Source organism: Triticum aestivum, chromosome 2B (genome assembly GCF_018294505.1).
Source record: "Triticum aestivum cultivar Chinese Spring chromosome 2B, IWGSC CS RefSeq v2.1, whole genome shotgun sequence".
Taxonomy (NCBI): domain Eukaryota; kingdom Viridiplantae; phylum Streptophyta; class Magnoliopsida; order Poales; family Poaceae; genus Triticum; species Triticum aestivum.
The window spans coordinates 162,853,441-162,997,619 of NC_057798.1; the positions used below are offsets into that span (position 1 = coordinate 162,853,441).

Genomic DNA, 144,179 nt, shown 5'->3' on the forward strand with positions numbered 1-144,179 from the left:
TTTAAATGGGGCCGGATATAAGAACAACAAATCCGGTAAATCCCCATATGCATTTAGCAATTTAATGCAACAACAAGTTTAAACATTTTAAATGTTGTTATCATGATGCGGATGACATATGCAAGTTTTATGCATTTTTTATGAAAATGTTGACAAGAGCATGATAAGAAGCATTAGTCGCCATGGCGGAAGGAAAAAAGGTGCCACGGCGGCGAAACAAAAATGGTGCCACGGCAACATATCCGAAAATGATGCCACGGCAACATATCGGTTCTGGTAGCTCACGGAGATACCGATACAAAAGGAAGTGAGCGGGAGCGAGTCATGCAAGATGGTGGGGTGCTCCCGGATACCGGGTTCCCACGGGATTGTGGCATGGAAACGAGGAGGAACTTGCAATGACAATTCGGACACGGTGCAAACATAAGCATCTCATACAACAAAGCATTCGTTCCACGGCGGTCGTTCTCGGCGGTTATACCTTCGAAGCGTGCATTCGGGGCGGAACGCGTTTCATAGAGGAAGTAGTCATTCACGGGCCGTAGTGGAGGTAGTTGTACTCGGCCGTAGCGGAAGTAGACGTTCTCGCGACGGTAGTGGAAGTAGTGGTACACGGCGATGGTAGTTGTACACGGTTCGTAGATGTTCGGGTCGACAGTAGTGGTTCATGTTTCGGAGAGGAACTTGACGCCCATGGGTCGACGGTAGAGGTACTTGACGCATCATGTAGTCGAACTTGGCATATCCGAAGGGGTACTTGACGAAATCCACAGAAAAATTAGCAGCGGAGGCAACGGGTCTCAGGTCCTAGATCGTGAACTTGAGGAGGTCAGCGGGAGCTGGCGAAGCTGGGCCTTGGCGAGGCCGGCATCGGACCGCGTGGTCCCTGGGTAAGCAGCCAGGGCGAGAACGCAGCCCAGGCGCGGTCGAGGCGGGCGTCCTCGTGACGCTCCTGATCCTGCTCGATGGAGAGGGCTGCGGCGGCGGCGCCTAGAGGTGTAGGGAAGCGACGGCGAGGACGAGGAAGCAGGGCAGCGCTGGATCGAGAAGACGGACGGCGGCGGGGCACGAGACACTTGAGGGTGCGGGGCGCGACGGAGCTTGACGGGGTTGAGGACGACGGGTTCGGGCGGTGAAGGAGGTGCAGCCATGGAGGCTTGGCGCTTCGCGCGGGACTTGGGCGCCGGAGGACGACGTCTGCGGGTGCAGGGCCTTGCTGGTGGCCCCCTGGGCGCGACGGCAGCGAGGTGGTCGACGGGGCTCCGGCCTGCAGTGGTGGCGCGCGTCGGGCCCCAAGGCGATGAGGAGGAGGTAGTGGGATGAGGGAGCGAGCGAGAGGAAGGTGGGGATCGAGGAGAGGTGGATCGAGGGATGCGGGCTCCTGGGGGTGTGCGTGGTGGCGAACAAGAAGAAGGAGGCGGCGCTGGCAGGGAATCGAGAGGAGAGATGGGGTGCGGGCGCTGCGGCTAGGGTTAGAGGGGCACCGGCTGGGCCTTGGGCCGGCTTAGGTTGGCCGGGCCTAAGAGGCCGGCTGGGCTGCAAGGCTCTCTCTTCTCTCTCTTATATTTTCTTTAACAGAAAAGCAAAAAGAGAGAGGAAAAGAAAAGGAGGGTTAGGGAAAGAAAATGCGCAAGGGGATAATTTTCCCGGACTCGCAAAAATGAGTTTGTTCCGAGAAAAATAGAAATGGGCATGATCGAAAGATTTAAATTCAAACTCATTTGAAATCCAAATGGGTTTGAACTAGGACTTGATGAAAGGAAGGTCCAAAAATGTTCGGATTTTTGGTGGAGCTCCGGAAAATGATGAAATAATTATTGGCAAGGTTGGAGACCAAACTTGAAGCAGAAAAGAAACGAAATTATTTTGCAAGTGTGTTTTGGTGATTCCAAAATAGTGGAATATTTAATATAGCTCCCTAATATTGGAGGATATGTTATAAAGAGAAGTCACCATGTGAGTTCCCTCGGTTTAAATAGATCAAAAGATCTATGCAATTTATTTAGTTGAGGTTTTAAAAATTAATGATATGATGGCATGATGACATGATGCAATGCACATGATGCAAGGATGAAAGCAACAAATAAAACAAATCACACGACGAAACTCGGAATAGCTGGAAGTCTTCTGGAGCGTCGGTCTCGGGGCGTTACAACACTCCACCACTACAAGAGGATCTCGTCCCGAGATCTAGGATGGCACCGGAGAGAAATGGAAGAGGAAGAGAAAAGGTAAAACTAAGTTGCTTCTTCGACCAATGAGTGAAACCAAAGAACCTTGAGAGGTTGAGCAATTTAAAAGAAAGAGCACAACTGAGAAGAACGAGATTGCAAACAATCCGTTAGAAAAAAAAGGAACAAGGAACATTACGAGAACTTGAAGGTTGCAAAGACACGAACCAAGAGTTTAATGGACAAGATAGAATTCGAAACCACTCCGGTTAAAACAAGATGAGAGGGGAAGAATTCGGGCAGTACTCCGGTTGAACATGGAAGGAATAGAACATGAACTTGAGAAGATGGGATGTTACTTGATGAAATCAACAACACACTGCCTCCGGAACTATTGAAAGAATGGCACAAAGGGTAAGAAGGATTTCAGACAGCGGTCCGGTTGAAAGAGAGGCAAAACTTGATAAGATAAAAGAACTTGAATGAGAACACACCGGTTAAATGGATAAGCAAGAAAATAACATGATCTTGACAAAACGATGTGATGGGTGAAGAGAGCAACATCACAATGCATCTGTAACGAAAGAATATAAGCTAGACCGTTGGGATAAAAGGACGGAGAAGAAAACAACATGTACTACCTCAAATGAATTTGAGAGAGCATCTTTAAAAAGAAGGATTGAACGGAGTTGTTGGAAAACCAACAACGAAACGAAAAGAGTAAGCTTGTAGTGGGCTTATGGAAACATCTAAAAATTATGAGGTGACAAATGGCCACTAAAGGAAGCCATTGATTTGAGTGAGAGCACCAAGGCGATGAGAAACTTCTTTCACCAAGAGGATAGGAGAAAAACTTGGATCATTGATAAGCACCATAATAGCAACATTCCTTAGGGAAGGCTTTAGGTGAAATCTATACCAAGATAACTCCAATGAAGAGATTGACGGTTGAAAAGATCTCTTGAACAAAGAGAAAAAGATGGATTTAAATATGTCACTTTGGAAAACTTGTGAATCATGAAACACGAAGGAAAATTATCAAGAATGATATAACACCGCCTCAAAAGATAAGGTAGAAAGAATTGCACTTTGGAATGCAAGATGAAGAATGCTTGAACTCCTCAAAACAAGACATGTGTTGAACACCATGTTTAATTTTGAGTATAGCTTGGCTGATCTTAACTTCAAGAGAAATCTTGAAGAACAATTGAAGAATGAAAGAATCCTTGACGAACCATCATGTAGAGCCTCCATGAAGAACTCCGGTAAACAAAAGGGAATGAAAAGAAAGAGAAGTTGAAAACACAAGGTGAATCCTTGCAATGATTTAGATGGATCTCCGTGATAATTAGAGCTTGGAACTCCGGGAAAAAGAGAAGATGAAACAAATGAAACCGAGAATTTTAAGGCCTCCGGAAACTGAAGAAGGATTAATCACTTGGATGAACAAGAATAAGAATTATGTTATGCGTATCCTTCACCAATTTAAATTGATGACAAGCAACGGATTTGGCATACTACTTATTCTCGTAGAAAGGATTAAAAGAGATATAGCAAAACTTGAGAAGGTCTTCAACGAACCACCGGTAGGATTGGAACAACAAATGAATTGATATGATGAATAAGGAAGAGATATCTTGAAAGAACCACCGTAAGAATTGAAAATGATCGAAGTAGGGGTGCATCACCGGTAAGAATTAGCAAATGAACGAAGGTGCTTGAGACAAACTAGATACATGAGAACAAAGAGATCAAGAACTGATTAGAGGATATTCGATAGATGCACCGGCAAGATAGGAGAATGATAACTGACGGCTGAGAATGAATAAACCTGAATTGATGGACTCCGGATGACAAACTGAGAAGACTCTTGAATATCTCCTGATGGGTGAAAAAGATTCTCACAATCGAAAACAATTATGAGAGGATGGCAACAAGCTAGCACCATGAATCTTGAAGAGAATAGAGCAAGATTAAAGGGAAACTCTTCTTCGGTCTTCAAATGATGAGAATGACAACGAGAAACACCACCAAGAATTATTGAGGCACACCGGAAGAATCAAAAGCGAAGAGGTTGAGCCAACTATGAAAAGAATTTGAAAGATCTTGGAGAAAAGCATTTGACTAATGATAACTCATTCTTACGTCAAACTTAGAGAAGAATTTAGGATAGCTCTGGGAAAATAGAAGAGTCAGGTAAGATCCTGGGAAAAGACCTGTGGGTTAGGGCCCACTCAAAAGAAAACACTGTTGAACGATTTAAAAGAGAGATTGCACCGGTTGAGTTAAATGGCTTGAATGAGGGAACATCCTCGAAAGAACTTGAACGAAAGCATAGTGGAAACACGAATCTTCGAGATATCTTGAGCACTCCGGAACAATAGAATAGCGAGAAATGAATAAATATGAGGAGCACCGTCAAGAGAAGGTATTTGAGACGAGAAAAAGGGGATATCATCGACAAATCTTGACTTGAATCCACCGTAGAAGAGAAAGGAATGAGGAATGACGAACTTGAAGCTCCGTTAGAATCTTCATGAGAATCACCGGATAAGAACATTGACGGAAAAGAATGGAGAAACTTCCCATCAATAAAATGGATACTTGAAGAAGAAATCTTAGTCCTTGAAGAAAAACAAAAGGGAGGGAGGGTGGGAAAAACAAAGGCAACTTGGAGACGGATGAAACAAACACCATTGAGAAGAAGTGATAAATGATCTTGCAAATGTTGACGTGAACGGATCCACTTGAGGAGAGACACACCGGTTAAAAAAAAGGATTGACAAGACAGACTCGATGATCAAGAAGGATTAGTATTCACATAGGAATATGAGAACACCATTTGGAAAAGGTATGGAATCAACATTTGACTTCGAAGCAACTCGAATACCACAACTCAAAACAAAACAAAGGATTGGCTTGCAAAATAAGCCAGAACAAACATATGATAGAGATTTCGTCCGAAGTTTTCGTGGTGGGGCCTACACGGGCTCGATCGTACAGCACCATCATGTACAAGGCAGTGCACATGACATACGAAGCGTCCCCGAGTCGGCATAGCCAAGGACTCTTTAAGACACAACGAGACCACTGTAAAATCGACCGTGAATAGGCGGACCACTAGACGTCGAACCCCAATTTCATATCATACATCCGTCGGAAAGATATCCTAAGAGCTACTTGATTTCCCACCTATGAAACTCCCGACCTTTTCCGGTTATGCAATCAGGTGTTGGGGATACAGGGGAAGCATAATATCTCACCCAAAACTAACAAATCCTACATCCAGTTGTATCCATCCTTCAACACATAACCAAGAAACCTTCGGAAATCATCTACCTCAACCTTCGAAAAGCATCCGTTATACAAGTTATGGCGATACTCCCGTACTCACCTCAGTACTGGGTTATCGGGGTTATAACCAACAACTGCATAAAAGAGATTTTCGATGTCGGCGTACTAAACTCAGGTATTTCAGAACTGCAACGATAAAATTATGATGACAACACCTCAGAGCTCAACTCCCCGGGACACTTCCACAAAACCCCTGACAGGAGGCACCAAGACAATGTTCTCATCATAAAACCATCGGAACGATTCCAAGATACCCGCGTGATCCTAAAAATTTTTAGTGAAATTTGAGAAGAGAAGAGTCAAAACTCTACGTCAGGATGCCTTACCAGAGTGATGAAGAGACTGGGGAGTAAAAAGAATTCCTAACTCTCCGATATATATAATCCTAAATGACTCAAAATATTTTTCTAGACACAACTCGGCCGCTAAAAACGATCAAGCAGTGGGGCTCCTAAGGTCGGGGAAGGCTCTGATACCAACTTGTAACGCCCTCGATGCGGCTATATCTCCCACGTGTCGAAGCACGACTTAGAGGCATAACCGCATTGAAAGCAATGTCGCAAGTGAGGTAATCTTCACACAACCCATGTAATACATAAGGGAAAGAGATACATAGTTGGCTTACAATCGCCACTTCACACAATTACATGAATAAAGCATTACATCATCCAGATACAATCAAGGTCCGACTACGGAACCAAAATAAAAGAAGAACCCCAAATGCGACAAAGGTCCCCGATCGACCCCAACTGGGCTCCACTACTGATCAACTAGAACGAAACAACACAAAGGGCAAGATCTTCATCGAGCTCCTCCTTGAGCTTGGTTGCGTCATCTGCATGGTAACATAGGCACCTGCAAACTGGTTTTTGGAAGTATCTGTGAGCCACGGGGACTCAGCAATCTCGCACCCGCGAGATCAAGACTATTTAAGCTTATAGGAAGGATGGAGTAATGAGGTGGAGCTGCAGCAAGCGACTAGCATATATGGTGGCTAACATACGCAAATGAGAGCGAGAAGAGAAGGCAAAGCACGGTCGATAAAAGTATGATCAAGAAGTGATCCTATAGCAACCTACGTCAAGCATAACTCCAACACCGTGTTCACTTCCCGGACTCCGCCGAGAAGAGACCATCACGGTTACACACGCGGTTGATGTATTTTAATTAAGGTCAACTTCGGGTTTTCTACAACCGGACGTTAACAAATTCCCATCTGCCCATAACCGCGGGCACGGCTTTCGAAAGTTCAAATCCCTGCAGGGGTGTCCCAACTTAGCCCATGACAAGCTCTCACGGTCAACGAAGGAATAGACCTCCACCCGAGACACTCCGATCAGACTCGGTATCCCGGTACAACAAGACATTTCGACAGGGTAAAACTAAACCAGCAACACCGCCCGAATGTGCCGACAAATCCCGATAGGAGCTGCACATATCTCTTTCTCAGGGCACACTCAGATAGGTCAAGCTACGAGTAAAACCAACCCTCAAGTTTCCCCGAGGTGGCCCCGCAGGCTGCCCAGTTCGGACCAACACTCAGAGGAGCACTGGCCCGGGGGGGGGGTAAATAAGATGACCCTTGAGTCTGCAGAACCCAAGGGAAAGAAAAGGCTAGGTGGCAAATGGTAAAACCAAGGTTGGGCATTGCTGGAAGAGCTTTACTTAAGGCGAACTGTCAAGGGGTTCCCATTATAGCCCAACCGCGTAAGGGACGCAAAATCCGGGAACATAACACCGATATGACGGAAACTAGGGCGGCAAGAGTGGAACAAAACACCAGGCATAAGGCCGAGCCTTCCACCCTTTACCAAGTATATAGATGCATTAATTAAATAAGATATATTGTGATATCCCAACAAGTAAACATGTTCCAACAAGGAACAACATCTCCATGTTCCAACAAGGAACAAACTTCAATCTTCACCTGCAACTAACAATGCTATAAGAGGGGCTGAGCAAAGCGGTAACATAGCCAATCAACGGTTTGCTAGGACATGGTGGGTTAGAGGTTTGACATGGCAATTTGGGAGGCTGACAAGCAAATGGTAGGCATCGCAGCATTGGCATGGCAAGAGCGAGCAAACTAGCATAGCAAAGATAGTAGTGATTTCGAGGGTATGATCATCTTGCCTGAAATCCCGCAAGGAAGAAGAACGAGTCCAAGAAGAAGACAATCGGTCGTAGACGAACGAATCCTCACAACTCCGGAACGAAACCGAAGCTAACGAGAGAAGCAACCCGGAAAGAAACAAACAACATAGTAAACAAACATCACATAAACATGGCATGATGCGCAAACAAGTATGATGCATGTCCGGTTTAATGAGGCATGGCATGGCAAAGTGCAACAAACAATACTACAAGTTAAGTGGAGCTCAATATGCAACGAGGTGCATGTTGACGGAACACCACATCAATTATTTAGTTATCTCTCGTTTAAGCTACCCAACAATATTAACTGTTGTTAAACATGGCAAGAGGTGAAGCATAACATAAACTATACCGTCTAAACAATTTAAATGGGGCCGGATATAAGAACAACAAATCCGGTAAATCCCCATATGCATTTAGCAATTTAATGCAACAACAAGTTTAAACATTTTAAATGTTGTTATCATGATGCGGATGACATATGCAAGTTTTATGCAATTTTTATGAAAATGTTGACAAGAGCATGATAAGAAGCATTAGTCGCCATGGCGGAAGGAAAAAAGGTGCCACGGCGGCGAAACAAAAATGGTGCCACGGCAACATATCCGAAAATGATGCCACGGCAACATATCGGTTCCGGTAGCTCACGGAGATACCGATACAAAAGGAAGTGAGCGGGAGCGAGTCATGCAAGATGGTGGGGTGCTCCCGGATACCGGGTTCCCACGGGATTGTGGCATGGAAACGAGGAGGAACTTGCAATGACAATTCGGACACGGTGCAAACATAAGCATCTCATACAACAAAGCATTCGTTCTACGGCGGTCGTTCTCGGCGGTTATACCTTCGAAGCGTGCATTCGGGGCGGAACGCGTTTCGTAGAGGAAGTAGTCGTTCACGGGCCGTAGTGGAGGTAGTTGTACTCGGCCGTAGCAGAAGTAGACGTTCTCGCGACGGTAGTGGAAGTAGTGGTACACGGCGACGGTAGTTGTACACGGTTCGTAGATGTTCGGGTCGACAGTAGTGGTTCATGTTTCGGAGAGGAACTTGACGCCCATGGGTCGACGGTAGAGGTACTTGACGCATCATGTAGTCGAACTTGGCATATCCGAAGGGGTACTTGACGAAATCCGCAGAAAAATTAGCAGCGGAGGCAACGGGTCTCAGGTCCTAGATCGTGAACTTGAGGAGGTCAGCGGGAGCTGGCGAAGCTGGGCCTTGGCGAGGCCGGCATCGGACCGTGTGGTCCCTGGGTAAGCAGCCAGGGCGAGAACGCAGCCCAGGCGCGGTCGAGGCGGGCGTCCTCGTGACGCTCCTGATCCTGCTCGATGGAGAGGGCTGCGGCGGCGGCGCCTAGAGGTGTAGGGAAGCGACGGCGAGGACGAGGAAGCAGGGCAGCGCTGGATCGAGAAGACGGACGGCGGCGGGGCACGAGACACTTGAGGGCGCGGGGCGCGACGGAGCTTGACGGGGTTGAGGACGACGGGTTCGGGCGGTGAAGGAGGTGCAGCCATGGAGGCTTGGCGCTTCGCGCGGGACTTAGGCGCCGGAGGACGACGTCTGCGGGCGCAGGGCCTTGCTGGTGGCCCCCTGGGCACGACGGCAGCGAGGTGGTCGACGGGGCTCCGGCCTGCAGTGGTGGCGCGCGTCGGGCCCCAAGGCGATGAGGAGGAGGTAGTGGGATGAGGGAGCGAGCGAGAGGAAGGTGGGGATCGAGGAGAGGTGGATCGAGGGATGCGGGCTCCTGGGGGTGTGCGTGGTGGCGAACAAGAAGAAGGAGGCGGCGCTGGCAGGGAATCGAGAGGAGAGATGGGGTGCGGGCGCTGCGGCTAGGGTTAGAGGGGCACCGGCTGGGCCTTGGGCCGGCTTAGGTTGGCCGGGCCTAAGAGGCCGGCTGGGCTGCAAGGCTCTCTCTTCTCTCTCTTATATTTTCTTTAACAGAAAAGCAAAAAGAGAGAGGAAAAGAAAAGGAGGGTTAGGGAAAGAAAATGCGCAAGGGGATAATTTTCCCGGACTCGCAAAAATGAGTTTGTTCCGAGAAAAATAGAAATGGGCATGATCGAAAGATTTAAATTCAAACTCATTTGAAATTCAAATGGGTTTGAACTAGGACTTGATGAAAGGAAGGTCCAAAAATGTTCGGATTTTTGGTGGAGCTCCGGAAAATGATGAAATAATTATTGGCAAGGTTGGAGACCAAACTTGAAGCAGAAAAGAAACGAAATTATTTTGCAAGTGTGTTTTGGTGATTCCAAAATAGTGGAATATTTAATATAGCTCCCTAATATTGGAGGATATGTTATAAAGAGAAGTCACCATGTGAGTTCCCTCGGTTTAAATAGATCAAAAGATCTATGCAATTTATTTAGTTGAGGTTTTAAAAATTAATGATATGATGGCATGATGACATGATGCAATGCACATGATGCAAGGATGAAAGCAACAAATAAAACGAATCACACGACGAAACTCGGAATAGCTGGAAGTCTTCTGGAGCGTCGGTCTCGGGGCGTTACATGCCGTGCGTTTGGTACTTGATCGGTCGGATCGTGAAGACGTACGACTACATCAACCGCGTTGTGCTAACGCTTCCGCTTTCGGTCTACGAGGGTACGTGGACACACTCTCCCCTCTTGTTGCTATGCATCACCATGATCCTGTGTGTGCGTAGGAAATTGTTTGAAATTACTACGTTCCCCAACAGTGGCATCCGAGCCTGGTTTTTTGCGTAGATGTTATATGCACGAGTAGAAGACAAGTGAGTTGTGGGCGATACAAGTCATACTACTTACCAGCATGTCATACTTTGGTTCGGTGGTATTGTTGGATGAAGCGGCCCAGACCGACATTACGCGTACGCTTACGCGAGACTGGTTCTACCGACGTGCTTTGCACACAGGTGGCTAGCGGGTGTTAGTTTCTCCAACTTTAGTTTAACCGAGTGTGGCTACGCCCGGTCCTTGAGAAGGTTAAAACATCACCAAGTTGACGAACTATCGTTGTGGTTTTGATGCATAGGTAAGAACGGTTCTTGCTCAGCCCGTAGCAGCCACGTAAAACTTGCAACAACAAAGTAGAGGACGTCTAACTTGTTTTTGCTGGGCATGCTGTGATGTGATATGGTCAAGACGTGAGATATAAGTTGTTGTATGAGATGATCATGTTTTGTTGAAGTTATCGGCAACTGGCAGAAGCCTTATGGTTGTCTCTTTATTGCATAAGATGCAAGCGCCAAATAATTGCTTTACTTTATCGCTATGCGATATAGATCAAGATGATGGAGATCATGGTGTCGTGCCGGTGATGATAGAGATCATGACAGTACTTTGGAGATGGAGATCAAAGGCACAAGATGATCATGGCCATATCATGTCACATATTTTGATTGCATATGATGTTTATCTTTTATACATCTTATTTTGCTTAGTTCGACGGTAGCTTTATAAGATGATCTCTCACTAAATTTCAAGGTATAAGTGTTCTCCCTGAGTATGCACCATTGCGAAAGTTCTTCGTGTTGAGACATCACGTGATGATCGGGTGTGATAGGCTCTACGTTCAAATACAACGGGTGCAAAACAGTTGCACACATGGAATACTCAGGTTAAACTTGACGAGCCTAGCATATACAAATATGGCCTCGGAACACTGGAGACCGAAAGGTCGAGCGTTAATCATATAGTAGATATGATCAACATAGTGATGTTCACCATTGAAAACTTCTCCATCTCACGTGATGATCGGACATGGTTTAGTTGATTTGGATCACGTGATCACTTAGATGACTAGAGAGATGTCTATCTAAGTGGGAGTTCTTAAGTAATATGATTAATTGAACTTTAATTTATCATGAACTTAGTCCTGGTAGTATTTTGCAAATTATGTTGTAGATCAATAGCTCGCGTTGTTGCTTCCCTATGTTTATTTTGATATGTTCCTAGAGAAAAACTATGTTGAAAGATGATAATAGCAATGATGTGGACTGGGTCCGTGATCTGAGGTTTATCCTCATTGCTGCACAGAAGAATTATCTCCTTGATGCACCGCTAGGTGACAGACCTATTGCAGGAGCAGATGTAGGCGTTATGAACGTTTGGCTAGCTCAATATGATGACTACTTGATAGTTTAGTGCATCATGCTTAACGGCTTAGAATCGGGACTTCAAAGACGTTTTGAACGTCATGGACCATATGAGATGTTCCAGGAGTTGAAGTTAATATTACAAGCAAATACCCGAGTTGAGAGATATGAAGTCTCCAACAAGTTCTATAGCTAAAAGATGGAGGAGAATTGCTCAACTAGTGAGCATGTGCTCAGATTGTCTAGGTAATCGCTTGAATCAAGTGGGAGTTAATCTTCCAGATAAGATAGTGATTGATAGAGTTCTCTAGTCACCATCACCAAGTTACTAGAACTTCGTGATGAACTATAGTATGCAAAGGGATGACGAAAACGATTCTCGAGCTCTTCGTCATGTTGAAATCGACGAAGGTAGAAATCAAGATAAGAGCATCAAGTGTTGATGATTGACAAGACCACTAGTTTCAAGAAAAGGGCAAAGGGAAAGAAAGGGAACCTCAAATAGAATGACAAGCAAGTTGTCACTCCCGCGAAGAAGCCCAAAGCTGGACCAAAGCCTGAAACTGAGTGCTTACACTGCAAAGGAAATGGTCACTGGAAGCGGAAATGCCCTGAATATTTGGTGGATAAGAAGGATGGCAAAGTAAACACGGGTATATTTGAAATACAAGTTATTGATGTGTGCCTTACTAGTATTTATATTAGCCCCTGAGTATTTTATACTTGTTCAATTGCTAAGATTAGTAACTCGAAACAGGAGTTACAGAATAAACAAGACTAGTTGAGGGTGAAGTGATGATGTGTGTTGGAAGTGGTTCCAAGATTGATATGATCATCATCGCACACTCCCTATACTTTCGGGATTAGTGTTAAACCTAAATAAATATTATTTGGCGTTTTGCGTTGAGCATGAATATGATTTGATCATGTTTATTGCAATACGGTTATTTATTTAAAGTCAAAAAATAATTGTTGTTCTGTTTACATGAATAAAACCTTCAATGGTCATACACCCAATGAAAATAGTTTGTTGGATCTCGATCGTAGTGATACACATTTTCTTAATATTGATGCCAAAAGATGCAAAGTTAATAATGATAGTGCAACTTATTTGTGGCACTGCCGTTTGGGTCATATCGGTGTAAAGCGCATGAAGAAACTCCATAAAGATGGATTTTCGGAATCACTTGGTTACGAATCATTTGATGCTTACGAACCGTGCCTTTTGGGCAAGATGACTAAAACTCCGTTCTCCGGAACAATGGAACGAGCTACTGACTTGTTGGAAATAATACATACTGATGTATGCAGACCAATGAGTATTAAGGCTCGTGGCGGGTATCGTTATTTTCTGACCTTCACAGATGATTTGAGCAGATATGGTTATATCTACTTGATGAAACATAAGTCTGAAACAATTTGAAGGTTCAAAGAATTTCAGAGTGAAGTGGAAAATCATCGTAATAAGAAAATAAAGTTTCTACAATATGATCGTGGAGATGAATATTTGATTTACGAGTTTGGCCTTCAGTTAGAATAATGTGGAATAGTTTCACAAACTCATGCCACCTGGAACACCACAGCATAACGGTGTGTCCAAACATCATAACCGCACTTTATTTGATATGGTGGAATCAATGATGTTTCTTACCGATTTACCAATATAGTTTTGGGGTTATGCATTAGAGATAGTTGCATTCATGTTAAAATAGGGCACCATCTAAATCCGTTGAGACGACACCATATGAACTATGGTTTAGCAATAAACCTAAGCCGTCGTTTCTTAAAATTTGGAGTTGCGATGCTTATGTGAAAAAGTTTCAACCTGATAAGGTCGAGCCCAAATCGGAGAAGTGCGTCTTCATAGAATACCCAAAGGAAACTATTGGGTACACCTTCTATCACACATCTGAAGGCAAAACATTCGTTGCTAAGAATGGATCCTTTCTAGAGAAGGAGTTTCTCTCGAAAGAAGTGAGTGAGAGGAAAGTAGAACTTGATGAGGTAATTGTACCTGCTACCTTATTGGAAAGTAGTTCATCACAGAAACCGGTTCCTGTGATAACTACACCAACTAGTGAGGAAGCTAATGATATTGATCATGAAACTTCAGATCAAGTTACTACCGAACCTCGTAGGTCAACCAGAGTAAGATCCGCACCAGAGTGGTACGGTAATCCTATTCTGGAAGTCATGTTACTTGATCATGGCGGACCTACGAACTGTGAGGAAGCGATTATGAGCCCAGATTCCGCAAAATGGCTTGAGGCCATGAAATCTGAGATAGGATCCATGTATGAGAACAAAGTATGGACTTTGGCGGACTTGCCCGATGATCGGCAAGCCATAGAGAATAAATGGATCTTCAAGAGGAAGACGGACACTGATAGTAGTGTTACTATATACAAAGCTCGACTTGTTGCGAAAAGTTGTTGACAAGTTCAAGGGGTTGACTACGATGAGACATTCTCACCCGTAGCGATGCTTAAGTCTGTCCAAATCATGTTAGCAATTGCCGCATTTTATGATTATGAAATTTGGCAAATGGATGTCAAAACTGCATTCCTAAATGGATTTCTGGAAGAATAGTTGTATATGATGCAACCAGAAGGTTTTTCCTAAAGGTGCTAACAAAATGTGCAAACTCCAACGATCCATCTATGGACTGGTGCAAGCATCTCGGAGTTGGAATATACGCTTTGATGAGTTGATCAAAGCATATCTTTTTATACAGACTTTTGGAGAAGCCTGTATTTACAAGAAAGTGAGTGAGAGCTCTGTAGCATTTTTAATACTATATGTAGATGACATATTGTTGATTGGAAATGATATAGAATTTCTGGATAGCATAAAAGGATACTTGAATAAGAGTTTTTAATGAAAGACCTCGGTGAAGCTGCTTACACATTGAGCATCAAGATCTATAGAGATAGATCAAGACGCTTGATAAGATTTTTCAATGAGTACATACCTTGATAAAGTTTTGAAGTAGTTCAAAATGGAACAGTCAAAGAAGGAGTTCTTGCCTGTGTTGCAAGGTGTGAAGTTGAGTAAGACTCAAAACCCGACCATGGCAGAAAATAGAAAGAGAATGAAAATTCATTCCCTATGGCTCAGTCATAGGTTCTATAAAGTATGCTATGTTGTGTACCAAACCTACTGTATACTTTGTTCTGTGTATTGGCAAGGGAGTACAATTTTGATCTAAGAGTAGATCACTGGTCAGCGGTCAAGAATATCCTTAGTAAGGACTAAGGAAATATTTCTCGATTATGGAGGTGATAAAAGAGCCCGTCGTAAAGAGTTACATCGGTGCAAACTTTTACACCGATCCAGATGACTCTAAGTCTCAATCTAGATACATATTGAAAGTGGGAGCAATTATCTAGAGTAGCTCTGTGCAGAGCATTGTAGACATAGAATATTTGCAAAATACACACGGCTCTGAATGTGACAGACTCGTTGACTAAATTTCTCTCACGAGCAAAACATGATCATACCTTAGTACTCTTTGGGTGTTAATCACATAGCGATGTGAACAAGATTATTGACTCTAGTAAACCCTTTGGGTGTTGATCACATGAAGATGTGGACTATGGGTATTAATCACATATAGATGTGAATATTGGTGTTAAATCACATGGTGATGTGAACTAGATTATTGACTCTAGTGCAAGTGGGAGACTGAAGGAAATATGCCCTAGAGGCAATAATAAAGTTATTATTTATTTCCTTATTTCATGTTAAATGTTTATTATTCATGCTAGAATTGTATTAACCGGAAACTTAGTACATGTGTGAATACATAGACAAACATAATGTCACTAGTATGCCTCTACTTGACTAGCTCGTTGAATCAAAGATGGTTAAGTTTCCTAGCCATAGACATAAGTTGTCATTTGATTAACGTGATCACATCATTAGAGAATGATGTGATTGACATGACCCATTCCGTTAGCTTAGCACTTGACCGTTTATTATGTTGCTATTGCTTTCTTCGTGACTTATACATGTTCCTATGACTATGAGATTATGCAACTCCCGTTTACCGGAGGAACACTTTGTGTGCTATCAAACATCACAACGTAGCTAGGTGATTATAAAGGAGCTCTACAGGTGTCTCCGAAGGTACATGTTGAGTTGGCGTATTTTGAGATTAGGATTTGTCACTCCGATTGACGGAGAGGTATCTCTGGGCCCTCTAGGTAATGCACATGTAACGCCCCAGATGTAACTTTCCATATTCGTAACTCCAACTCTTGCCTTTTCTGGAGATGCGATATGATATTTCCTTCGTGGTTGGATTTTTGTATTTTGTTTTGCATTTTGTTCATGTCATGCATCTCATCTCATAGCATCATGTGCACCGCACCCATATGTTTTCATAAAACCCATATCCGCTCGTAGTTGCCGCGTCACCCCTTGCTTTCGTTGACCGTTCCGAGTCCAACCGTGTTTGCGTTTCCCTCTTGTCAAACCACCTAACCTCTCTGCACAATGCACAAACCCCTCACGCGCACCCGAAAGTTGTCCCGAACCCGACCCGGGGAGTTGTGACCGATGGGTCCGGATCATCCCCTAACATCTATAAAACATCCCCGCTTTCTTATTTGGGCTACCTAACCTATTTATTCTCGACCACCCGATTTCGATCGGACGGACCGGATTAAGCCTGCCCTAATCCCCTTACTATATAAATAGACGCCTAACCCTAGATCCTAGGGGCTTGTCCCATCCATTCCCCTCCTTGCGCCGCCACCCACTCCCTCGGGATCCTTCCCCGACCAGCCCCCATATTCCTCGGGATCCATTCCGATCCATCTCCACTGAACCAGATCGCTGCAGCCTGCACCTGCCCAAATCCCCTCGCAGCCAGCCTCCTCCCCTCGATCCACCCAACCAGCGAGCTCCTCCAAAGCCTCCCTCGAACTCCAATCTAGCCACATCTCCATCAGGCGCCGTCGCAACCTCTCTGTCCCCGTGCCTCCTCTTGGTCGCCTCAACCCCGTCGTCCTTCGGCCCTGCAATCGCGAGCACCTGAGACCCTGTCCCCCCAAGCACCGGCCCGATCCACCGCTACCGCACGCTCGTCGACCACCGCTGCGACCAGGCCGGAGCTCCATCGCCCTTCTCTTCCTCCTTCCCCGTTTTCTCTCTCTCTCTCTCTCTCTCGCTCTCACATCGCTCCCTCTGTCTTGGTTCGTCAACAGGAGGAGCCCCGCCGCCAGCGACCTCCTCTGCGCCCCGTCGACCGCACCAGCGCAGCAGCGCCTCGTCCACTCGCCGTCATCACCGCATGTGGTCCTCCCCTGCGACGCCTCGTCACCGTTTTACCCAGCCGTCGTCTCTCGCCTCCTCCCGCTTGTCAACTCGCCGGAGCTCCTTCCTCGACGCCGAGCTCGCCAAGCCCCGGCACCGCTCCACCTCTGCTCCCGAGGCCCGAGCGTCCTCTCGTCCAGGAGCACGAGCCCCTCGTCGTCGCGTTGCCGGGTCCGGCCGCCAGGACCCTTCAGCGCCGCCCTTGTTGTCGCGTTGCTCCTCTTCTTCCAGCGTCGCCCGCGCGCCAAGTTCTGTCGCTGCCTCATCAAATCCGCATGCTCGCCGGATCTCGCCGTCATGTCTGGCCCCAGTTCACCTCCACGCCGTCTTCGCCGCCTCTGCCTCACTGGAGTTCCTCCACCTTGCCTGTTGCCGACTGATGTCTACTACACAACCTTCTTCTTGTAGACGTTGTTGGGCCTGCAAGTGCACAGGTTTGTAGGACACTAGCAAATTTCCCTCAAGTGGATGACCTAAGGTTTATCAATCCGTAGGAGGCGTAGGATGAAGATGGTCTCTCTCAAGCAACCCTGCAACCAAATAACAAAGAGTCTCTTGTGTCCCCAACACACCCAATACAATGGCAAATTGTATAGGTGCACTAGTTCGGCGAAGAGATGGTGATACAAGTGCAAAATAGATAGTAGATAAAGGTTTTTGTAATCTGAAATAATAAAAACAGCAAGGTAACTAATGATAAAAGTGAGCGTAAATGGTATTGCAATGATAGGAAACAAGGCCTAGGGTTCATACTTTCACTAGTGTAAGTTCTCTCAACAATAATAACATAGATAGAACATATGACAAGCCCTCAACATGCAACAAAGAGTCACTCTAAAGCCACTAATAGCGGAGAACAAACGTAGAGATTATGGTCGGGTACGAAACCACCACAAAGCTATTCTTTCGGATCGATATATAAAAGAGTTCGTACTAGAATAACACCTTAAGATACAAATCAACCAAAACCCTAATGTCACCTAGATACTCCATTGTCACCTCAAGTATCCGTGGGCATGATTATACGATATGCATCACACAATCTCAGATTCATCCAACCAACATAAAGGTACTTCAAAGACTGCCCCAAAGTTTCTACCGGAGAGTCAAGAACGCGTGCCAACCCCTATTCATAGGTTCCCAAGTGTCACGAAACCCGCAAGTTGATCACCAAAACATACATCAAGTGGATCAATAGAATAACCCATTGTCACCACGGTTGTCCCACGCAAGACATACATCAAGTGTTCATAAAAGACTCAATCCAATAAGATAACTTCAAAGGGGAAACTTAATTCATCACAAGAGAGTAGAGGGGGAGAAACATCATAAGATCCAACTACAATAGCAAAGCTCGGGATACATCAAGATCGTACCATAGAGGAACACGAGAGAGAACACGAGAGAGAGAGAGAGATCAAACACATAGCTACTAGTACATACCCTCGGCCCCGAGGGTAAACTACTCCCTCCTCGTCATGGATAGCACCGGGATGATGAAGATGGCCACCGGTGATGGGACCCCCCTCCGACAGGGTGCCGGAATAGGGTCCCGATTGGTTTTTGGTGGCTACAGAGGCTTGCAGTGGCGGAACTCCTGATCTATCTTCTGTTCTAGAAGTTTTAGGGTACGTAGGTATATATGGGTGCAGGGGGTACGTAGGTGGACCTCCGGGCTGCTCACGAGGTAGGGGGGCGTGCCCAGGGGGGAGGGCGCGCCCTCCACCCTCGTGGGCAGCCCGGGACTCCCCTGGCGTGCACTCCAAGCCCATCAGGTTGGTTTCCTTCCAAAATTAACTTCTGCAGTTGATTTCGTTCCGTTTTGACTCCGTCTGATATTCCTTTTCCTCGAAACACTGAAATAGGCATAAAACAGCAAATCTGGGTTGGGCCTCCGGTTAATAGGTTAGTCCCAAAAATAATATAAAAGTGGATAATAAAGCCCAATATTGCCTACAACAGTAGATAAAGTAGCATGGAGCAATCAAAAATTATAGATACGTTGGAGATGTATCAAGCATCCCCAAGCTTAATTCCTGCTCGTCCTCGAGTAGGTAAATGATAAAAAAGAATTTTTGATGCAGAGTGATACTTTGGCATAATTTCAATGTAAATCTTCTTAATTGTGATATGAATATTCAGATCCGAAAGATTCAAGACAAAAGTTCATATTGACACAAAAATAATAATACTTCAAGCATACTAATCAAAGCAATCATGTCTTCTCAAAACAACATGGCCAAAGAAAGTTCATCCCTACAAAATCATATAGTTAGGATATGCTTCATTTTCGTCACATAAGGATGTTCCCAACTTCTATACCCCCGATGACAAGCCAAACAATTGTTTCATACTTAAATAATCTCAAACTTTTTCAACCTTCACGCAATACATGAGCATGAGCCATGGATATAACATTATGGGTGGAATAGAATATGATGATGGGGATTGCGTGGAGAAGACAAAAAAGGAGAAAGTCTCACGTTGACGAGGCTAATCAACGGGCTATGGAGATGCCCATCAATTGATGTCAACATGAGGAGTAGGGATTGCCATGCAACGGATGCACTAGAGCTATGAATGCTCAACAAAAGAAAACTAGTGGGTGTGCATCCAACTTGCTTGCTCACGAAGACCTAGGGCATTTGAGGAAGCCCATCGTAGGAATATACAAGCCAAGTTCTATAATGAAAAATTCCCACTAGTATAAAAAGACAACTTATGAGACTCACTACATGAAGAACAAGGTGCTACTTTGAAGCACAATATATGAGACTCACTACATGAGGAACAAGGTGCTACTTTGAAGCACAAGTGTGGAAAAAGAGATAGTAGCATTGCCCTTTTCTTTTTTTGGGGCCTTTCTTTTTTTTGGCCTTTTTTGGGCAATGCTCTAATAATGATGATCATCACACTTCTATTGATTACAACATAAGGATTACAACTTGAAACTTAGAACAAGATATGACTCTATATGAATGCCTCCAGCGGTGTACCGGGATGGTGCAATGAATCAAGAGTGACATGTATGAAAAATAATGCATGGTGGCTTTGCCACAAATACGATGTCAACTAGATGATCATGCAATGGCAATATGACAAAAGTAATGTATGTCATAATAATGATGATGGAAGTTGCATGGCAATATATCTCGGAATGGCTATGGAAATGCCATGATAGGTAGGTATGATGGCTGTTTTGAGGAATATATAAGGAGGTTTATGTGTGATAGAGCATATCGTATCACGGGGTTTGGATGCACCGGCGAAGTTTGCACCAACTCTCAAGGTGAGAAAGGGCAATGCATGGTACCGAAGAGGCTAGCAAAGGCGGAAAGGTGAGAGTGCGTATAATCCATGGACTCAACATTAGTCAAAATAACTCATATACTTATTGGAAAAATTTAGAAGTCATCAAAAACCAAGTACTACGCGCATGCTCCTAGGGGGATAGATTGGTAGGAAAATACCATCGCTCATCCCCGACCGCCACTCATAAGGATGCACAAGCCAAGTACACTTCATGTTTCAAATTTGTTACACAACTTTAACCATACGTGCATGCTACGGGACTTGCAAACTTCAACACAAGCATTTCTCAAATTCACAATTACTCAACTAGCACGACTTTGATATTATCACCTCCATATCTCAAAACAATTATCAAGCATCAAACTTATCTTAGTATTCAACGCACTCAAAAGAAAGTTTCACATATCTTGAACACCAAGTATATTAACATTAAGCAAATTACCATGCTATTAGTGACTCTCAAAATAATATAAGTGAAGCATGAGAGTTCATCTATTTCTTCAAAATAAAACTACCACCATGCTCTGAAAGATATAAGTGAAGCATTAGAGCAAAAACTATCAAGCTCAAAAGATATAAGTGAAGCACAAAGAGTATTCTAACAAATTCCAATTCATGTAAGGCTCTCTATCATTAAAGAATTTCAGATCTTGATACTTTATTCAAACAGCAAGCAAAGCTAAAGAAAACATTGCAAGGATAGCACAACTCATGTGAAGAAGCAAAAACTTAGGCTCAACCGATACTAACCGATAGTTGTTGAAGAAGAAAGGTGGGATGCCTACCGGGGCATCCCCAAGCTTAGATGCTTGAGACTTCTTGAAATATTATCTTGGGGTGCCTTGGGCATCCCCAAGATTGAATTTTTGTGTCTCCTTAATTCATCTCATATCATGGTTTCTCTTTTTATCAAAAGCTTCATTCACAACAAACTCAACAAGAACTCGTGAGATAGGTTAGTATAAACCAATGCAAAACCTTATCATTTTCTACTGTAACAAATCACTAAAATTATTATTCAACATTTAATACTAAATGCCTCTGTATATTTAACACTCCTATCCTCAAATAGAATCACTAAACAAGCAAACATATGCAAACAATGCAACCATAACAGCAATCTGCCAAAACAGTACAGTCTGTAAAGAATGCAAGAGTATCAATACTTCCCTGACTCCAAAAATTATGAACTAAAATTCCCACTGTAATAAATTTATCAGACCTCAATATGCAAAAAGATTCAACGTTATACCATGCTCTGACTTTTCTAGGGAATTTTTGCAACAGCGGTAAACTTTCTGTTTTCAAACAGCAACATGCAAACTAGCAAAATAAGCATGGCAAAGCCTATCCTTGACTTTTTATTGAAACTAAAGATGCAAAACATTATTCTAACTAACATAAAGAAAAAACTAACAAAATAAAATGACGCTCCAAGCAAAACACATATCATGTGGTGAATAAAAATATAGCTCCAAGTAAAGTTACCGATGAACGAAGACGAAAGAGGGGATGCCTTCCGGGGCATCCCCAAGCTTAGGCTCTTGGTTGTCCTTGAATATTACCTTGGGGTGCCTTGGGAATCCCCAAGATTAGGCTCTTTCCACTCCTTATTCCATATTCCATTGAATTCTTTACCCAAAACTTGAAAACTTCAACCACACAAAACTCAAAACAAAACTCGTAAGCTCAGTTAGTATAAGAAAATAAAATCACCACTTAGGTACTGCAATGAACTCATTCTAAATTCATATTGGTGTAATATCTACTGTATTCTAACTTCTATATGGTTCATACCACTTAATACTAGCCATAGATGCATCAAAATAAGCAAACAACACATAGAAAACAGAATCTGTCAAAAACAGAACAGTCTGTAGTAATACGTATAAAACGTATACTTCTGGAACCCCAAAAATTATGAAATAAATTTCTGGACCTGAGAAATTTGTCTATTAATCATCTGCAAAAAGAATCAACCTAAAATAGCTCTCCATTAAAAAATGGCAGCTAATCTCGTGAGCACTAAAGTTTCTGTTTTTCACAGCAAGATCACATAAACTTCACCCAAGTCTTCCCAAAGGTTCTACTTGGCACTTTATTGAAACAAAAGCTATAAAACATGATTACTACAGTAGCATAATAATGTGGACACACAAAAACAGTAAGGATAAATATTGGCTTGTCTCCCAATAAGCGCTTTTCTTTAATGCCTTTTAGCTAGGCATGATGATGACAATGATGCTCACATAAAAGATAAGAATTGAAACATAACGGGAGCATCATGAAGCATATGACTAGCACGTTTAAGCCTAACCCACTTCTTATGCATAGGGATTTTGTGAGCAAACAACTTATGGGAACAATAATCAACTAGCATAGGATGGCACAACAAGCATAGCTTCAAGAATTTAAGCATATAGAGAAGAAACTTGACATTATTGCAATTCCTACAAGCATATGTTCCTCCCTCATAATAATTTTCAGTAGCATCATGAATGAATTCAACAATATAACCAGCACCTAAAGCATTCTTTTCATGATCTACAAGCATAGCAAATTTTCTACTCTCCACATAAGCAAACTTTTTCTTTATAGCATACGTATCATCACAATAATCATCATAGATAGGAGGCATGCTTTCATCATAGTAAATTTGCTCATCAAAGCTTGGGGGACAAAAAATATCATCTTCATCAAACATAGCTTCCCCAAGCTTGTGGCTTTGCATATCATTAGCATCATGGATATTCAAGGAATTCATACTAACAACATTGCAATCATGCTCATCATTCACATATTTAGTTCCAAACATTCTATAGATTTCTTCTTCTAGCACTTGAGCACAATTATCCTTTCCATCATACTCACGAAAGATATTAAAAAGGTGAAGCGTATGAGACAAACTCAACTCCATTTTTTTTGTAGTTTTCTTTTATAAACTAGACTAGTGCTAAAACAAGAAACAAAAAGATTCAATTGCAAGATCTAAAGATATACCTTCACTTACCTAGCCTCCCCGGCAACGACGCCAGAAAAGAGCTTAGTGACGGAGTGTGAGTACCCTTTACCTAGCCTCCCCGGCAACGGTGCCAGAAAAGAGCTTGATGTCTACTACACAACCTTCTTCTTGTAGACGTTGTTGGGCCTGCAAGTGCACAGGTTTGTAGGACAGTAGCAAATTTACCTCAAGTGGATGACCTAAGGTTTATCAATCCGTAGGAGGCGTAGGATGAAGATGGTCTCTCTCAAGCAACCCTGCAACCAAATAACAAAGAGTATCTTGTGTCCCCAACACACCCAATACAATGGTAAATTGTATAGGTGCACTAGTTCGGCTAAGAGATGGTGATACAAGTGCAAAATAGATAGTAGATAAAGGTTTTTGTAATCTGAAATAATAAAAACAGTAAGGTAACTAATGATAAAAGTGAGCGTAAACGGTATTGCAATGATAGGAAACAAGGCCTAGGGTTCATACTTTCACTAGTGTAAGTTCTCTCAACAATAATAACATAGATAGAACATATGACAAGCCCTCAACATGCAACAAAGAGTCACTCTAAAGCCACTAATAGCGGAGAACAAACATAGAGATTATGGTCGGGTACGAAACCACCACAAAGCTATTCTTTCGGATCGATCTATAAAAGAGTTCGTACTAGAATAACACCTTAAGATACAAATCAACCAAAACCCTAATGTCACCTAGATACTCCATTGTCACCTCAAGTATCCGTGGGCATGATTATACGATATGCATCACACAATCTCAGATTCATCCAACCAACATAAAAGTACTTCAAAGAGTGCCCCAAAGTTTCTACCGGAGAGTCAAGAACGTGTGCCAACCCCTATGCATAGGTTCCCAAGTGTCACGAAACCCGCAAGTTGATCACCAAAACATACATCAAGTGGATCAGTAGAATAACCCATTGTCACCACGGTTATCCTACGCAAGACATACATCAAGTGTTCATAAAAGACTCAATCCAATAAGATAACTTCAAAGGGGAAACTCAATTCATCACAAGAGAGTAGAGGGGGAGAAACATCATAAGATCCAACTACAATAGCAAAGCTCGGGATACATCAAGATCGTGCCATAGAGGAACACGAGAGAGAACACGAGAGAGAGAGAGAGAGAGAGAGATCAAACACATAGCTACTGGTACATACCCTCAGCCCCGAGGGTGAACTACTCCCTCCTCGTCATGGATAGCGCCGGGATGATGAAGATGGCCACCGGTGATGGGATCCCCCTCCGGCAGGGTGCCGGGACAGGGTCCCGATTGGTTTTTGGTGGCTACAGAGGCTTGCGGCAGCGGAACTCCCGATCTATCTTCTGTTCTGGAAGTTTTAGGGTACATAGGTATATATGGGTGCAGGGGGTACGTCGGTGGACCTCCGGGCTGCTCACGAGGTAGGGGGCACGCCCAGGGGGGAGGGCGCGCCCTCCACCCTCGTGGGCAGCCTGGGACTCCCCTGGCGTGCACTCCAAGCCCATCAGGTTGGTTTCCTTCCAAAATTAACTTCTCCGGTTGATTTCGTTCCGTTTTGACTCCGTTTGATATTCCTTTTCCTCGAAACACTGAAATAGGCATAAAGCAGCAAATCTGGGTTGGGCCTCCGGTTAATAGGTTAGTCCCAAAAATAATATAAAAGTGGATAATAAAGCCCAATATTGCCTAAAACAGTAGATAAAGTAGCATGGAGCAATCAAAAATTATAGATACGTTGGAGACGTATCACCGACCTCTGCTTCCTCTGCATCGACCTGCAGCTCGCCAGAACCGCTCGCCCGCGTCGTTGACCCGTCGCCCTGCTGCCTAGGCCTCTCCAGCCGCAGCGCTCCAAGGCCCAGCCGCGGCCTGCCAGCTCCTCCACCAACCGGCCCATGCGGCCTGGTGAGCACCCAGATCCAGTGCCCTCTCCTGTACACATTCGGGCCAGCCAGATTTGGCCTGTGTACATTTTTTTTAGATCTGCGAATTTGCCTATTTATCCAGAGATTGCTATTTTTATAGAAAAACCCTCCACATCATGCATATAATATCTCACAAACTATGCATCATAGGTAAAAACTTCATATATGTAAAATGTTTAGAATTTTGTGTAGATTAATAATTTGCCACTTTCATCCATGTTAAATATGTTTAAACATGTTGTTTGTTTAAATTTGCTCAAATGCCATGCTAAAATGCTTTATTTCATAACTAATTAACCGTAGCTCCAATTTTAATAAATTTTATATGTAAATGGGGTGGAAAAATGCATAGATTAACTTGTTGCACTTTATTTTCCTACTTAACAACAATAAAATATGGTTTTAGGCAGAACAGTACCAAATCTAAAATATGCATATGGGGATTTTTCAGAATTGTTGTTTGTTGTTCCGGCCTCATTTAAACTTGCCTAGATAGGTAGCTTAATTATGCTTCACCTTTTGCTATGTTTAACAACATTTAATATTGTTTGGTAGCTTAAATGAGATTAAACTAAATATGTCAATGTGGTGTTTTGTCAATATGCAACTCGTTGCATATTGAGCTCCACTTAACTTGTAGTATTGTTTGTTGCACTTTGTCATGCCATGCCTTACCAAACCGGACATGCATCATACTTGTTTGTGCATCATGCCATGTTTATGTTTGTGCATTTACCATGTTGGTTGTTTCTTTCCGGTGTTGCTTCTTAGTTCCGGTAATATTGCGGTTGTGAGGATTCATTTGACTACTCCCGTTCATCTTCTTCATGGACTCGCTCTTCTTCCTAGTGGGATTTCAGGCAAGATGATCGTCACCTTGGATTTTACTACTATCATTGCTATGCTAGTTGCTTCGTTCTATCGCTTTGCCGCGCTACCTATCTCTTGTTGCTCAAGCCTCCCAATTTGCCATGTCAACCTCTAACCTTTTCACCCTTCCTAGCAAACCGTTGCTTGGCTATGTTACCGCTTTGCTCAGCCCTCTTATAGCGTTGTTAGTTGCAGGTGAAGTTGAAGATTGCTCCATGGTGGATAGGATGATGTTGGGATATCACAATATCTCTTATTTAATTAATGCATCTATATACTTGGTAAAGGGTGGAAGACTCGGCCATATGCCTGGTGTTTTGTTCCACTCTTGCCGCCCTAGTTTCTGTCATACTGGTGTTATGTTCCCGGATTTTGCGTTCCTTACGCGGTTGGGTGATTTATGGGACCCCCTTGACAGTTTGCTTTGAATAAAACTCCTACATCAGCCCAACCTTGATTTTACCATTTGCCTCACCACCACCTATACCCTTCCCTTGGGTCGCCAACCCGAGGGTCATCTTTATTTTAGCCCCCCCCCCGGGGCCAGTGCTTCTCTAAGTGCTGGTCCGAACCGAGCTGCCTGCGGGGCTACCTCGGGGAAACTTGAGGGCTAGTTTTACTCGTAGCTAGTCTCATCCGGTGTTGCCCTGAGAACGAGATATGTGCAGCTCCTATCGGGATTGTCGGCGCATTGGGCGGCTTTGCCGGACTTGTTTTACCATTGTTGAAATGTCTTGTAAACCGGGATTCCGAGACTGATCGGGTCTTCCTGGGAGAAGGAATATCCTTCGTTGACCATGAGAGCTTGTGATGGGCTAAGTTGGGACACCCCTGCAGGGTATAAACTTTCGAGAGCCGTGCCCGCGGTTATGTGGCAGATGGGAATTTGTTAATGTCCGGTTGTAGATAACTTGACACCAGATTCGAATTAAAACGCATCAACCGTGTGTGTAGCCGTGATGGTCTCTTTTCGGCGGAGTCCGGGAAGTGAACACGGATTTTGGGTTATGTTCGACATAAGTAGTTTCAGGATCACTTCTTGATCACTTCTAGCTTCTCGACCGTTCCATTGCTTCTCTTCTCGCTCTTATTTGCGTATGTCAGCCACCATATATGCTTAGTCGCTGCTGCAACCTCACCACTTTACCCCTTCCTTACCCATTAAGCTTTGCTAGTCTTGATACCCATGGTAATGGGATTGCTGAGTCCTCGTGGCTCATAGATTACTACAACAACAGTTGCAGGTACAGGTTTTGAGATGACCATGACGCGAGAGCGATGTTTGTTTGTTTTGGAGTTCTTCTTCTACTTCTTCTTCGATCAGGGAATAGGTTCCAGGTCGGCAGCCTGGGCTAGCAGGGTGGATGTCGTTTGAAGTTCCGTTTGTGTTTCATCCGTAGTCGGATGGTGCTCTTATGTATGATGATGTTGTATCCGTGTGGCATTGTATGCCTTTTGTATGTATCCCCATCCATTATGTAATGTTGATGTAATGATATCCACCTTGCAAAAGTGTCTTCAAGATGCGCTTCTATCCTTGGTGGGACCTTCGAGTTCCTTTAGGATAGGGTCGCATCTTGGGCGTGACAGCACATCACTTAAGCCTTGCAAGCATTGCAACTAATGAGTTAGTTGAGGGATGATGTATTACGGAACGAGTAAAGAGACTTGCCGGTAACGAGATTGAACTAGGTATTGAGATACCGACGATCGAATCTCGGGCAAGTAACATACTGATGACAAAGGAAACAACATATGTTGTTATGCGGTTTGACCGATAAAGATCTTCGTAGAATATGTGGAAGCCAATATGAGCATCCAGGTTCTGCTATTGGTTATTGATCGAAGACGTGTCTCGGTCATATCTACATAGTTCTCGAACCCGTAGGGTCCGCATGCTTAAAGTTCGATGACGATTGTATTATGAGTTTATGTGATTTGATGTACCGAAGGTAGTTGGAGTCCCGGATGAGATCGGGGACATGACGAGGAGTCTTGAAATGGTCGAGACGTAAAAATTGATATATTGGACGACTATATTCGGACATCATAAAGGTTCCGAGTGATTCGGGTATTTTCGGGGGTACCGGGGAGTTACGGGAATACGAGGAAGATGCAATGGGCCTCATGGGCCAAGTGGTGGAAGAGAGGAGGCAGGGCGCGCGGCCCCCCTAGCCCAAACCGAATTGGACTAGGGGGCGGCCCCCCTTTCCTCCTTTTCCTCCCTCTCCTTCTGTCTCCTTCTCCTTCCCTTCCTTTCCCTCTCCTACTTGGACTAGGAAAGAGGGGGGAATCCTACTTGGAGTAGGATTGCCCCCCTTGGGCGCGCCTCCTCCCCTTGACCGGCCCTCTCCTCCTCCCCCCTTTATATACGGAGGAGGGGGCACCCCATATACACAACAATTGATCCCTTGGATCTCTTAGCCGTGTGCGGTGCCCCCCTCCACCATAATCCACCTCGATAATATCGTAGCGGTGCTTAGGCGAAGCCCTGCATCGGTAGAACATCATCATCGTCACCATGCCGTCGTGCTGACGGAACTCTCCCTCAAAGCTCGGCTGGATCGGAGTTCGAGGGATGTCATCGAGCTGAACGTGTGCTGAACTCGGAGGTGTCGTGCGTTCGGTACTTGATTGGTCGGATCATGAAGACATACGACTACATCAACCGCGTTGTGCTAACGCTTCCGCTTTCGGTCTACGAGGGTACGTGGACACACTCTCCCCTCTCGTTGCTATGCATCACCATGATCCTGTGTGTGCGTAGGAAAATTTCTGAAATTACTACGTTCCCCAACAGATATGAGGCCCTTTTCACATGTGAGAAGGCGGGTCTTCAACCGATGATCATTTTCCTTTCATTTACTCATAATTTGGCCAATGATAATAAGAAAAATTAACAATTAGAAATGATCCCTCAAACAAACTGAATTAGTGATCTGTAATGACTAAATCAAGTGGTGAGGTAAATTTTAGCTGGTAAAAGTCGTAGAGTTCTTGTAGCAACCAATGATTAATACATCATCTCCTAGCAAGGCAATGATCGGTATGGCAGTATGTGCATACAATTAGAGAATTCCTTCTTGGTCCCCAACTTAGGTAGTGAGATTATCAGGTTTTCCCAGCCAAAAAGAGCGAAAACGCTTATCGTCATCAGGTGGTTGATCGAAGGATTCCGTTCATCGTCTGTGCAGCTGTTTCATTGCGCCTTGATTTGTGCTCCACCCTTGCGTCTGATCCCTACAAAACCACCGCCCATCTCTTAAAACATCTCCCCCACATGGACACCGAGGAGTCATCCTTATCCATTCTACCTCACCTTTCTGTTTCTCTCTCGATGAGGTCACCAACATCCAACATCGACTGATGCAAGCACGTTGTTATCGGTGACGTTGTTGCAACCACGCCTCTTGCAGACATGGGATCATAGGCAATGTACCCGGCTCACCATGGGTGCTTAGACGAAGAGGCCTCGAGGAAGGAGACCCGCATGAAGCGATGTTGCTGAGCACGGTCGTGTGTGCGGCTGGAAGAGGGAGATGGGGGGAGGAAGGGAGAGGGGAGAGAGAGAGGGAGAGAGAGAGAGAGAGGGAGAGAGATGATATGATGATATGAGGCCCTTTTCACATGTGAGAAGGCGAGTCTTCAACCGGTCGGTTGGATTGGATCATTTTCATTTCATTTACTCATAATTTGGCCAATAATAATAAGAAAATAAACAATTAGCAATGATCCCTCAAACAAACTGAATTAGTGATCTGTAATGACTAAATCAAGTGGTGAGGTAAATTTTAGCTGGTAAAAGTCGTAGAGTTCTTGTAGCAACCAATGATTAATACATCATCTCCTAGAAAGGCAATGATCGGTATGGCAGTATGTGCATACAATTAGAGAATTCCTTCTTGGTCCCCAACTTAGTGTTGGAAATATGCCCTAGAGGCAATAATAAAAGTATTATTATATTTCTATGTTCATGATAATTGTCTTTTATTCATGCTATAACTGTATTATCCGGAAATCGTAATACACGTGTGAATACAAAGACCACAATATGTCCCTAGTAAGCCTCTAGTTGACTAGCTCGTTGTGATCAACAGATAGTCATGGTTTCTTGGCTATGGACATTGGATGTCGTTGATGACGGGATCACATCATTAGAAGAATGATGTGATGGACAAGACCCAATCCTAAGCATAGCACAAAGATCGTGTAGTTCGTTTGCTAAAGGTGCACTACAGGTATCTCCGAAAGTATCTATTGTTTTATGCGGATCGAGACTGGGATTTGTCACTCCGTATGACGGAGAGGTATCTCTGGGCCCACTCGGTAATGCATCATCATAATGAGCTCAAGGTGACCAATGTGTTGGCCACGGGATCATGCATTATGGTACGAGTAAAGTGACTTGCCAGTAACGAGACTGAACAAGGTATTGGGATACCGACGATCGAGTCTCGAGCAAGTAACGTACCGATTGACAAAGGGAATTGTATACAGGGTTTGATCGAATCCTCGACATCGTGGTTCAACCGATGAAATCATCGAGGAGCGTGTGGGAGCCATCATGGGTATCCAGACCCCGCTGTTGGTTATTGCCCGAGAGTGGTCTCGGTCATGTCTGCATGTCTCCCGAGCCCGTAGGGTCTACACACTTAAGGTTCGGTGACGCTAGGGTTGTTAGGAAGACTAGTATGTGACTACCGAATGTTGTTCGGAGTCCCGGATGAGATCCCGGACGTCACGAGGAGTTCCGGAATGGTCCGGAGATAAAGTTTTATATATGGGAAGTTGTTAAACGGGCACCGGAAAGTTTCGGGGTTATACCGGTATTGTACCGGGACCACCGGAAGGGTTCCGGGGGTCCACCGGGAGGGGCCACCCCTCCCGGGGGGCCACTTGGGCTGCGTGGGGATAGCAGCCAGCCCCTAGTGGGCTTGGCGCGCCCCCCTCCTTGGGCCCATGCGCCTAAGGGTGGGGGGGAAACCCTAAAGGGGGCGCACCCCCTTTGCTTGGGGGGCAAGCCCCCCAGCCCTTGGCCGCCCCCCCCCCCCTAGGGTTTTCCCTAGAGGGCCAGCCCCCCTTGCCCTTTCCCCTATATATAAAGGGGTGAGGGGAGGGCTGCAACACACCAATACTCAAGGCGCAGCCCCTCCCCTCCCCAACACATCTCCTCCTCCGTACGTGCTTGGCGAAGCCCTGTCGGAATACTGCCGCGTCAACTGCACCACGCCGTCGTGCTGCCGTTGGAGCTGCCTTCCTCAACCTCTCCTTCCTCCTTGCTGGATCAAGACGGAGGAGACGTCTCCCGTCCCGTACGTGTGTTGAACGCGGAGGTGCTGTCCGTTCAGCACTAGGACATCGGTGATCCGAATCACGTTCGAGTACGACTCCATCATCACCATCTCCTTGGCAAGCTACCGCTCGTGATCTACAAGTGGTATGTAGATGCAAACTCTCTCCCTTGACTCGTTGCTTAGATGAACTCATAGATGGATCTTGGTGAAACCGTAGGAAAAATTTTAATTTTCTGCAACGTTCCCCAACAGTGGCATCATGAGCTAGGTCTATGCGTAGTTCTCTTTGCACGAGTAGAACACAATTTTGTTGTGGGCGTGGATCTTGTCATCTTACTTGCCTCTACTAGTCTTTTCTTGCTTCGGCGGTATTGTGGGATGAAGCGGCCCGGACCAACCTTACACGTACGCTTACGTGAGACCGGTTCCACCGACTAACATGCACTAGTTGCATAAGGTGGCTGGCGGGTGTCTGTCTCTCCCACTTTAGTTGGAGCGGATTCGATGAAAAGGGCCCTTATGAAGGGTAAATAGAAGTTGACAAAATCACGTTGTGGTTATTCGTAGGTAAGAAAACGTTCTTGCTAGAACCCAATTGCAGCCACGTAAAAGATGCAACAACAATTAGAGGACGTCTAACTTGTTTTTGCAGCGATTGATCAAGTGATGTGATATGGCCAGAAGTTGTGATGAATGATGAATTGTGATGTATGAGATCATGTTCTTTGTAATAGGATTCACGACTTGCATGTCGATGAGTATGACAACCGGCAGGAGCCATAGGAGTTGTCTTTATTTTTGTATGACCTGCGTGTCATTGAAGAACGCCATGTAACTTACTTTACTTCATTGCTAAACGCGTTAGTCATAGAAGTAGAAGTAGTCGTTGGCGTGACAACTTCATGAAGACACGATGATGGAGATCATGATGATGGAGATCATGGTGTCAAGCCGGTGACAAGATGATCATGGAGCCCCGAAGATGGAGATCAATGGAGCTATATGATATTGGCCATATCATGTCACAACTATATAATTGCATGTGATGTTTATTATGTTTATGCATCTTGTTTACTTAGGACGACGGTAGTAAATAAGGTGATCCCTTACAAAATTTCAAGAAGTGTTCTCCCCTAACTGTGCACCGTTGCTACAGTTCGTCGCTTCTAAGCACCACGTGATGATCGGGTGTGATGGATTCTTACGTTCACATACAACGGGTGTAAGACAGTTTTACACAGCGAAAACACTTAGGGTTAACTTGACGAGCCTAGCATGTGCAGACATGGCCTCGGAACACGGAGACCGAAAGGTCGAACACGAGTCGTATGAAAGATACGATCAACATGAGAATGTTCACCGATGATGACTAGTCCGTCTCACGTGATGATCGGACACGGGCTAGTCGACTCGGATCGTGTAACACTTAGATGACTAGAGGGATGTCTAATCTAAGTGGGAGTTCATAATTTGATTAGAACTTAATTATCATGAACTTAGTCTAAAACCTTTGCAAATATGTCTTGTAGATCAAATGGCCAACGCTCATGTCAACATGAACTTCAACGCGTTCCTAGAGAAAACCAAGCTGAAAGATGATGGCAGCAACTATACGGACTGGGTCCGGAACCTGAGGATCATCCTCATAGCTGCCAGGAAACAATATGTCCTAGAAGGACCGCTAGGTGACGCTCCCGTCCCAGAGAACCAAGACATTATGAATGCTTGGCAGTCTCGTGCTGATGATTACTCCCTCGTTCAGTGCGGCATGCTTTACAGCTTAGAACCGGGGCTCCAAAAGCGTTTTGAGCATCACGGAGCATATGAGATGTTCGAAGAGCTGAAACTAGTTTTCCAAGCTCACGCCCGGGTCGAGAGATATGATGTCTCCGACAAGTTCTACAGTTGTAAGATGGAGGAAAACAGTTCTGTCAGTGAACACATCCTGAAGATGTCTGGGTTACACAACCGTATGACCCAGCTAAATATTAACCTCCCAGATGAGGCGGTCATTGACAGAATCCTCCAGTCGCTCCCACCAAGCTACAGGAGCTTTGTGATGAACTACAATATGCAGGGGATGGTAAAGACCATTCCTGAAGTATTTTCTATGCTGAAGTCAGCAGAGGTTGAAATCAAGAAAGAACATCAAGTGTTGATGGTCAATAAGACCACTAAGTTCAAGAAGGGCAAGGGTAAGAAGAACTTCAAGAAGGACGGCAAGGAGGTTGCCGCGCCCGGTAAGCCAGTTGCCGGGAAGAAGTCAAAGAATGGACCCAAGCCTGAGACTGAGTGCTTTTATTGCAAGGGGAAGGGTCACTGGAAGCGGAACTGCCCCAAATACTTAGCGGATAAGAAGGCCGGCAACACCAAAGGTATATTTGATATACATGTAATTGATGTGTACCTTACCAGTACTCGTAGTAACTCCTGGGTATTTGATACCGGTGTCGTTGCTCATATTTGTAACTCACAGCAGGAGCTGCGGAATAAACGGAGACTGGCGAAGGACGAGGTGACGATGCGCGTCGGGAATGGTTCCAGAGTCGATGTGATCGCCGTCGGCACGCTGCCTCTACATTTACCTACGGGATTAGTTTTGAACCTTAATAATTGTTATTTAGTGCCAAGTTTGAGCATGAACATTGTATCTGGATCTCGTTTAATTCGAGATGGCTACTCATTTAAGTCTGAGAATAATGGTTATTCGATTTATATGAGAGATATGTTTTATGGTCATGCTCCGATGGTCAATGGTTTATTCTTAATGAATCTCGAGCGTAATATTACACATGTTCATAGTGTAGATGCCAAAAGATGTAAAGTTGATAACGATAGTCCCACATACTTGTGGCACTGCCGCCTTGGTCACATTGGTGTCAAACGCATGAAGAAGCTCCATGCTGATGGACTTTTGGAGTCTCTTGATTATGAATCATTTGACACATGCGAACCATGCCTCATGGGCAAAATGACCAAGACTCCGTTCTCCGGTACAATGGAGCGAGCAACCAACTTGTTGGAAATCATACATACCGATGTGTGCGGTCCAATGAGCGTTGAGGCTCGCGGAGGATATCGTTATGTTCTCACTCTCACTGACGACTTAAGTAGATATGGGTATATCTACTTAATGAAACACAAGTCTGAGACCTTTGAAAAGTTCAAGGAATTTCAGAATGAGGTGGAGAATCAACGTGACCGAAAGATAAAGTTCCTACGATCAGATCGTGGAGGAGAATATTTAAGTCACGAATTTGGCACGCACTTAAGGAAATGTGGAATCGTTTCACAACTCACGCCGCCTGGAACACCTCAGCGAAACGGTGTGTCCGAACGTCGTAATCGCACTCTATTGGATATGGTGCGGTCTATGATGTCTCTTACCGATTTACCGCTATCATTTTGGGGATACGCTCTAGAGACAGCTACATTCACTTTAAATAGGGCACCGTCTAAATCCGTTGAGACGACACCGTATGAATTATGGTTTGGGAAGAAACCTAAGCTGTCGTTTCTAAAAGTTTGGGGATGCGATGCTTATGTCAAGAAACTTCAACCTGAAAAGCTCGAACCCAAGTCGGAAAAATGCGTCTTCATAGGATACCCTAAGGAAACTGTAGGGTATACCTTCTACTTAAGATCCGAAGGCAAGATCTTTGTTGCCAAAAACGGATGCTTTCTGGAAAAAGAGTTTCTCTCGAAAGAAGTAAGTGGGAGGAAAGTAGAACTCGATGAAGTACTACCTCTCGAACGGGAAAGTGGTGCAGCTCAGGAAAATGTTCCTGTGATGCCCACACCAACTGAAGAGGAAACCAATGATGATGATCAAGGTACTTCGGATCAAGTTGCTACTGAACTTCGTAGGTCCACAAGGACACGTTCCGCACCAGAGTGGTACGGCAACCCTGTCCTGGAAATCATGTTGTTAGACAACGGTGAACCTTCGAACTATGAAGAAGCGATGGCGGGCCCAGATTCCAACAAATGGCTAGAAGCCATGAAATCCGAGATAGAATCCATGTATGAAAACAAAGTATGGACTTTGACTGACTTGCCCGATGATCGGCGAGCGATAGAAAACAAATGGATCTTTAAGAAGAAGACGGACGCGGATGGAAATGTTACCATCTATAAAGCTCGACTTGTCGCTAAGGGTTATCGACAAGTTCAAGGGATTGACTACGACGAGACATTCTCTCCCGTAGCGAAGCTTAAGTCCGTCCGAATCATGTTAGCAATTGCCGCATACTATGATTATGAGATATGGCAGATGGACGTCAAAACGGCATTCCTTAACGGGCATCTTAAGGAAGAGCTGTATATGATGCAGCCAGAAGGTTTTGTCGATCCTAAGAACGCTAACAAAGTATGCAAGCTCCAGCGATCCATTTATGGGCTGGTGCAAGCATCTCGGAGTTGGAATATTCGCTTTGATGAGATGATCAAAGCGTTTGGGTTTATGCAGACTTATGGAGAAGCCTGCGTTTACAAGAAAGTGAGTGGGAGCTCTGTAGCATTTCTCATATTATATGTGGATGACATACTCTTGATGGGAAATAATATAGAATTTCTGGACAGCATTAAGGCCTACTTGAACAAATGTTTTTCAATGAAGGACCTTGGAGAAGCTGCTTATATATTAGGCATCAAAATCTATAGAGATAGATCGAGACGCCTCATAGGTCTTTCACAAAGCACATACCTTGATAAGATTTTGAAAAAGTTCAAAATGGATGAGTCCAAGAAAGGGTTCTTGCCTATGTTACAAGGTGTGAGATTGAGCTCAGCTCAGTCACCGACCACGGCAAAAGATAAAGAAGAGATGAGTGTCATCCCCTATGCTTCAGCCATAGGATCTATTATGTATGCCATGCTGTGTACCAGACCTGATGTAAACCTTGCCGTGAGTTTGGTAGCAAGATACCAGAGTAATCCCGGCAAGGAACACTGGACAGCGGTCAAGAATATCCTGAAGTACCTGAAAAGGACAAAGGACATGTTTCTCGTTTATGGAGGTGACGAAGAGCTCGTCGTAAAGGGTTACGTCGACGCTAGCTTCGACACAGATCTGGATGACTCTAAGTCACAAACCGGATACGTGTATATGTTGAATGGTGGAGCAGTAAGCTGGTGCAGCTGCAAGCAGAGCGTCGTGGCGGGATCTACATGTGAAGCGGAGTACATGGCAGCCTCGGAGGCAGCGCATGAAGCTATTTGGGTGAAGGAGTTCATCACCGACCTAGGAGTCATACCCAATGCGTCGGGGCCAATCAAACTCTTCTGTGACAACACTGGAGCTATTGCCCTTGCTAAGGAGCCCAGGTTTCACAAGAAGACCAGGCACATCAAGCGTCGTTTCAACTCCATCCGTGAAAATGTTCAAGATGGAGACATAGAAATTTGCAAAGTACATACGGATCTGAATGTCGCTGATCCGTTGACTAAACCTCTCTCGCGAGCTAAACATGATCAACACCAAAACTCTATGGGTGTTCGATTCATCACAATGTAACTAGATTGGTGACTCTAGTGCAAGTGGGAGACTGTTGGAAATATGCCCTAGAGGCAATAATAAAAGTATTATTATATTTCTATGTTCATGATAATTGTCTTTTATTCATGCTATAACTGTATTATCCGGAAATCGTAATACACGTGTGAATACAAAGACCACAATATGTCCCTAGTAAGCCTCTAGTTGACTAGCTCGTTGTGATCAACAGATAGTCATGGTTTCCTGGCTATGGACATTGGATGTCGTTGATGACGGGATCACATCATTAGAAGAATGATGTGATGGACAAGACCCAATCCTAAGCATAGCACAAAGATCGTGTAGTTCGTTTGCTAGAGCTTTGCCAATGTCAAGTATCTCTTCCTTCGACCATGAGAGCGTGTAACTCCTGGATACCGTAGGGGTGCTTTGGGTGTATCAAACGTCACAACGTAACTGGGTGACTATAAAGGTGCACTACAGGTATCTCCGAAAGTATCTATTGTTTTATGCGGATCGAGACTGGGATTTGTCACTCCGTATGACGGAGAGGTATCTCTGGGCCCACTCGGTAATGCATCATCATAATGAGCTCAAGGTGACCAATGTGTTGGCCACGGGATCATGCATTATGGTACGAGTAAAGTGACTTGCCGGTAACGAGACTGAACAAGGTATTGGGATACCGACGATCGAGTCTCGGGCAAGTAACGTACCGATTGACAAAGGGAATTGTATACAGGGTTTGATCGAATCCTCGACATCGTGGTTCAACCGATGAAATCATCGAGGAGCGTGTGGGAGCCATCATGGGTATCCAGACCCCGCTGTTGGTTATTGCCCGAGAGTGGTCTCGGTCATGTCTGCATGTCTCCCGAGCCCGTAGGGTCTACACACTTAAGGTTCGGTGACGCTAGGGTTGTTAGGAAGACTAGTATGTGACTACCGAATGTTGTTCGGAGTCCCGGATGAGATCCCGGACGTCACGAGGAGTTCCGGAATGGTCCGGAGATAAAGTTTTATATATGGGAAGTTGTTAAACGGGCACCGGAAAGTTTCGGGGTTATACCGGTATTGTACCGGGACCACCGGAAGGGTTCCGGGGGTCCACCGGGAGGGGCCACCCCTCCCGGGGGGCCACTTGGGCTGCGTGGGGATAGCAGCCAGCCCCTAGTGGGCTTGGCGCGCCCCCCTCCTTGGGCCCATGCGCCTAAGGGTGGGGGGGAAACCCTAAAGGGGGCGCACCCCCTTTGCTTGGGGGGCAAGCCCCCCACCCCTTGGCCAACGCCCCCCCTAGGGTTTTCCCTAGAGGGCCGGCCCCCCTTGCCCTTTCCCCTATATATAGAGGGGTGAGGGGAGGGCTGCAACACACCAATACTCAAGGCGCAGCCCCTCCCCTCCCCAACACATCTCCTCCTCCGTACGTGCTTGGCGAAGCCCTGTCGGAATACTGCCACGTCAACTGCACCACGCCGTCGTGCTGCCGTTGGAGCTGCCTTCCTCAACCTCTCCTTCCTCCTTGCTGGATCAAGACGGAGCAGACGTCTCCCGTCCCGTACGTGTGTTGAACGCGGAGGTGCTGTCCGTTCAGCACTAGGACATCGGTGATCCGAATCACGTTCGAGTACGACTCCATCATCACCATCTCCTTGGCAAGCTTCCGCTCGTGATCTACAAGTGGTATGTAGATGCAAACTCTCTCCCTTGACTCGTTGCTTAGATGAACTCATAGATGGATCTTGGTGAAACCGTAGGAAAAATTTTAATTTTCTGCAACGTTCCCCAACACTTAGGTAGTGAGATTATCAGGTTTTCCCAGCCAAAAAGAGCGAAAACGCTTATCGTCATCAGGTGGTTGATCGAAGGATTCCGTTCATCGTCTGTGCAGCTGTTTCATTGCGCCTTGATTTGTGCTCCACCCTTGCGTCTGATCCCTACAAAACCACCGCCCATCTCTTAAAACATCTCCCCCACATGGACACCGAGGAGTCATCCTTATCCATTCTACCTCACCTTTCTGTTTCTCTCTCGATGAGGTCACCAACATCCAACATCGACTGATGCAAGAACGTCGTTATCGGTGACGTTGTTGCAACCACGCCTCTTGCAGACACGGGATCATAGGCAATGTACCCGGCTCACCATGGGTGCTTAGACGAAGAGGCCTCGAGGAAGGAGACCCGCATGAAGCGATGTTGCTGAGCACGGTCGTGTGTGCGGCTGGAAGAGGGAGATGGGGGGAGGAAGGGAGAGGGGAGAGAGAGAGAGGGAGAGAGAGAGAGGGAGGGAGAGAGATGATATGATGATATGAGGCCCTTTTCACATGTGAGAAGGCGAGTCTTCAACCGGTCGGTTGGATTGGATCATTTTCATTTCATTTACTCATAATTTGGCCAATAATAATAATAAAATAAACAATTAGCAATGATCCCTCAAACAAACCTAAGAAGCGACCTGTCATTACTAAATCAATTGGTGAGGTAAATTTTAGCTGGTAAAAGTCGTAGAGTTCTTTGTAGCAACCAATGATCAGTACATCTCCTGAAAAAGCAATGATCAGTATGGCAATATCTGCACATGATTAGAGAATTCCTTCTTGGTCCCCAACTTAGATAGTGAGGTTGTCAGGTTTTCCAATGAAAAAGAGCAAAAACGCTTATCGTCATGAGGTGACTGATCAAAGCATTTTGTTCATTGTTTGTACAACTGTTCTAGTGTGCCTTGGTTTGTGCTCCACCCTTACGTCTGATCCCCACAAAACCACCGCCCATCTCTTACAATATCTCCCCCACACTGAGGTGTCATCCTTATCCACTCTACCTCACCCTTCTGTTTTACTCTCGACGAAGTCGCCAACACCCAACATCAACTGATGCAAGCACACCGTTATCGGTGACATTGCTGCAACCACACCCGTTGCACACAGGGGATCATCGGCGATGCACCCGGCTCACCATGGTGCTTAGACAAAGAGGCCTCGAGGAAGGAGACCCGCATGAAGCGATGTTGCTGAGCACGGTCGTGTGTGCGGCTGGAAGAGGGAGATGGGGGGAGGAAGGGAGAGGGGAGAGAGAGAGAGAGAGAGAGAGAGAGAGAGAGAGATGATATGAGGCCCTTTTCACATGTGAGAAGGCGAGTCTTCAACCGGTCGGTTGGATTGGATCATTTTCATTTCATTTACTCATAATTTGGCCAATAATAATAAGAAAATAAATAATTAGCAATGATCCCTCAAACAAACCTAAGAAGCGATATGTCATTACTAAATCAATTGGTGAGGTAAATTTTAGCTGGTAAAAGTCGTAGAGTTCTTTGTAGCAACCAATGATCAGTACATCTCCTGAAAAAGCAATGATCAGTATGGCAATATCTGCACATGATTAGAGAATTCCTTCTTGGTCCCCAACTTAGATAGTGAGGTTGTCAGGTTTTCCAATGAAAAAGAGCAAAAACGCTTATCGTCATGAGGTGGCTGATCAAAGCATTTTGTTCATTGTTTGTACAACTGTTCTAGTGTGCCTTGGTTTGTGCTCCACCCTTACGTCTGATCCCCACAAAACCACCGCCCATCTCTTACAATATCTCCCCCACACTGAGGTGTCATCCTTATCCACTCTACCTCACCCTTCTGTTTTACTCTCGACGAAGTCGCCAACACCCAGCATCAACTGATGCAAGCACACCGTTATCGGTGACATTGCTGCAACCACACCTGTTGCACACACGGGATCATCGGCGATGCACCCGGCTCACCATGGGTGCTTAGACAAAGAGGCCTCAAGGAAGGAGACCCGCATGAAGCGACGTTACTTAGGAGGGGGAAACTCAGAAGTGGGAGGGACGCTTGAAAGCACGGGCGTACGTGCGGCTGAGAGAGAGAGAGAGAGAGAGAGAGAGAGAGAGAGAGAGAGAGATGATATGAGGCCCTTTTCACATGTGAGAAGGCGAGTCTTCACACAAGTCTCTCTTTCTCTCTCTACCATATACCAACACCCAACATCGACTGTTGCAAGCACGCTGTTATCGGTGACGCTGTTGCACTCCCCCCCCCCCCCCCCATGCGATGTTGCAAGCACGTCACTACTGCAAGTCGACAAGGACGACACGCCGCTGGAAGCCGGCACTCAGGGGTGAGGTGCTACTTCAAGGGCATCAATGTTGCAACACGGGCGTGGCTCTTCGCACGATGCTACAAGTCCCACCATCCGATGCTGCAAAGCGGCATTGCCGTTGCAAGCCGGTGCCGCTAACGACACGCCGCTGCAACTTTCAGGGACGGCGTGCTGCTGCAAATGGCGGCAATGTTGCAAATGACTGACGCCTAGCGATGGAAAAAAAAAAGTGGCGTGTATGCTCAGACGGCAATATATGGCCAAATGGGTCAATTGTCTCGCAGCTCTTTTCGTTTTCCACGCGAGGGCGAGGCGAAGACATCGCTGACACGGAACGTTCCCCCGTCCCGGTGGGCGGCCGCTCCAGGCTGGCGCACAAGTGGGCCGCGTCGGTCAAGCGATTGCAGAATTACTGGTTAACGCGGGCGCCATTTCCATATCAGATCGGATCCTCCCACTCCATCGCTGGACGCGATCACGCGCGCCGAGGGACACAGAATCCGCCCCCCTCCTCAATACTCGGACTCCACGGCCAGCGTCCGTCCGTCCGTCCGTCGCAGGGAGAGAGAGACAGAGAGGGCGAGGGAGGGAGGCCAGATTCGGCGGGCGGGAGATGAGCGGGTCGGAGGAGGAGGCGGCGCATGCGGCCGGCCGGGGCGGGGGCAGCGGGGGCGGGGGCGGGGGCGGCGCGGGCGGGTCGTCGGGGAGCGGCGGCGAGGGCCACCCGCGCCGGCGGTTCGACGACAAGACCCTGGTGGCGCGCACGTCGCTCATCCTCTGGCACACGCACCAGAACGACGCGGCCGCCGTGCGCAAGCTGCTCGACGAGGACGGCACGCTCGTCAGCGCCCGCGACTACGACAGCCGCACGCCGCTCCACGTCGCCGCGCTCCACGGATGGCAGGAAGTCGCCGAGTGCCTCCTCGCCAAGGGCGCAGACGTCAACGCGCTCGACCGCTGGCAGAACACGGTGATCCTTCCTCCTTCCCCCCTTCCGCCTCGTCTGGTCGTCTCGCCTCTCGGTTGGTAATGGGGGCGTTGGGGCGTCGGCGTTGGGCTGGATTCGGGTCATGATGCGGCCCGGGCTTCTTCGCGTGCTGACATCATTCGGGTTTGCCGTTTGTGTTGAGCTCATTTTGGCCCGTATTCCGATTGGATTTGCTTTCTTCCGTCATGAATTGAATTCGTTCTGATGATTATTCTCGAGGGAAAAACGATGAGCATTAGCCTCTTGTTTGCACTTGAGCTTTTCATTCGTCTCATGTCACTCGTGCCACCATCTGCCTTGGGTACTTGGTTGGGAGCTCCGGCTGCGCTCCACGAAATTAGGATTACCACTGGGAATTGACGGGGCTTGTCCTATATGACGTAGTTGCTCAAATGCGTCTGCAACGAGTTCGGTGTTGAATGCATATTTGTTGGGTGCTTGGTTATATTTATGCTGCATGGTTGTGACTGTATGCTTGATATTTGAGATAATAATTGCTCACGATGCTAACTTTTGGTTTATTTACAGCCACTTGCTGATGCAGAGGGTGCAAAGAGGCATGCTATGATCGAACTGCTCAAGAAGCATGGCGGGTTGACATTCGTAAGTTGCCATTCACTTGGGTTCGGTTTAATAGATTGTCTTGGCTATTCATTGCGAAGTTGTAGTAGGGGTGTTTAGCTTCAAACATTAGCTCAATATTTCTAAATTTGTAACATGACACCAGGTGTTCCGATTTCACCAGTAACTGTATGGTATGGAATTTTGTGGGTGAGTGCCCCATATATTGCTCTGCAGCTGTCTTTGTCATGTTTCTGAATTTGTATCCAGGGCACCTGGTCCCAAATATTGTTACCAGAAGTGGAAGTGGAGTCTTTGGATGTGTCTGTGTTGTTTGTGGAAAATGTTAGATGAGGTACAATGGATGATTCCGGTATCTTGTTGCTTTACACATGAGCATCAGTCAGAGATTGCTGTATGTAGAACAGACGTGTCATTGTTGATTAGGAGATCATAGTGGATAATACTAAGGATGTGTTTCAGAGGTTTGCTTGTCTATTTTCGTTTAATGGGTAGTTCTGGTGCACCTTTCAAGCGTGACCAAATTAATTATGCTTTACATAGTTGGAATAAATGTTATGTTTGGGTAAGAGCTGTTTAATAATCATCGAGACATCATTTGATGCTTATAGTTGTCACCTGCCTTTAATCATGCTCTGAAATCTGATGCGCTGGATTCCTCTGATTCATTTTTGCTGCAGGGGAAAACTGGAAGCCACTTTGAAGCAAAGTCAATTCCACCTCCCCTAACAAACAAGGCTGACTGGGAGATTAACCCACTTGAATTAGATTTCACAAAAGCAGTAATGATCGGAAAGGTCAGTATTCTTGAATTATCTCTTGGTTATGTGCAACTATTAATCTGTTATATACTCCAATGTTTATGTGATGCAAAGCAGTCTTAGTTAAGCATTGCAATTGTTATCAAGGCAAACTGAGACTGTTGTGATTTCAAGCTTGATTTAATGCTAGTTGTTAGTTAACTAATGGACCTCGCATTTCTCATGATTACAAAATGTCCATGGCTCGCATTTTGAAGTTTATCCAGTTGGGTAGCATTTGGCTTGTTATTACCGTAGTGAGCAAGGGGGAACTATGACCCATAATTTTTCCATCGGTTAAGTCATTAGTTGTATATTTGGTATGTCAAATTAGCTAGAGGCAATAAACTTACTGTTTAGTTCCAGTCGTTTTACATGCTGACAGAATAATGGATGTTAAACATATTTCGACGGTAAAAAAATCATTTTAGATATTTGATTGAAAGTAAGCTCGGTTTAATACTAGGAAGATAATGTGCATATATTGTCTACATTTGCATAATAAATGTGTGCTTTGCTCCTCATTTAGTTCATTAAACCTGCTAACCACTGCAGGGTTCTTTTGGTGAAATCCTGAAAGCAAATTGGCGAGGAACACCAATTGCTGTCAAACGCATTCTTCCATCATTATCCGACGATAGACTGGTTATGTAAGTAAAGTTTATTCACACAATCACCACGACTCCCACATTTTGGACACAGCTGCCAGCTTTCTAGTACTCCAGCTGATTGGCTAGGACTAACCTATTGCATTTCTATATGGTTAACTAATGTTCTGTTCAAGGTGTGACTGGACACCTTATAATCTTCTGCAGCATGTTTTATCTCATGGAATATTTCCTTACCAGCTACTTACCTGGTTTGCAGCCAAGATTTTAAGCATGAAGTCAATTTGCTAATAAAGCTGAGGCATCCAAATATTGTACAGTTCCTTGGAGCAGTCACAGAAACCAAGCCTTTGATGCTAGTTACCGAGTTCCTCCGAGGAGTACGCAATCTGTTTTGGAAGTCAACTACCCTGTGATGTGGACTCTATGGCACTCATTAATGTTGTACTAAATGCATTTCCAGGGTGATCTTCATCAATATCTCAAGGAGAAAGGCTCCCTCTCCCCACTTACTGCCGTTAACTTCGCATTGGACATCGCAAGGTATTCTCATCTTTATGTGCTTAGCTCTTACTTACTACTCCCTCCGTTAGAGATTTCAATAAGGACTACATACGGATGTATATAAACATACTCCCTCCGTCCCAAAATTCTTGTCTTAGATTAGTCTAGATACGGATGTATCTAATACTAAAACGTGACTTGATACATCCGTATTTAGTCAAATCCAAGACAAGAATTTTGGGACGGAGGGAGTATTTTAGAGTGTAGATTCACTCATTTTGCTCCATATGTAGTCCGCATTGGAATCTCTAAAAAGACTGATATTTAGGAACGAAGGAAATATATACTGCATAATCTGGATAAATATGATTGATACTTCTGCAAGATTAACTGAATCCTTCTCTTGGAAAATTAACTACCTATGCCCTTGAATATATAGTTTCGACAATCTTATTATGGTTCATATGTTAGATCATTTTAATCTATATAATGCATTTATAGTGAACCCTGATTCTCTTATGCGCCTCTCGTTCATCTGTAAGATACTCGCTAATCAGAGTTGACTCTTAATTTTGCTGTCAACAAATCATCCAAGTGATCAGTAATAGTAAACTGTTGGTACTAGTTATAGTGGCATGGTCTCTTTATATCTATTTGAACTGCAATGTGGGTTTATACAAACACCACGTCCTTGAACCATCACACAGTATCCTTTCTTATTCTTTGGATTATTCTTTGGAAATAAGTACTTTGCATGATAGGTTCTAGCATATGAATAATCACTTGATCTGGTGATCTGTTTTTAATCAGAAATAAAATGATTCATGTGTTTCTCTTGATTATCTTCTGCAGAGGCATGGCCTATCTTCATAACGAGCCTAATGTTATAATTCATCGGGACTTAAAGCCAAGGTATGATGCCTTTTACCTGTTTTTGCTAATGCGAGCAACTTCATAGCTGGTCTAACCTATTATGTCTATCCCCAGAAATATTCTTTTAGTTAATACTGCTGCCAACCACTTGAAAGTTGGAGATTTCGGTCTTAGCAAAATTATCAAATCTCAGCATGCCAATGATGTATACAAGATGACCGGAGAGACCGGAAGCTGTAAGTCCCCATAAGTTATTTGATTTTTCTTTCCTCTCTTATACTTATCCCCACTAGTTGGCTTGATAATTGTTCAAAAATATAGATCGGTACATGGCTCCTGAAGTTTTCAAGCACCGGAAATATGACAAGAAAGTTGATATTTTCTCCTTTGCCATGATACTTTATGAGGTAATTTTCCATCTAAACTTAGAATCCATCAGCGTGTCATATTGTATGATCATGCCTGTCCAAAATGACAGTAAATGTTCCTTTCAATTGTAGATGCTGGAAGGGGATTCACCTTTTTCCAGTTATGAACCTTATGAGGCTGCTAAGTATGTATCAGATGGGCATCGCCCAACTTTCCGTTCAAAAGGACATACCGCTGAGCTGAAAGAGTAAGTGCAAGCTGAACAGTACCCTCTTAATATTCGAAAGTGCTATTGTGAGCTCGAGCTCACAGGCACCCTTTGCTACAGTACACGCGAAAAAATATTTAAAATTTTCAAAAAAAATCTGAACTTTTTTGGCAACAAACATTGATGTTTTTTCGACATGCGTGCAAAATTTCATGACAAAATGACATTCATGCAGGTCTCGGCAAAAAAACAAAATCGATGCTCGAAACTGCTTCCAAAAACAGTTTTTTTGGAGCATTTTTGTTTTTTTGCCGAGACCTCCACAAATGTCATTTCATCATGAAAATTGGCACGCATGTAGAAAAACCATCAAAGTTTCTTGAAAAAAAATCAGATTTTTTTTGAATTTGTTTTACTATTTTTTCGGATTTACTGTTCATCCGGGATCACTGGTGCTCGGGATCACATGCTCCATTCCCATATTCGAAACTTAATATTCTGCTATTGCCATGTTCATGTAAGTCTTCAGTGTTGTAACATGGTTTTCCTAATTGTAGATTGACTGAGGTATGTTGGGCTGCGGATATCAATTTGAGACCATCTTTCCTAGAGATACTCAAGAGGCTGGAGAAGATCAAGGAAAGCTTGGCATCCCACGATCACCACTGGCATTTATTCTCACAATAACAATGCATATATTTCGTTACGAGCAATTTAAACTACAGGTGTTGTTGTGAATCTGAATTGATTTACTTGGGAAATTGGTGCCGATTGTGTACAGATTAGATGGGTCAAAAAATGTCCTCTGAAATGACAAAAACTCTGCTGCTTTTCTTTCAGCTAAAGCTGATATATTCTTGTTTTCCCCATATCATTATTGCTTTTAGCTAATTCTGAAAGCTTGGAGAGTTATTAAGCCCATAGTTTTACGTTGTTCCTTGAAATTGCTTCAGTAGAGTGTAGAGCTCTTATTTGCAACTGTGACTCTGTAGGGAAATACCAACTTTTAAATCTGGAGAACTGAAAGGAACTTTTGACATTTGCATAGACCAACTGTGTTCCCATCGTTTGGCAGAGTCAGCTGCCAAAGTAGCCAAATTTTGGCTTAAACACGTGGGCGAGCGAGATTGACACCATCATGAAAATAATGCAGTTTTATTTTTGTAGTTTCCTCTGCAACTGATGGGGTGGTGGTGATCGATCGAATCATGAATAAACCGCTGCCGATAGGTGTTAACATCTGTTGTATGTATGTTTTGTTATCGAGCATGATGTTCTTTGTGTGCAATGTTCAACAGAAAATAATAAACTGGTGTTGTTTTCTGCATGTTAGCTCAAAGTTCTCATTTGTAAATACTTGTTCTTTTAGGTCCCACTTGCTACCCCAGTTTTTCAACAGAAAAAAAAAACAATTCTGAAAAAATAAAATTTCTATGCATAACTTTTTCTATCATCACAAAAGAAATCTACATGAAGTACCATGGCAAGATTGTTGTGACATTGAAATTAAACACGAAAATTGAGCTGGTGATCTAGTAAATAAATCATGTGTGAATTGACCATGCCTTGCTTATGCATTGTTTGTTGGCAACGGATAGCCAAATTTTGATTTAAGCGGTGCAGTATCAACAAAAACACATTCAAATTCCTGAAATAGCACACAAAATCCTCACATGAGTACAAATGCAACATCTATAACAAAACAGAACTCAAAACATATATTTTCGGAAGAGTGGCAGAATTTGCAAGTTGTAAAGCAACACAAGCTGGCTTGAAAATCAAAATAAGGAATTATTGCTGCTTTCTCAAAGAGAAAATTGGCCCACTAGTGTACATTTTATTTCCTATGTTTTAGTTGGAGACATTCATTAAAAATGTAACCGCACTGCCACATTATTATTAATAAAATTTAAATTAGGGATTGGTGGGGCCTTCTCACAGGGAGAAGACACCCTTAAAAAAATTAGGGTATGCTGCTTAGTGTGGCGTGCACACGGTATTCTTTAGTAAAAGGCGAAAGAATAGTTCGCTTTGTGCTCACCACGCAGCTGCGTGCCTTTCACCACTCGCACCACCCGCTCTTATATAGCCCAGCTCCCTCCCCTTTCTCCCCCAGATAGGCGAGGTGGGACTAAACGAGAACAGCGCTCCGCCTCTTCCACTTTGACTCCCACGGAACAGCGCTCCCACAGAACTACAGAAGGACAATATGGGCCAGCAAGGTGATCAGCCCACTCGAGAGGCAACAATAGCCCAGCCCAACAGACCCATCGCCTCACTTCTTTTTTAACGCGTCGCTTCACACACTTCTGCAACTCCTTTTGTGTGCAGCAAAACAAAACAGAATTTGATCCGTTTCTCAGGAAAAAAAAACTGAACCTCGCAACAACTCCATTTGAGTGCGGCAAACAAAACAGAATTTGATCCGTTTCTCAGAAAAATAACTGCACCTCTCTACATATTCCTTCCTAGGTCGTGTGAGCACTGTGTAAAATCGTGTGTTCTTTTTTCTGAACTCGGGAAACAGAAGGAACAGTATTGATAACAGTAGCAGCGTTGCCATCGGAGAAACCGAACGGGCGATGAGGTGAGAGAGAGAGAGTGGGTGTGAACTGGCGTGAGGGTGACGGGAGGGGACATGGGGAGTTATGAGCCGTCGTGTCGTCTCCCGCGCGTCCCCAGGCGTGCAGGCGCTCACCACGCATGGCTCGAGCGAGCCTGGCTCACAAAAAACGGTCGATTCGGCCGTTGCCCAGGCCTGCTTTGAGGTTCGCGCGGGCCACGAATTGCATGCGACCCAGGCAACCAAACGGGCCAGATTCTTCCCGCGCGGGCCTAGCTCTATGTCAGTGCCCAAATATCTCAAGTTTTGGAACTCGTCGCTTGCTAGATAGTATACGGAGTGCAGTTGTCCACACTCGAGATGTAGAAGCATCGGAGTGATGCAAACTTCCGAGGATCTACAAATCCTATTGTTCAACCATCTGAGCTTGAACAACAGCCACCACCTAAGCTTGAACAACAGGTAAGATAGGTGGGGAACACACGAGGATACCATCCACGGCAGTCGTCTTGGTAGAACTATGCCAGACAGTGTCAGCTCACGAGTCTCGTAAGGTCTGGCATCTATTGGCTTTGGTACCGGGCAGCATGCCTTTGCTGCAGAAACTCAACTATTGGCTACTCCCTCCATTCCTAAATATAAGTCTTTTTAGAAATTTCAACAAAGGACTACATATGAAGTAAAATGAGTGAATCTACACTCTAAAATATGTCTATGTACATCCATATGTTGTAGTTCATTTGAAATCATTAAAAGGACTTATATTTAAGAACGGAAGGAGTAAATGGCAAGAATTGCGACGATGATGAGATGGAGGAAACACAAGCAAAATTGAGGCACGCCACCAGGATCCACCCCAACAGTCCTGCCCTTGCAATACGAAGCCACAACTACAAGGATGCTTCGCCACTCTCCGGCCGGCCTCCACTAGACCACCCCTCCCCTCGCCGTCGCCGGAGGAGGCCGCCGGGCGAAGCCCCGCGGCGGACGGCGGCGGCGAGGTTGCGTGCAGCCTCCTCTCCAGCCTGCTGCGTTCTCTCCTTCTCCCTCAGATCCAAAATCCCCCCACGCCTCCTGCTTCCATGCTTGCTTGGCTACGGCTGCCGGCCATCTAAATGCATCGGCTGCCCCTGCTCTGGCCCCATGGCTGCCGGATGTGGCTGCTGGTCCTTGTGGACGGGGCGCTGACGGTAAAATTTCGAGCTGACGGCTTGTGTGGACGACTGCTCGGCGCGGCGCTGTGGGGGCGCGGCTGGGTGGCCGGCGGTGGCCGTCGCGGTGGGCCTGCGGGTTCGATGGCGGGGGGTTGCGGGCACGGGCGTGCTGGCGCGGGGCGTCCTCGTCCTGGGTGCGCGTGGCCCTGGGCGTGTGGCGCGGTCGTGGTGGCGCCTGGTGCTGGTGCGGGCGGCCACGGACGCGCGTCGAGTCAGGGGAGCTGCGGGCGAGGTGGATCCAGAGCGGCCGGCGCGCCGGCTCCAGATCTGGCAGTGGTCGGAGCTTGCCGAGATCCCCGTCCCCGATCTGGCGATCTTCGAGGCGGTCGGTCATGGGATGGTGCTCGGCGGCTTGGTTGGCGCTGCCGGCAGTGTTGGTGAATGCGTGGCTTGCTTCTGGCTCGGGGCATGCCGGTCGTGATGGCGGGTGGCCTGGCGATGATCTCGGGCTGGATCTGAACTGCAGTGGTCGAATCGGGTCCTATACGGTGGTGCTCTGGGAGAAATCCCTGCTCACCCATTGTGTGAGCCGACCACTATGGCGCCTCCCCGGCGTCGTATACCTTCCTAGAGGCGTGGTCTTCGAGCTGTTCCGTGTGGATCTGCTTCGGCGTCGTTCAGGCCGTCTTGCTGTAGGGATATGCTCAAACTCCGGGTGAGAACCTTTCATCGACTATGTCGATGTCGGCGGCAGCGGCGTCTATGGACGTCGTCTTCCTCGCAGGAGGTGCCGCTGTGGAGCTCCAGCACCTATGGTATTTTGATTTGTGGTCTCCGGGTGAAAACCCAAGATCGGGCTTGCCGGATCGGATGATGGTGTTGTGTCTTCGACAGCACTACCTCCTTGGAGGCGTCATCTTGGAGGCCCAAACCATGGCCCCTGTTGCTGTTGTGTGGTTCAGGCTGGTGCGTTTGGTGGTGGTGATGCGGCCAGCTTGGGGCCGACGGTGGTGTATTTCTTTTTCAGGTGTTTCTCTTGGCTGTCCTTCGTGTGGTCTCCGTCTTGTTGCTGTGCATGCTCAAGACCCTCCCATGGTTGCCGTTGTGCTGCGGTGAGCTCTGGGCTCTTGGTGTTGTCTTGGTTCACCTTTGCTCAATGACGACGCAATGATGCCTCCCCAACCTGCTAATCGTTCTGACCGCCCGTGGCGGATCTTCCAGTCAAGGTTCGTGTTATGGTTTGGCACTCGTTGATTGTGGTTGATCCTCTGTTGTGCCGTGGGGCTCGGTACGCACGCCGGTGCGGTGCGTTAGGTTGTTTGCAGAGTCTTGGTATTGTGATCCCTCGACAGAACCCCACATCTACTTGTGTCTCTCGTGGTGTTGGTCTTTCTGCCTGCTAGCTAGGTCATGCCCTCTCCTGGGTGGCACTTTTTTCTCATCTTCTGTAACCTTGTTACCTGTATGGTTTTCGGCCCGGTTTTCCTCATAAATGGGGTCAACTTGTTTAGATTTTTGATCCGGTTTTCCTTATAAACTGGATCAGCCAAAGCTTAAGGGGTCACTCTTGGCTTTGGCAACTTTTTGAGCAATATATTCAGGTGGGGATCCTCTCCCCCCCGGTGACCGTTCAAAAAAAAACTACAAGGATGCTTCTTGAGGCACAAGACCAAGAACAGATGCTACCGAGGTTAATTACTCAATCACTCAAGCGTGTGCTACGTGATGGTGGAAAGGTTTCGGCCACTCACGAAGAGGTATGTATAATACAGTATATCGTTAACTATTTCAGCCAGACGATGGTGGTGCGCGCAAGATAACTCGTATCACCAGAGAGGAGGGGGGCAGCGAGCATTGCTTAAATCATGGTGTGCCACTAGGAGGTACCTACCTCATTCTCTTCCATTCAGTTTTGATATAGTACATCCACCGATCCACGTGTATGCATGCGTGTTAGTGTGTCTTCGTGTCTTTGTCTTCTAGTCCCTCTCTCAACGCTCTTATATTAGTTTACAGAGGGAGTGAGTACTTCTTCCTACCACATATGCACCCCTTCTCTGGATAAACTAGTAAACATGAATTTAGAGTTTTAACCGACTTGTTGCTTTGTAATGTACTTGTCTTAACTGAATATTTGTATCATTGTTTTTGGTCTTCTTGGGATCTCGACCCTTGTGGTTTTTTCTTCTCTGAAGACCTTTTGGATTATATGGTTGTTCTCCAATTTTGCGTGAATTGCTTCTCTATACCTTGATTTAGTATACAAAACTTCAATATCTACTACGGTGTCGTACGTACTTCCCTCTGCTCTTTTTATTTTATTTTATATAAGACAGTCATACCTGTCCTTTCCTGTGTGTGCATTGTTGTCAAATTTATGCATTTACTTCAACTATTTGAATCTTTTATCCTTACAAATTAAGAAGACCATCAGGTAAAATCGAAGCCATTTTGTGGTTTGTGTGTACCGGAATGATGGGCAGATACCCTTTTAATTTTGTCCCAGGCATACCAAGCTCCTGGAAGACAAGGACGATGGGTCTCCACCTCGACCTTCCAATACCCCTTCCTTTACTTTGTGGAGGGTCCTCGTGGAGTGGTTGGCCTCAGGGATAATGCCGAGAACATCTTATTGGACGAGACAAAAGATGTGTGCAGTGGGTATGAGAGTGGAGAAGTTGTACCAGAGGGACCCGGCCAACAATGATCGTCTCATAGTGGTGTATCCAGTTAAGATGCATAAAATTCAAGAATGTGAGAAAAGAACAGAGCAAATTTCTAAGCCCAATAGATTTTTGTGTAGAAAGATGCTTTTGCATCCACATATTATTGCAACTCTTCGTTTCAGCCCGGGCAACGATGAACTAGGTCGTAGTCGTGTAGCCCGGACACAAGCAAAGCAACATCTGTTCAAGCTTATCTTTTCAGAACCGCAATATATTCTTCCAGACTTTCCTCCGTCCTTTTCTCTGGCTTTAATCTTAGCGTATTCACGTCCAGGAAACCAATGAAGATTGCTGCAAGATTTGTCAATGAAGAGGTCAAAGGATGCAAGCAGAGTAGGATCAATACATAAGATATCTCTTTCGCAAAATAGAAATATCTCTTTCACAAAAAAGAAAACATAGATATCTGGCCCAGTGAGCATGCATTTTGTCTGGACAAATACAACAAATACTTCATAGACAGCATGCTGCAGATACCAAGAAACATATAAAAATACTGCTTTATGAAATCTCACCTTTTAAATTCAAATAGATGAGAATAAACTACTTTGTTGAGACATGCTCTCTATGGTTCCACTAACATGTAGTTTTGCCCAGATCTAGAGGAATTACATGTGCTAATGTCGACATAGCACCTCGGTAGCAGCTCTTACCTAACAATCCCACTGGCAATCTATGCTGCACTATAGTGAGACCGCATCGGCCATGTCAAACTTTGCCTCTACAGACAACTTGAATGCACTACAGTGAGACCGCATCGGCCGTGTCAAACTTTGCCTCTCCATGAGTCTAATCGACATCATAGAAGGGAATATGAAATTGCTAACTCAAAACCAACTAGGACCTCACTATCACCAACCAAGCCACCCCTTGTATTAGTCCATATATAGATACATGTAACTTCAAGCTACGCAAGCAAGGCATGTAAAGAGCTCTTGAGAACATAGATATAAGGAAACAGAAGAAGCAAACACGGGAGAGAGAGAGAGAGAGCTAGGGTGAGAGTCCAGCCCACCGAGCATGGCCATCGAGTTTGCCACGGGGGCGATGCGCTCCCTCATTCCCAAACTGGGGGAACTGCTCCTGGATGAGTACAACCTGAAGGGAACTGTGAAGAAGGGGATTAGGGACCTCAAGGCCGAGCTCGAGACCATGCAAGCTGCTCTTGAGAAGGTCTCCAACGTGCCATTGGACCAGCTTAATTCACAAGTCAAGATCTGGGCCAATGAAGTCAGGGAGCTGTCCTATGCCATAGAGGACAGTCTTGACTCATCCATGGTGCGCATAGATGGTCTTCAGCCTACAAAACCACGCACGTTCAAGGGCTTCATCAAGAAGACCCGCAACAAGGTCAGCAGGTTCAAGATCCGCCATAGAATAGCTGATGACATCAAACACATTAAGATTCAAGTTAGGGAGGTCAAGGAACGGTTTGAAAGGTACAAGATCAACGATGTTATGTCTAATCTCGCCACAACGACAGTTGACCCTCGTCTCTTGGCTATGTACAACAAGGTATCTGACCTTGTTGGCATTGACAAGGCGATGGATGAGCTAATGAGGATGTTGCCTGAGAAAAGTGAATTGTTGAAGAATCAACCACTCAAGACTGTCTCCGTTGTTGGATTCGGAGGATTAGGCAAGACAACTCTGGCTAGAGCAGTTTATGACAAGCTTAGCAGTTCATCCACTTGTAGGTGTTTTGTACCAGTGGGTCAAAACCCTGACACGAAGAAAGTTCTTAGGGACATACTCCATGAACTTGACAAGGAAAAGTACATAAACATCACTGCATCAAAAATGGATGCAAGGCAGCTCATCGACGAGGTGCGTGGATTTCTTGGGAACAAGAGGTACGCACTTAATACACTACCATATGCTACTCAAGTCCTTCTATGCAACCTATCCTCATCTAGTTAGAATAGATTACTAAGTTGGCTAAGTATTCCCTGACAACATGTTGCATCAATTGGGTATGGTATAATATCTTCACCATACTATGGAACCGACAGGTGGTAGGCCAGTAAGACCTGTTAGTGGCATCGGTGGTTGGATATTGGAGGGAAAGCACCAGAGCATCCATAGCAGATCTTCCTTACGCAAATGTCATCTTCTCTCTTCCTCCCATCTCTTCTACTAGTGGACTCACTTACCATTCTTTCTTCATGTGTCTAGCTACCGACCCATTCTCGTGGTAGGATCTCGTGATAATTTGATAAAGTGTGGTAATTTAAGTTGAAATTTGTTATCGAGGCTAAATGTCTGAAGATCTGAGATCAGAGTTTGATATGAATTAAGTTGCTACATAAAGTATCTAAGCCTACTGACCGTATGAAAATACCACCAAATTTCCACTTTGAATTACTATTTTTGAAGACGGATGTTACAAATGAAAGATTCAAATGTACACCTTGTCAAATATGCAACCTATAAACATATGAATGAGGTGACCCTGTTTCTAGAAGCAAATTGGAGAAAATTGCTAAATTATGGATTTTCGTGATCCTAGCTAGGGAGCTTTTCTCCCTCTTTTTGTATTACGTGTTTCATTAAGCATTGGTATTTATGATTTTTAACGGCTTTCTTTTTTGAGAGTCGGTCTGTTTTATGCAGAGTTGGCATGCTTCTTGTTTTACTTGCACTACTATGTATTCTAGACAAATTGTTTTGGTAATTCAAGTCTTCTGCCTTCTCATGAAAATAGGTACTTTGTCGTTATGGATGACATATGGGATATACCAACGTGGGAAGTGATAAAGTGTGCTTTACTGGACACTAAATCTGATAGTAGAGTAATCACAACTACTCGTAATATTGAAGTTGGCAAGAGAATTGGTGAAATTTATAACATGAAACCGCTTTCCAATGTTGACTCCAAATCCTTATTCTATACAAGAACATGTGGTGGTGAAGGAGTAAGTTCAGATAACCAACCTGCTGAAGTAACAAGCAAGATTTTAAAGAAATGTGGTGGTGTGCCATTAGCTATCATTACAATGGCTAGCTTGCTTGTTGGTAAACGAAGTGAGGATTGGTCTAAGGTTTACGATGCCATTGGCTTTGGGCATGAAGACAACGAAGTTGTTCATAACACAAGAAAGATATTGTCTTTTAGCTATTATGATCTCCCTTCCGATCTAAAGACATGTTTATTGTATCTAAGTATGTTTCGTGAGGATAGCTTTATTGAGAAAATACCACTCATATGGAGGTGGGTCTCTGAAGGTTTTGTACCTGATAGAGAAGGAATGGGGTCATTTGAGGTAGGAGAGATCTATTTCAATGAGCTAGTAAACAAAAGCATGATCCGATGGATAGAATTTGATGACGTCGGAAAGTTCTAAGTGGTTGTCATGTCCATGACATGGTGCTTGATCTCATTCGCACAATATCAAATGATGTGAACTTTGTTACAGTAGATGCCATGGAGAAGAATAGCATATGTTCGCAAGGCAAACAAACCAATAAGGTTCGCAGATTAGCACTTCACGGAGGAAGTGTGGAACACAACTCTAGCATTCAAATGGAATGGGTGAGGTCATTTACTGCTATCTCGTGCAGTGATAGTGGAATGCCTCAACTGTCAATCTTTAAAGTATTACGTGTACTAGTTATAGAGGATTGTGTTTTTCCTGAAGGCCATAGTCTCAAGGATCTTGGCAAGTTGGTCCAGCTGAGGTACCTAGGACTAGTGGGGACGTCGGTCAAGCTCCCGGAAGGAATAGGGCATGATCTAAAATTTCTTGAGATATTGGACGTCAGGGGAGGTACCATAAGTGAGTTGCCATCATCTATTGGTGAGCTAAAGAATTTGAGGTGCTTGTGGGCTGATAAGGGTACAGAGATGAAGGGTGAGATAGAGAAACTGACATGCCTTGAAGAGTTGCAGCTTTATTCGGTGGACAAATGTCCAAACTTTTGCTCTATGGTGGGGAAGCTAACAGAGTTGAGGGAGCTCAACATCCATTTCAACCAAATGGCAGAGACGGCGGGCAAGACTCTGGTGGAGTCTCTGTGCAACCTGCGCAAGATCCGCAGCCTGGCTACCTGGCCTCATGGTGTATCCTCGCATGTTCTGGGTGGTAGCTTGGAATACTTCGCACCCAGTTCAAATCTCCGTTTGTTCCATATGTTGAGGATACTTATACCCAAGATGCCATCGTGGATCAATTGTTTGCGTGTTCCACTCCTTTTTCGCCTGTGTTTGCATGTGGAGGTGGTAGAAGCTCAGGATATTCAAACCCTTGGAAGGTTACCGTCGCTCCTCCAACTCATGCTCAGAGTGGAGAAAAGGTGCACATCATGTACTTTTGGCAGCGATGAGTTTCACAAACTGAGTTTGCTGAAGACCAATATGGAGATCTGTATTGGACAAGGAGCATTGCCGATGCTTAAAACGCTGGCATACAGTGCCAGCGCTCGAGAAACGGATGTGGCCAGCTTGGTAACCTTGTTGACATGGAGTGGGAATTGCCCTTTGCTGGAGAACGTCAGCTGTTCTATTAACTGCGCTAACAGTGGGAATGTGGAGATACTGGAGGCAGCGCTGATGATCGCCGCCAAACATCATCCCAATTATCCCAAGCTCAAGGTAGAAAGAGAGAACTACGTCCGACCAGAAGGCAGGTCGAGAGGTAGTGCACCGCACTACTGCAAACAAAGAAGAGGTAAGTACACACTACATCATGTTGCACTACAGTATATAGAGAAAATAATATACATATATATATATATCATGTCACTGACGTCCGGCCGGCCGGTTTTCTCTCATTAATCTGCAGGCAGGCATTGATGTTGCCACTATTTTCTCTTCCTTCAGTCAAGAGGGGATGACTCAACCTTAAATTGCACTCGCACTATTCCCCTTCCCTCAGTCATGCAATCAAGCTGGTATACTATAGTACTATGCCTCCTGTGTCTTCACCTCCTTGTTTCTTCAACTTGTATATATTCGTCAACATGCACTCAAATATATATATGCCAACTTATTTATTTTGCATTTTTCCCAATTGATTAATCTGGACGGATTTTGCTAAAAAACTTCCCGATTTACTATTCCAAATTTGTATTTTTATTGGTGATTTTGAACTCCCAATTTGAAGGCTTCCACGGTTTTGTTGCCAACATTTGGAAGACCTCTTAACTCAGCATTCGTTGAGCTTAATTTGTCCATCAGTGCCGAAAATGTCATATAACAAAATAGTTGTCGCCTTTAGCATGCATTAGACTAGTAAGAAAAAAATTAGCAAAACATGTTTATTTGGTTGTAGAGTGATTTTGGGGGGAAAATACAGCTTCATAACAAGAAAGATAATTAGTTGCTTATTGCTTTTGCTTTAGAGTTGGCGTTTTGTTTAACACTAAATAAAGGTTTGTCTGTTTTGCGCCGTCAGAATAGTTTTTCGGTTAAAATAACTTGGCTCATATGTACCAAGAAAAATACTAAAATGAAAAGGGGGTTTTATTATCTTTGTACCATATGTCTCTTAATTATTTGATAAATCCAAAAAAAGGAAAAAAGGGGAAAATGGCCTTCATTGTCTTTTTAGGTTTGTTTTTTGCGTTCATCCTTTTTCTTTTCACTTTTTTGGGAGGGTGTGTGGGGAACTCCGCCTATGCCATTTTAAAGTAACATTTATAATTGCATGGCCGGTCTCAAGCCCGGGGAAAGGAGGAGAGACCACCAATGTGCTTGTAGAGTGTGCTTGTAGAGGGTAATACAGTAATATACTTTAGAGCATCCATGAGGTAGTTGGTATGGCTAGCTTTGAGTCTTACCGTCATTCGTCAACCCCCAATCGGTGACGCGGAATAAGTTAATAATGCAACTTGCATTCAGCTTTCATTTTCGGGAAAGGAGGGAATAATGCTCCGGACGTCCGCAACCAGCCAGGATAGCATACCAGGCAGAACCTGCTCCAGCTTGTTAACTTGTCCTAATCCACTATGAATCATAACATATGGTTATAATTTTTCGCGATAGGAAATGCAGTGGACATCATGATAGAGAAGGTTAGGCATCTTGCAACTCTTATGCATGGTTCTATGCCCAGTTTGTAGTTCAGAAGACAGTGACGATGTGCACGAGAATAACTCCTGTTGTCTGAACTTACATTTTCTACTGCCGCCCTTCTTAATTAATCCTGTCTACAATCTATTGTCATATTATTGATCATGCATGCGCGGCTGTTGGTCGGGCCCTGTCATGCGCATATGTAGTAGTACAATAAACAAGTGGCAGTTAACAAATGCAACATTATCATCGCTAGGTGTGCTCCCATGTCTTGATTACCGATCTAGTAACTGTACTCTATATGATTAGGAGTCATTTCTTCCAGACCCTTGGTAAGTTAGCATGTGTATATTGCTAACTAACTGCCAATCATAACGACATTAGACTCATCACAGAATAACTTAACCAGTCAAGACTAAACTCGTCACACCAATCTTTTTTGAAAGGTGGGCAGTGTTCACACCAAACAAATGTTCCTCCCGCCCAGGTAACTAAACAAATATCAGTTAATAAATGCAATCTTATTGTGTTTGATAATCATGCAGTTTTGAATACCTTTACCAGTAGGTGGACCTTCTGTGGTTGTATGTCTTGTGGCGGTTTGCTTTATTTATAAAGCGGGGCGAAAGCCTTTTTCGGTAATACCTTTACCAGTAGGTGGTAACAGACCAGCTGAAACAATATATGTAAGGACGCAGTAGTATTAGGTAGCTGGACATGACAACTAGAATTACTAGATGGATACCCAGCGCGTTGCTTCAAAAAATATTATTGCAAGCAGGCACAAACAAAAACCAAATTAAGCTATTAATTCTAGCTTGTGAGTTTTGAGTACAAAAATACTACTCCCTCCGTCCCATAATATAAGAGTGTTTTTGACACTAGTGTAGTGTTCATATTTCCTTTACGATGGATCGGATAAAAATTTGAATCCAATCAACACCTTAGGGAAGATAAATAAAAAATATTCTCAAGACCCTTAGTTAAATCGAGATTTGCTGCAACTAGTAATGTTTGCAACCAAGATCTTGGTTTCTTGGTTGAGAAGATGTATCACACTTTTTTTTGTGGATGAATGCAGCCTTGGCTGCTGCATTCAATTAAAGTCTGGGCTGTGGGATCCTGCGTTGTGTTTCTTATAGTAAATTTACAAGTGTGCACATCTGATTTGAGTGTGCATGACATTGTTTACAGAGTATCAAATAGACTAACAAGCAAGAAGCTGGTGCAAAATACTGAATTTGGTCCAGCAATATAGTTTCTTTCTCTCTTTTTTTGTCCAAATAGTAAAGCTTTAGGGGAACTTAAGCTACATCACCACAGGTTAAGATGCATTCATGTTCATATTATTTTCCATATTGTTGAATGAGATGGAGAGATTGGACGGCCTTGCCGTTGCCGTTAGGAATCTCCTCGGAAGCATGCATTGGATCCGCAGCCCCATGAGCTGAGCTCCGGCTGAACAAGTGGATGTAGGCAGGGCTTAATTAGGGAGAAAAACTGCAGCTAGGGTTTAATCCCGCAATAAAGAAGAGGGGAGAAATTAAATTGGGAGAGGAGGGGAAGGAGAATATCTCAAACCTGTGAAACCGTGGGACGAATCAAATTCAATCGGTCGGTGGCCGCCGCCGGGGACGGGCGCCTCAGGTCGCCGGCGCCGCTCCTTTCTCTGTCGTAGCGGTGGAGGAACCGGACAGGGTGAATTGTTTTTTTTTGACACCGATAACGAGTCCTCCTAATCGGCGCCCTCAGCGCTCGCTTTTTTTTGAAAGTAGCGCCCTCAGCGCTCGCTACTGTTCTGACTAGAGAGCGAGAGAGACAATAGACAGAGAAGTAAAAGTGAATCGTTGTTCTCATTGATGATGAGATTACACATATATATAGCCCCCGAAGGGGTGCGTCCGAAGTGACACGAGACAACCGTCTCGATTAGGAAAAGTAGGGATTAATAGGATTAATTAAATCCTGACACTCCCCCTAATCCATGCTTGTTAGTGTAAGTATCATCATCTTGAAAAAGCTCCTCCAAAAACCCTGTGGAAAAAATATGAGGAGATATGTGTTTGATATATTGCTAAACTCCTTCAAACCCAGTGGGAAAAATAAGGAGAAAATGGCACAACATTATATCATTGTCTCTTTTAACTCAATACGAGAAAATTCACAGAGTTTAGAGGACAATAAATATGTCATATATACTTTCTCGAAAACCCCGGTGGGGAAAACAGAAAGTATAACATATGATCTCATGTTGATATTACCTCATTAAAAACGTTTATGAGAATATGTAAAGTAAACTCATGAAGGGAAAAAGAGTATAATATGATGCATTGAACAGGAACAATTCAGGAAGATACTCCCCCTATTCTTGCAAAATTCGAAGCCGTCACATACCAAAACATAGAAGTTGGTAGAGACCCGCTGAACAAATCAGTCGCATGATTTGACTTGCAAGATAAGCAATATAGTGATATTGCTTATTATGTAACCTGTTTGCATCCGGGCAACACAAGAAACATTATCGTTGATATAATGGTTGGTGAATGTAGCCATAAGGTCTGTTTCGAAGACTCTTCATGAGGGGGCTACCACACCTAGTAGGAACACTAAACTTGTCTATGATCTGACATAGTGGGGATCTGATCGATGTATCCAATGATATCGGTGTTCACATTTCTGTGAAACTGAAAAACCAGGACAAGATGTTTGATGCCTCGGAGATATCGGAAGATATTCTTGAGTACCAACCAATTGTGTTTGGTGGATCCAATGGCATTATGGAACGTTGAGTCCCAATGTCTCATTTTCATCATCTCTTGGTCTAAATAGATCTTTCTCTATATATAGAGAATGAACTACCATGAGAGTTATTGATGGATAAGATTTGTCCACAATGAATTTCTCCAATATATTTTGGATATAGACAATATAGTATACCATAATGCATGAATGAAGGTGCTCAAGTTGTAGTAACGAGCGTGTTTTGGTTTACCCAAATCCTTCATTTAAACTCCGTCATTAGATGATTACATGTGTCGTCATTGCAGACATACAAACATGGATAATCATCTTTGCAGGAGTAATCCTTTTGTATAAGGAACTCACTACATCGGTTGTACCATATGTACCGACCACAATAAGTCGTATGGTGACTTACTAGTTTTACACAATGTATGTTGCATTTTGTATTTCGATTCAGAATTGAGATTCCATCAGAAATCAATCATATATGTCTGAATCTAGTGATCCACATGGATATGTAATCACTACATCTATCAACTGCAGAGATAGATGATTTTGTACTGCCAATGATATAAGTTATCGGAAAGAGATTCCACCTCTGGAGAATAGTTGGGTATCTGCGTGAACCCTTGTGTTACAATACTTGCTCTTTGTTTCACCACCTCGTTGTTCTCAATTCTGTTTCCAGAAGAAAACTGGTGTAGGTATCGCTTATGAATACCTTCCCATTATTGAGCAAGATCATTTCTACCTAGATTATACCCTTTGCTTGAGTTCAGTCCGAGTGTTGTTCACACTTTGCCATGGCCATGGTCTTTGGATCTGAAACATTTGAAAGGTTTTTACAATCTAGTTGAGAAATGTATGTCGACAATTGTAGACTTCCGGTTATATGTTTCTCCAGAATCTATATATTAATATAGAGTTGATGGAAATATTGTTACCCATGGTGACTGCTCGCGATTTCCCAATGCGGTTGAGTCGGGTATTCCGATGTCCCGGTCATTGTGTGCACTATGACCTGGGTTGGTGGAGGTTTCCCGTCCACTGGGTGTAGACTACCCATTAGGTGTCTGTCAACGTGAAGTTGACTTGCATTTACTGATTCACAGGCCTTGATATCCTTGCTTGCGAGAAGCTGAATCCTGACGTACTTCTGCCATACATCTCCCCCTGTTGCTTTAAACGGGGAGTGGAGTGGAATTTGTTGGTACCTTCAGTCTTTCAGGCGTATTTTTACAAGATTGTAGGATTGTGTGACACCTTTATAGTCAGTAAATCAATCTGGCAGGTTATTTGCAATGTGTTGCAAATCTTCTAAACGCATGGTTCAGATCTTTGAGTACGTGGATTTGAGGCAGAAATGTGTTTGAACATTCCACTAATTTCCTGGCATTCTTTATGGTACTTGAAATCTCCCCCTAATGCCTGGAAATGTTCCTCACTGAATCAACATACTGGCCTTGAATAACTCCCCATGCGAGGGGCTTGAGGTATTGACGGAAATACAGTTATTCCTCACATAGATCCCAACTATATGTTGAGGGGCCAATGATGTATGCCGGGTGGTGATATCGGTATGCAACCGAATTACCGCAGATAGGAAATACTTGGTAGATATCCACATATCAAAGATAGAGGGGAATAATATTATGCAGTTTGTCATGAGCGTGTAAAACTGCATGACTCCAACGTAAAGTTGGTAAGTTGCAATTCCAAAGTAAAGATAATGCAATGAGCTTAACTCTTTGGATAGGATTCTACCAAACCATTTTGAGTCTAGACATTAGGACAAATTGCTAAACTTCAATCCAAGGGCCATAGAGAAGGCACTCAAGGAGAATTCTGCAATGTTATCCATTCGATTTGCTTGAAATCGATATCAGGATAATGAGCCAATGGTTTCGTGTGAATAAAGCACACACTTAAGACCATCATGTAGATATGTCTTTTAGAACCATGGAATACCTGAATAGTCTAGTCAATGGATCGGAAGAGCCACTTACCTCAACTTGATGCATTCAAGGAGTCTGAGTGGTTCATCGTAGACTTTAAGGTGTGCGAGCCTTAAAATTAGCTTCCCTGTGTCACTTGTAGTGCACATAAAATCCAAATGTTATTAGAATTTAGCATCATAATAATCATAAACTATTGGAATTGCTGATAGTTTCGGTTTCAACCCAATGTCTCGATGACCAAGGCGAGTATGCCAAGTTTGTCATGTACAAGACACTCTGGAAAAACTATCTCGTACACAACATGTGCTACGGGTTGTGTCGTAGGTGTAGTACAATCCAGATGATACACATAGAATGTGCTTGCCATATCCGTTGCATATGGTAAAGAGAAGTTATTCCTCTTTGTTGTCATCATAAGTTTCGCTATGGAAACTATTTTGACGGATACCTCCATAGTTTAGTAGGGTACGAGTTAAACCTGAGAAGCAATAAAGCATCCCGACGTTACTCGAGTACCCACAGGGATAGTAAATATGACTCGAGTTGAGCCAACAAATACCTTATCGCGTCTAGCGATTTTAAAATATCTCCTTTCTCTCAATGAGAGTGGAAACATTGGACTTCCCTGAGTATAGAGTTTGTGGTGCATATGTCCACAAGGCACATATCATTTTTCATCGGATTGACTCCCGTAGAAATCTATATATAGACATGAAGATTCTCAATATGAAAATCACTGTCAGATATATAGACATACAAATGTATTTGTACCAAAGTGCTGATACAATATATTGTGATATACAATATATGACGATGACAACAATACTTATGTTGTTGTTACAACATCATAAGTGTACATTAATTATATTGACCACTCAGGAGATTGAAAGACTATTCATAGTCTCCAAACATGTCGGTTGAGGCATATTCAACCATCACATTCTCCATGCTCATAGGGTCCCGTCACAGCTGGTGAAGTCGGATTGAAGGTTGAAGTAAGATTCAAACCTTTGCACTTGAGGTTCATTGTATCCCAGGAATTGCTGATACATAATAATCAGATGTCGAGATCTGAATCTAATGCCTTATGATATATAAGACACCATTTTTCTGTTAGCGGTGTGATCCTAACCAGAGGCATTATCCCACGGGACACAAGAGCGGTCATGATGTCCATGGCCCAGATAGGGCACTGGTGGCCACTGAGAGCGAATGCCTCAAATTCTATAGCCATATTTTACCGCTATGGGTAAATCAGAGATAATTAATTTACAACCAGTAAATTAAGGACCATCATGGTTGATGTTGTAATGAACTTAGCAAAATCAATGGGTATTTCAAGAAGTTATTTTGAAACTATTAGCGTGAACCTCAAATTGCTAAATATGACACCTTGAAGATAATCTCCAAAATGAGTAGATCTCGCAACACTAGAGAGTATAATCTGATGGAATCAGTAGATACTCACTTGTAATGTCTTATGTCATGACTTAGTAAAATGTGTGGGAGAGCACTTTGTAAAGCAATTATAATGTCAAAATGACAAAATATAGGCTTTAACAGTAGTCATTGATAATCTGCGAAGGCAGTAGAACTATATGACTACCTTGTGATCCCAATACATCAATTTGAAGAAATCACTTTGAATTTTGCATTTTATTTGCAAGAAATTAAAAATCTCAATTGCAAATAGACGTATTAATCTCGACATGCAGCGAACATGGAGGTACATACATTCCGGAATACATCATACTCAACAGAAATACACCACTATTATAATAAATAGTAATGATGTTGCAAACTTGATGTTCAAGTAAAAAACTTGAATTGTATAGACCTCAAATTAAATGAGATGATGTTGTATCAAGTTGCAAGATAATTCAGCAAAGTGAATTAATATTTTGCGAGAAAAAATTAAGCTCAATCGCAATGAAATTGTTTTGCGAGAGAAGAAAATTCTCAATCGCAAATTAGTATCAGAAAACTTAATTTCAATCGCAAAACAATGCCGTTGTACAGTAATACCTCGATGGGAAAACTGAAAAACAACGAAGAGATAAGCACCATCGGCTTTCTCTGTGTGGTTACGAATCAAAGATTCGTTTTGGCTTTGTACACCACTACACCGCCGGTACGTAGAGTACGTTAGCGTCGGGTCGTTGCTCCGGCCGTGGTGAGCCGGTGGAAGCCGGGGAAGATGCTGCGGGCGATGCCGGAGGGGCCACGCTGCCACTGCGGCCATGCAGGATGGAGCAGCCGCTCCAAACGCCGGCCATTGGCCGAGATGTGCTCGCGCCGTGCACTGGCCTGCCGGAGGCAATATCGCCTTTGCGCCTCGAGTTGGAGACCGGGGAGCGTAGCCGGTGCGCCCCGCGAGAATGAGCCCGCCGCGCCATGGCTGAGCGGAGAGAACCGCATCGGCCGCTGGCTGCTTGTGCCATCGGGCTGCGAGCCGCGCCGGAGGAGGGCTGCGTGCTGCTCGCTGCGCCGCGAACGGTTGGGAACGACGCGCTATGGTCGCTGGCCGCTGTCTCCACATCGGAGCCGTGGGCCACAGCCGCCGCCTCCTTGGTTTGGTTGTCTCCGGACGCCGGCCGAGGCCGCGCCGTCTGAGCACTTCACCTCACGGCGAACGGGACGCCGCGGGGTCGAGGCCGCGTCAGAACCGAGGGCTGCAAGCGCACTGGGCACCGCCTCCGCGCCGGGATTCGCGGTGGTCAGCGAGGGCGACGCCGGCCGTGAAGACGTCACAGCGTTGCTGCACAGCGAGGCGGTTGGCATGGAAGGCGTCATCAACCACCGCCGATCCGCGTCTTTGGCCGCGCCGCGCCGCTGCGCTAGTCTGCGGCCTGCCCCCGCTTCTCTTCGCACGGTTGTTCCATCTTCCCTGTGTTCTGTTCTGATCAATTTCAATAAAGAAATTCCCGTAGGCCATTCATGAGAACACAATCGATTGCCGATCTTAATCACGACAATAGAATTAACGTCTCCCTGGTCGATTCCGTGCAGGGATGCATGCATGCGGATGCCCGTCTTTGCTTCGTCCGGGTTTATGCGTAACCACCCACTGCGGCATGGCCTTTTCTCTCAGCGGAGAGACACGCGCTGATAACGTGTTCTGACTAGAGAGCGAGAGAGACAATAGACAGAGAAGTAAAAATGAATCATTGTTCTTATTGATGATGGGATTACACATATATATAGCCTCCCGAAGGGGTGCGTCCGAAGGGACACGAGACAACCGTCTCGATTAGGAAAAGCAGGGATTAATAGGATTAATTAAATCCTGACAGCTACGATTCAAGTTCGCTACCAGTCCAAACGTTCGCACCTGTCAGCACTAGCTTTCAAAAAAATAAAAAATATGTCAGCCCTAGCTATGATCCAAGTTTGCTAGGAGTCTTTCTTTTTTTGCGATCGGACGAGTCTGTTTCTTTCTGTCGCTCGCTCAGATTTCTTCAGTTTACAAGTTTCGTTCATAGTTTCTTTCGTTCAGGTGAATTCGTGAATAAAAATTTGAATTGGGTGAACTTTCCTTCAATATTATCGACATTATTTGAATTATTAAAAAAAGGTTCATGATATTGTTTTGTGGATCTCAGAGAAGTTTGTGGGGATTTGAGCAAAGTTCGCGAACTCGAAAAAGGTCACGGGTTCCAAAAAAGTTCATCGGATTTGAAAAAAATCATCGACTTAAAAAAGTTCACGAAGTCAAAGAAAATCACGAGTTTAAAAAAAATCATGGGGTTTGAAAAAAGTTAGCAAACTCAAAAAAATTCACGGGTTTTCAAAAAAGGTTCATCGACTTTGAGAAAAGGTTCATTGATTTTGAAAAAAGTTCATTAGTTTTTTTTTAAATCATCAATTTTGGAAAAAAAATCATTGATTTTGAAAAAGTTCATCAAGTTTTAAAATTGTTTATCAATTTTGAAAATAAAAAATTGTCGATTTTGAAAAAAGTTCATCGCTTTTGATAAAAAAATACAAAATTTTAAAAAAAAATCATGCATTTAGCAAAAGAAAAGGAAGAAGGAAAAAATGAAAAAAGGAACAAAAAAAGAGATAAAAGATAAAAGAAAATAACAAAAATAAAGAATAAAAGAGCGAAGAAGATGCAAATAGTGACAGAAGATGTTTGTGGGCGTTTGGTAATTGCATCTTAGAATGATCGAAGAAGTCATGGGTTTGAATCCCATACGCCTGTATTTTTTGCGGGATAAAAATAGGGGGGGAAAGTAGATTGGCCGCCCCCAAGTCGCTGGGGGGGGGGGGGGGGGGGGGGGTTGCACCCGATTGCGAAATGGCTGTAAACGGATGAGGGCTCGCAATTTTGGAATTGCCACCGATAACTCCCGGATGTTCGGTCTGGGAGCTTAATTTTGGAATTGCCACCAATAACTCCCGGATGTTCGGTCTGGGAGCTTCCCGTAAACGAAGGAAACGTTCGTAGGAACCCATCGATCAAACCGAGCTTGTGCAAGCATTTTGTTTTCTTTCATTTGAATATCCTCTACTGCATGCTGAAAGATTCATGAAATGGATGTAGACACATCAAGATTTTGCATGATTCCTAGCCGACGGGTTCTGTGACTACATGGGCCATGTCGTCACCTAGGAAGCGAAAGGACTGACCGCCTGCGGCTTCACTAAGTCGATGCTAGTCAAGACCTCCAGGTGTGGAGCAAGCATAATTCATTGTTGATTCTAGTGGTGAAGTTGTGATCTTCATAACGTCATTTATCAAACTGGTGCTGGTTTATGATGACGATTCCATGTTAATTCTATGATTTGGTCGGTTTATGGTAAGGAAGTGATGGTTTATTTTATTTTATTTTTATCAGATGGATTATTATTTCTTATATACACACATTTCGCAATAGACAAATATGCCTAACCCACACCCATTGGGTCAGAATATATCATTGGGCTGCAACCTTAAGTTATGGCCACAGACGTATTTGTTTTGTGTACCAGAAAATCATATACTCCCTCTGTCCCAAAATAAGTGTCTTGAGCTTAGTATAAATTTGTATTAGAGTTAGTACAAAATTGAGACGCTTATTTTGAGACGGAGGGAGTATTTGATTCGGTGAATCATCCTTTTGTTTCCAAAAGAAATACCACATTCTGTCCGTGTGGTTCAGAGTAACCGAGCCGAGCAAACATAATGCTTTTGTAACCTACCATTGCCCCTTATAAAGAACTCCCTCCGTTCCTAAATATAAGTCTTTTTAGAGATTCCAATAAAAGACTACATATGGAGCAAAATGAGTGAACCTACACTCTAAACTATGTTTATATACATCCGTACGTAGTCCATAGTGAAATCTTTAGAAAGACTTATATTTAGAAACGAGGGAGTATCATAATACTAGTTTGTCATGGTACCGAAATATGAAGCCAAATCGTCCAGTATTAGCTTGTTTCTGAAGCCAAATCGTCCAGTATTAGCTTAGCAGTAGCAAAAGATCAACCATGCCAAAAACACACGAGCAGACAAGCAGTGAAAGATACTACAAGAGATGAAATTAAAGCTTCTTCAGACTGATTGAGCAAAAGATTTTCCTGCTTTCTAATTGTTGAGTTACTGCTGGTTTTTTATTTCACTAGACTACTGACTATATAGAATCTAAATATGCCCACTCAGGTACACAAGGGCATCTATTTCTTCGAATTAATGAAGGGATAATGAAGGTACGCGAGCTGCATAGCTGTAACGAATGTATTGCTTTATACTTTGATTGCATGGAATATTTGATCTCTTTGTTTAGAGCCGAGGACTAACTTGCATTTTTTAGCCATTTTCAAGCAGACCAAAAGCTAGTTATACTCTGCATTGGACTAGGATATTACTATTTTTTTCGTGAATACGCAAAGCTTGCGTATCATTTCATTGATAGAAGATAGGAGAATGAGTACAATAAAGGATACAACACATAGCATGAACGCAAGAAGCGCATGAGCATGATGTCTGAAGCAGAGAGACATGGGGTGCTTAGCCCGAACAAGGTGAAGGACACAACTAAACCCACCAAACCCAAACCTAGAAAAGCACACCAAAGTAGCAGGACGCTGAACATCTTCAAATCCAACATCGGGACACCAGCAGGACGACGAACATCTTCAAATCCATCCAACACCAGGACAACACGAGCTAGCAAGATAGCGCCTTCAAGAAGGGGAGTGATGTCGTGACGTCGCCGACATCCGGTCCGGAGAACCGGACCTAGGGTTTCTCTTGATGCTCAAAGGGGGGCATGGGTAGAGGCCATGGCAGCACCTTCAAGAAGGGAAATGACACCCGCTTCAGCAAGCCGAGCATGGATTTCTTCTGGCATAAGTCCGAGCAATCCCAAAGCTGCCAAATCAGGATCCAAAGATGCCAGCGACAACCTGCTTGTCGACCGCTACCTCAGATTGGGGTGGGGCTGCACCTATCGCCAACGAAAAACGCGAGCGTTGGAACCAACATGGCGTGTAGTTGGAGGGGTCGGAGGGGCAGCGATGTAGATAGCCGTCGCGGATGGAAGGATGGCAGCCGGTGCCGCCGTCAATCCGGAACCAGAAGGGAACGCAAATCCGTGTCGCTGGAGGCGGAGCCACCATAACACCATCGAACCGAAGCTGGAAGGGGCGCAGCTGCCAGTGCGCCGGGGCCAAAAACCGCGCCGGTAGAGAACGCAGGCAAACCAAGGACACTGGAGAACGCAGGTTCATGAAGGCCGGGACCGGAGTGGTGTCTACAAAATCCACCGCAAAGCTTCTAACAACCTGCCAGAGGATCGCCGTCATCACACACGCACAGGCCGTCACCGTAGCTCGGAGGAGACGCCGTTGGGGACGAAGGGTGGCCTGCACAACCGAGTCGCGGCCACCTCCCCCAAGGTTCACGCCCGCCCCAACGGACAACAGCAACAGAGGGGCTGCAGCACGGGAGGCAAGACGCGGACGGGGGAAGGATCACCACGGATGTGGCCGCGCCGCCGAGCAGGACCAACAGGATGTGGTGCAGCAGTTGGACGAGGGGAGTGGCCGCGGCGCGCCAGATCCGATCTGGGACCGTGGGGAGAAGGGTCTCCAGCGCGAGCGTGCGCGGGTGGGGGGTAGAGGTCCGCTCCACCGCAGCGCGGCCGCACGGCCGATGGTCCGATATTACTGTAGCATCAATGAATCAGTACTGTTTGCGACCTGTATATGTTGGGAAGAAGAACTATATATGTTCAGTAATCTGCTTCTGCTGCAGGATTGTGGTTCCAGTTTTTGTGCAGATAGATGCTTCTTATGTCATTTACAGAAGCCACTCTGTAAAATATAATAACAAGAAAAAGAACAAAGACACTTCTGAAAAACGTAAGCCTGGTTCGCTGCTGATCTCAAGATAGTGGTCAGACAAATGAAAGGTAAGGATGCAGAGTCGGGCTTGAAAATTTGGAACCAACGAATTCATCATCAAAATTCAGACTTGTTGGTCTTTCTCACAGAGAAACACGCTCGAAGAGTTGGCTCACCACCGCACATATTTCATTTCAATTTCAAATGCTTTAGTTGGAGAAATTCATTAAAAAACTAACTCCAAAATTCCAAGAGTTCATCAACCCTAAAAGAGCACACCAGCTTTGCATTATCTTATTTTAATAAAATTTAAATTTAGAATTGATGGGGCCTTCTAACAGGGAGAAGACACCCTTTAAAAATTAAGGTATGCTGCTTAGTGTGGCGTGCACACGGTATTCTTTAGTAAAAGGCGAAAGAATAGTTCGCTTTGTGCTCACCACGCAGCTGCGTGCCTTTCTAACGCTAGCACCACATCCTCTTATATAGGCCAGCTCCCTCCCCACACTCGCTTGGCCAGGCGAGGTGGGACTAAACGAAAACAGCCGCTCCGCCTCTTCCACTCGACTGCCGTCACACATGCTTCACCAGCAAAGCTCACAGAACTACAGAAAGGCAATATGGGCCAACCAGCTGATCAGCCCACTCGACAGGCAACAATAGCCCAGCCCAACAGACCCGTAGCCTCACACTTTTTCAACTCCTTTTGAGTTTGCCTAAAAAAAATTGAGTTTGTCAAAAAAACACTCCTTTTGGGTGCAGCACACACAGCAGAATTTGATCCGTTCCTAAAAAACAAGAGAACCTTGTAACATATTTTCCTTCCTAGGTCGTGTGAGCACTATGTAAAATCGTGTATTCTTTATTCTGCTATATGTTGTGAACCCAGGAAACAATTTGTATTATTTGGTTGGCAAAGTTGCCGACACTCGCTAAAAGGAACAGTACTTGTAACAGTAGCAACGATGTGTTCTACAGCTCTAGAAAAAGAAGCAATGTCGCTCTACGTTACATCGTATGAAACCATCAACAGAAACATTTCATCGCTGTTCAAGAAAAAAGGGGAAACATTTTACAACTGTATTTGATCAGACAGAAGATAGGGCACAGAAAGGCATTTCACAAGTATGATGATCAACGGTTTCTTTCTTACTGATGGTTCAAGTATTCGCTTGGAAACATAGGTCAACAGCTGGCAGAAACAATATACCCTAATTCGCAACGATTTGTTTGTGATCATGGGGGAAACTACAGCAGCTTCTTTCTCTCGAAAAAGGTCTTCAGATGCCACAGCTGCAGCCCTGCCACGGATAAGCAGATGCCGAGTGAGAGGAAACTCAGCCACCCCATCCTCGAGTTCGTCTGCCTGTTGATGTTCTGCATTTCCTCCTCCCTGCACGAATGACAGATATAAAAAACTTGGTTTCAGAATGGCGTCTTAGTTATCATGGAATGAAGTTTTACCAGTGCCTTAAAAATACTAGGTACACGAATGACAGGCCAAAAACTTGATCTGGAGTTAGCTTCTCTAATTATCATCAAACAAAGTTTTACCAGAGCTAGAAATAACAGGCAGCATTGTACCTTTCACGTAGATAAAACATTTCCTCATGAATAGACTTGATGGTATCCTCTAGCTTCTTCAGCTCTAGTTCCATCATCTGCAACAAGTAAGAATACAAATGCATAAACAGCTGATCCTATGACGAAACAATATAGGAGTTATAACATGCCATGCAAGATCTATGTATTTTAATAGTAATTGGTGATGTGCAACATGTTATTGGCTGTTCTCTCCAGAGGTATAGGCATGACAAACAAATGGTGACTTAACAATGTTAATGTGTTCTGTTCATATTAAGACCGTGCTCACAGAACCAGATATATTTTTTGGGGCTTATTTCATGACTTTATGAGCAGTGTTCAAAAGCTACTACGAACCCCTATTGTGCCTACTGCTTAAGAACAAACGCTAGCTGACACAGTGACACATGTTACCAGCAATGATATGTCGATGTGCAATTATTATATGGACAATGTTGCAGAAGCTACTAAACACCCAATTTCTGAGAGATAAAAGAATCAGTGGGCACTGGGTCTCCTTTCTGCATTCATTTTCCTTTTTATGTGAAAATATGTGCTTATGTTGAAGAACTGATGAAAAATTAAAGAATGTCCAAACTAATCGCATATCAAATTCATATATTGCCCTCTTTGGAAATATGGCGAGACACCAAAAGCTTGTTTGACATATAAAACCTGTTCAGTGAGAATCTGACTCTACATCACACCTTACGTTGTGTGCAAGTGATATTCACAATTCAATCAAGTACAATAACATACAGAACCAAGGAAGAAAAATGCCTAACAGAACATACAAAAGTCAATGTTGTAACCTAGTTCGTATACATACTCTTGTACAAGTAACAAAGCGAGCAAATCAGAACACATTTTACCACAAGACTAAGAGTTAACTTAATTTAACTAACCACAGCACTATTCAGCATCTTCTCCAAACACACTAATATGCAGGAAAGATTGACTTGCAAGAACTGCCTGATATTCTTAAAACTCCTTGAATCAAAATTTTAAACAACACAGATGCATACTACAACCAACTCAGGCCTAGAAGGGACTAATCTACCACCTCACAGGCAGATCCCTCGACATAAAGTAGAAAAGCCAGAAGGGAACTGATTCAGGTGCGCTCAGAATGACCACAGTGTCTAGACATACTACAGAAAACCGCATGGCAACCCAAGTGAACAAGCAAACTAAGGGTGTGTTTGGTACCGATCATCAGGTGGAACGTCACGGGTCCGTTCTGTTCCTGGATCATAGGAACCCACCCGTTCTCAGGAACGGCATATTCACCCAATATGCGGAATGCGCTCGTACCGCCGAATCAAAGGAATTACCTCGTCCCCGTCTCCGCCCTCACCTTCCCGACCCACTCGCCTCCAACTCCGACCTCCATCGGCGGCCTCCTCACTTCTCCCTCGTCGCTCTCTCCCTCTCGGCGCCGCCTCTCCATCGCCGTTCTTTCCTCTCGGCGCTGCATCTCCTCGTCTCTCCCACATCCGCGGTAGGATATCAGCGGGGCGGCGGGCAAACGGCTGCTGCCGCGGACTACCGACGGAGGCAACCGGCAGAGTTGGAGTTCCTGCTGTTTCTCCTCAAGTTGCGATCCTCCCCACATCTCCAGTGTATGTTCTTGCTTGCGGGGGTGGATCCAGGGCGTCCGCGGCAAGCGGCGGCGGCTGTCAAGGGCTCCAGCGCGTCTACGAGTCTGATGTGCGTGCGTGCAGAAGCCGATGTGTTGTGTTTGTGTGTGTGTGCTTCCTTTCTGAATTTTAACACTGTTTTTTTCTCTGAACTTTCTCTGTATCTTCTACACTGCAGGTACAGTAGAGACAAACCTCCACATGTTCGTGAACCGGCTGCAATGCACGGCTAACGGCGGCGTGCGTGCGTGCCTATGGCCTTCTATCAAGATATAATTTAGTTTAGTTTCTAGCAAGATCTAGTTCAGTTTATTTTTCTACCAATTTCTAGTTCAGTTTATATATTTTTCCAACAGTTTGATGTATCTCTGTTCTCTGGATCAATATAAAGTGTTCAATATGCATTTAGTTTCATTTTCTATCAAAATCTAATTCAGGATGAGTCAATATAATCAGTTGTGACGAATAATATCATTACATTCCATCTCTCAAACCAAACACCAAAATGTAACCATTCCATTCCTTAAAATTGCTCCTACCAAACACAAGGACGGAACGGACCCATTCTAGTAGAATGGAACCATTACATTCCGTTCCACTTCGTTCCCGAACCAAACACACCCTAAGGAACTCAACTTAAAAGTATATAAATGACTAAATTTAAAAGAGATCATGGTTTCCACACGAGATATTAACAGACGCTGCAAGCCTACCCCATTCTCTTAAAATTTCAGCATACCCTAGAACTGAATAATTCAATCAGCCTACCCCGTTCTCTTAAAATTTCAGCATACCCTAGAACTGAATAATTCGATCAAATTTACAAAATCTACCAGTCCTAGAGCCATACACACTGAAATTGCTCTCGAACAGACGAACTTGCAAACAACACTGCCAATGACATGACCCCCGAACAACCCATCATAATAACCCAACCACGCACAAACTCACAATTTATTTCACATCCAAGCACCCACGTGGGTGACAGGTAGAGTATAACTCCCTGCTGCTAGGCGCAAGTTGCAAATTCAATAGAATGAATCACTGGTCAAAACTATATTACCTAGAGGGGTAATTCAGCCATATGAAACAACAGAATTAGTTGAAATTTGAGAACAAACTCAAGTGAGCAGCCCAAGGGCGAATCGAAGCACTCACATCGACCTTGCCCTTCTTGGCGACGTTGGACCAGTCCTTGGCCGTGACGCCGCTCTTCCAGTCGAACTCGAAGGTGACGGTGACGGGTGGCTTGTGGTCAGGTGCCCAGAAGCAGGCCAGGTAGTCCCCGGCCTCCACCGCCGTGAAGGCGAAGTGCCCCGACTGCACGTTCTCGGAGTAGTGCATGCTGTTCCCGTACGGCGACGTCACCTGCATCGACCCAATCGCACAAATCAGCGAAATCGCCGGATCGCCGCGGTTTCCCCCAAACCGAATCGCGGGCCGCTCGACGACGATCGATTAATCACTTACCCTGAGGGAGACGCGGTGCGACTCGGGGAGCTGGGCGTCGGGGTAGCTGGGGTCGGGGGCGACGACGCTGTACTTGCCGACGGCCATGGAGTCGACCTTGATCTCGTCGGAGATGCACTTGGTGTGGCCGGACTCGAGGTCGAACCGGAGGGCGCGCGCCGACGGCGAGGCCGCGAGGAGGACGGCGGCCAGGAGGAGGAGCGTGGAGGGGGGCAGCCATCTGGGGGCGGGGGATCCGGGGCGCCGCGCGGCCATGGCCGGAGATCGGAGTGGGAATCGAAGCGCGAGGCAAGGTCCGCGGACGAAGTCACGAGGTGGTGTTGGGCGTTTGGCTGACTGGGATGGGGAGGAGGGGAGAAGGGGACGGGCTTGTTGAGGTTTGTGACGTCCAAATGACTAAAAGTTGCAGTAGTATCAAATCTTTTTTTTATTAGCTGGAATTTCCCTAAATAAACTGAGAATACTTTTCATAGTACTCGAACTATGAGATCACTTCGTGCATTAACATTGTTGAATGTTGAGACAACATGATGAGAGTATAAGAGCATTTTCAGCTGTTGGCCTCCAGGGGCGCCTAAAATCGCCGCCTGGGGACGAGCCGGCGCAAAAAAACGACCTGGGGTGGAATGGTCCCCAGTCGCCGGCCCCAGGGCCGCCCCCAGGCGCGTCTAATTTCTTTTTTAAAAAAACATTCGGCGCAGTTCGTTTAAACACGGCTAAATTTCGGCAAACTTCGGCATATATTAGACATGTTCACGACGCGTTTCATAAAACTTAAAAGAAGAAATCGCTGAACGCCGAGTAGTCGCCGTCGTCACCGCCATCCTCGCCACCGTCGGCGGCGGCGGCCTTCTCCTCCTTGACGCGGCCGTCCCTGCTGCACCCCTGCCCAGCGTCGCCATGGCGGACAGGTGCCGGCGGCGGCGGCGCGTCGTCGTCGCTGTCGTCGAGGACGACGACTCCTCCTTCTTCGCGACCCCGGCGGCACTGCTCGAAGCGCCGCAGTGCGGCGACCTGGCGCTCCCTCTCCATCCTGAGGAAGTCCTTGCGTGCCCATTTCAGGGCCGCATCGTCATCGAGCTCCACCTCGTCGGGCTCCGTCTTCATGGCGGGGAGCCCCGGCTCCGTTTTCACCGGCGCGAGCCCCGACTCCGTCTTCGGCTTGACGAAGCGCGGAGGAGCCGACGATGGGGCGCGCCTACCGCCTTTGTTGATGACGATGCCGGCGCTGCGAGTGCGCCGGCCGAGTGGCGTCTCCGCCGCTGGCTCGGCCTTGACACCGAGCAGCGCCGGAGAGCCGGAGGAGTGGGAAGAGGATCGCGACGAGGAGGAGGAAGACGATGAGGAGACGAACCTCCTGGGCAGCCATTGCCCGGCGCGTCGGCGGTGGGCCGGGGCCGGAGCCGCCGGGGAAGGGTATGCCAGTGGCGGCTCGTTGCCGCCCTTGAGGTGCGCCAGCACGTCGTCGAGCGTGCGGCTGGGGACACCCCACCACACGCGGCGCCCCTCGCTGTTCTTCATGCCGCCCACCACCGGCGCCCCGTTGGTGGACGCCAGCCTCTGCTCTTGTCGGCGCTCGAAGTACGCCGCCCACGCCGAGTGGTTGTCGGCAGCGTACTGGGGCAGAGCGCGCTGCTCGTCGGCGAGGAAGGCGCGCGCGAGCTCGACCTCGTCGGCGAAGTAGGCGGGCCACGCCACGGCGTCGGGCAGTGGGGGAACGGGCACTCCCCCGTTGCTGAGCCGCCACACCGACGGTCCGGCGCGCATGTCTGGCGGCGCCGGGATGTTGGCCTCGAACAGGAGCCAGGACTCCTGCTCGCGGAGCAAGCGGCAGCCGAAGACGTTAGCCGCTGCCTCGTCGCCGGGGAAGCGTTTGACCATTGGGGGCTGTCGGAGTGAGGGTGGACTCGGAGGCGGCGCACGGGAGAGGGAGAGGGAGGGCTTGGCGGCAGCAGTGCACGGCAGAGGGAGAGAGCTCGGCGGCTAGGGCTGGTGTGGCCTGAGGCGAGGGAGGGCGCCAACTTATATAGCCGCGCCCGTGTGTACGCGTGGCGGGAGGAGAGGCGTCGCCGCGCGGCCCTGTGACGCGCCGCCCATGAGGAATCAATGGTAAGGCTGACCGGCGGCGGCAGCGCTACAGCCTTGGCATTGATTCACGCAAGAACCAAGGCGATGAGGGCGACGAAGCGCCCGTCTCGCTGACTCGGCGGGCCCGCGACTACTTTGCGCCAAAACCACTCGCCTCGGCGCCCCTGGGCGCCCTCAAACACACCGGGTTCGGCCTGGGTCCGCCGGCGCTGATTTCGGCCTAGGCCGGCAAAAATCGGGCTCGTGGGGGCGCGACTGGGCCGTTTTTTCGGCGTCGGCGCAAAAAAACCGCCTGGGGAGGCCGTTCTGGGGGCGCGGTTAGAGATGCTCTAAGAGCATCTACAACCAGACTTGGCAAATCTGCCCCCTCAAACGCCCGCAGATGCATCCGGACAGCCCCTTGATGTCTACTACGCAACCTTCTTCTTGTAGACGTTGTTGGGCCTGCAAGTGCATAGGTTTGTAGGATAGTAGCAAATTTCCCTCAAGTGGATGACCTAAGGTTTATCAATCCGTGGGAGGCGTAGGATGAAGATGGTCTCTCTCGAACAACCCTGCAACCAAATAACAAAGAGCCTCTTGTGTCCCCAACACACCCAATACAATGGTAAATTGTATAGGTGCACTAGTTCAGCGAAGAGATGGTGATACAAGTGCAATATGGATGGTAGATATAGGTATTTGTAATCTGAAATAATAAAAACAGCAAGGTAACTAATGATAAAAGTGAGCGTAAACGGTATTGCAATAATAGGAAACAAGGCATAGCGTTCATACTTTCACTAGTGAAAGTTCTCTCAACAATAATAACATAGATAGATCATATAACAATCCCTCAATATGCAACAAAGAGTCACTCCAAAGCCACTAATAGTGGAGAACAGACGAAGAGATTATGGTAGGGTACGAAACCATCTCAAAGTTATTCTTTCGGATCGATCTATTCAAGAGTTCGTACTAGAATAACACCTTAAGACACAAATCAACCAAAACCCTAATGTCACCTAGATACTCCATTGTCACCTCAAGTATCCATGGGCATGATTATACGATATGCATCACACAATCTCAGATTCATCCAACCAACACAAAGTACTTCAAAGAGTGCCCCAAAGTTTCTACCGGAGAGTCAAGAAAACGTGTGCCAACCCCTATGCATAGGTTCATGGGCGGAACCCGCAAGTTGGTCACCAAAACATACATCAAGTGGCACGTGATATCCCATCGTCACCACAGATAAACACGGCAAGACATACATCAAGTGTTCTCAAATAAAGACTCAATCCGATAAGATAACTTCAAGAGGGAAACTCAATTCATCACAAGAGAGTAGAGGGGGGAGAAACATCATAAGATCCAACTATAATAGCAAAGCTCGCGATACATCAAGATTGTGCCATAGAGAGAGAGATCAAACACATAGCTACTGGTACATACCCTCAGCCCCGAGGGTGAACTACTCCCTCCTCGTCATGGATAGCGCCGGGATGATGAAGATGGCCACCAGTGATGGATTCCCCCTCCGGCAGAGTGCCAAAACGGGCTCCCGAGAGGTTTTTGGTGGCTACAGAGGCTTGCGGCGGCGGAACTCCCAATCTATCTTGATTATTGATGTTTTTAGGGTACGTGGACTTATATAGGCAAAAGAAGTCGGGGGAGCCTCTAGGGGCCCACGAGAGGGTAGGGCGCGCCCGGGGGGTGGGCGCGCCCCCTGTCTCGTGGTCTCCTCGATGATCTTCTAACGTGAACTCCAAGTCTCCGAGATCATATTCTTCCTAAAAATCACGCTCCCGAAGGTTTCATTCCGTCTGGACTCCGTTTGATATTCCTTTTCTTCGAAATACTGAAACACGCAATAAAACAACAATATGGGCTGGGCCTCCGGTTAATAGGTTAGTCCCAAAAGTAATACAAAAGTGTATAATAAAGCCCATAATCATTCAAAACAGATAATAAAATAGCATGAATGCTTCATAAATTATAGATACGTTGGAGACGTATCAGCATCCCCAAGCTTAATTCCTACTCGTCCTCGAGTAGGTAAATGATAAAAGAAAGAATTTACGAAGTGTGAATTCTAGAAGGTGCACAAGTTTGATCAATGATAATTTCAATCACCTTTTCTAACATGATTATATGTCATAACAGTAGTTCATCTCATAAAACTTCTCACGAACAAGCAACAAGCAATTCTGTAGGACCTTGAGAAGAGGTGTCTAGAGGGGGGTGATTAGACACTAAGTACCAAAGTTGCAGTTTTTAACTTCTTTAAGTTTAAGTGGAGTTTAGGCACAAGTTTAACATTCACAATACATAATGAGCAAGCATGCAAAGAGTATATGAGCAGCGAAAAGTAAAGCATGCAACTTGCAAGAATGTAAAGGGAAGGGTTTTGGAGTATTCAAACGCAATTGGAGACACAGATGTTTTTGTCGTGGTTCCAATAGGTGGTGCTATCGTACATCCACGTTGATGGAGACTTCAACCCACAAAGGGTAACGGTTGCGCGAGTCCACGGAGGGCTCCACCCACAAAGGGTCCACGAAGAAGCAACCTTGTCTATCCTACCATGGCCGTCGCCCACGAAGGACTTGCCTCACTAGCGGTAGATCTTCACGATGTAGGCGATCTCCTTGCCCTTACAAACTCCTTGATTCAACTCCACAATCTTGTCGGAGGCTCCCAAGTGACACCTAGCCAATCTAGGAGACACCACTCTCCAAGAAGTAACAAATGGTGCGTTGATGATGAACTCCTTGCTCTTGTGCTTCAAATGATAGTCTCCCCAACACTCAACTCTCTCTCTCATAGGATTTGGATCTGGTGGAAAGAAGATTTGAGTGGAAAGCAACTTGGGGAAGGCTAGAGATCAAGATTCATATCGTAGGAATGGAATATCTTAGCCTCAACACATGAGTAGGTAGTTCTATCTCAGAAAATGTATGCTGGAAGTGTAGGTTCGTTCTGATGGCTCTCTCCACGATTGAAGAGGACGTGGAGGGGTATATGTAGCCTCCACACAAAATCTAACCGTTACACACAATTTACCAAACTCGGTGGGACCGAATCAACAAACTCGGTCGGACCGATTTAGTAAATCTATTGACCGTTAGGATTTTCGGTGGGACCGACATGCAACTCGGTAGGACCGATATGGTTAGGGTTAGGGCATAACGTAATCTCGGTGAGACCGATTACACAAACTCGGTGAGACCGATTTTGGTAATTAGCTAACCAGAGAGTTGGTCAGGCAAACTCGGTGGGACCGATTTTGGTAATAAGTTAACCAAAGAGTTTGCATTGTAATCTCGGTAGTACTGATTGCTCAAACTCGGTGAGACCGATTTTGGTAATGGACATACACAGAGAGATTACAATCCCATCTCGGTGAGACCGAGATCCCTATCGGTAAGACCGATTTGCTTAGGGTTTGTGGCAGTGGCTAAGATATCTGAACTCGGTGGCGCCGGATAGAAAGAATCGGTGTGGCCGAGTTTGACTTTAGGTTTAGGTCATATGTGTGGAAGTGGGAAAGTAGTTGAGGGTTTTGGAGCATATCACTAAGCACTGTGGAGCAAGAAACTCATTAAGCAACACCTCATCCCTTCTTGATAGTACTGGCTTTTCCTATAGACTCAATGTGATCTTGGATCACTAAAATATAAAATGAAGAGTCTTGAGCTTGAAGCTTGAGCCAATCCTTTGTCCTTAGCATCTTGAAGGAGTTCCCACATCCTTTAGTCCATGCCACTCCATTGTTGAACTTATCTGAAACATACTAGATAAAAGTGTTAGTCCAACAAGAGATATGTTGACATTAATTACCAAAACCACCTAGGGAGCACTTGTGTTTTCAATCTCCCCCTTTTTGGTAATTGATGACAACATACATCAAAGCTTTAGATAAAGAAATAAAGAATAGTAAGTAAAACTTTGGAAAGACATGTAACAAGCATAGGCTCCCCCTACATGTATGCAATCATGTGAATATGGAATATAGAGTCATGTGAGAGCATAACCATGATAGAGTAGACAATGTGTTACATGTATCTTGGCCATATGCATCGAAGCAAAGAATATTAAAGAAAATACCTTCATGCTCATGAGTCCTTCTTGCAAACAGTATGTACATCAGCAAGAATTCCTCATACACATGATTGTGATGCATATACTTACCTTGTAGTCTTGAGTTGGCTTAGGATGGAATGAACCTGCGCAAACAAGGCTAGATAACACAGGTACATCTACTAGCCAGAGCAAACAGAAGAAACCACAAGAATACCAAGACTGGGATGACATGTAGAGAGTGAGTACTAAGTACCACATTGGATTAGACATGTCCCTAAGAGTAAAGATATGCAATAAATTTAAATGATTTCTTTCCCTTAGATGTCTTGCTCCCCCTGAATCTAGCATGGGATACTAGGAGAAGATAGGGAACAGAAAATCAGAGCTGAAAGATATAAATGAACAGAGCTAATGCAAATAAGCACATATGAACATGTCTTTCCCCTCAAGAAGACATGTGGCATCTCTCCTCTTGAACACCAAGCATCTGGGATCCTTGAGAAATACTTTCTACTTGAGTATTTTCTCCCCCTGGAGATCTCTTTCTCCCCCTATGGAGGTGATACTCTCTCTTTCTGATGTGATCTCTCTAAGTGATAAGCTTTGATGTGATCTCTCTCTCCCCCTTTGACATCAATTTCCAAGAAGGGTTCGATCCTTGAGTCACAGCACAAAGCATTTATATAAATGTGATGCTTGTAGAGGACAAGATTCATTGAGTGGAGCTGGATCAGAAGAAACACATAATAAGTGGCAAACTGTATTTCCTGTTGTGAAATCGGTGGCACCGGGTGGTATGCTTCGGTTGGACCGAAAACAACAAATCGGTGAAACCGAGTTCATCGCAGAGAAAACACTTGTCACCTCAGCTCACTAGACTAGTAAGATCTCACAAAGATTTGCAAGGAATTGGATGCAGAAAATGCAGAGCATACAGAAAGAAATCTAGATGAAGTTTTTTTTTGTAAGGGGAAACAAATATGCATGAGACAAATGCAAAAACACAGAAAAGAACACAAGAGAACTTCATCTAGAGATGGTCGGTGACAAAGTCACCTATGTTAGAGTATATTGACTTAGGAGTAAAGTGAAATCACTTGATCATAGGTCATACTCATCGTTTAAGCTCAAAATGGGGTTGCCATTTTTCATTTAAGCATCTTGATGTATTCACATCTTGTCGAGTTGCTTTAGCTCATGACTTGGAGTAAAGCTTCTCTAAGATGGAATAACATACCTTGGTTGGTGGTGTAGAACATGTAGTTGAACTTGTGTGGGTTGCTCAAGGTTGATGTAGCTCATCAAGAGTTGGGAGCACCACTTGGAATTTGAGTCCATCTACCTACATGGGTTAGTTCTTGCAAGGAAGAGCACTTGTGTATCCAAAAATGACAATCATGAAGCTCAACATAGAATTTGTCAAAGGATATGTGTGAATGGTTCTGTGCTTCCTTGTCTTCAACCACCATAGTGTAGAAACTTGGTGATGTAGAGATTGCTCAAGATGTGAGTAGATTACAATCTCATGGAATTTGATTCAACCAAGTACCTACATGGGTTATATAACATGCAAGATGCAAATATATCCAAGACATAAGATCTTCATCATAAGAGAAATGTCAAGGATTAGTCATAAGCTCATGTCTTGCATGTGTCCAATGGAGTTTCTACTCCAAGTTTGAAGCATCTACGATGTTCAATTCTCCTCAACCTGCAAAACACTTTCTCATCAAGAGTTTTAGTGAATATATCCGCTAATTGCTTTTCGGTGCGAACATGCTTAAGATTAATGTCACCCTTAGCAACATGATCTCGAATGAAATGATGACGAACTTCAATACGCTTAGTTTGAGAATGCTGTACAGGATTATGACCAATTTTGATAGCACTTTCATTGTCACAAAGCAATGGAACATGTTTCACATATATCCCATAATCTTTAAGAGTTTGGGTCATCCAAAGTAATTGAGCACAACATGAACCAGCGGCAATGTATTCCGCTTCGGCGCTGGATAAGGATACCGAGTTTTGTTTCTTGGAGGACCAAGACACAAGAGATCTACCAAGAAATTGACAAGTACCCGAAGTGGACTTTCTATCAACCTTGTCTCCGGCATAGTCCGAGTCGGAGTAGCCAGCAAGATCGAAAGAGGCCCTCTTAGGATACCAAATGCCAAATTTTGGTGTATGGATTAAGTATCTCACTATCCTTTTCACGGCCTTAAGATGACATTCTTTAGGAGCAGCTTGATATCGTGCACACATGCACACACTTAGCATGATATCGGGACGTGAAGCACATAGATATAACAATGAACCAATCATAGAGCGATAAACCTTTTGATCAACCGGTTCACCATCTTTGGTCAAAGCAAGATGTCCACTAGGCATGGGTGTAGACATACCTTTGCACTCTTGCATATTGAACTTCTTGAATAAGTCCTTAGTGTACTTTGTTTGAGAAAAAAAAGTACCTTCCTTAGTTTGCTTGATTTGCAACCCAAGAAAGAATTTGAGTTCACTCATCATAGACATCTCAAACTTCTCCGACATTAGCTTCCCAAACTTTTCACTAAAATGAGGGTTAGTTGAACCAAATATAATATCATCAACATAGATTTGGCACACAAATAGTTCTCATTAACCCTTTTTGTAAAAAGTGTGGAATCAATTTTCCCAATTTCAAAGCCTTTTTCAATGAGGAACTTGCTCAAGCATTTATACCACGCTCTAGGAGCTTGTTTAAGACCATAAAGGGCTTTGTGAAGTTTGTAAACATGATTTGGTTTCTTAGGATTGACAAAGCCGGGAGGTTGCTTAACATAAACTTCCTCCTCTATTTCACCATTTAGAAAAGCACTTTTAATGTCCATTTGGTACAAGGTGATATCATGGTGATTAGCATAGGCAAGTAAGATGTGAATGGACTCAAGTCTAGCAACGGGAGCGTAAGTCTCACCATAGTCCATACCTTCGACTTGTGTGTAGCCTTGGGCGACGAGACGTGCTTTGTTGCGAACTACTTGTCCATCTTCATCTTGCTTGTTGTGAAACACCCATTTGGTATCGATGATGTTGTGGTTATTGTCGGGCTTCTCAACCAATGTCCAAACTTGGTTCCTCTCAAAGTTGTGTAGCTCTTCATGCATAGCATTTATCCAATCCGAATCTTCCAATGCTTCTTCGACCTTCATAGGTTCAATGCTAGAGATGAAAGAATAGTTTTCACAAAAGTTAGCTAAACGATTTTTAGAGCGAGTGATTCTCCCGGTTTGAATATCATTGTAGATTTGCTCGACGGGATGATCTTTAGCAATTCTTGCTCGAACTTGTGAAAGCTTTTGCTTGGTTCTTGGTTGAACTTCTTCTTCATCTTGTTCTTCTTCTTGGCCTTCTTCATTGTTGGCGTTGTCGTTCTCTTGTCGTGGTGGAGAAGGAGGTTGTTGACGTTCATCTTGATGCACTTCCTCGTTTTCTTCATCTTGGTGTGTCCCACTTGTGGATGCTTCCGTATCAACTCTTGGTTCACCTTGTTGTGAAGTAGAAGCTTCCACTTGGACGGACGAGGTACTCTCCTTCACCTCCGTTGGACGGACCTTGCCAATAGACAAGTCTTGGATTGCTTTCGAAGGATCTTTGTCTCCTACATCAATTGGCAATTGCTCTACTTGCGAGCCGTTAGATTCATCAAACTTCACATCTACCGTCTCTTCAACCTTTCGGGTGAAATTGTTGTAGACACGGTAAGTGTGAGAGTTTGAACCATAACTTATTAGGAAACCTTCATGAGACTTAGGAGCAAATTTAGAACGACGATGCTTATCTAGAATGTAGCACTTTGAGCCGAATACTCGAAAGTATCCAACTTGGGGTTTGTTACCGGTGAGGAGCTCGTATGCCGTCTTGCCGAGTAGCTTGGGAAGATACAAGCGATTTGTTGCATGACAAGCTGTCTCAACCGCTTCTGCCCAAAAGTGCTTCGGTGTTTTGTACTCATGAAGCATCGTTCTCGCCATTTCGATGAGCGTCCGGTTCTTCCTCTCAACAACTCCATTTTGTTGAGGTGTGTACGTAGCCGAGAACTCGTGTGAAATCCCTTCTGTTGGGGAACGTATTAATTTCAAAAAAATTCCTACGCACACGCAAGATCATGGTGATGATATAGCAACGAGAGGGGAGAGTGTATGTCCACGTACCCTCGTAGACCGTAAGCGGAAGCGTTATCACAACGCAGTTGATGTAGTCATACGTCTTCATGATCCGACCGATCCAAGCACCGAATGTACGGAGCCTCCGAGTTCAACATACGTTCAGCTCGATGACGATCTCCGGCCCTCCGATCCAGCAAAGGCTCCGGAGATGAGTTTCGTCAGCACGACGGCGTGGTGACGATGATGATGTTCTACCGGCGCAGGGCTTCGCCTAAACTCCGCGACGATATGACCGAGGTGGAATATGGTGGAAGGGGCACCGCACACGGCTAAGGAACGATCCGTAGATCAACTTGTGTCTCTATGGGGTGCCCCCTACCCCCGTATATAAAGGAGTGGAGGAGGGGAGGGCCGGCCCTCTTCTATGGCGCGACCTAGGGGAGTCCTACTCCCACCGGGAGTAGGATTCCCCCTTTCCTAGTCCAACTAGGAGTCCTTCCATGTATTAGGAGTAGGAGACAAGGAAGGGGAAGAGAGAAGGGAAGGAAGGAGGGGATGCGGCCCCTCCCCCTAGTCCAATTCGGACTAGGCCATGGGGGGGCGCGCGGCCTGCCCTAGGCAGCCCCTCTCTCTTTCCCGCAGGGCCCAATAAGGCCCAATACTTCTCCCCGACGAATTCCCGTAACTCTCCGGTACTCCGAAAAATACCCGAATCACTCGGAACCTTTCCGAACTTCGAATATAGTCGTCCAATATATCGATCTTTACGTCTCGACCATTTCGAGACTCCTCGTCATGTCCCCGATCTCATCCGGGACTCCGAACTCCTTCAGTACATCAAAACTCATAAACTCATAATAAAACTGTCATCGAAACTTGAAGCGTGCGGACCCTACGGGTTCGAGAACTATGTAGACATGACCTAGAACTATTCTTGGTCAATAACCAATAGCGGGACCTGGATGCCCATATTGGCTCCTACATTTTCTACGAAGATCTTTATCGGTCAAACCGCATAACAACATACGTTGTTCCCTTTGTCATCGGTATGTTACTTGCTCGAGATTCGATCGTCGGTATCCAATACCTAGTTCAATCTCGTTACCGGCAAGTCTCTTTACTCGTTCTGTAATGCATCATCCCATAACCAACTCATTGGTCACATTGCTTGCAAGGCTTATAATGATGTGCATTACCGAGAGGGCCCAGAGATACCTCTCCGACAATCGGAGTGACAAAACCTAATCTCGAAATACGCCAACTCAACATGTATCTTCGGAGACACCTGTAGTACTCCTTTATAATCACCCAGTTACGTTGTGACGTTTGGTAGTACCCAAAGTGTTCCTCCGGTAAACGGAAGTTGCATAATCTCATAGTTACAGGAACATGTATAAGTCATGAAGAAAGCAATAGCAACATACTAAACGATCAAGTGCTAAGCTAACGGAATGGGTCAAGTCAATCACATCATTCTCCTAATGATGTGATCCCGTTAATCAAATAACAACTCTTTTGTCCATGGCTAGGAAACATAACCATCTCTGATAAACGAGCTAGTCAAGTAGAGGCATACTAGTGACACTATGTTTGTCTATGTATTCACACATGTATTATGTTTCCGGTTAATACAATTCTAGCATGAATAATAAACATTTATCATGAAATAAGGAAATAAATAATAACTTTATTATTGCCTCTAGGGCATATTTCCTTCAGTCTCCCACTTGCACTAGAGTCAATAATCTAGTTCACATCGCCATGTGATTTAACACCAATATTCATATCTGTATATGATTAACACCCATAGCTCACATCATCATGTGACCAACAGCCAAAGGGTTTACTAGAGTCAATAATCTAGTTCACATCGCTATATGATTAACACCCAAAGAGTACTAAGGTGTGATCATGTTTTGCTCGTGAGAGAAGCTTAGTCAACGGGTCTGTCACATTCAGAGCCGTATGTATTTTGCAAATATTCTATGTCTACAATGCTCTGCACGGAGCTACTCTAGCTAATCGCTCCCACTTTCAATATGTATCCAGATTGAGACTTAGAGTCATCTGGATCGGTGTGAAAACTTGCACCGAGGTAACTTTTACGACGGGCTCTTTTATCACCTCCATAATCGAGAAATATTTCCTTAGTCCTCACTAAGGATATTCTTGACCAATGTCCAGTGATCTACTCCTAGATCACTATTGTACTCCCTTGTCAAATACAGAGCAAGGTATACAATAGGTCTGGTACATAGCATAGTATACTTTATAGAACCTATGACTGAGGCATAGGGAATGACTTTTCATTCTCTTTCTATTTTCTGCTGTGGTCGGGATTTGAGTCTTACTCAATTTCATACCTTTGCAACACAGGCAAGAGCTCTTTCTTTGACTGTTCCATTTTGAACTACTTCAAAATCTTGTCAAGGTATGTACTCATTGAAAATCTTATCAAACATCTTGATCTATCTCAATAGATCTTGATGCTCAATATGTAAGTAGCTTTACTGAGGTCTTTCTTTGAAAAACTCCTTTCAAATACTCCTTTATGCTTTGCATAATAATTCTACATTACTTCCGATCAACAATATGTCATTCACATATACTTATCAGAAATGTTGTAGTGCTCCCACTCACTTTCTTGTAAATACAGGCTTCACCGTAAGTCTGTATAAAACTATATGCTTTGATCAACTTATCAAAGCGTATATTCCAACTCCGAGATGCTTGCACTAGTCCATAGATGCACATTTTGTTAACACCTTTAGGATCGACAAAACCTCTTGGTTGCATCACATACAACTCTTCTTTAATAACTCCATTAAGGAATGCAGTTTTGTCTATCCATTTGCCAGATTTCATAAAATCCGGCAATTGCTAACATGATTCGGACAGACTTAGCATCGCTACAGTTGAGAAAATCTCATCGTAGTCAACACCTTGAACTTGTCGAAAACCTTTTTGCGACAAGTCGAGCTTTGTAGATAGTAACACTACTATCAACGTCCGTCTTCCTCTTGAAGATCCATTTATTTTCTATGGCTTGCCGATCATCGGGCAAGTCCACCAAAGTCCACACTTTGTTCTCATACATGGATCCTATCTCAGATTTCATGGCCTCCAGCCATTTCGTGGAAACTGGGCTCATCATCGCTTCCTCATAGTTCGTAGGTTTATCATGGTCTAGTAACATGACTTTCAGAATAGGATTACCGTACCACTCTGGTGCGGACCGTACTCTTGAAGACATACGAGGTTCTGTAGTAACTTGATCTGAAGTTTCATGATCATCATCATTAGCTTCCTCACTAATTGGTGTAAGAATCACTGGAACTGATTTCAGTGATGAACTATTTTTCAATTCGGGAGAAGGTACAATTACCTCATCAAGTTCTACTTTCCTCCCACTCACTTCTTTCGAGATAAACTCCTTCTCTAGAAAGGATCCATTTTTAGCAACGAATATCTTGCCTTCGGATCTGTGATAGAAGGTGTACCCAACAGTTTCCTTTGGGTATTCTATGAAGATGCACTTCTCCGATTTGGGTTCGAGCTTATCAAGATGAAACTTTTTCACATAAGTATCGCAGTCCCAAACTTTAAGAAACGACAACTTGGGTTTCTTACTAAACCACAGTTCATATGGTGTCGTCTCAACGGATTTAGATGGTGCCCTTTTAACGTGAATGCAGCTGTCTCTAATGCATAACCCTAAAACGACAATGGTAAATCAATAAGAGACATCATAGATCGCACCATATCTAATAAAGTGCGGTTACGACGTTCGGACACACCATAACGTTGTGGTGTTCCAGGTGGCGTGAGCTGTGAAACTATTCCACATTGTTTTAATTGAAGACCAAACTCGTAACTCAAATATTCGTCTTCGCGATCAGATCGCAGAAACTTTATTTTCTTGTTACGATGATTTTTCCACTTCACTCTGAAATTCTTTGAACCTTTCAACTATTTCAGACTTATGTTTCATCAAGTAGATATACCCATATCTGCTCAAATCATATTGTGAAGGTCAGAAAATAATGATACTTGCCACGAGCATCAACACTCATTGGATCGCATACATCGGTATGTATTATTTCCAATAAGTCAGTAGCTTGTTCCATTGTTCCGGAGAACGGAGTTTTAGTCATCTTGCCCAAAAGGCACGGTTCGCAAGCATCAAATGATTCATAACCAAGTAATTCCGAAAATCCATCTTTATGGAGTTTCTTCATGCGCTTTTACACCGATATGACCCAAACGGCAGTGCCACGAATAAGTTGCACTATCATTATTAACTTTGCATCTTTTGGCATCAATATTATGAATATGTGTATCACTACGATCGAGATCCAACAAACTATGTTCATTGGGTGTATGACCATCGAAGGTCTTATTCATGTAAACAGAATAACAATTTATTCTCTAACTTTAAATGAATAACCGTATCGCAATAAACATGATCAAATCATATTCATGCTTAACGCAAACGCCAAATAACATTTATTTAGGTTTAACACTAATCCCGAAAGTATAGGAGTGTGCGATGATGATCATATCAATCTTGGAACTACTTCCAACACTCATCGTCACTTCCCCTTCAACTAGTCTCTGTTTATTCTGTAACTCCTATTTCAAGTTACTAATCTTAGCAACCGAACAAGTATCAAATACTCAGGGGCTACTATAAACACTAGTAAGGCATACGTCAATAACCTGTATATCAAATATACCCTTGTTTACTTTGCCATCCTTCTTATCCACCAAATATTCAGGGCATTTCCGCTTCCAGTGACCATTTCCTTTGCAGTGTAAGCACTCAGTTTCAGGCTTTGGTTCAGCTTTGGGCTTCTTCGTGGGAGTGACAACTTGCTTGTCATTCTACATGAAGTTTCCCTTTCTTTCCCTTTGCCTGTTTCTTGAAACTAGTGGTCTTGTCAATCATCAACACTTGATGCTCTTTCTTGATTTCTACCTTCGTCGATTTCAACATCACGAAGAGCTTGGGAATCGTTTACGTCATCCCTTGCATACTATAGTTCATCACGAAGTTCTAGTAACTTAGTGATGGTGACTAGAGAATTCTGTCAATCACTATCTTATCTGGAAGATTAACTCCCACTTGATTCAAGCGATTGAAGTACCCAGACAATATAAGTACATGCTCACTAGTTGAGTGATTCTCCTCCATCTTTTAGCTATAGAACTTGTTGGAGACTTCATATCTCTCAACTCGGGTATTTGCTTGAAATATTAACTTCAATTCCTGGAACATCTCATATAGTCCATGACGTTCAAAATGTCTTTGAAGTCCCTATTCTAAGCCATAAAGCTTGGTGCACAAAACTATCAAGTAGTCATCATATTGAGCTAGCCAAACGTTCATAACGTCTGCATCTGCTACTGCAATAGGTCTGTCACCTAGCGGTGCATCAAGGACATAATTCTTCTGTGCAGCAATGAGGATAAACCTCAGATCACGGATCCAATCCGCATCATTGCTACTAACATCTTTCAATACAGTTTTCTCTAGGAACATATCAAAATAAACATATGAAAGCAACAACGCAAGCTATTGATCTACAACATAATTTGCAAAATACTACCAGGACTAAGTTCATGATAAATTTAAGTTCAATTAATCATATTACTTAAGAACTCCCACTTAGACAGACATCTCTCTAGTCATCTAAGTGATCACGTGATCCAAATCAACTAAACCATGTCCGATCATCACATGAGATGGAGTAGTTTCAATGGTGAACATCACTATGTTGATCATATCTACTATATGATTCACGCTCGACCTTTCGGTCTCCGTGTTCCGAGGCCATATCTGTATATGCTAGGCTCGTCAAGTTTAACCTGAGTATTCCGCGTGTGCAACTATTTTGCATCCATTGTATTTGAACGTAGAGCCTATCACACCCGATCATCACGTGGTGTCTCAGCACGAAGAACTTTCGCAACGGTGCATACTCAGGGAGAACACTTCTTGATAATTAGTGAGAGATCATCTTAAAATGCTACCGTCAAACAAAACATGATAAGATGTATAACAGATAAACATCATATGCAATCAAAATATGTGACATGATATGGCCATGATCATCTTGCGCCTTTGATCTCCATCTCCAAAGTACTGTCATGATCTCTATCGTCACCGGCACGACACCATGATCTTCATCATCTTGATCTATATCAATGTGTCATCACATGGTCGTCTCACCAACTATTGCTCTTGCAACTATTGCTATCGCATAGCGATAAAGTAAAGCAATTATTTGGCACTTGCATCTTATGCAACAAAGAGACAACCATAGAGCTTCTGCCAGTCGCCGATAACTTCAACAAAACATGATCATCTCATACAACAACTTATATCTCATCATGTTTTGACCATATCACATCACAACATGCCCTGCAAAAACAAGTTAGACGTCCTCTACTTTGTTGTTGCAAGTTTTACGTGGCTGCTACGGGCTTAAGCAAGAACCAATCTCACCTACGCATCAAAATCACAACGATAGTTTGTCAAATAGACTCCGTTTTAACCTTCGCAAGGACCGGGCGTAGTCACACTCGGTTCAACTAAAGTTGGAGAAACTGACACCCGCCAGCCACCTGTGTGCAAAGCACGTCGGTAGAACCAGTCTCGCGTAAGCGTACGCGTAATGTCGGTCTGGGCCGCTTCATCCAACAATACCGCCAAACCAAAGTATGACATGCTGGTAGGCAGTATGACTTATATCGTCCACAACTCACTTGTGTTCTACTCGTGCATATAACATCAAACCATAAAACCTAGGCTCGGATGCCACTGTTGGGGAACGTAGTAATTTCAAAAAAATTCCTACGCACACGCAAGATCATGGTGATGATATAGCAACGAGAGGGGAGAGTGTATGTCCACGTACCCTCGTAGACCGTAAGCGGAAGCGTTATCACAAGCGGTTGATGTAGTCGTACGTCTTCACGATCCGACCGATCCAAGCACCGAACGTATGGAGCCTCCAAGTTCAGCACACGTTCAGCTCGATGACGATCTCCGGCCCTCCGATCCAGCAAAGGCTCCGGAGATGAGTTTCGTCAGCACGACGGCGTGGTGACGATGATGATGTTCTACCGGCGCAGGGCTTCGCCTAAACTCCGCGACGATATGACCGAGGTGGAATATGGTAGAAGGGGCACCGCACACGGCTAAGGAACGATCCGTAGATCAACTTGTGTCTCTATGGGGTGCCCCCTACCCCCGTATATAAAGGAGTGGAGGAGGGGAGGGCCGGCCCTCTTCTATGGCGCGCCCTAGGGGAGTCCTACTCCCACTGGGAGTAGGATTCCCCCTTTCCTAGTCCAACTAGGAGTCCTTCCATGTATTAGGAGTAGGAGACAAGGAAGGGGAAGAGAGAAGGGAAGGAAGGAGGGGATGCGGCCCCTCCCCCTAGTCCAATTCGGACTAGGCCATGGGGGGGCACGCGGCCTGCCCTAGGCAGCCCCTCTCTCTTTCCCGCAGGGCCCAATAAGGCCCAATACTTCTCCCCGGCGAATTCCCGTAACTCTCCGGTACTCCGAAAAATACCCGAATCACTCGGAACCTTTCCGAACTCCGAATATAGTCGTCCAATATATCGATCTTTACGTCTTGACCATTTCGAGACTCCTCATCATGTCCCCGATCTCATCCGGGACTCCAAACTCCTTCAGTACATCAAAACTCATAAACTCATAATAAAACTGTCATCGAAACTTGAAGCGTGCGGACCCTACGGGTTCGAGAACTATGTAGACATGACCTAGAACTATTCTTGGTCAATAACCAATAGCGGGACCTGGATGCCCATATTGGCTCCTACATTTTCTACGAAGATCTTTATCGGTCAAACCGCATAACAACATACGTTGTTCCCTTTGTCATCGGTATGTTACTTGCCCGAGATTCGATCGTCGGTATCCAATACCTAGTTCAATCTTGTTACCGGCAAGTCTCTTTACTCGTTCTGTAATGCATCATCCCGTAACCAACTCATTGGTCACATTGCTTGCAAGGCTTATAATGATGTGCATTACCGAGAGGGCCCAGAGATACCTCTCCGACAATCGGAGTGACAAAACCTAATCTCGAAATACGCCAACTCAACATGTACCTTCGGAGACACCTGTAGTACTCCTTTATAATCACCCAGTTATGTTGTGACGTTTGGTAGTACCCAAAGTGTTCCTCCGGTAAACGGGAGTTGCATAACCTCATAGTTACAGGAACATGTATAAGTCATGAAGAAAGCAATAGCAACATACTAAACGATCAAGTGCTAAGCTAACGGAATGGGTCAAGTCAATCACATCATTCTCCTAATGATATGATCCCGTTAATCAAATGACAACTCTTTTGTCCATGGCTAGGAAACATAACCATCTCTGATAAACGAGCTAGTCAAGTAGAGGCATACTAGTGACACTATGTTTGTCTATGTATTCACACATGTATTATGTTTCCGGTTAATACAATTTTAGCATGAATAATAAACATTTATCATGAAATAAGGAAATAAATAATAACTTTATTATTGCCTCTAGGGCATATTTCCTTCACCTTCTTCATCAAGAAAGGTGTCCACGTTTGCGTTCTTGAACTCCATTCCGTTGTCGCTGCGAACCTTCTTGATCTTCACTTCAAATTGATTTTGGGCTTCCTAGCAAAGTTTTTGAAGATATTTTGGACCTGCGATTTATCATCGAGAAAGAGCACCCACGTAAATCTTGAAAAATCATCAACTATAACTAGACCAAAAGAATTTCCACCGAGACTCTTGTAAGAGTTGGGACCAAAAAGATCCATGTGAAGTAGCTCGAGTGGCCTCCTTGTGGTCATGATGTTCATCACGGGATGCCTTCCTCCAACCTGTTTACCTGCTTGACAAGCACTGCAAAGTCTATCCTTATCAAATATGACATCGTTAACACCAAGGATGTGATTCCCTTTAATAAGCTTGTCAAGGTTTCTCATGCCAACGTGACCTAGTCGTCTATGCCATAACCAACCTTTTGAGGATTTAGCAATGAAGCAAGTTTTAGGTTGAGCCTTTTTAGTGAAATCAACAATGTATAGATCACCTCTACGTATACCGGTAAAGACCATTTTATTATTGTCTCGACGAAACACTTGGCAATCTACTTCAGTAAATAGGACATTGAAACCGAAATCAGCAAGTCTAGATATTGAAAGTAAGTTGTATACAAGAGATTCAACGAGCATGACATTTTGTATGGAGCTACCATGTGATATGGCCACCTTACCGAGGCCAACCACCTTACCCTTTGAGTTGTCACCGAAAGTGACATACTTTCGAGGACCATCATTTTCTGCAAGCTCACGAAATATGTCTTTATCTCCGGTCATGTGATTGGTACATCCACTATCAAGAACCCATTCCTTTCCTCCTGACATATATCCCCGAAGATTTGCCATAAGACCAAAGTGTCTCATTGCATCATCAAGATCGAAGTCACTATCATCATCCTCATCATAGTATCCATGTTCAACATCGTCATATGGTGGATCAAATCCTAGAGAGGGTGATTTGTTAGAGTGAGTTTGACAATGATCTTTCTTATGAATTTTTATAGCTTCGAAAATAATATCACTAATAATTCCAACATCTCCTTTGGCACGCATAAGGTTTGTAAGCTCAAATAGACGATCACCAAACATAGGATCACTAGTATTCATCTTACTCAAAGCAATAGACTTATGGAGAATTTCATCTAGATTTTTCAAGGAATAATTTGGAAAGCGTTCCTCAAGAAATTTCCATATAGTGTAGGCATACTTAAGAGTAGGCAAACATCCAATCAAGTTTCTAGGCAATCCTCTAATGATAAGATTAACAGTTCTAAGATTCCTAATCATATCAATTGACTCATCAAGAGTAGGATGCATAGTATCAACATGAGGTGCACAAGGGCTAGCAATGTACTTGTTCAAATGATATTGATTGAAAATTACAAGCATCTCATTTTTCCACTCATGAAAATACTCTCCATCAAGAATAGGCACTCTATGTCTAAGACTCCCCAAAGTAGACTCATCCATCTTCCTCCAATGGTGATTAAACCAAGGCAATGGAGACCAATGCTCTGATACCACTTGTAGGACCTTGATAAGAGGTGTCTAGAGGGGGGTGATTAGACACTAAGTACCAAAGTTGCCGTTTTTAACTTCTTTAAGTTTAAGTGGAGTTTAGGCACAAGTTTAACATTCACAATACATAACGAGCAAGCATGCAAAGAGTATATGAGCAGCGGAAAGTAAAGCATGCAACTTGCAAGAATGTAAAGGGAAGGGTTTTGGAGGATTCAAACACAATTGGGGACATGGATGTTTTTGTCGTGGTTCGATTGGTGGTGCTATCGTACCTCCATGTTGATGGAGACTTCAACCCACGAAGGGTAACGGTTGCGCGAATCCACGGAGGGCTCCACCCACGAAGGGTCCACGAAGAAGCAACCTTGTCTATCCCACCATGGCCGTCGCCCACGAAGGACTTGCCTCACTAGTGGTAGATCTTCATGAAGTAGGCGATCTCCTTGCCCTTACAAACTCCTTGGTTCAACTCCACAATCTTGTCGGAGGCTCCCAAGTGACACCTAGCCAATCTAGGAGACACCACTCTCCAAGAAGTAACAAATGGTGCGTTGATGATGAACTCCTTGCTCTTGTGCTTCAAATGATAGTCTCCCCAACACTCAACTCTCTCTCATAGGATTTGGATCTGGTGGAAAGAAGATTTGAGTGGAAAGCAACTTGGGGAAGGCTAGAGATCAAGATTCATATCGTAGGAATGGAATATCTTGGCCTCAACACATGAGTAGGTAGTTCTCTCTCCGAAAATGTATGCTGGAAGTGTAGGTTCGTTCTGATGGCTCTCTCCATGAATGAAGAGGACGTGGAGGGGTATATATAGCCTCCACACAAAATCTAACCATTACACACAATTTACCAAACTCGATGGGACCGAATCAACAAACTCAGTCGGACCGATTTAGTAAATCTAGTGACCGTTAGGATTTTCGGTGGGACCGACATGCAACTCGGTAGGACCGATATGGTTAGGGTTAGGGCATAACGTAATCTCGGTGAGACCGATTACACAAACTCGGTGAGACCGATTTTGGTAATTAGCTAACCAGAGAGTTGGTCAGGCAAACTCGGTGGGACCGATTACTCAAACTCGGCGGGACCGATTTTGGTAATAAGTTAACCAGAGAGTTTGCATTGTAATCTCGGTAGTACCGATTGCTCAAACTCGGTGAGACCGATTTTGGTAATGGACATACACAGAGAGATTACAATCCCATCTCGGTGAGACCGAGATCCCTATCGGTGAGACCGATTTGCCTAGGGTTTGTGGCAGTGGCTAAGACATCTGAACTCGGTGGCGCCGGATAGAAAGAATCGGTGTGGCCGAGTTTGACTTTAGGTTTAGGTCATATGTGTGGAAGTGGGAAAGTAGTTGAGGGTTTTGGAGCATATCACTAAGCACTATGGAGCAAGAAACTCATTAAGCAACACCTCATCCCTTCTTGATAGTATTGGCTTTTCCTATAGACTCAATGTGATCTTGGATCACTAAAATATAAAATGAAGAGTCTTGAGCTTGAAGCTTGAGCCAATCCTTTGTCCTTAGCATCTTGAAGGAGTTCCCACATCCTTTAGTCCATGCCACTCCATTGTTGAACTTATCTGAAACATACTAGATAAAAGTGTTAGTCCAACAAGAGATATGTTGAAATTAATTACCAAAACCACCTAGGGAGCACTTGTGCTTTCAAATTCACATGTTAAAGCATAGACCATAAACTTTCTTGAAAACTAGCAAACTTCATTCTCAGTCATCAAACAATTGCAATTCATCTTATTTTCAGGAATAGCAAACTCCACATACTCAACTATCATATAGTCTTCCACAATTGCTAACACTCACGCAATACTAATGGTTATGGAGTTTCAATCGGACACTGAGAAAGATAGGGGCTTATAGTGTTGCCTCCCAACGTATTCACCTTTGGGTGATGTCAACAATAATAGTTCATGCTAACTTACATCCAATTGGATATATATATCAGGATCTTCCCAACACGAGGTGCTTGCCAAAGGATAAAATGAAAAAGGGAAAGGTGAAGATCACCTTGACTCTTGCATAAAGTAAAAGACATAAAGTAAAAGATAGGCCCTTCGCAGAGGGAAGCAGAGGTTGTCATGCGCTTTTAGGGTTAGATGCACAAAATCTTAATGCGAATGAACGTCACTTTATATTGCCACTTGTATATGGACCTTTATTATGCAGTCCGTCACTTTTATTGCTTCCATAACAAGATCGTATAAAGCTATTTTCTTCACACCAAAAGATCATACATAATTAGGGAGCAATTTTTATTGCTTGCACCAATGACAACTTACTTGAAGGATCTTACTCAATCCATAGGTAGGTATGGTGGACTCTCATGGCAAAACTAGGTTTAAGGATATTTGGAAGCACAAGTAGTATATCTACTTGGTGCAAGGAATTTTGGCTAGCATGAGGGGGAAAGGCAAGCTCAACATGTTTGAATGATCCATGACAATATACTTTAACTGAGATATCGGAAAACATAACCCATTACGTTGTCTTTCTTGTCCAACATCAACTCTTTAGCATGTCATACTAAATGAGTGCTCCCAATTATAAAAGATGTCTACAATAGTATATTTATATGTGAAATCTCTCTTCCTTCAATATTCTTTCATGAATTGTTCAAATGACCAATACGATGCTTGCTAGCCGTCAATTAATTTACAACCTCTACTTCTTAGATGTGAAGTCATTACTCCCCATGGGATAAGCAAATGAAACATATATAATTTCAGATTTATGACATTAAACTCATTCAACCATTTACTCATAGGATATAAGTGAAGCACACGAGTAAATGATAAACTACTCCAAAAAGATATAAGTGAAGATAAATGAGTAGCTAAATAATTATGTAACTATGCGAAGACTCTCTCTCATTAAAGAATTTCAGATCTTGGTATTTTATTCAAACAGCAAGCAAAGCAAAACAAAATGACATTGCAAGGATAGCACAACTCATGTGAAGAAGCAAAAACTTAGGCTCAACCGATACTAACCGATAATTGTTGAAGAAGAAAGGTGGGATGCCTACCGGGGCATCCCCAAGCTTAGATGCTTGAGACTTCTTGAAATATTATCTTGTTGGGGAACGTAGTAATTCCAAAAAAATTCCTACGCACACGCAAGATCATGGTGATGCATAGCAACGAGAGGGGAGAGTGAGTCCACGTACCCTCGTAGACTGAAGGCGGAAGCGTTAGAACAACGCGGTTGATGTAGTCGTACGTCTTCACGGTCTGACCGATCAAGCACCGAAACTATGGCACCTCCGAGTTCTAGCACACATTCAGCTCGATGACGTCCCTCGAACTCCGATCCAGCCGAGTGTCGAGGGAGAGTTCCGTTAGCACGACGGCGTGGTGACGATCTTGATGTTCTACCGTCGCAGGGCTTCGCCTAAGCACCGCTACAATATTATTGAGGAGGACTATGGTGGAGGGGTCACCGCACACGGCTAAGAGATCAAGAGATCAATTGTTGTGTCTATGGGGTGCCCCCTCCCTCGTATATAAAGGAGTGGAGGAGGGGGCCGGCCAAGGGGGGTGGCGCGCCATAGGGGGGATTCCAACCCCCACCGGGAGTAGGACTCCCCCCTTTCCTATTAGGAGAGGGAGAGGGAAGGAAGAGGAGGGAGGGAAGAAGGAAAGGGGGGCCGGCCCCCCTCCCAATTCGGATTGGGCTTGGGGCGCGCCCCCTCCTTTGCTCCTTTCCCCTCCTTTCCACTAAGGCCCAATAAGGCCCATATACCTCCCGAGGGGTTCCGATAACCTCGTAGAGCTCCGGTATTGTCCCAATCTCACCCGGAACCTTTCCGGTGTCCAAATATAGTCGTTCAATATATTGATCTTTATGTCTCGACCATTTCGAGACTCCTCGTCATGTCTGTGATCACATCCGGGATTACGAACAACCTTTGGTACATCAAAACTCATAAACTCATAATAAAACTGTCAACGAAACCTTAAGCGTGCGGACCCTGCGGGGTCGAGAACTATGTAGACATGATCGAGACTCGTTTCCGGTCAATAACCAATAGCGGAACCTGGATGCTCATATTGGCTCCTACATATTCTACGAAGATCCTTATCGGTCAAATCGCATAACAACATACGTTGTTCCCTTTGTCATCGGTATGTTACTTGCCCAAGATTCGATCGTCGGTATCCCAATACCTAGTTCAATCTCGTTACTGGCAAGTATCTTTACTCGTTACGTAATGCATCATTCCGTAACTAACTCATTAACTACATTGCTTGCAAGGCTTGTAGTGGTGTGCATTACCTAGAGGGCCCAAAGATACCTCTTCGATAATCGGAGTGACAAAACCTAATCTCGAAATACGCCAACTCAACATGTACCTCTGGAGACACCTGTAGAGCTCCTTTATAATCACCCAATTACATTGTGACGTTTGGTAGCACAGAAAGTGTTCCTCCGGTAAACGGGAGTTGCATAATCTCATAGTTGTAGGAACATGTATAAGTCATGAAGAAAGCAATAGCAACATACTAAACGATCAAGTGCTAAGCTAACGGAATGGGTCATGTCAATCACATCATTCTACTAATGATGTGATCCCGTTAATCAAATGACAACTCATGTCTATGGTTAGGAAACATAACCACCTTTGATTAATGAGCTAGTCAAGTAGAGGCATACTAGTGACATTTAAGTTTGTCTATGTATTCACACATGTATCATGTTTCCGGTTAATACAATTCTAGCATGAATAATAAACATTTATCATGATATAAGGAAATAAATAATAACTTTATTATTGCCTCTAGGGTATATTTCCTTCAGTCTCCCACTTGCACTAGAGTCAATAATCTAGATTACACATTAATGATTCTAACACCCATGGAGTCTTGGTGCTGATCATGTTTTGCTCATGGAAGAGGCTTAGTCAATGGGTCTGCAACATTCAGATCCGTATGTATCTTGCAAATCTCTATGTCTCCCACCTGGACTTGGTCCCAGATGGAATTGAAGCGTCTCTTGATGTGCTTGGTCCTCTTGTGAAATCTGGATTCCTTTGCCAAGGCAATTGCACCAGTATTGTCACAAAAGATCTTCATTGGTCTCTATGCACTAGGTATGACACCTAGATCGGAAATGAACTCCTTCATCCAGACTCCTTCATTTGCTGCTTCCGAAGCAGCTATGTACTCCGCTTCACATGTAGATCCCGCCACGACGCTTTTTTTAGAATTGCACCAACTGACAGCTCCACCGTTCAATATAAACACGTATCCGGTTTGCGATTTAGAATCATCCGGATCAGTGTCAAAGCTTGCATCGACGTAACCATTTACGACTAGCTGTTTGTCACCTCCATAAACGAGAAACATATCCTTAGTCCTTTTCAGGTATTTCAGGATATTCTTGACCGCTGTCCAGTGATCCACTCCTGGATTACTTTGGTACCTCCCTGCTAAACTTATTGCTAAGCATACATCAGGTCTGGTACATAGCATTGCATACATGATAGAGCCTATGGCTGAAGCATAGGGAACATCTTTCATTTTCTCTCTATCTTCTGCTGTGGTCGGGCATTGAGTCTGACTCAACTTCACACCTTGTAATACAGGCAAGAACCCTTTCTTTGCTTGATCCATCTTGAACTTTTTCAAAACTTTATCAAGGTATGTGCTGTGTGAAAGTCCAATTAAGCGTCTTGATCTATCTCTATAGATCTTGATGCCCAATATGTAAGCATCTTCACCGAGGTCTTTCATTGAAAAACTTTTATTCAAGTATCCCTTTATGCTATCTAGAAATTCAGTATCATTTCCAATCAACAATATGTCATCTACATATAATATTAGAAACGCTACAGAGCTCCCACTCACTTTCTTGTAAATACAGGCTTCTCCAAAAGTCTGTATAAAACCATATACCCTGATCACACTATCAAATCATTTATTCCAACTCCGAGAGGCTTGCACCAGTCCATAAATGGATCGCTGGAGCTTGCACACTTTGTTAGCACCTTTTGGATCGACAAAACCTTCCGGCTACATCATATACAACTCTTCTTCCAGAAATCCATTCAGGAATGCAGGTTTTACATCCATTTGCCATATTTCATAATCATAAAATGCATCAATTGCTAACATGATTCAGACAGACTTAAGCATCGCTACGGGTGAGAAAGTCTCATCATAGTCAACCCCTTGAACTTGTCGAAAACCTTTTGCAACAAGTCGAGCTTTGTAGACAGTTACATTACCATCAGCGTCAGTCTTCTTCTTGAAGATCCATTTATTCTTGATGGCTTGCCGATCATCGGGCAAGTCAACCAAACTCCATACTTTGTTCTCATACATGGATCCCATCTCAGATTTCATGGCCTCAAGCCATTTTGCAGAATCTGGGCTCATCATCGCTTCCTCATAGTTCGTACGTTCGTCATGGTCAAGTAACATGACTTCCAGAATAGGATTACCATACCACTCTGGTGCGGATCTTACTCCGGTTGACCTACGAGGTTCGGTAGTAACTTGATCTGAAGTTTCATGATCAATATCATTAGCTTCCTCACTGATTGGTGTAGTTGTCACAGGAACCGGTTCTCGTGATGAACTACTTTCCAATAAGGGAGCAGGTACAGTTACCTCATCAAGTTCTACTTTCCTCCCACTCACTTCTTTTGAGAGAAACTCCTTCTCTAGAAAGGATCCGAATTTAGCAACAAAAATCTTGCCCTCAGATCTGTGATAGAAGGTGTACCCAATAGTCTCTTTTGGGTATCCTATGAAGACACATTTCTCCGATTTGGGTTCGAGCTTATCTGGTTGAAGTTTCTTCACATCAGCATCGCAGCCCCAAACTTTAAGAAATGACAACTTTGGTTTCTTGCCAAACCACAGTTCATAAGGCGTCGTCTCAACGGATTTTTATGGTGCCCTATTTAACGTGAATGCGACCGTCTCTAAAGCATAACCCCAAAACGATAGCGGTAAATCAGTAAGAGACATCATAGATCGCACCATATCTAGTAAAGTACGATTACGACGTTCGGACACACCATTTCTTTGTGGTGTTCCGGGTGGCGTGAGTTGCGAAACTATTCCGCATTGCTTCAAATGTAAACCAAACTTGTAACTCAAATATTCTCCTCCACGGTCAGATCGTAGAAACTTTATTTTCTTGTTACGATGATTTTCCACTTCATTCTAAAATTCTTTGAACTTTTCAAATGTTTCAGACTTGTGTTTCATCAAGTAGATATACCCATATCTGCTCAAATCTTCTGTGAATGTGAGAAAATAACGATACCCGCCGCGAGCCTCAATATTCATTGGACCACATACATCAATATGTATGATTTCCAACAAATCAGTTGCTCGCTCCATAGTTCCGGAGAACGGCGTTTTAGTCATCTTGCCCATGAGGCACGGTTCACAAGTACCAAGTGATTCATAATCAAGTGATTCCAGAAGTCCATCAGTATGGAGTTTCTTCATGCGCTTTACACCAATATGACCTAAACGGCAGTGCCACAAATAAGTTGCACTATCATTATCAACTCTGTATCTTTTGGCTTCAACATTATGAATATGTGTATCACTACTATTGAGATTTAATAAAAATAGACCACTCTTCAAGGGTGCATGACCATAAAATATATTACTCATATAAATAGAACAACCATTATTCTCAGATTTAAATGAATAACCGTCTCGCATCAAAAAAGATCCAGATATAATGTTCATGCTCAACGCTGGCACCAAATAACAACTATTCAGGTCTAAAACTAATCTCGAAGGTAGATGTAGAGGTAGCGTGCCGACCGCGATCACATCGACTTTGGAACCATTTCCCACGCGCATCGTCTCCTCGTCCTTAGCCAATCTTCACTTAATCCGTAGTCCCTGTTTCGAGTTGCAAATATTAGCAACAGAACCAGTATCAAATACCCAGGTGCTACTGCGAGCATTAGTAAGGTACACATCAATAACATGTATATCACATATACCTTTGTTCACCTTGCCATCCTTCTTATCCGCCAAATACTTGGGGCAGTTCCGCTTCTAGTGACCAGTCTGCTTGCAGTAGAAGCACTCAGTTTCAGGCTTAGGTCCAGACTTGGGTTTCTTCTCTTGAGCAGCAACTTGTTTGTTGTTCTTCTTGAAGTTCCCCTTCTTCTTCCCTTTACCCTTTTTCTTGAAACTGGTGGTCTTATTGACCATCAACACTTGATGCTCCTTCTTGATTTCTACCTCTGCAGCCTTTAGCATTGCAAAGAGCTCGGGAATATTCTTGTCCATCCCTTGCATATTATAGTTCATCATGAAGCTCTTGTAGCTTGGTGGCAGTGATTGAAGAATTCTGTCAATGACACTATCATCGGGAAGATTAACTCCCAGTTGAATCAAGTGATTATTATACCCAGACATTTTGAGTATATGTTCACTTGCAGAACTATTCTCCTCCATCTTGCAGCTATTGAACTTATTGGAGACTTCATATCTCTCAATCCGGGCATTTGCTTGAAATATTAACTTCAACTCCTGGAACATCTCATATGCTCCATGACGTTCAAAACGTCGTTGAAGTCCCGGTTCTAAATCGTAAAGCATGGCACACTGAACTATCTAGTAGTCATCAGCTTTGCTCTGCCAGACGTTCTTAACATTGCCAGTTGCATCTGTAGCAGGCCTGGCACCCAGCGGTGCTTCCAGGACGTAATTCTTCTGTGCAGCAATGAGGATAATCCTCAAGTTACGGACCCAGTCCGTGTAATTGATACCATCATCTTTCAACTTAGCTTTCTCAAGGAACGCATTAAAATTCAACGGAACAACAGCACGAGCCATCTATCTACAACAAACATAGACAAGCAAAATACTATCAGGTACTAAGTTCATGATAATTTAAGTTCAATTAATCATATTACTTAAGAACTCCCACTTAGACAAACATCTCTCTAGTCATCTAAGTGATCACGTGATCCAAATCAACTAAACCATGTCCGATCATCACGTGAGATGGAGTAGTTTTCAATGGTGAACATCACTATGTTGATCATATCTACTATATGATTCACGTTCGACCTTTCGGTCTCCGTGTTCCGAGGCCATATCTGTATATGCTAGGCTCGTCAAGTTTAACCTGAGTATTCCGCGTGTGCAACTGTTTTGCACCCGTTGTATTTGAACGTAGAGCCTATCACACCCGATCATCACGTGGTGTCTCAGCACGAAGAACTTTCGCAAGGTGCATACTTAGGGAGAACACTTCTTGATAGTTTTAGTGAGAGATCATCTTAAAATGCTACCGTCAATCAAAGCAAGATAAGATGCAAAAGGATAAACATCACATGCAATCAATATAAGTGATATGATATGGCCATCATCATCTTGTGCTTGTGATCTCCATCTCCGAAGCACCGTCGTGATCACCATCGTCACCGGCGTGACACCTTGATCTCCATCGTAGCATCGTTGTCATTTCGCCATCTATTGCTTCTACGACTATCAGTACCGCTTAGTGATAAAGTAAAGCAATTACAGGGTGCTTTCATTTCATACAATAAAGCGACAACCATATGGCTCCTGCCAGTTGCCGATAACTCGGTTACAGAACATGATCATCTCATACAATAAAATATAGCATCACGTCTTGACCATATCACATCACAACATGCCCTGCAAAAACAAGTTAGACATCCTCTACTTTGTTGTTGCAAATTTTACATGGCTGCTACGGGTTGAGCAAGAACCGTTGTCGGTGTCAAAACCGGCGGATCTCGGGTAGGGGGTCCCGAACTGTGCGTCTAGGCGGATGGTAACAGGAGACAAGGGACACGATGTTTTACCCAGGTTCGGGCCCTCTCGATGGAGGTAAAACCCTACGTCCTGCTTGATTAATATTGATGATATGGGTAGTACAAGAGTGGATCTACCACGAGATCAAGGAGGCTAAACCCTAAAGCTAGCCTATGGTATGATTGTTGTAATGTATGTTGTGTCCTACGGACTAAAGCCCTCCGGTTTATATAGACACCGGAGAAGGCTAGGGTTACACAGAGTCGGTTACAATGGTAGGAGATCTACATATCCGTATCGCCAAGCTTGCCTTCCACGCCAAGGAAAGTCCCATCCGGACACGGGACGGAGTCTTCAATCTTGTATCTTCGTAGTCTTGGAGTCCGGCGGACGATGATAGTCCGGCTGTCCGGACACCCCCTAGTCCAGGACTCCCTCAGTAGCCCCCGAACCAGGCTTCAATGACGATAAGTCCAGCGCGTATATAGTCTTCGGCGTTGCAAGGCGGGTTCTCCCTTCAAGTTCCATGTACCTGCCGAACAGTGTCCGGCTTCATCATAAATACTGTGTTTCTTGGCTTCTACGCCCAATAATGGCCTTCTTCCATGCGTCGCACGAATGCGAAAAGCCAGGGTGTCTTTTATGTTTCACCCCCTAGTCGTGCGAGTCATCCGCCTACAAAAGAGGCAAAAATCCAGATCCAAACCACACCATCTTCCTTCCGCGAATACTCATCGGAGCGCTTTTGACCTAAAAATCCATTCCACCATGGACCGTCGACGCGACTCTTCCTCTCGTGCTCCCAGCCCACCGCCAGGGGATTGGAGGAGGTGCTCTGTTCCACACAACGAGCTAGAGAAACTCCAAGCGGGGGGATATCTCCCTCCAGCCTTCATGGTCCCGGTTCGAGCCGGGCTGGCCACCTACCAAGGTGGGAAGCAAGCGGAGGCTACCCCAAGTCCCAACAAAGGGGAGCGGGTATGCTTCGTCCCCTATCTGATAAGGGGACTCGGATTCCCAATACATCCGCTCCTCCGCGGGCTCCTGGAGTTCTACGGACTCCAGCTCCATCACCTTACGCCCGCCTCTATCCTGCATATCGCGGGCTACGTAGCTCTTTGCGAGCTTTTCCTGGGCATCGAGCCCCATTTTGCACTGTGGAAGAGGCTGTTCTGCCTCGTACCCCATTCTTACGAGGGATCCATATATCAAGTAGGCGGCGCCGAAATATGGCGCATTGCTGGGACCGGATACCCATCCGGTACTCCTAAGAAGGCGTCCGAAGACTGGCCTTCGGAGTGGTTTTACATAGAAGACGCTCCGCTGCCGGACCCAGTCCGGATTGGCCTCCCGGAGTTTAATGCTGCTCCTCTGAAGAAACGCCTTAGCTGGCGCCCACGGAGCCCCCGATTGGAGGAAAACAAGAGCGTCCATTACTTGATGGGCCGAATAAGATTACTAGCCCATTCTGGGTTGACCATGATCGGAGTCATGGCGACATGCATCATGCGGGGGGGACAGCCACTGCAATACAGAGGCCACCCCATGTGGGATTTCAACGGGGAAGACGATGCCACCCGTCATGGCCGCGAAGGGTCGGATTCGACCGAGGATCTGGTGCAGATCCTGTCCAGTCTGTACAAGGGGGAGAAGGAGGACTTCCTTCGAACGAACCCTTTGAATGGGTTTTCCATGAACAACCCTAGAGGCTGGGTAAGCAAACACTTTTAAGGGCTCAACCCATGCTTTCGAAGTTCAGCCTTCTTACATTATGTCTTCGGCGCAGGATCTACGCCGGACTGTGAAGGACATGGTAAGTCCCGCTCCGCAACCCGAGGATCCAGAAAGATCCCTGGATCCGGCCTCCGAAGAGGATCCGGACATCAAGGTGGAGCTGATCGACGGGGTGTTTCACCAAGTCAGCATGGACAATGCTTTGGTCGCCATTATAGCGGACTACCCCGGACTGTATCCGGCTTCCCAGGTGACTGTGACCGAGGTCCGGACACCATTATCTCTTCCTTGCCCATTTCTGACCTTCGCGAACGATGGTGTTTTACAGGAAGCGCCTTCAAGGCGGGAAGCCGAGCCCGCGGCGGCTGACCAACAAAGGTCAGTCCGGACCAGCAGGCGGAAAAGGAGCGCGGCGCGGACTGAAATGTCGCCGCAAAGGTATAGCTCGTGTTTAAATTTTCAGAGCAACGCTCCTAGGAAGCGTCTGAGTGCTCATGATCTTTGTAGGAGAAAAAGCGCCCGCCGGACTGCGGGCGTAGAGGTTGCCGATCCGACCTATACCAGCCAGGCTCCAGTGCCCGACCTGGAGGGGGAGGCAAGCGCAAGGCGCGGGCCGGATACTCCTCCAACGGAGGATGCCGACAGACTGTCCGCCACCAAGTCTGAGGTGGAGAGCGCCATGAACCACAGGCGCCGCCGGACAGTATTTCGTGAAGCGTGCTTCTCCCCTGAGGCATTGGACGCCTTTAACGCAGGGGACGCGCACCTCCGTGCTGCTCAAGACGGTTTTACCCGAGCCACGGAGCAGTATGTAAAAGACATACGGGTAAGGGAATTTAATGGTTATATATGCCAGTGGCCCCCGAGACTTAAAGTAGTTATGTTAACTGATTTAAGGATCATTTGAAACGCAGGCTCTTACTGAGAAGAATGCCCAGCTGTCTCAGGAGCTGCAAGAATGCAAGGCCCAACTTGAGGCCGGACTTGCTGCCGCAGGAGGAAACTCAGAGACCCCTCCTGGTAACACATTTTTATTAATAAATATAAGTGTTGTGCGGCGTGCGCGCAAGTCTAATAATGACTGTGCAGGTGCCGCCGGACAAGATCCGGACAGGCAAGGATTACTGCGCCAGCTGAAGGCCGGCGAGAGTGTGCTGAATAGGGTGCAGCAAGAAAGGAACAAACTCCAGGATGCCAACGCCAAGCTCAGAGAAGAGCTGAAAGGCGCTCGCGCCGGGCTGTCCGGCTCCGTTAAGGAGAATGAGCGACTTGGTCACGACATTTATAGTAAGTGCTTAAGCGGACTCCTTTTAAAAGAAGAGTTCGGCGAGGAAGTATATTGACATGATATGTCTTGTAGGTATACTCACAGGTCGCCCTGCAGAGGAGATGCCCATATCAACGGGTGATCAACTTCCCGAGCTGTTGTAACTGCTCGAACGAGTTTGGCAGGCAATGAGCGGCGTCGTCCAGGCTTTATGGCCAGCCCTCTCCCTAACCGAGGGCCTTGGGGAGCTTGCGGAGAAGCTTCAGGGAGTGCGGCAGCGCTTCCGTTTGTGGAAGATTTCGGCTTGCCGTCAAGGTGCCAGGGAGGCTTGGGCCATGGTGAAGACGCGTTACAAGAAGGCGGATCCCAACCACATGGCCGAAGTTGGACCGGTGGGGCCCGATGGGAAGGAGATCCCTGTGAGTTTAGTATACAGCCAGGTAGAGTTGGCTGCTAAGTTTTCCCAACGGGACTGTAAGTTAGACAGCCTGTTAGACGGGATTGAGGAGGAATACAATCAGTAAATTTGACAATGTATTTTAAAATGACATGTGAAATGCCTTCTAGCCGGATTGTAGATCGTTTGTCTTTGCCGACCTTTTCGCTTCGACCTCGGGACCCTAGAGTCCGGAGTGTGTCCGAATACCTTCTTGGTTAAGAAACAACCGGGGTATGCATGGAGACCAGGCGTAGGGGTCATTAGTGCTTTATCAGACAAGTGCCCAACTAGTTATGTTATATTACATGGTTAGTAAGAAACATCTTCCAGGGAGAATAGTTCCGTTAAGGGTTCCTTTCCCTGGGAGGCATGCCCTAAAGTGCATGTCCGGACTGCGAAAAGAGCAGGAAAACATCTGGGGGCAGATAAATAAATAGGTAGAAAATCATCTTTCAAATCACCGACCGAATATTCCCTTAAGAACGCTAGCTTTTGGCTTCACCCAGTCAGAGGTACACATCCGGCTGACCCGGCAGTAACAATCACATAGGTGCTCCCTTTACCTCCTAGCCGAACAATCGGGAACGTAGGGGTAAGCACAGGAGCCAGGCAACCCAGCTTGGCCAAAACTTAAGTCATATTGATGCATATAATGGTGAGTAAAAGGTACATGTGGAAGCTTGACACATGTGCTGGGCATGAAGCCCTTATAATTGAGCTTCTGGTAAAGAAGCCCCCAGGTATAATGAGTGCGGATGGCACATCAAGTGTATGCGAACAATGCAAAGGTAGGCCCTTAGGGGCTTTTTAGTAAAAAGGTTAGGAGAAGAAAGAGAAACAAAAGACAGTCGAAGTGTAAAAATTTGAACGGAGGAAGGGGACGAACTCTTAGTCCGGCGCTAGGCATAGAATCTTCGGAGGCGGGCTGCGTTCCATGGGTTCGGCTCGAGTCGGTTATCCGACGCATTTCATAGACGGTACGCTCCGCCGGTCAGGACTTGATCGATAATGAAGGGCCCCTCCCATTTGGGCTTGAGCTTGTCCTTTTTCTTGTCCGGCAGGCGTAGAACTAGTTCGCCAACGTTGTAAGTCTTGGCCCGTACTTCTCTGCTTTGATATCTTCGGGGCTGCTGCTGATAAAATGCGGAACGAGCCTTGGCGACATCGCGTTCTTCCTCTAATGTGTCCAAGCTGTCCTGCCGATCCAGCTCGGCCTCTCTTTCTTCGTACATGCGCACTCGAGGTGAGTCATGAATAATGTCGCAGGGCAGGACTGCCTCTGCGCCGTAGACCATAAAAAATGGTGTGAATCCGGTAGTGCGGTTAGGCGTTGTCCGCAGCCCCCAGAGTACGGAGTCGAGCTCCTCGACCCAGTGCGTGTCAGATTTAGTAAGTGACCGCACTAGTCTGGGTTTAATGCCGCTCATTATTAGACCATTTGCTCGTTCCACTTGACCATTGGTTTGAGGGTGATAGACTGAAGCGTAGTCGAGCTTGATGCCCATATTTTTGCACCATGACTTAACCTCGTCGGCTGTGAAGTTCGTGCCGTTGTCGGTGATGATGCTGTGGGGGACTCCGTAATGGTGTACTACCCCGGATATAAAGTCTATCACTGGTCCGGACTCTGCCGTTTTGACCGGTTTGGCCTCTATCCATTTGGTGAATTTATCCACCATGACCAATAGGTACCTTTGCTTGTGGGTTCCCCCTTTAAGGGGTCCAACCATATCAAGCCCCCAAACCGCGAACGGCCAGGTAATGGGTATAGTTTTGAGGGCGGTGGGCGACATATGGCTCTGATTAGCAAAGAGCTGACAACCAACGCATCTCTGGACTAAGTCCTGGGCATCTGCCCGGGCCGTCGGCCAATAAAATCCTATACGGAATGCCTTTCCTACAAGGGCCCGGGCTGCTGTGTGGTGTCCGCCTAGTCCGGCATGAATTTCAGCCAGGAGGTCTCGCCCTTCCTCTTCGGAGATACACCTTTGAAGGACTCCGGTTGTACTTTTCTTATAAAGTTCTCCCTCATGGACCTTGTAGGCTTTCGATCGTCGGACTATGCAGCGGGCCTTGTTTTGGTCTTCGGGAAGTTCCTGCCTAAGCAAGTAGGCTAGGAATGGTACTGTCCACGTGTTGGGGAACGTAGCATAAATTCAAAATTTTTCCTACGTAACACCAAGATCTATCTATGGAGAGACCAGCAACGAGTAGAAAGGGGAGTGCATCTACATACCCTTGTAGATCGCTAAGCGGAAGCGTTCAAGTGAACGGGGTTGATGGAGTCGTACTCATCGTGATTCAGATCACCGATGATCCTAGTGCCGAACGGACGGCACCTCTGCATTCAACACACGTACAGCTCGACGATGTCTCCCACGCCTTGATCCAGCAAGGAGAGAGGGAGAGGTTGAGGAAGACTCCATCCAGCAGCAGCACAACGGCGTGGTGGTGATGGAGGAGCGTGACAATCCTGCAGGGCTTCGCCAAGCACCTACGGGAGAGGAGGAGGTGTCACGGGAGGGAGGGAGGCGCCAAGGGCTCAGGTATGGATGCCCTCCCTCCCCTCCACTATATATAGGGGCAGGGGAGAGGGGGGAGGCGCAGCCTTGCCCCTTCCTCCAAGGAAGGGGTGCGGCTAAGAGGGGGGGAGGAGTCCATCCTCCCCAAGGCACCTCGGAGGTGCCTTCCCCCTTTAGGACTCTCCCCTTTTTCCTATATCTTGGCGCATGGGCCTCTAGGGGCTGGTGCCCTTGGCCCATGTAGGCCAAGGCGCACCCCCTACAGCCCATGTGGCCCCCCGGGGCACGTGGCCCCACCCGGTGGGCCCCCGGGACCCTTCCGGTGGTCCCGGTACAATACCGATGACCCCGAAACTTGTCCCGATGGCCGAAACAGGACTTCCTATATATAAATCTTTACCTTCGGACCATTCCGGAACTCCTCGTGATGTCCGGGATCTCATCCGGGACTCCGAACAACATTCGGTAACCACATACAAACTTCCTTTATAACCCTAGCGTCATCGAACCTTAAGTGTGTAGACCCTACGGGTTCGAGAGACATGTAGACATGACCGAGATGTTCTCCGGTCAATAACCAACAGCGGGATCTGGATACCCATGTTGGCTCCCACATGTTCCATGATGATCTCATCGGATGAACCACGATGTCAAGGACTCAATCAATCCCGTATACAATTCCCTTTGTCTAGCGGTATGGTACTTGCCCGAGATTCGATCGTCGGTATACCGATACCTTGTTCAATCTCGTTACCGGCAAGTCTCTTTACTCATTCCGTAACACATCATCCCGTGATCAACCCCTTGGTCACATTGTGCACATTATAATGATGTCCTACCGAGTGGGCCCAGAGATACCTCTCCGTTTACACGGAGTGACAAAATCCCAATCTCGATTCGTGCCAACCCAACAGACACTTTCAGAGATACCCGTAGTGTACCTTTATAGCCACCCAGTTACATTGTGACGTTTGGCACACCCAAAGCACTCCTACGGTATCCGGGAGTTGCACAATCTCATGGTCTAAGGAAATGATACTTGACATTAGAAAAGCTTTAGCATACGAACTACATGATCTTGTGCTAGGCTTAGGATTGGGTCTTGTCCATCACATCATTCTCCTAATGATGTGATTCCGTTATCAACGACATCCAATGTCCATGGTCAGGAAACCGTAACCATCTATTGATTAACGAGCTAGTCAACTAGAGGCTTACTAGGGACATGGTGTTGTCTATGTATCCACACATGTATCTGAGTTTCCTATCAATACAATTCTAGCATGGATAATAAACGATTATCATGAACAAGGAAATATAATAATAATCAATTTATTATTGCCTCTAGGGCATATTTCCAACAGTCTCCCACTTGCACTAGAGTCAATAATCTAGTTCACATCGATATGTGATTAACACTCAAGGTCACATCCCCATGTGACTAACACCCAAAGAGTTTACTAGAGTCAATAATCTAGTTCACATTTACCATGTGATTAACACTCGATGAGTTCTGGGTTTGATCATGTTATGCTTGTGAGAGAGGTTATAGTCAACGGGTCTGAACCTTTCAGATCCGTGTGTGCTTTACAAATCTCTATTTCATCTCCTAGATGCAGCTACCACATTCTATTTGGAGCTATTCCAAATAACTGTTCTACTTGGAGCTATTCTAAATTGTTGCTCCATTATACGTATCCGGTATCTCTACTCAGAGCTATCCGGATAGGTGTTAAGCTTGCGTCGACGTAACCCTTTACGACGAACCCCTTTACCACCTCCACAATCGAGAAAATTCCTTAGTCCACTAGTTACTAAGGATAAATTTGACCACTGTCCCGTGATCCATTCTTGGATCACTCTTGTACCCCTTGACTGACTCATGGCAAGGCACACTTCAGGTGCGGTACACAGCATAGCATACTGTAGAGCCTACATCTTATGCATAGGGGACGACCTTCGTTCCTTTCTCTCTATTCTGCCATGGTCGAGCTTTAAGTCTTAACTTCATACCTTACAACTCAGGAAAGAACTCCTTCTTTGACTGATCCATCTTGAACACCTTCAAGATCACGTCAAGGTATGTGCTCATTTGAAAGTACTATTAAGCGTTTTGATCTATCCTTATAGATCTTGATGCTCAATGTTCAAGTAGCTTAATCCAGGTTTTCCATTGAAAACACTTTCCAAATAACCCTATATGCTTTCCAGAAATTCTACGTCATTTCTGATCATTAATATGTCAACAACATATACTCATCAGAAATTCTATAGTGCTCCCACTCACTTCTTTGGAAATACAAGTTTCTCATAAACTTTGTATACACCCAAAATCTTTGATCATCATCAAAGCATACATTCCAACTCCGAGATGCTCACTCCAGTCCTCAGAAGGATTGCTGGAGCTTTGCATACTTATTAGCATATTTCAGGATAGACAAAACCTTCCGGTTGTATCACATACAACCTTTCCTCAAGAATCGTCGAGGAAACAATGTTTTGACATCCTATCTGCAAGATTTCATAAATAATGCAGTAATTGCTAATATAATTCCAACAGACTCTTAGCATCGCTACGAGTGAGAAAGTCTCATCGTAGTCAACTCCTTGAACTTGTTGAAAAACATCTTAACGACAAGTCGAGCTTTCTCAATGGTGACACTTACCATCATTGTCTGTCTTCCTTTCAAAATCCATATGTACCTAACAGCCTTACGACCATCAAGTAGTTCTTCCAAAGTCTACACTTTGTTTTCATACATGGATCCTCTCTCGGGTTTTATGGCCTTGAGCCATTTATCGGAATCCGGGCCCACCATCGCTTCTCCATAGCTCGTAGGTTCATTGTTGTCTAGCAACATGACTTCCAAGACTGGATTACTTACCACTCTGAAGTAGTATGCATCCTTGTCATCCCACGAGGTTTGGTAGTGACTCGATCCGAAGTTTCATGATCACTATCATAAGCTTCCACTTCAGTTGGTGTACGTGCCACAGGAACAACTTCCTGTGCCCTGCTACACACTTGTTGAAGTGACAGTTCAATAACCTCATCAAGTCTCCACCATCCTCCCACTCAACTTTTCGAGAGAAACCTTTCCTCGAAAAAGGACCCGATTCAAGAAACAATCCCTATTGCTTTCGGATCTGAATTAGGAGGTATACCCAACTGTTTTTGGGTGTCCTATGAAGATGCATTTTATCCGCTTTGGGTTCGAGCTTATCAGCCTGAAACTTTTCCACATAAGCATCGCAGCCCCAAACTTCTAAGAAATGACAGCTTAGGTTTCTCTAAACCATAATTCATACGGTGTCGTCTCAACGAAATTATGTGGTGCCCTATTTAAAGTGAATGTGGTTGTCTCTAATGCCTAACCCATGAACGATAGTGGTAACTCGATAAGAGACATCATGGTATGCACCATATCCAATAGGGTGCAACTATGACGTTTGGACACACCATCACACTATGGTGTTCCAGGCTGTATCAGTTGTGAAACAATTTCCACAATGTCTTAATTCTGTGCCAAACTCGTGATTCAGATATTCATCTCTATGATCATATCATAGATCTTTTATCCTCTTGTCACGACGATCTTTCAACTTCACACTGAAATTACTTGAACCTTTCAATAATTCAGACTTGTGATTCATCAAGTAAATATACTCAACATCTACTCGAATCATCTGTGAAGTAAGAACATAACGATATTCACTGCATGCCTCAGCACTCATTGGACTGCACACATCAAAATGTGTTACTTCCAACAAGTTGCTATCTTGTTCCATCTTACTGAAAACGAGGCTTTTCAGTCATCTTGCCCGTGTGGTATGATTTGCATGTCCCAAGTGATTCAAAATCAAGTGAGTCAAAACGGTCCATTTGCATGGAGTTTCTTCATGCATATACACCAATAGACATGGTTCGCATGTCTCAAACTTTTAAAAAACGAGTGAGTCCAAAGATCCATCAACATGGAGCTTCTTCATGCGTTTTATACCGATATGACTTACGTGGCAGTGCCACAAGTAGGTGGTACTATCATTACTATCTTTTGGCATGAACATGTGTATCACTACGATCGAGATTTAATAAACCATTCATTTTAGGTGTAAGACCATTGAAGGTATTATTCAAATAAACAGAGTAACCATTATTCTCCTTAAATGAATAACCGTATTGCGATAGACGTAATCCAATCATGTCTATGCTCAACGCAAACACCAAATAACAATTATTTAGGTTTAACACCAATCTCTTTGGTAGAGGGAGCGTGCGATGCTTGATCATATCAAGCTTGGAAAAACTTCCAACACATATCGTCAGCTCACCTTTAGCTAGTCTCCGTTTATTCCGTAGCCTTTTGTTTCGAGTTACTAACACTTAGCAACCGAACCGGTATCTAATACCCTGGTGCTACTAGGAGTACTAGCAAAGTACACATTAACACAATGTATATCCAATATACTTCTATCGACCTTGCCAGCCTTCTTATCTACCAAGTATCTAGGGTAATTTTGCTCTAGTGGTTGTTCCCCTTATTACAGAAGCACTTAGTCTCGGGTTTGGGTTTTACCTTGGGTTTCTTCACTAGAGCAGCAGCTGATTTGCCGTTTCATGAAGTATCCCTTCTTGCCCTTGCCCTTCTTGAAACTAGTGGTTTCACCAACCATCAACAATTGATGCTCCTTCTTGATTTCTACTTTCGCGGTGTCAAACATCGCGAATACCTCAAGGATCATCATATCTATCCCTGATATGTTATAGTTCATCACGAAGCTCTAACAGCTTGGTGGCAATGACTTTGGAGAACCATCACTGTCTTATCTGGAAGATCAACTCCCACTCGATTCAAATGATTGTTGTACTCAGACAATCTGAGCACAAGCTCAACAATTGAGCTTTTCTCCTTAGTTTGCAGGTTAAGAAAGTCATCGGAGGTCTTATACCTCTTGACATGGGCACGAGCCTGAAATCCCAATTTCAGCCCTCAAAACATCTCATATGTTTCGCGATGTTTCAAAAACGTCTTTGGTGCCTCAACTCTAAACCGTTTAACTGAACTATCACGTAGTTATCAAAACGTATATGTCAGATGTTCGCAACAACCACAGACAACGTTCGAGGTTCAGCACACTGAGCGGTGCATTAAGGACATAAGCCTTCTATGAAGCAATGAGGACAATCCTCAGTTTACGGACCTAGTCCGCATAATTGCTACCATCAACTTTCAACTAATTTTTCTCTAGGAACATATCTAAACAGTAGAACTATAGCGTGAGCTACGACATAATTTGCAAAAACCTTTTGACTATGTTCAGGATAATTAAGTTCATCTTATGAACTCCCACTCAGATAGACATCCCTCTAGTCATCTAAGTGATTACATGATCCGAGTCAAACTAGGCCGTGTCCGATCATCACGTGAGACGGACTAGTCATCATCGGTGAACATCTTCATGTTGATCGTATCTTCTATACGACTCATGTTCGACCTTTCGGTCTCCGTGTTCCGAGGCCATGTCTGTACATGCTAGGCTCGTCAAGTTAACCCTAAGTGTTTCGCGTGTGTTCCGAGGCCATGTCTGTACATGCTAGGCTCGTCAACGCCCGTTGTATTTGAACGTCTGAATAAAACACCCGATCATCACGTGATGTTTTGAAACAGCGAACTGTCGCAACGGTGCACAGTTAGGGGAGAACACTTCTTGAAATTGTTGTAAGGGATCATCTTATTTACTACCGTCGTTCTAAGCAAATAAGATGTATAAACATGATAAACATCACATGCAATCAAATAGTGACATGATATGGCCATCATCACTTTGCTCCTTTTGATCTCCATCTTCGGGGCTCCATGATCATCATCGTCACCGGCATGACACCATGATCTCCATCATCATGATCTCCATCATCGTGTCTTCATGAAGTTGCCTCGCCAACTATTACTTCTACCACTATGGCTAACGGTTAGCAATAAAGTAAAGTAATTACATGACGTTTAATTTGACACGCAGGTCACAAATAAATAAAGACAACTCCTATGGCTCCTGCCGGTTGTCATACTCATCGACATGCAAGTCGTGATTCCTATTACAAGAACATGATCAATCTCATACATCACATATATCATTCATCACATCCTTTTTGGCCATATCACATCACATAGCATACCCTGCAAAAACAAGTTAGACGTCCTCTAATTGTTGTTTGCATGTTTTACGTGGCTGCTATGGGTTTCTAGCAAGAACGTTTCTTACCTACGCATGAACCACAACGTGATATGCCAATTGCTATTTACCCTTCATAAGGACCCTTTTCATCGAATCCGATCCGACTAAAGTGGGAGAGACAGACACCCGCCAGCCACCTTATGCAACTAGTGCATGTTTGTCGGTGGAACCGGTCTCACGTAAGCGTACGTGTAAGGTTGGTCCGGGCCGCTTCATCCCACGATGCCGCCGAATCAAGATAAGACTAGTAACGGCAAGCATATTGAACAATATCTACGCCCACAACTACTTTGTGTTCTACTCGTGCAAAGAATCTACGCAATAGACCTAGCTCATGATGCCACTGTTGGGGAACGTAGCATAAATTCAAAATTTTTCCTACGTAACACCAAGATCTATCTATGGAGAGACCAGCAACGAGTAGAAAGGGGGAGTGCATCTACATACCCTTGTAGATCGCTAAGCGGAAGCGTTCAAGTGAACGGGGTTGATGGAGTCGTACTCGTCGTGATTCAGATCACCGATGATCCTAGTGCCGAACGGACGGCACCTCCGCGTTCAACACACGTACAGCTCGACGATGTCTCCCACGCCTTGATCCAGCAAGGAGAGAGGGAGAGGTTGAGGAAGACTCCATCCAGCAGCAGCACAACGGCGTGGTGGTGATGGAGGAGCGTGGCAATCCTGCAGGGCTTCGCCAAGCACCTACGGGAGAGGAGGAGGTGTCACGGGAGGGAGGGAGGCGCCAAGGGCTCAGGTATGGATGCCCTCCCTCCCCTCCACTATATATAGGGGCAGGGGAGAGGGGGGAGGTGCAGCCTTGCCCCTTCCTCCAAGGAAGGGGTGCGGCTAAGAGGGGGGGAGGAGTCCATCCTCCCCAAGGCACCTCGGAGGTGCCTTCCCCCTTTAGGACTCTCCCCTTTTTCCTATATCTTGGCGCATGGGCCTCTAGGGGCTGGTGCCCTTGGCCCATGTAGGCCAAGGCGCACCCCCTACAGCCCATGTGCCCCCCCGGGGCAGGTGGCCCCACCCGGTGGGCCCCCGGGACCCTTCCGGTGGTCCCGGTACAATACCGATGACCCCGAAACTTGTCCCGATGGCCGAAACAGGACTTCCTATATATAAATCTTTACCTCCGGACCATTCCGGAACTCCTCGTGACGTCCGGGATCTCATCCGGGACTCCGAACAACATTCGGTAACCACATACAAACTTCCTTTATAACCCTAGCGTCATCGAACCTTAAGTGTGTAGACCCTACGGGTTCGAGAGACATGTAGACATGACCGAGATGTTCTCCGGTCAATAACCAACAGCGGGATCTGGATACCCATGTTGGCTCCCACATGTTCCATGATGATCTCATCGGATGAACCACGATGTCAAGGACTCAATCAATCCCGTATACAATTCCCTTTGTCTAGCGGTATGGTACTTGCCCGAGATTCGATCGTCGGTATACCGATACCTTGTTCAATCTCGTTACCGGCAAGTCTCTTTACTCATTCCGTAACACATCATCCCGTGATCAACCCCTTGGTCACATTGTGCACATTATAATGATGTCCTACCGAGTGGGCCCAGAGATACCTCTCCGTTTACACGGAGTGACAAAATCCCAATCTCGATTCGTGCCAACCCAACAGACACTTTCAGAGATACCCGTAGTGTACCTTTATAGCCACCCAGTTACGTTGTGACGTTTGGCACACCCAAAGCACTCCTACGGTATCCGGGAGTTGCACAATCTCATGGTCTAAGGAAATGATACTTGACATTAGAAAAGCTTTAGCATACGAACTACATGATCTTGTGCTAGGCTTAGGATTGGGTCTTGTCCATCACATCATTCTCCTAATGATGTGATCCCGTTATCAACGACATCCAATGTCCATGGTCAGGAAACCGTAACCATCTATTGATTAACGAGCTAGTCAACTAGAGGCTTACTAGGGACATGGTGTTGTCTATGTATCCACACATGTATCTGAGTTTCCTATCAATACAATTCTAGCATGGATAATAAACGATTATCATGAACAAGGAAATATAATAATAATCAATTTATTATTGCCTCTAGGGCATATTTCCAACACCACGGGGCGATTACTGCCATTATGTCGTGGGCTGAAGGTGTTATGTCATCGGCTGAATCGCCGGTTGGCGCGGTTTTTTCCGGTTTGTCACTTCCGGGCTCCTCTTCCCATAGTACGGATGGCTTGAAGAGCCGTTCCAGGAAGATATTTGGAGGGACAGCATCACGTTTCGCACCGATGCGTGCCAGTACGTCGGCCGCTTGGTTATTATCTCGGGCTATGTGATGGAATTTGAGTCCTTCAAACCGAGCTGATATTTTTAGGACAACATTGCGATATGCTGCCATTTTCGGATCCTTGGCGTCAAAGTCTCCATTTATTTGGGATATTGCAAGGTTTGAATCCCCGCGCACCTGTAGGCGTTGAATGCCCATGGAGACTGCCATCCGGAGACCATGTAACAGGGCCTCGTATTCGGCTGCGTTGTTGGAGTCCGTGTACATTATTTGAAGTACATACTGGACTATGTCCCCGGTTGGGGACGTCAATACGACGCCAGCCCCTAGTCCGGCCAACATTTTAGAGCCGTCGAAATGCATAATCCAATTGGAGTATGCGCCGTACTCTTTAGGGAGTTCGGCCTCGGTCCATTCAGCGACAAAGTCAGCCAAAACTTGTGACTTTATAGCTCGCCGAGGTTTGTAAGTTATATCGAATGGTAAGAGCTCAATGGCCCATTTTGCAATCCTGCCCGTTGCGTCACGGTTATTTATGATGTCATTTAGTGGTACTTCGGAGGCCACTGTTATCGAACACTCTTGAAAGTAGTGTCGGAGCTTTCGGGATGCCATGAACACCGCATACGCTATCTTCTGATAGTGTGGGTAACGGGACTTGCAGGGGGTTAACACAGTGGAAACATAATACACTGGTTTTTGGAGAGGGAATTTATGCCCTTCTGTCTCTCGTTCGACGACGAGTACCGCGCTTACAACTTGATGCGTTGCTGCGATGTATAACAACATTGGTTCGCCCAGATTGGGCGCAGCCAGGACCGGATTTGTTGCCAGTATGGCCTTTATTTCTTCGAGTCCGGCAGTGGCAGCATCCGTCCACTCGAAGTGTTCGGTGCGCCTGAGGAGGCGATAGAGAGGCAATGCCTTTTCTCCTAGACGGGAGATAAAGCGGCTTAAAGCTGCCACGCATCCTGTTAATTTTTGTATCTGCTTGAGGTCTTTTGGGATATCCAACTATGACAGAGCTCGGATTTTTGCCGGGTTTGCTTCAATTCCTCTACCGGATACAATGAAGCCCAGCAGCTTTCCGGCTGGTACGCCGAAAACGCATTTTTCCGGATTCAGCTTGATGTCATATGCTCTAAGGTTGTCGAATGTGAGCCTCAAATCGTCTACTAGAGTTTCGACGTGTTTTGTTTTGACGACTACGTCGTCTACGTATGCTTCGACTGTTTTGCCGATCTGGGTAGCCAGACATGTTTGAATCATGCGCTGATATGTTGCGCCGGCATTTTTAAGTCCGAAGGGCATCGTGTTGAAGCAGAATGGTCCGTATGGAGTGATAAATGCCGTTGCGGCTTGGTCTGCTTCCGCCATCTTGATTTGATGGTAGCCAGAGTATGCGTCGAGGAAGCACAATGAATCGTGTCCTGCGGTAGCATCGATAATTTGATCGATGCGGGGGAGGGGGAAGGGGTCCTTTGGGCAAGCCTTATTAAGGTCTTTAAAATCGATGCATAGGCGCCAGGATTTGTCCTTCTTTGGTACCATTACCAGATTTGCTAGCCAATCCGGATGTTTGATATCTCTGATGAATCCGGCTTCCAATAGTTTGGCTAGCTCTTCTCCCATTGCCTGTCTTTTGGGTTCGGAAAATCGCTGAAGAGCCTGTTTGACTGGCTTAAATCCTTTTAGGATGTTTAGGCTGTGTTCTGCCAACCTGCGTGGGATTCCGGGCATATCCGAAGGATGCCAGGCGAAAATGTCCCAATTTTCCCGAAGGAATTCGCGCAGTGCGGCATCTACTTCGGGGTTCAATTGTGCCCCCCAATGGAGGCCGTCTTTGTTGGGTCCGTTGGATGGACCTGGAATTTGATTATTTCATCTGCTGGTTTGAAGGAGGTGGACTTGGATCTTTTATCGAGTATCACATCGTCCTTGTTCACCGTAGAGCGCAGCGCGGTGAGTTCTTCTGCCGCTAGGGCTTCAGATAGTGCCTCCAGGGCTAGTGCGGCTGTCTTGTTTTCGGCGCGGAGCGCTATGTCCGGATCACTAGCGAGAGTGATTATTCCGCCGGGCCCAGGCATTTTGAGCTTCATATACCCGTAATGGGGTACGGCTTGAAAAATTGTGAATGCCTCTCATCCTAATATAGCGTGATATCCGCTGTTGAACGGGGCCACCTGGAACGTGACTTCTTCGGATCTGTAATTGTCCGGCGAGCCGAACACCACATCGAGTGTGATTTTTCCGGTGCAGCACGCTTCCCGGCTAGGGATTATTCCTCTGAAGGTTGTGCTGCTTCGCTCAATACGGCTCCAGTCGATTTCCATTTTTTGAAGAGTTTCCTCGTAGATGAGGTTTAGTCCGCTGCCGCCATCCATGAGGACCTTTATAAGTCGAAAGCCGTCCACTATGGGACTAAGCACCAGTGCGGCTGGTGCTCGGGCTGTTCGGAATTTAGGTTCGTCGCTGGCGTTGAAGGTGATGGCTGTGTCGCTCCATGGATTTGCTGTTGCTACTTGGTAGACTTCGGCGAGGCCGCAGATTGTTCGTTTTTGCATATTATTTGATGCGAAGGTCTCGAAGACTGTTGATACCGTACCGGTATTGTTGGAGTGGTTTTCCGGGGCTAGAAGCTCCTCGCCACTTTTGGCCACCTGACGTAGTATCCAACATGCTCGAAGGCTATGTGTTGGGACGGCTCCCTCTGTACTATGAAGCTTACAGGGTCCATTGAGCCATCCCTCCAGTACGGTTCCGTGCCCTTTATGGGGTTTGTGCTTTTTGGTTTTTGTATCTGGGGCCTGAGTGTGATGCACCCTTTTGTTGTGGACTGGGGTTGTATTCGGGGCCGGATTGTCCCAAAACTGGTTTTCGGTTTTCCGGAAACTCTCCATCGCACAGTACTTTCGTACTATGGACGCCAGATCAGTGAAGCATATAATTTTACGACGACCGATGGCGTTCAATATTCCCTTGTCCGTGCAATTATTGCAAAAGATTGAGATTGTGTTCTCCTCTCGGCAGTCCTTTATCCTGTCCATAACCAGGAGGAATCTGGCCCAGTAGTGATGCACTGTTTCGGCGGGCTCTTGCCGTATTAGAGATAGATCGCATATGTCTGGGCGGGTGGGTGGAATAAAATCCGGATCCCTACCCATCTTGAGGCTTAAAGGCCGAGGAGTTTCCGAATTCGGAAGCTTGGATTGCTGGACATGATCCAGCGGGTCCGGAACGATGCATGATTTTAAGTTCAATGCTCGATCGAAGTCCGTCCCTCCGCGGAAATCCGGCATGGAGGGTTCGAGAATCCGGACGTGACTAGTTTTCAATATAGGCGACAAGTCGCCGCATTGCTCCTCAACCACTGCGACGCGGTGGGTGGCCTGGGGAGAGTTAATCTCTCTCAGATCGGTTTTAAGCCCAATCTGATTGTAGTCTGTAGCGACTCCCAGGGCGGCGATGCGATCCAAGAGCTCGTTGACAGACGAGAGCTCTACTGGATCCAGCCGCTCGGCGAATTCCGAGCTGACGCGGAGATTGCTTTCGATGACTTGGGAAGTCATTGTCAAAGCCGTGGCCGGACATGCGGTCATAAGAAAACCGCCTAGCCGGATAGTTTGGCCGGCGGCCAAGGCCCCTTTGGCGAAAATACCATCTTTGAAGACGGGTGGAGGCATCCTTCCTATTGGTGACGACACAGAGGAACTCTCAATGAAAGCACCAATGTCGGTGTCAAAACCGGCGGATCTCGGGTAGGGGGTCCCGAACTGTGCGTCTAGGCGGATGGTAACAAGAGACAAGGGACACGATGTTTTACCCAGGTTCGGGCCCTCTCGATGGAGGTAAAACCCTACGTCCTGCTTGATTAATATTGATGATATGGGTAGTACAAGAGTGGATCTACCACGAGATCAAGGAGGCTAAACCCTAAAGCTAGCCTATGGTATGATTGTTGTAATGTATGTTGTGTCCTATGGACTAAAGCCCTCCGGTTTATATAGACACCGGAGAAGGCTAGGGTTACACAGAGTCGGTTACAATGGTAGGAGATCTACATATCCGTATCGCCAAGCTTGCCTTCCACGCCAAGGAAAGTCCCATCCGGACACGGGACGGAGTCTTCAATCTTGTATCTTCGTAGTCTTGGAGTCCGGCGGACGATGATAGTCCGGCTGTCCGGACACCCCCTAGTCCAGGACTCCCTCAACCGTTCTTACCTACGCATCAAAACCACAACGATAGTTCGTCAAGTTAGTGATGTTTAAACCTTCGCAAGGACCGGGCGTAGCCACACTCGGTTCAACTAAAGTTGGAGAAACAGACACCCGCTAGTCACATGTGTGCAAAGCACGGCGGTAAAACCAGTCTCGCGTAAGCGTACGCGTAATGTCCGTCCGGGCCGCTTCATCCAACAATACCGCTGAACCAAAGTATGACATGCTGGTAAGCAGTATGACTTGTATCGCCCACAACTCACTTGTGTTCTACTCGTGCATATAACATCTACGCATAAAATCAGGCTCGGATGCCACTGTTGGGGAACGTAGTAATTTCAAAAAAAATTCTTACGCACACGCAAGATCATGGTGATGCATAGCAACGAGAGGGGAGAGTGAGTCCACGTACCCTCGTAGACCGAAGGCGGAAGCGTTAGAACAACGCGGTTGATGTAGTCGTACGTCTTCACGGTCCGACCTCCGAGTTCTAGCACACGTTCAGCTCGATGACGTCCCTCGAACTCTGATCCAGCCGAGTGTCGAGGGAGAGTTCCGTCAGCACGACGGCGTGGTGACGGTCTTGATGTTCTACCGTCGCAGGGCTTCGCCTAAGCACCACTATAATATTATCGAGGAGGACTATGGTGGAGGGGGGCACCGCACACGGCTAAGAGATCAAGAGATCAATTGTTGTGTCTATGGGGTGCCCCCTCCCCCGTATATAAAGGAGTGGAGGAGGGGGCCGACCAAGGGGGGTGGCGCGCCCTAGGGGGGAGTCCAACCCCCACCGGGAGTAGGACTCCCCCTTTTCCTATTAGGAGAGGGAGAGGGAAGGAAGAGGAGGGAGGGAAGAAGGGAAGGGGGGGTCGCCCCCCTCCCAATTCGTATTGGGCTTGGGGGTGGGCCCTCCTTTGCTCCTTTTCCCTCCTTTCCACTAAGGCCCAATAAGGCCCATATACCTCCCAGGGGGTTCCGATAACCTCCCGAAGCTCCGGTATTGTCCCAATCTCACCCGGAACCTTTCCGGTGTCCAAATATAGTCGTCCAATATCGGCTTCATTGACATTATCGGCTTGAAGCCATCAAAGATAAGGCCACACCAAGACTTCATTGACATTATATAAAGGTTTTATAACAGCCTTTGAGATGCAATTTTATAAAGGTTTTATTTCATATAAATATATGGTAGCTGAAAACAGAAATTATATAATCATGATTTATATGACAAATGTGGTTGTACTGATCTGACGAATCTCAGTAATCTTTTCTATATACCGGTTGAGAAGTTAGGCATCACTTTTTTTTAACATGCTATATATTGTGAAATGGGAGAGTAGTTTCTAATGAAACTTATGCAAAATCTCGCTTTTTCAAGTGGAACCTAAACGGGGAATCCTATTTATTCAATATATATATAATACAGTGTTTCCAACACAGGCTTGTGATGTAACTCATCCTTACTATACATGTCTGGAGTTTGTGGGGGTAGTGAGGTGTTGTTGGTCGTCCATTCACCTCTTCCACCCCCAACTTCATAACCGCCGAACAAAAAATGAAGAACTCTAACAATACATTCCTTGAGAATCTGAGAGGCCTATGCCTGCTTCCAAGCAGATGGATAGATCCATGCCAAAAATATACAGCAATAAAGATCAGATATACTCCCTCCGTTCCGAAATAATTGTCTTTCTAGAGATTTCAACAAGTGACTACATACGGAGCAAAATGAGTGAATCTACACTTTAAAACATGTCTACATACATCCGTATGTTGTAGTCCATTTGAGATGGCTAGAAAGACAATTATTTTGGAACGGAGGGAGTATGATCCAGCATTTTTCAGACTGGCTATGCTTTGTCAGGCACTAAGCTAATTTAGCCCCATCGCTCAACTAAGATATTTAGCCGAGTTTAACCTCAATGTCGGGTTACGATTCGTCAGTCTGAATCTGAGTCCTCTATCTCCCACTGACGAGCATCTCTGGGTTCAGGATCCGCGCTGGATTCAGGTTGACCAAAGAGTGTCGTGCTAAGCTTCGGACGGCGACGTTTGTTGGTCTTGTCTTTAGGAGCTTCGTCCTGAAAGACATAATATACGGTCAGAATTCAGCCCAAACTTTGCAAAACGAGCGTAAACACTTTCTGAACTATATATAATACACAGTTAACTCTGAGTCAAAGCTTAACATCAAGCGCCATTGTGTTGATGTTTTATTAGAAGAATTGAACAGCAAACCATGACACTAAGCGCTGTGGGTGATTGTATAGCTGGCCTCCGTATTTCCTTCCATGCTACAAGTCAGGGAAAATGATATTGCAGTTTACGACTATTGCTCGTGAATGGTTCATGCTAATGTCAGGGAAAATGATATTGTAGTTTACGATTATTGCTCATGAATGGTTCATGCAATACTATATTGTCGTTTAGCTGTAATCAGCTTGAGCAACAAATGTGAAAGCTGAGCAGAGCGAATGCTTGTTTGGATCAGTAAAGAATGCAAGTGGATATTATTTGACTTGGTAAATCAAACAAGTACTTACCTTTGGAGTCTTCTGAGCTGATTGGATACTCTTGAACCATATTGTTCCCCATGAAATGCATGCAAGCATCAGCAAAGCTGGACCAATCCTTGGGTCAGTTAAGTAATCTCTGAAACTGAAGCCACTGTTCTGAACCCTCTCTTTTAAACTTTTCCCTGCCGAGCGGATACCTTTGGTACCGCTTAACCATTCCTTATTTGTTTCTTCGGGTACAAGATCTGGTACCTTTGAAGTCTAGATACAGAAAAAGGACAGCATAATGGATGAATAATTGTTCGACAAATATTGCAATTCAGACAAAATAATTTCTCTGAAAACATTATCATCTAATAGTTTAATAAAAAAAATATGTTTAACAATGTGACTGGTGCTCAACCAACAATCACTTATACATTTACCATTGGTGTTTATTGCAGAATTTTACTATTGTTGCCAACTAAATAAAGAGCAAGTTTGGTTTTCTCGGATTAGCCTTCGGATGATTCAGCAATCCATCCAGGCTTGGAAGAGTTTATCTTCACTGTTTCAACCTCACAGCCTGTAGGCTCACGTCAGCTGAAATTGAGAGGCCTCAGGAGTCAGGACAACTGACACTACTGCAGTACCCAATATCACCCTTAGGTTCCAGGATAACTGATGAGCACGGTCTCTATCAGTGGAGTCAGGGCATGGTTGTGGGTTGCGGCAAGGTGTGGGTTCAACGCCCGCGGTACTCACTCCTGCATGCGTTATCAAACAGTGGTATCTGTACCAAGCATGGCTCCAAAAGATGGTGTTGTAAGGCTATGGAACAGTGGCTGCTAGTGATCATCACACATCACATCACAAGGAGGCTGCCGGAGCTGCGTACACAATGTGTTTAATAATGCAAGATTTCTGGATCCTTCTCCGTTGGTTTAATGTGATTTGGTTATGTAAGTTGGGAATAATCATTTATGTAAATTCATGTTCCTGACCGCAATTCAACAAGAAGTAACATTAGATGTTTCTAAAAATGCCTGTGAATTACTTGGTATGAATATTGAGACATGCATAGTTAGAGAAGACTTGTGGTGGAGTGGAAGACGATGCAACAACATGGGCATAAATGGAGGAGAGAAGAAACATCACACGATGTCCAATTGCAAGGAGGAAGTTATCTGAAAGGGTGTGCTATAGTCGAAAGGGGCAGTGGTAGGTAGTCATTGTTTGACGCTGTTGGAAAAGCACATGTACACCATACTGAGACATGCACTGACAAAACCAAAAGTCATGAATGGAGGAGGAAGATTACACCTTGTACTCTTGCACGGTGAGGGTGGAGGAGACGTGCGGGGGAGAAACATATATGGGAGGGTGCACAATGGTCGATGGAAAGAGAAGGAGCAGAAGAAATACTGTAGTAAGGGTGGGGAAGAGACATCCATAGCAACACATGGGACACTTAGCTAGTGCATCAAAGTTTGCACCCCAATCTAACAGTTCATGTCTCCTGCGCCAAGTGAGTTAAGGCATCTTCGGTATTCCTGGTGCCAAGTCCACATTTAATTTTGTTCCATATTAGGGTTTTTCTATTTAAGGGGTTATGTTATGTCTTCAGAAAGTTGTGCTTAACTTCAGAAGACATGCTAGAGAAAGTTCAAAAGGGAACATGCTTTAAGAGACTTACAAAGTAAGGAATTTCTCTAGTGTCTCCATCTTTGATAATCTGAGAGACCCACTTGTTTATCTGCCAAAATAAGCAATTAAAAATGGATTTTAAGCTGCATGACTTGACCATATATGTAAAATAATAAACCAGTGAATTACGCACCTCCAGAATTTCATCCGGGCCATTATACCTAGCCACTAGCTGGGAGGCATCAGGAGTGTCCTGTCCTTGGAGAGTCTCTATAAGATTATTCTTTTTGTCGGCTTTCAATGCCTCGTATGTTGCATTTCTTTGGAAACGGACAATGAATACTTCAGGCTTATCATTGTCATCTTCAAAACCTCTAGGACCACAGGCTCCATGGTAATCAGTGGCAAGGTAGAAGGCACAAATTTTCTGTAAAAAGGGTACTGTTATTCAAATTTACAAGCTTGTTTGATTGTTCAGAATTGAGGATGTCATGACTCAGCCATTTGCTGAAGCTAGGGCCTAAAAATTTCCAAATACTCTGATTCCAGTGATATACATCATCATTTCATTGCAGAACATCACCAACCATTGTAGAATTTCGAGAATATACAGTTAAATGGACATTATTCCACTAAGGCGGAAAATGCTCCTTTCAGGATTTGTAGCTAATAAGCACATGAAAGGATCGCTTAATTTCTAACAGAGATTAATCACTAACATAGGAGGGTATGTTGCATATGATAAAAGAACCAAAACATGGATAAACTTTGCATATACAGTGAGGGCACATTTCAGGGTTTTAATGAGGCATGCGCTACAAAATCATATTACTCGAGAGGCCCTCTTCAATCAGATCAAGCACTGTTCTACATACTAGAGGCTACGATTCTTATCCGTAAGCTGGTCATGTTGTAGTCTAATGTAATGCCATGGACCTGGAACCTGGATATGAGGTGGTGAGAGAACCCATGAAACACATATTTATCTGAACTGAAGCAGATAAATATGCCCATATCTCAACTAATTCAGGAAAGCAGAGCAAAAGTCATATCTAGTACTAGTAGGCAATAGCTAGTGTATCCTTTGAGATTTCCTTACACTCAAGTGACCATTGGCTACCCTTAAAATTTCAACGCATCTCCCGCAAATTCTAAATAACAAATCATGTTGCCCTATTTTTGAGATATGGAAAACTAACAGAAAAAACACTATTAATCATTTTATGTGAATAGAACATTTCAGACGAAAAAACAAGAGAGTTATTGCCAATACAGATTATTTTGGACCAATAAGGTAAACCATAACTGTGAAAACAAAGAGGAAGTGGTAGCTAAAGAAAGAACATGTGACCAGGTGGCATATGTGGTTAGCATCTCAAAACTTGATAAACAAATAAAAACAGAATATGTGGCCTTCTAGGGCATATCACCAAACGGCAAGTCCAGCACCACAAGCTTAAAAAATGTATATTAAAAATGAAAATGAAATTTGTGAAGCAGTCTACCTTCTGTAATTCTCCATCCAACCAAACAAAGGTCAGCCTGTCATCTTTTAAGGCAGCTGCAGCACTTGCTACCTCTACTAAATTTTCCAAATTCCCAGTAGCACTTTCACCAGCAGCACTGAGTAGTTGGTCCTGGGCCTTCCTCAAAATCTGAAGAAGTTTCAAGTTCCAAAAGCAATATAAGTTGGCAAACTTCTAACGAATGATCAAGTTGGTTCAGGAGGGATAACTCCACCAACTTGTTATTGCACCCATCTTATAGAAACTTACTTGTCTCTTTTTACTTAATTCTACACCAGGGCGACCTGCAGCTATTACACAATACCATATCATTATTTCTTTCCCAGCGCGTGAATGACCTCTAGCATCACAACCAAGATCCAAAGATGTGTCACTTCTTAGCTGCTGGAGTTCTAATCAAGAAAAGAATGAAATGAGTATTACTGAAAAAGCACACAGGTTCTCTTAGTAAAAATGGCAATCCGGTATACTGCTGATTCGCAGACAAATTTTAATAATACCTTGGTGCTTATGCTCCTCCATTATCTCTGTGAACTCGGACTTACTAAAAGTTCCTGAATTGGAGGTAAATAATCAGTTTGGTCCGACTTCACTGCATAAAATCAAAAGGATAGGATAGAAGCTTGCCATGGTATACAACAGGCTTGGCACCTGGCCCCTTCAAGAAAACAAGTGCAGGAGCCGATTCCACTCCTAATCTGCTTGAGCAGAGACAAGAAAGTACTGATAAACATGATTTCTTAAATGAAACACCAAAGTACTAATAGGCGTAGCCGATTCCACATGGAAATATGGTTTGCCGTACTTAGCAAAAGATGTGTTTTGCTTCACAAATTTTCTGGAAATCACATTTTTTACTGTTAGAAAGCTGCTATCTGCGATTTCAGCATGCAGTGTTCAGACTGCCCTAACTATCTTCAGAAAAACAGTGAAATTGCTCAAAAACGCAATGTCCGTGGCTTAGCTCTTCACCTGGTCGACTTCAATGTAACCCATGCACAACCAATTTCTTGGCCTAGTTAATCAAGCCAATTTCATGCATGACCAAGTTCGTGCATGTGCCCTAGTTAATCAAGCCAATTTCTTGGCTAATATATCATATTCCTTCTTCCAGACCAAACAAATATTGGCTAGTAGCCATATAGCTACCATAATTAATTTACTGAAACACAAAACTGCAGTTTGCATAGTTAGCTAGATATGGATGAGGTTTCACAATGCTTAAAAATATTCGAACAGCTTGTATCAACTGAAGAAATTCCAAATTTACTTATCAAAACATGCATTCAGTACAAACAATTATACCATTATATGAATACCAATGCAGGCACAAATAAGAAAGAACAACATATTGTACATAAAGAAGTAAAGAACGTACGAATTCCACCAGATCTGGGATTCCTCTTCTTTCCATAGGACAAATGCAAAAGATGCATAGCTCGAATACTCTTGGGCAGCTTGGCGAAGGAATGGAGCCGCACGCTCCCCAGTGCTTGAGAAAAAGATAGCCTTGACCTATGCCGCACACACAAAAGATGGCATGACTAGATTATAGCTATGGACTTATGATTGTATGCATGTGCTCCACGTGCATATTGAAAAGGGTGCAAGTAATAAGTAAGGCAGATAGCACAGATGCACGGGCATATGTATATGAAAACAAAAGCGGCAAATCTATTGTACCTTATGATGGCTACTCTTCCCAATGAACTGGGGTCCCTGAAATGATATAGGCTCTGCATTAGAGGCGCAGGTAAAAATCTATCTAACTAAAGTGCAATTCTAGAATAAAAACAGACAGCGCAGCAAAATATGAACAACAGGAATCATGCATACAGGAGTGTACTCATTGGCTATTGTACTTGTGGCGCCATAGGTTAGGATAATGCAACATAATAAATTAATGATGCCATAAGACTAGGACTTGCTGTTGCAGATAAACAAGTGAAGACGGAACGGAGTCCTGAATTCCACTAACTAGGAGGTCATACAACCTCAGCTCCAAACTAGTACCTAGATGTAAGCGTCGAGAACATTCAGTTAACTAGCATAATGACAAACCTATCTCAGGAGCCAAGAAGGCAATTTCATACTTGATCCGTCCCATATTAAGTGTCGCTGAAACAAATGTATCTAGACGTATTTCAGTGCTAGATACATCCGTTTGAGCGACACTTAATATGGGACGGAGGGAGTATATAACATTCATTAGGTCTGTACTCCATTAGCTAACACAAACTGTTTGCATGCTGTACTACTGATTACTGTGATTTCATATGATTCCTGAGAACATCCGCATAAATACGAACAAAAGAAACCAAAAAAAGAGACAGTCATAAACCTTACCAGTGTCTCCTTTGAATAGTACAAGATCCGAGGTAAACCAACAATTGATGATGCCACCCAGTTGACAACAGAATCCACAGTTAGCTCACCTGGGTACCTGGGTACAGGAAATGGTTATATTGAGGTCATATCTTTGGAATTGATTGAAATAGACATGTCGTAAACAATTAACAGGAATAGAAGAGTCACACTCTTATTATTTCTCTAATTAATACTCTGGCATCTGATTAGAACAGTTACCTCATATAACAGGATGGACTTCTGCAGTTAGCAGGATATGCAACAAGAGCTGGTATACCTGCATGGGACAATATATATAGGAGTTGTAAAGAACATTAAACAGGACAAAGTCTTTTTTTCTTCTAAAATATAATACAAAGGACATGTAATGTTCAAAATTCCAGCTACTAAATATTAATATCTGGGCAAAATTATAGGAAGTATTTTTGTTGAGTATCACCAAAGGACTAGCTATGGACAGGGGTGCGTGGAAGCTTGCTATCCATGTGCCAGAGCCATGAGTTGGTCGCGAGATCTTATGGGTTTCACCTCTAGCCTACCCCAACTTGTTTGGGACTAAAGGCTTTGTTGTTGTTGTTGTTGTTGTTGTTGTTGTTCATTCAGTAGAAAAAAGATCCCTCCATCCTTGGCACGAAATGATGAACCTACCAGTTGTCTTGAATACTCTTTGGCTTACACATTATTCCCAATAGCAAATCAAGTTTGTCATATTAAATTCGCACAAGACCACTTTACCAACTATGAACCTACTCATTCTGACAAAAATCCAGAACTAAGAACACCTAAAATAAACATTTCCATGTGCTGCACTTGCACTGATAATAGCTAAAGTGCTTACTTATTTTCATCTTATGATTGAAAATGGCATGCTATCTTTTTTTTTAACTGTAAATGGCATGTTATCTTGACATACCATTGCGGAAAAATGGCTGTTGAGAGAACCTTTTTTCTGCAAAATACCCCGCCAGTTGCACATCACCAAGTTCTACCATAGCAGTGTTGGCCACGCCATCCAGTCGAGTGTCTAGATCATGAAACAAATATTTTGTCAGAGACAAGAATGGAAAGTGAGGTATATTTAATCCACAAGAGAGTTCTCTATATAAACTTCAATTTTTTGCATTATGAGACAGAAGCTGTAGTTATGTTGAGTTGTCAACAATAGCATAATATTTGGGAGAATGGAAAATGCCATCAACTCAGCTGCCAACAGATCCACAAAATTGCCGCTCAAAGATAATGGTTACAACTTCAGTTTAAAATGCAATGCTAGAAAGTAGCAAACGCTCATTTCAGCAAAAATACTTCCATGAACAATGCTATAGATCCCAATTTTTACACCTCCATTTTTACCCATCATCCTTAAATATTACCAAATGCTATAAGAGGGATTGGAAACAGAAAAAACCAATGCAGCTCTGTTTCTCCACAGCTAATACTTTGACCATACTGATCTTTTCATGCAGTGTACAAATATGTTGTTAAAGAGTGCAATGCAAAAAATGGCAAGTGAGGCAACATGATAAACAGACCAATTTGCTTCCAGTACTCAAAAAATTGAGCGCAGCGAGGACTCCCCTTTGAATAAACCTGCACAGTAGGGAAAAAAATACAGCTGGTAGTCAGGATTTCTTTTTTGCCAACTTCCAACAAAAAGATGTTCTCAAGAATCATGCAAATATAACGTAAATACAGCACTGGAAAGTTAAATTGATGAAGTTACGGCCTTCTAACTTACCTGTATGAGCAACGGGTAATCTTCAGCAATAGCAGACATCAATGAGTCACGTGTGATTACATTGAAGGCATGACTGGTTGAATCTATGGAACGGAAATGGTGTTATGTCCAAGACATCAAAAGGAAAACATCATTTCTTATCAGAATTAGATGGCTAGAACTTACGAATTAAAGAATCTTTTAACAAAGGTAGATCTATTTTCAGGAAGTGTTCTTTTTGATATTGTTCTTTGACTCTCTCGAAGATATCCTACCATGATGAAAATTGCAAACTAAGGGTTAGATCAGAAAGGAAGAAAAGAAAAAGCCTTCCCGCAGAGACGCACGCATAGAGGGAGGGGAGGAGGGAGATCACCGTATGATGATCCAGACCAAAAAGATCATAGTCCCGCTTCCAAACTGGATTTGTCAACAGCTCATACGCATAACGGATCTGTATGAAACACCACAGAACTATAAAGTTGTTTATGCAATTCCATTAGTTGGAACTTTAAATAGAAACTACAGGGACCAAATAAGTAATGTACATGTTACTGAAGCAAACGTAATAAAGTGGAAGTAATGTACACAGAAAAGCAAATAGTGGAATTGCAGTTTAAGGTGCTTCGGTGCACTGTGGAAAGCTAATTCAGCCCCCATGCATACAACACATGAAACTTTGTATGAAATATTTTCGTATTGCACATGGAAATTACAAAGGCTAGTAATTAAGGATTCTGACTCTCACCTTTATAATATCAACAGTTGACCGGTCATTTGTTTCAGCAAGCCTAAAGTTGGCATCATGAAAAGGATCATTCATTTGTTGTAAATAATGAATTAAAAATACGAAAACAAAACATGGCAAAAGGCAAGAAGCATAATGGTAACCAACAAAAAAGAAAATCCAATTTCAAGTATGGAATCATGTGCAGGGCCTCATCAGAGTTATATTTCACCTATACTAAACTCCAAACTGTGACCTAAAAGTTGATATTCCATATCACGAGCTCGATGCCAATACACACTCTACCCTACAGGCAAAGCTTTGCAGCTAGTAATGGGTAACCAGCATCACTCCTAAAAAAAACAATATCTTAGTAACAGAACGGAGCAGGGAATTAAAAGCATAGTCAAGCACCGACAGTCAGCACCATCAATACACACAACAGATAAACTAGACTGTGTTTGCTACTAATAGAACTGTCAGATTTGTCACAGGAAACATCAAAAAATTACACCAACGCTACCAAATTGTTAAGCTCCAAACAGATGCCCGGCCCCATCAAGACCAGATAACAAGTCCACTGCCCGAACCAGAACTCATGGACTGCACTTGCGACTACAGTCAGACTCCATCCAACAAAGCACACAACAGAGTTGGAAGTGAGAAATTATCAGTGAAGTTGGATCAATCGCGCTCACCACTCCTTGGAGAGCACCTCGTAGGCCTCGACCACCTTCTCCACCGGCGCAAACCTCTGGATTCCGAGCGCTGCGACCAAACCAACCAATCAATCCAACAAATCTCAGAACGCGTGCGAGAGCGCGATGCAGGGGGGAGGGAGCGGGGGAGGGGGGCTCTGACCGTCGTAGTGGGAGGGCGGAAAGGATTTGGGCAGGACGAGGAGCTGGAAGAGGAAGCCGGCGGCGGCGAGGAGGATCGGCAGCCAGTAGCGGCGCAGCTCCTCCGGAATCGCCATTGGGGACAGCGCGGGCGGTAAAGGCGAGGGGGGATTATCAGGGGGTTTTGCACTTTTGCGCTTTGCGTGGCGACAAGGGCTTTGCTTTTTAATCTAAATATTTCTTTAATTAACATATACATTTCCAGACTTCTATAAGTTTTCCAATTAAACAGCTTTTAAAAAGTGGGTTTTGCATTTTGCATAGTTGTAATAGTTTGTTTTTTCAAAAGGATTCATCATAGACCATCTATGACGATTACTAAAAAACAAAAACAAATAGTGTGACACACCTACATTACTATCATGATGGGCGAAAGTGCAATCCGATGGTGCGAAAAAGGAATCTATTTCAAGTTGTATTGTCAAGAAAATACGTTTTAGCTTACACGTACAAAAAAGCCATTTTGCACAATAGCTTAAAATACCCATTTTAAGATTACACTCTCTGCTTCGTTCATCCGCTCGTGCCATAAACCACATGACAACCGCTTGGTTGTCATGTTGGATTATGCTTCACGGTGGTGGATGATAGAATTGACTAGGGGAGTTCTAGCTTGCAAATCGCTTGGCATCACCGCACATCACTTCTTTGAACATAACTAGGCCACAATATCTAGCTATACAATCTTGAAGAGAACCCTATTTATATGTCATCACAAGCATCGACACTCATCCCTGCACAAGAGGTTGTGACCATCCTTTTAGCATCGCATTTGCTCTTATGAAATGTTCAAGTTTGTTGACCTCTATGATTCCGATCTTGAGTAAGCACTGTATAAGTCTATGTGGTATACGAATACGTATATGCCTATATTGTACATACACTGCTGGAATCAGGGAATTTACCATGAGCCAGTTCTTTACCGTCGGCTTGCTGACATCAAAGAAGGTCTTTGTCGTCCGTTTACGAAAAACAGACGGCAAAAAACAGGTTGATGGCAAAGATACTATTTGCCATCAGCCAGTTCTTTGCCATCGGCTAGCAGACGCCGAAGAGCTGGGTGAGGTCCAGTGGATGACACTGCTGTAACGGCCCACCGCCCCCACCTCTTTGCCGTCCGCTAGCGGACGGCAAACCATCTTTGCCGTCCGTTAGCCGACGACAAAGAGGTCAGAACCTAACGGCTAATAATGGCGCACCCTCGCCTCTCTCTCTTCTCTTTCTCTCTCCTCCCCCGGCCCAACTGCGCCGCGCCCCCATCTCCCTGCCCCTGACCCCCACCACGCCCCCACCGCCCCGCCCCCGGCCCCCACTGCGCCCCCCCCCCGCCCCGCACCCGTCCCCCGCCGCCCCATCCCGATCCCGCCGCGCCCCCGGCCCCCGCCGCCCCGACCCGTCGCTCCGGCAACATGCCCCGTCGCCCTGGCCACGACGCCTCTTCCCTGCGGCAGCCGCTAGAGCCCCGCCGTGAGGAAGGCCACGACGCCGCCCCCTCCCCTGCGGTGGACCTCCTCCACCAGGCCGCCCGCCCTCCTCCACCGGCCGCCCTTCCCCTGCAGTGAGTTCCTCCTCCTCCTCTTTCTTTTTTTTAGTTTTAGGTTTATGTTTAGTTTAAATTTAGTTTTAGGTTCAGTTTTAGTTTAGTTTAGTTTTAGGTTTAGGTTTAGTTCTGAAAAAAGAAGAAAATAAGAATAATTAGAAAAGGAGGAGGAAGAAGAGGAAGAAGAAGAAGAAGAAGAAGAAGAAGAAGAAGAAGAAGAAGAAGAAGAAGAAGAGGGGTGCCTCGACGTCGACGGAACCCTTAATGACATATATTTTGGTGGCATACTGTTGTAAATATTTAGTTAGGTTGATGGCAAAAACAATAGTGCTATGTTACTCATCTTCCGATTTCAATGTGCAGTTGTTTCGTCGCTGCGAGGGTCTGGTGTTCGACGAGCTCCACCCCCGCGTTTGTGGGTAAGCACAAATGACATCCCCTCCTCCCCCCTTAATTATTTTCTCTGTTCCGGCCTTCGCGCCGATGACACTAGCTAGGTAACTACAGTCGCCGATGGCGAAGGCTGCCATTAGCCACCCAACGTGGCTAACACATGGTTTTTGCCGTCCATGTTCTTTGTCGTCCGCCACAGACGATAAAGTCCTTTGCCATCCGCTTTGAGGAAGCTGACGACAAAGAACCTTTTTACCGTCGCTCTCCGTCGTCCAGGTTTGCCGTCGGTGGCGGACGGCAAAGGGCTTTGCCGTCCGCTTTTGGTGCCTTTGTCGCCTGCCATGGCGGACGGCAAATAAGCTGATTCCTGTAGTGATAGTGTTTCTAACAAAAAAAAGATAACATGTGGCACTTTATTGATTTGTCCTCGTCTACAAAGAATGCCAAATACTTTCTGCAATATCATTGATATAGAATCTCATCTCTCCATCTCCTCACAAATTCAAACACAGTTCCCTTATATTAGTCACACTCACAAGATACTTGGTGTAGTTAAGGTCAAAATGCTTCAGTTTAGGCAACTTCAAGAATCAATCAAAGTTGATCTTTGCAAGCATCAACTTTTTGTAATTTGAAAACCATCCAAGACAAATTATACATGACCAATGTCTAATGTTGATTTTAAAATATACCCCTCACCTTCGTTACCTTGAATAGACTCTTTTTTTTACTTTACTGGATCTAGATGATATGTTGTATCAACAACCTAACAGTAAGTAAGCACAAAATAATTCCAGTATTAAGTTTTATGAAACAGAAATCAAAGTGGGTGATAGTGATAACTAGTCTGAATTTGTATTACAAGTATCGAATTGATCATTACCAATGTAATACACCAAATTCAATAAACAAATGATTATATATATGCATGATGTGAGGGAAGGTAAAAAAATTGCGAGAAACTTTCGATCTATTTATCTTCAATCATGGTAGTACAATGAACACAAGGAATAATAAATATTACATCCAGATTCATAGCCCACCTAGTCACGACTATAAGCACTGAAGCGAGTGAGGGAGTCCTGGATTAGGGGGTATCCGGACAGACGGACTATACACTTTGGCCGGACTGTTGGACTATGAAGATACAAGACTCAAGACTTCGTCCGGTGTCCGGATGGGACTCTCCTTTGCGTGGAAGACAATCTTGGCGATCCGGATGTTAGATCTCCTTCTTTGTAACCGACTCTGTGTAACCCTAGCTTCCTCCGGTGTCTATATAAACCGGAGGGTTTAGTCCGTAGAAGGAGGACAATCATAATCATAGGCTAGCTTCTAGGGTTTAGCCTCAACGATCTCATGGTAGATCAACTCTTGTAATACTCATATCATCAAGATCAATCAAGCAGGAAGTAGGTGTTGGAGAACGTAGCAGAAAATAAAAATTTTCTACGCATCATCAAGATCAATCTATGGAGTCATCTAGCAACGAGAGAGAGGAGTGCATCTACATACCCTTATAGATCGCGAGCGGAAGCGTTCAAGAGAACGAGGTTGATGGAGTCGTACTCGTCGTGATCCAAATCACCGATGATCCTAGCGCCGAACGGACGGCACCTCCGCGTTCAACACACGTACGGTTGGGGAAGACGTCTCCTCCTTTTTGATCCAGTAAGGGGGAAGGAGAGGTTGACGGAGATCCAGCAGCACGACGGCGTGGTGGTGGAAGCAGCGGGGATCTCCGCAGGGCTTCGCCAAGCTCAGCGAGAGGGAGAGGTGTTACGGGGGAAGAGGGAGGCGCCAGGGGCTTGGGTGCGCAGCCCTCCCTCCCCCCTCTTTATATATGGGCCCTAGGGGGGCGGCGGCCAAGGGGGGACTTGCCCCCAAGTCAAGTGGGGCGCCCCCCACCCCTAGGGTTTCCAACCCTAGGCGCAGGGGAGGCCCAAGGGGGGGCACACCAGCCCACCAGGGGCTGGTTCCCTTCCCACTTCAGCCCATGTGGCCCTCCGGGATAGGTGGCCCCACCCGGTGGACCCCGGGACCCTTCCGGTGGTCCCGGTACAATACCGGTGACCCCCGAAACTTTCTCGGTGGCCGAAACTGGACTTCCTATATATAAATCTTCACCTCCGGACTATTCCGGAACTCCTTGTGACGTCCGGGATCTCATCCGGGACTCCGAACAACTTTCGGGTTACCGCATACTAATATCTCTACAACCCTAGCGTCACCGAACCTTAAGCGTGTAGACCCTACGGGTTCGGGAGACACGCAGACATGACCGAGACGACTCTCCGGTCAATAACCAACAGCGGGATCTGGATACCCATGTTGGCTCCCACATGGTCCTCGATGATCTCATCGGATGAACCACGATGTCGAGGATTCAAGTAATCCCGTATACAATTCCCTTTGTCAATCGGTACGTTACTTGCCCGAGATTCGATCGTCGGTATCCCAATACCTCGTTCAATCTCGTTACCGGCAAGTCACTTTACTCGTACCGTAATGCATGATCCCGTGATCAACTACTTGGTCACATTGAGCTTATTATGATGATGCATTACCGAGTGGGCCCAGAGATACCTCTCCGTCATATGGAGTGACAAATCCCAGTATCGATCCGTGTCAACCCAACAGACACTTTCGAAGATACCTGTAGTATACCTTTATAGCCACTGAGTTACGTTGTGATGTTTGGTACACCCAAAGCACTCTTACGGTATCCGTGAGTTACACGATCTCATGGTCTAAGGAAATGATACTTGACATTAGAAAAGCTCTAGCAAACGAACTACACGATCTTGTGCTATGCTCAGGATTGGGTCTTGTCCATCACATCATTCTCCCAATGATGTGATCCCGTTATCAATGACATCCGATGTCCATGGTTAGGAAACCGTAACCATCAATTGATCAACGAGCTAGTTAACTAGAGGCTCACTAGGGACATGTTGTGGTCTATGTATTCACACATGCATTACGATTTCCGGATAACACAATTATAGCATGAACAATAGACAATTATCATGAACAAGGAAATATAATAATAATCATTTTATTATTGCCTCTAGGGCATATTTCCAATAGTCTCCCAGTTGCACTAGAGTCAATAATCTAGTTACATTGTGATGAATCGAACACCCATAGAGTTCTGGTGTTGATCATGTTTTGCCCGCGGAAGAGGTTTAGTCAACGGATCTGCGACATTCAGATCCGTATGCACTTTGCAAATATCTATTTCTCCATCTTGAACATTTTCACGAATGGAGTTGAAGCGACGCTTGATGTGCCTGGTCTTCTTGTGAAACCTGGGCTCCTTGGCAAGGGCAATGGCTCCAGTGTTGTCACAGAAGAGAGTCATCGGCCCCGACGCATTGGGAATAACTCCTAGGTCGGTAATGAACTCCTTCATCCAGATTGCTTCATGTGCTGCCTCCGAGGCTGCCATGTATTCCGCTTCACATGTAGATCCTGCCACGACGCTTTGCTTGCAACTGCACCAGCTTACTGCCCCACCATTCAAAATATACACGTATCCGGTTTGTGACTTAGAGTCATCCAGATCTGTGTCGAAGCTAGCGTTGACGTAACCCTTTATGACGAGCTCTTCGTCACCTCCATAAACGAGAAACATATCCTTAGTCCTTTTCAGGTACTTCAGGATATTCTTGACCGCTGTCCAGTGTTCCATGCCGGGATTACTTTGGTACCTTCCTACCAAACTTATGGCAAGGTTTACATCAGGTCTGGTACACAGCATGGCATACATGATAGACCCTATGGCCGAGGCATAGGGGATGACACTCATCTTTTCTCTATCTTCTGCCGTGGTCGGACATTGAGCCGAGCTCAATTTCACACCTTGCAACACAGGCAAGAACCCCTTCTTGGACTGATCCATATTGAACTTCTTCAATATCTTATCAAGGTATGTGCTTTGTGAAAGACCTATGAGGCGTCTTGATCTATCTCTATAGATCTTGATGCCTAATATATAAGCAGCTTCTCCAAGGTCCTTCATTGAAAAACACTTATTCAAGTAGGCCTTTATGCTGTCCAAAAGTTCTATATCATTTCCCATCAAAAGTATGTCATCCACATATAATATGAGAAATGCTACAGAGCTCCCACTCACTTTCTTGTAAACGCAGGCTTCTCCATAAGTCTGCATAAACCCAAACGCTTTGATCATTTCATCAAAGCGAATGTTCCAACTCCGAGATGCTTGCACCAGCCCATAGATGGATCGCTGGAGCTTGCATACCTTGTTAGCATTCTTAGGATCGACAAAACCTTCCGGCTGCATCATATACAATTCTTCCTTAAGATAGCCGTTAAGGAATGCCGTTTTGACGTCCATTTGCCATATCTCATAATCATAGTATGCGGCAATTGCTAACATGATTCGGACGGACTTCAGCTTCGCTACGGGAGAGAAGTCTCATCGTAGTCAACCCCTTGAACTTGTCGATAACCCTTAGCGACAAGTCGAGCCTTATAGATGGTAACATTACCATCCGCGTCCGTCTTCTTCTTAAAGATCCATTTATTTTCTATCGCTCGCCGATCATCGGGCAAGTCTGTCAAAGTCCATACTTTGTTTTCATACATGGATCCTATCTCGGATTGCATGGCTTCAAGCCATTTGTTGGAATCTGGGCCCGCCATCGCTTCTTCATAGTTTGAAGGTTCACCGTTGTCTAACAACATGATTTCCAGGACAGGGTTGCCATACCACTCTGGTGTGGAACGTGTCCTTGTGGACCTACGAAGTTCAGTAGTGACTTGATCTGAAGTACCTTGATCATCATCATTAACTTCCTCTCCAGTCGGTGCAGGCACCACAGGAACATCTTCCTGAGCTGCGCTACTTACCGGTTCAAGAGGTAGTACTTCATCAAGTTCCACTTTCCTCCCACTTACTTCTTTCGAGAGAAACTCTTTCTCCAGAAAGGACCCGTTCTTGGCAACAAAGATCTTGCCTTAGGATCTGAGGTAGAAGGTATACCCAATGGTTTCCTTAGGGTATCCTATGAAGACGCATTTTTCCGACTTGGGTTCGAGCTTTTCAGGTTGAAGTTTCTTGACATAAGCATCGCATCCCCAAACTTTTAGAAACGACAGCTTAGGTTTCTTTCCCAAACCATAATTCATACGGTGTCGTCTCAACGGATTTAGACGGTGCCCTATTTAAAGTGAATGTAGCTGTCTCTAAAGCGTATCCCCAAAATGATAGCGGCAAATCGGTGAGTGACATCATAGATCACACCATATCCAATAGAGTGCGATTACGACGTTCGGACACACCGTTACACTAAGGTGTTCCAGGCGGCGTGAGTTGTGAAACGATTCCACATTTCCTTAAGTGCGTACCAAATTCATGACTTAAATATTCTCCCCCACGATCTGATCGTAAGAACTTTATCTTTCGGTCACGTTGATTCTCTACCTCACTCTAAAATTCCTTGAACTTTTCAAAGGTCTCAGACTTGTGTTTCATCAAGTAGACATACCCATATCTACTTAAGTCATCAGTGAGAGTGAGAACATAATGATAGCCTCCGCGAGCCTCAACGCTCATTGGACCGCACACATCAGTATGTATGATTTCCAACAAGTTGGTTCCTCGCTCCATTGTTCCGGAGAACGGAGTCTTGGTCATTTTGCTCATGAGGCATGGTTCACATGTGTCAAATGATTCGTAATCAAGAGACTCCAAAAGTCCATCAACATGGAGCTTCTTCATGTGTTTGATACCAATGTGACCAAGGCGGCAGTGCCACAAGTATGTGGGACTATCATTATCAACCTTACATATTTTGGTATTCACACTATGAATATGTGTAACATCACGTTCGAGATTCATTAAGAATAAACCATTGACCAGCGGGGCATGACCATAAAACATATCTCTCATATAAATAGAACAACCATTATTCTCGGATTTAAATGAGTAGCCATCTCGTATTAAACAAGATCCAGATACAATGTTCATGCTCAAAGCTGGCACTAAATAACAATTATTGAGGTTTAAAACTAATCCCGTAGGTAAATGTAGAGGTAGCGTGCTGACGGCGATCACATCGACCTTGGAACCATTCCCGACGTGCATCGTCACCTCGTCCTTCGCCAGTCTCCGCTTATTCCGCAGCTCCTGTTTTGAGTTACAAATATGAGCAACCGCACCGGTATCAAATACCCAGGAGCTACTACGAGTACTGGTAAGGTACACATCAATTACATGTATATCACATATACCTTTGGTGTTGCCGGCCTTCTTGTCCGCTAAGTACTTGGGGCAGTTCCGCTTCCAGTGACCGTTCCCCTTGCAATAAAAGCACTCAGTCTCAGGTTTGGGTCCGTGCTTTGGCTTCTTCCCGGCAACTGGCTTACCGGGCGCGGCAACTCCCTTGCCGTCCTTCTTGAAGTTCTTCTTACCCTTGCCTTTCTTGAAACTAGTGGTTTTATTGACCATCAACACTTGATGTTCCTTTTTGATTTCCACCTCCGCTGATTTCAGCATTGAAAATACCTCAGGAATAGTTTTCACCATCCCCTGCATATTGTAGTTCATCACAAATCTCTTGTAGCTAGGTGGGAGCGACTGAAGGATTCTGTCAATGACCGCCTCATCCGGGAGGTTAATGTCCAGCTGGGACAAGCGGTTGTGCAACCCAGACATTTTGAGTATGTGCTCGCTGACAGAACTATTTTCC

At 44.8% G+C, this 144,179-nt stretch overlaps 3 protein-coding genes and 3 pseudogenes across 4 annotated transcripts; 2 read left to right on the forward strand and 4 right to left on the reverse strand.

Moving 5' to 3' along the window:
• Nucleotides 1-41,456: 41,456 nt before the first annotated feature.
• Nucleotides 41,457-46,892, forward strand: LOC123044097 (integrin-linked protein kinase 1). The gene is made up of 11 exons (XM_044466738.1): nt 41,457-42,061; nt 42,608-42,682; nt 43,342-43,458; nt 44,017-44,111; nt 44,329-44,449; nt 44,533-44,612; nt 45,426-45,485; nt 45,561-45,682; nt 45,768-45,853; nt 45,947-46,062; nt 46,581-46,892. The coding sequence occupies exons 1-11, from the start codon at nt 41,705-41,707 to the stop codon at nt 46,708-46,710; spliced, it is 1,359 nt and encodes a 452-aa protein (XP_044322673.1). The 5' UTR covers nt 41,457-41,704; the 3' UTR covers nt 46,711-46,892.
• A 1,069-nt stretch (nt 46,893-47,961) lies between these two features.
• LOC123047707 (uncharacterized) lies at nt 47,962-48,073 on the reverse strand (annotated as a pseudogene).
• Nucleotides 48,074-49,411: 1,338 nt separating this feature from the next.
• LOC123044098 (disease resistance protein PIK6-NP-like) lies at nt 49,412-57,458 on the forward strand (annotated as a pseudogene). The gene is made up of 4 exons (XR_006419827.1): nt 49,412-51,623; nt 52,247-54,319; nt 55,171-57,133; nt 57,248-57,458. The product of XR_006419827.1 is annotated as a disease resistance protein PIK6-NP-like (transcript).
• Nucleotides 57,459-70,849: 13,391 nt separating this feature from the next.
• Nucleotides 70,850-70,960, reverse strand: LOC123047711 (uncharacterized; annotated as a pseudogene).
• A 571-nt stretch (nt 70,961-71,531) lies between these two features.
• LOC123044099 (transmembrane emp24 domain-containing protein p24delta9) lies at nt 71,532-75,571 on the reverse strand. Its single transcript, XM_044466739.1, has 4 exons — nt 75,206-75,571; nt 74,894-75,103; nt 72,096-72,172; nt 71,532-71,904 (listed from the first exon to the last, which is right to left on the reverse strand). The coding sequence occupies exons 1-4, from the start codon at nt 75,458-75,460 to the stop codon at nt 71,760-71,762; spliced, it is 687 nt and encodes a 228-aa protein (XP_044322674.1). The 5' UTR covers nt 75,461-75,571; the 3' UTR covers nt 71,532-71,759.
• A 49,947-nt stretch (nt 75,572-125,518) lies between these two features.
• Nucleotides 125,519-135,658, reverse strand: LOC123044100 (uncharacterized). Its single transcript, XM_044466740.1, has 20 exons — nt 135,490-135,658; nt 135,327-135,396; nt 134,650-134,692; nt 134,278-134,355; nt 134,088-134,172; nt 133,923-134,005; nt 133,717-133,774; nt 133,098-133,208; nt 132,404-132,461; nt 132,164-132,260; nt 131,501-131,536; nt 131,196-131,332; nt 130,445-130,515; nt 130,318-130,371; nt 130,067-130,209; nt 129,797-129,946; nt 128,485-128,718; nt 128,341-128,400; nt 126,693-126,926; nt 125,519-126,230 (listed from the first exon to the last, which is right to left on the reverse strand). Exons 1-20 carry the CDS (start codon nt 135,602-135,604, stop codon nt 126,090-126,092), a joined length of 2,058 nt encoding a protein of 685 aa, XP_044322675.1. The 5' UTR covers nt 135,605-135,658; the 3' UTR covers nt 125,519-126,089.
• Nucleotides 135,659-144,179: the final 8,521 nt, after the last annotated feature.

Coding starts and splice junctions, on each gene's coding strand:
- LOC123044099 (XM_044466739.1), bottom strand. CDS start 75,460: ATGGCCGCGCGGCGCCCCGGATCCCCCGCCCCCAGATGGCTGCCCCCC. Junction 72,173..74,893: donor CCAAGAAGGGCAAGGTCGAT/GTGAGTGCTTCG, acceptor TACTTGTTGCAG/ATGATGGAACTAGAGCTGAA. Junction 71,905..72,095: donor ATGTTTTATCTACGTGAAAG/GTACAATGCTGC, acceptor TCATTCGTGCAG/GGAGGAGGAAATGCAGAACA.
- LOC123044097 (XM_044466738.1), top strand. CDS start 41,705: ATGAGCGGGTCGGAGGAGGAGGCGGCGCATGCGGCCGGCCGGGGCGGG. Junction 44,613..45,425: donor TTCGCATTGGACATCGCAAG/GTATTCTCATCT, acceptor TATCTTCTGCAG/AGGCATGGCCTATCTTCATA. Junction 45,486..45,560: donor CATCGGGACTTAAAGCCAAG/GTATGATGCCTT, acceptor GTCTATCCCCAG/AAATATTCTTTTAGTTAATA.
- LOC123044100 (XM_044466740.1), bottom strand. CDS start 135,604: ATGGCGATTCCGGAGGAGCTGCGCCGCTACTGGCTGCCGATCCTCCTC. Junction 132,462..133,097: donor ACAGCCATTTTTCCGCAATG/GTATGTCAAGAT, acceptor TGTCCCATGCAG/GTATACCAGCTCTTGTTGCA. Junction 126,927..128,340: donor CTAGAGAAATTCCTTACTTT/GTAAGTCTCTTA, acceptor TTCTGTATCTAG/ACTTCAAAGGTACCAGATCT.